This window comes from Triturus cristatus, chromosome 1_1, assembly GCF_964204655.1.
Source record: "Triturus cristatus chromosome 1_1, aTriCri1.1, whole genome shotgun sequence".
Classification (NCBI taxonomy): domain Eukaryota; kingdom Metazoa; phylum Chordata; class Amphibia; order Caudata; family Salamandridae; genus Triturus; species Triturus cristatus.
Genome location: NC_140579.1, coordinates 182,662,268 through 182,806,446, shown reverse-complemented (window position 1 = coordinate 182,806,446; position 144,179 = coordinate 182,662,268).

Here is a 144,179-nt window from a genome sequence, read left to right as displayed (position 1 = left end):
AATCGGTGAAGACACGCAAGGTGTGTCATTTACATCGGACGGTAGTCCATGAAATTTCTTGATATGACTTGAATGTATCCAGCCTTTTCGACCTTCGATCTTCACGGCTGTCCTCGTGGTTAACAGTACGAGTTGAGGCGATTTCCACCTAGGATCCAGCTGAGACTTCCGGTCAAAGTTCCTCACTAACACCAAGTCCCCTGGAATTACGTCATGGGGTTTCACCTCGGTGTTGTCGGGAAAGGCTGCAGCTACCTGTGAACGACAAGATTGTAGTGCAGACATCAAGGAAGCCAAGTAATCTGTTAGCATATTACAGTCAACATCAGTTATTTTGCGTGGTATAGGCGTCCCCCACATATTTGGTGGTCTACCAAAGACCACCTCATAAGGGGATAGCCCTGTTCGAGAGTGCGCTACCATTCTCATGTAAAAGAGTGCAACTGGTAAGGCTACTACCCAGTCGACACCTTTCTCTCTACATATTTTGGACAATCTAATTTTCAGAGTTTGATTATGTCGTTCCACGAGACCTGCTGCCTCGGGGTGTCGGACACAGTGAAATCTCCACTGATAGCCTAACAAAAGTGAAACGTGTTTCATTAGTTCGGATGAGAACGGCTGGCCGTTATCTGAGTAGACAACACGTGGTAAACCGTACCGTGGGAAGAATTCTCGAACTAACTGTTTGGCAGTAGTCGGAGCAGTGTAATCTGAAACCGGGTATGCCTCTGTCCAACGGGAAAGAGCACAAACAACTACAAGAACATATTTGAATCCTCGACATCGTTCCATCTGGATATAATCCATCTGGAGGACTTCAAAAGGGTGATCAGGAGGCTGAAATCCACCTTGTTCTACGGGAATGCTTTTACCTGGGTTAAACTGACAACAGATCATACAGGTACGAACTTTTTGTTTAGCTGCTGCTCGTAAATGTTTGTTGAACCAAATGTGTTGAATGCTGTCTAGCATAGCTTTTTCTCCTAGGTGCGCTGGACTATGTACTGTATTAATGATAACTTGGACCATTGAGTCGGGAAGAAACCATACAGATTTTTCCTTCGTCATCCATCCTTGATCCGTTTGGATCCCTCCTAATTCAGTCCATTTCTTTATTTCGTCTGGTGTAGCATGTGTCTGTATGTCAATTACGTCAAGAGCGGGATCCTTAACCATCATGCAATGTGTTGGTGTCGGAACTATTGTCTTTGTCATGTCAGATGTGTGAGTTTGAGCAGTCTGTTTAGCTGTTCTGTCAGCTAGATCATTGCCTTGGGAAATGATATCAGTAACTTTCGTATGAGCTTTACATTTCATAATTGATATTGCAGTGGGTAGATGTATTGCATCTAATAAGGCATGAATGAGGGGTCCGTGCTGAATGTGGGCACCGTGAGAAGTTAAATAACCTCTCTCTCGCCACAGCACGCCGAAGTCATGTACAACTCCGAATGCATAACGTGAATCAGTATATATGTTGACTTTTTTATTCGTAGCTTGAATACAGGCTTGTGTCAGAGCGACGAGCTCTGCTGCTTGAGCGGACAAGGTATTTATGCGATTTGTTTCAATGATTTCGGTGTCTGTTGTGACTGCGTAAGCGGCCACTAGCTCTCCTGTACTTGTTCTCATACATGAACCATCTACATACAACGTCAGGTCTGGGTCTGACAATGGGACGTCTGTCAAGTCTTGTCTGGGTTTCGTCGTGATAGTGATAACTTCAATACAATCATGTGCAAGTGGGTCTGTTCCGTTTACTGGTAACAGTGTGGCAGGATTCAATGTACTACAACGTCTGATTTCTATATGTGGCTGAAACAAGTTAATTCGTAACCAGTGAGTCGTGCTATAGTCAAGTGTTGAGTTTGTGTGCGGTTCAAGAGAACCTCTACTGCATGTGGTACTTGTACTGTCAATTGGTGTCCTAACACTATGGCATCGCTTTGTCTGATTGCTAAAGCTGTTGCTGCCACTGATTTCAGGCACGCAGGCAGAGCCTGAGCTACGGGATCTAATGTACTAGAAAAATAAGCACATGGTTTGTGTGATCCTGCTTGTTCCTGTGTGAGTACTGACAAAGCAGTACCTTCGCGTTCTGTAACAAAGAGTGTAAAATGTTTATTGTAACATGGTGTTGCTAAGACAGGTGCTTGACATAAAGCTTTCTTTAGGCTTTCAAAAGCTTGTGTATGTTCCTGAGTCCAAGGGAGAACAGTCGATGTGGCTGCCTCCTGTGTTGTCAACTGAATGAGTGGTTTTGCTAGAAATGCATACTGCGGGATCCACTGCCTACAATATGAAGTGAGGCCTATAAAGGCCCGCACCTCCTTTTGTGTCTTGGGTATTGGCATGTTAGCAATTAACTGGATGCGATCGGGTGTAAGCTGCCTTCCCTCCTTGGACAGCGAGTGACCAAGGTAAACAACTCGCTGGACACAGAATTGCAGCTTAGAAGGGGACACCTTGTGCCCCTTTTCGGCCAAAAATTGTAAAACCGTCAGTGAGGCTTTTTCACATTCAGGTTCGCTTCTAGCGGTGATCAGCAGATCATCGACATATTGAAGCAGGGCAGTGTTGACTGGCATGTGGATACTGTCAAGTTCTCTTTTTAGTGCTTGGCTATAGATGCTGGGGCTTTCTGTGAATCCTTGAGGTGCGCGTGTGAATTTAAAGCTTCGTCCATTTAAACTAAATCCGAACAAGTATTGGCTTTCCGGATCTATTGGGACGCTGAAAAAGGCATTCTTGAGATCTATTACAGTGAAGAATGTTGCTTCAGAATCAATGGCTGTCAGTAATGAAGAAATGTCTGGGACTACGGGGTATTGTGGTACAATACATTTATTTAATTCGCGCAGATCAATAACCAATCGATATACTGGCGGGGCTGTTGGATCAGTTCGTTTAAGAATCGGAATTATCGGTGAATTACATACATTGGAGTCAGTTTCCATAACCACTCCTTGGGTAATAAGTTCGTCAATGATTTGCAGTAAAGCCACTACAGCATCTGAGGGTAACTTGTATTGTCGCATTCGTGGTAGTACCACTCCTGCCTTTAGTGTGACTCGATATGGTGTAATGTTCATGAAACCAACATCTGTAGGGCCTTGTGCCCATAAATGTGTGGGTAAAGTCTGCAGTCGGTGATCCATGTCTCGGGACACATAGTGCCCTTTGAAATCACGTAAAAACAATCTTACTCCTTCCGGAGAACAACATATTATAGCTCCTAGAGCTTTCAATGTTTTTATACCTAACAAGTTTTCTGGACATGATTTAGTAAGCAATAAATCTGTAGTTCGTGTCAAGGGACCAATCGTAAGTGGAAGAGGCTGTGATACTTCGTTAACGATAGGTTTTCCTGAAAAACCAAGGGAAATATTCTGTGAGCCTGAGAGAGGTGCCCCTGGAACTTCACTTCGTTTTATAGTTGTTCGGCTTGCCCCTGTATCAAGTAAAAATTTTCTATCTTGGCCTAATAGTTCACTGTGTACATAAGGTCCTTCTTGATCTACAGGGACCTCGATAAGGGGTAAGCCAACTTCCCTCTCTAGGCTGCTTCATGAATATCGTTGATAATCAGGATAGTCATACTGCGCGGTCTGGTACATCTGTCGTGTCGTTGTTTGCGTGGCAGCAATAGGCTGCGGTGGTGGAGCTGGCATAGACTGTTGCGGAGCTGGCATGGACTGTGCATGCTGCGGAGCTCCTTGTTGGTTCTGATCCTGTCTAAGGGGCCGTGGTCTTTCTTTTGTATTACCTATGGCGATATTATGTTTTAAAACTGGACAATCGTGTACATAATGACCTGGCTGTTTACAATAGTTGCATGTCCCTTTTACAGGACCTGTTGAAACACTGGACTGTGTCATACCCTTTTTATGACCGTCAGCTGGAACTGTCTGGGAAACTAGCATTTTCATTTTCGTGTCTTTCATGCGTCTTTGTTCATGTTCTTGTTCCTCTCTAATTCTATTGTGATGGTACTGTAACATTTGTAACATTTGTGACGGAGTGTTACCTTGCCAGGTACTCTCGAATTTCAATACTCTATTCTTAACTTGGGGCAAAGAATTTTCAACTAACTTTGTCACAAACAGATGTGGATACGATTCGCTACTTGCTTTTATTCCACTATTTATACCAAAACATTTTTCGAATCGGGCATAGAAATCACTAGTGTCCTCATCTGGTTTTTGTTTACAGGCTGAGATTGCACCCCAGTCTTCCTTTTTCGTAGTTAATAAACGTGGCAGTACCTGTACTAGTAAACCTGGTAGTGTTTTGGTCTTTTCCCCAAGCCCTGCACCTGGACCTCGAGCTTTTTCTTCGTTTTCTAATGCTGTCCAATCTATCTTTTGGTCTCCCACCTCCCAATCCTTTTCCTTGAGTTTTTCGTAAATGCCCGCAGGCATTAATACCTTCAATATTGTCATAATGTCGGGGTAGGTATATTCTCCCATGAGTAACATATCTTTAATTTCACGGTGGAAACCCGCTGGGTCTTTGTCATGACTGGGTACCACTTTCTCCATTTCTAATAGTTCTATTTTGGATATGGGTGTGTATACAAACACACGTTTAAACTGATTGTCCTCACCTTTTATCGGGTGCACTTCGCGTAAGGGATTCTGTCTATCCATATAATACGTCGTTCTTTCCTTGATGGGCAGTGAGACGTGTTCGGGACATACAAAAAGAATGTACTGCTTTCTGGATTCTAGTATTTCTCTAATTAACTCAGTACCTGAACCTCTCCATTTATTCGTGAGTAATTTAGTCAATATATCAGGTAAGGGGCCAGGATCGGAGTGTTGGCTTTTATATAATATAAGGAGTTGTTGAATCATATAGATACCAGCCAAACGCTGTTCATCTGGGGCGAGGTTCAAAAACGTGTGCGCTAATGTATCATCACTATATTTTCCGGGACTATCAACCCACTGAACGGCTGACCTGGCTAATTCTTGCTCGTCCATAGAATCGAGTATATGATAACCCCTTCGTTCTCGGAGTAATTTGTCAGCGGCTTGGAACGAATGTTCGGGGGACCTTATATTTATTATAGGAGTCTGGAAAATTCTGCTATTATCTGGACGTATCGGACGTATCGGATCAGTAAGGCATCTAGTATTATTGCAAGATCTTCCTCTACCTACGTAGGCCATGGTTTCTAACTGTCCTGTGGGCAGTTCTAATTCTTCCTCGTCCTCGGTTTGTTCAGGTTCGTCTACTGCTAATCTTTCTTCGTGTATTCGTTCTATTTCTTTGCGGATCTTTCGGCACATAGCTACTATACATGATCGTTTATCATGTCTCCCCTCTGATATATTCTGACTCCATGTGGTAAGGATTTGCATTTCTTCCGGATTTACCCCTGCTCGGTCTTGATTTCTGATCACACAGTTTATGAGGAAACGTAACAGTTCCCCCTGTATTTCCACTTTTTGGTACTCCATGGCTCTGTTAATACTCTCAGAATCTCGCCCTGACTGGACAAAGTGATATATATTTTCTAAATGTGTAGTCATTCCTGGTAGCTTCCCTAAATATATTGCAGCTCGTCGGATACGTAATGATGCCAGCATCATTTCGTCCCCTTTTCCGGGCACAGGGTCATATCTACAATCTATTAGAAGTTCCTTGAGCGTGTTGGGAGTTACTAGTTTGGGCGTACGTTGGTGGGCTAATTCTTGAAAGGAAAGTTTATTTACTCTGGGTGGCGTGGAAAAAATGTTTGATGTACCTCCGGTAGCCCCACCTGGGGTGCTGGATGTGAAAGGATTCGTTGAACGTGATATAGCAACTATAGGTGTGGATACAGATGTCGAAGCAGATGTGCTTGCCGGAACTTGTGTCGGAGTTTGCTGTTGCGGAGGTACAGACGGAAGAGGGTCTTGGCGTTGAACCCCCTCGGCAGGCAGTCTATGTGGCGCAGCATTAGCATACTCGGGAGCTGCGTCGTCTAAATAAGAGGAAAGGAAAACATCTTCTGCGGTTCTGGGATGCCCTTTGGGATGTACTTTTATCGGAAACAATGGGGGTGGCAAGTCTTTTGGTATCTCCGGAGTAGCCTTAGGTAATCCTTCGGCCAGGAGAGGATACATACCATTCATAAGGGCATTTCGTTGTCTGTCTACTTGTTCTGATTTTACTCGAGTACCTTCTTCAATTAATAGATTTTCTCGAACTTTATTTGAATTCTCCTTACTCTTCTCTTCCTGTCTACGTGATTTTTCTGTACGTCGATACGATTCTTTACGCCATAATTCAATGGCATCTTTCTGTGACTGTCTAGCTTTCTTTTTCCATAATTCTTCCTCTATTTTCATGATGCAATCTGCATCCCAGGTCCCAGCTGCGGGCCACCTCTGACTTTCTGGTAATTCCTTGGTGTAGTCTACCCATAAATCAAGAAATAATATGGCGTCTAGGCCATGTTTATGATACATGAAGTACCCTGGAGTGTCCCTAGGAGGAATGGGAACAGCTTCTTCGAGTACCCCTTTTCTGGTTTTTATCTGTCTTAATTTCGAAAAGAGCGGCATATTGAAAACTGATCTGATACCTAATTTTGAACACGTTTAATACAACGAAACACAATAATGAACAGTCATTCACACCACAATATGCAGAACGTATCTAAAACATTTTAACATTTAATATTTAATAAACAACAATGATGGCCATCTAGGGAACTAGTCACTAAGCATAATACTCGGCACTAACTAGGTAATTCTGAATTATATACTACAAATACTTGATATACTGCTAAACAGTACAGATACACTGCTGAAACAGTGCAGACCGGATTTGTGTACCCAAACCCGTCTTGACCGGCACAACCTAAGTGCACGTCAGAACGCCTCCCCGACAATGGTACTCACCGGGTAGCTCGGAACGGAAGGCCTCGGAACTGAACTGAACTGGACTCGGACCGGACTGGACTCGACTCGAAACTTCGGAACCTGGTGGGCCTCTGTATACCTCGGATCTTGCTCTCTCAGCTAGGCTCTGGTCGGGATACTTCGCACTTCTCACCGCCTCGTCTGGGTGTTGATCGCAGCCTCAGTTACCCCCGCTCGGCAGGAGGGAGATACAGGAAATCCTGTGGGTACGCGTTGTTGTCCGTCCAGCTGTGACAGGAGACCGGGCCTGCAACGCACCTCCGGCGCGTGAGATGAGAAAGTGTCCCTGTTCGGGCGCCATATATGTGGTAAATAATTTAATTACCGGAACTTAATTTGATGCGGAAAATCGATAATAATAGCTCAGTAAAATAAGAGGCAGAATCCGTGGTATTAGAGGTTCGGAACGGGCTTTATTCCAAAATCAATTCGAATTGAGGACTCCATATTCCATCACCACGAAGGTTCAGGAAGTGAAGGAACATACTTTATTGACAAGTAATCATTTTTATACAATAGGCATTACAGTGAAGCAGATGCAGGAGGCGTAACAATTGATAACTAAGATAAAACATCCATGCGTAACTAAAGTGGGTGTAACTGGGCGTAACTAAAGAACGTCATCAGGTATGATGTCATAAATGGGTGGTTCCATGAAAGAATTTCGCAATGTCAGCAGAAATACTTGGCAGAGATGCGCGCGCAGCAGTATGACGTGTGATTGACGTGCAACTAGGGGGTTGAAGGGGACTTGACATTTAGCTCTACATGTGGAGACAGAAGTCTGGGGTTATGTCAACCTAATCCCAAATCATATCTAACATCCTATGTTTAAAGAACTATGTTATCCACAAGGAAAGGTCTTTCGAACAAAATCTATTCTATACTGACTGTGAGTGCGTGTACAAGCGTCTAAGTGTCTACACTAGATGCGAGGGCAGAAATCTTCCATAGTAACAGGGCTATGAATTACTTGCATGAAGACAGAGAAGCCGGGCCCTTTGCTCGGTAGCTGGAAGAATGTTTACTTAAAACTACTAGACAGGAATGCATTGGATAGGGAGCGGAGCAGATAATCTCGAAGGTGAAATACAGTTTTTGGCAGGCAACAGGCTGGAGTCAGGCACCGTTAGCCGCGCAGGGAGTGGGACAAAGTTCATGGATACAGATGCGAGCTCAGACTGGAGCTTTCAGAAGCAGAAGGCAGAAAAGGCTTGATGGCAGAATCAGGGCCTACTCGCCTGGACTGTAAAATGGGATAAGTGAACCATATAAAGCCGGTGGCCTTTCATACTTAGGAATAGAATATCCGGCCCATTCATGGCGGATCTGAAAGAGGACATGTTGACGGTGGACGCACATGTGTTTGCGTCTTCATAACTGGAACTGGAGGGAACATACATGTACTTGTGATTTATACATGAAACCGTTGGGGTCCAAGATAGGGGACATAGCTGACCATAAAAATCCATATTCCACATCCAAAGCACGCCGAAGTCATGGACGACTCCGAATGCATAACGTGAATCTGTGTATATGTTGACTTTCTTATTTTTGGCTTGAATACAGGCTTGTGTCAGAGCGATGAGCTCTGCTGCTTGAGCTGACAAGGTATCGATACAATTCGTTTCAATAATTTCAGTATCTGTTGTGACTGCATAAGCGGCCACTAACTCTCCTGTATTTGTTCTCATGCATGAACCATCTACATATAATGTCAGGTCTGGATCTGATAATGGAATATCTGTCAAGTCTTGTCTGGGTTTCGTCGTAATAGTAATAACTTCAATACAATCATGTGCCAATGGGTCTGTTCCATTTAATGGCAAAAGTGTGGCAGGATTTAATGTACTACAACGTCTGATTTCTATGTGTGGCTGGAACAATGTTAATTCATAACCCGTCAGTCTTGCTATAGTCAAGTGTTGTGTTTGGGTCCGGTTCAGGAGAACCTCTACTGCGTGTGGTACTTGTACTGTCAATTGATGTCCTAACACTATGGCATCACTTTGTCTGATCGCTAAAGCTGTTGCTGCGACTGATTTCAGGCACGCAGGAAGAGCCTGAGCTACGGGATCTAATGTACTAGAAAAATAAGCACATGGCTTGTGTGATCCTGCTTGTTCCTGCGTGAGTACTGACAAAGCAGTACCTTCACGTTCTGTAACGAAAAGTGTAAAACGTTTACTGTAACATGGCGTTGCTAAAACAGGTGCTTGGCATAAAGCTTTCTTTAAGTTTTCAAAAGCTTGTGTATGTTCCTGAGTCCAAGGGAGGACAGTCGATGTCGCTGCCACCTGTGTTGTCAACTGAATGAGTGGTTTAGCTAAAAATGCATATTGGGGGATCCACTGCCTACAGTACGAAGTGAGGCCTATGAAGGCCCGTACCTCCTTTTGTGTCTTGGGTGGTGGCATGTTTACAATTAACTGGATGCGATCAGGTGTGAGCTGTCTCCCCCATTTGGACAGCAAGTGCCCTAGGTACACAACTTGCTGGACACAGAATTGTAGTTTCGAAGGGGACACTTTGTGCCCCTTGCCGGCCAAGAAATGTAAAACCGTCAGTGATGCTTTTTCACATTCAGGTTCGCTTCGTGCGGTGATCAGCAGATCATCGACGTATTGAAGCAGGGCAGTGTTAGCTGGCATGTGAATACTGTCAAGTTCTCTTTTCAGTGCTTGGCTATAGATGCTGGGGCTTTCTGTGAATCCTTGAGGTGCGCGTGTGAATTTAAAACTTCGTCCATTTAAACTGAATCCGAACAAATATTGGCTTTCCGGATCGATTGGGACGCTAAAGAAAGCGTTCTTGAGATCAATTACAGTAAAGAACGTTGCTTCTGAATCTATGGCCGTTAATAATGAAGAGATATCTGGGACCACGGGGTATTGTGGTACAATGCATTTATTTAATTCTCGCAGATCAATAACTAATCGATATACTGGTGGTGCTTTTGGATCAGTTCGTTTAAGAATCGGAATTATCGGGGAATTACATACATTGGAGTCGGTTTCTACAACCACTCCTTGTGCAATGAGCTCGTCAATGATTTGCAGTAAAGCCACAACAGCATCTGGCGGTAATTTGTATTGTCGCATTCGTGGTAGTACCACTCCTGTTTTGAGTGTGACTCGATATGGTGTAATGTGCATACAACCTACATCAGTGGGGCCTTGTGCCCATAAATGTGTAGGTAGATTCTGTAACCGGTGATCCATGTCTCTAGACACGTAGTGACCCTTAAAGTCACGCAAAAAGAGTCGCACTCCTTCCGGAGAACAACATATTACAGCTCCTAGAGCCTTCAATGTTTTTATACCTAACAAGTTTTCTGGACATGATTTCGTAAGCAATAGATCTGTAGTCCGTGTTAATGGACCGACTGTAAATGCAAGTGGTTGCGATACTTCGTTAATAGTAGGCTTTCCTGAAAAACCACGGGAAATATTTTGTGAGCCTGAGAGGGGTGCCCCTGGGACTTCGCTGTGACTGATAGTGGTTCTGCTTGCCCCTGTATCGAGTAGAAACTTTCTGTCTTTCCCTAATACTTGACTCTGTACGTAAGGACCCTCTTGATCTACGGGAACCTCGATAAGGGGTAGGCCAACTTCCCTCTCTAGGCTATTTCATGTGTAGCGTTGATACTCTGGATAGTCATTTTGTGCATACTGGTACATTTGTTGTGTCGTGTTTTGTATTGCAGCAATAGGCTGTGGCTGTTGTTGTGGTTTGGTCTGTTGTGCAGCTGGCAAAGGCTGTATATTCTGAGGTACTTGTTGTTGAATCTGATCCTGTCTAGGCGGACGTGGTCTCTCTTTTGTTATACCCGTAGAGATATTATGTTTCAAAACTGCGCAATCGTGTATATAATGACCTGGCTGTTTACAATAGTTGCATGTCCCTCTAACAGGACCTACTGAATCATTGGACCGTGTCATACCCTTTTTATGACCGTCAGCTGGAACTGACTGAGCAACAAGCATTTTCATTTTCGTGTCTTTCATACGTTTTTGTTCATGTTCTTGTTCTTCTCTAATTCTATTGTGATGATATTGTAACATTTGTAACATCTGTGACGGTGTGTTACCTTGCCAAGTACTCTCGAATTTTAATACTCTACTCTTAACTTGGGGCAGGGAATTTTCAACTAATTTTGTCACAAACAGATGTGGATACGACTCACTACTTGCTTTTATGCCACTATTAATACCAAAACATTTCTCAAATCGGGAATAGAAATCACTAGTGTCTTCATCTTGTTTTTGTTTACAGGCTGAGATTGCACCCCAGTCTTCCTTTTTCGTAGTTAATAAACGTGGTAGTACCTTCACTAATAATCCTGGTAATGCTGTAGTCCTTTCCCCAAGCCCTGAACCTGCAGCTCGGGCCTTTTCTTCGTTTTCTAATACTGTCCAATCTATCTTTTGGTCTCCCACCTCCCATTCCTTTTCTTTGAGTTTCTCGTAAATACCGGCGGGTAATAGGACTTTTAATATTTTCATAATGTCCGGGTAAGTATACTCTCCCATGAGTAACATGTCTTTTATCTCACGGTGGAAACCTGCTGGGTCTTTGTCATGGCTAGGTACTACTTTCTTCATCTCTAATAATTCAATTTTAGTTATGGGCGCGTACACAAACACGCGTTTAAAAATATTGTCCTCACCTCTGATTGGGTGGACTTCGCGTAAGGGATTCTGTCTGTCTATGTGATACGTTTTTCTTTCCTTGGGGGGAACTGAAACATGTTCTGGGCATATGAAGACAATGTACTGGTGTCGATATTCCAGAATTTCTTTAATTAAATCAGTACCTGAACCTCTCCATTTATTCGTGAGTAATTCTATCAATATATCAGGCAGGGGACCGGGATCGGAGTGTTGGCTTCTATATAATATAACGAGATGTTGTATCATGTATATACCAGCTAAACGCTGTTCGTCTGGGGTAAGATTCAAAAACGTGTGTGCCAACGCATCATCACTGTATTTTTCAGAACTGTCAGCCCATTGTACTGCTGACCTGGCTAATTCTTGTTCATCCATAGAATCGAGCATATGATACCCCCTTCGGTCTCGGAGTAATTTATCAGCAGCCTGGAATAAGTGTTCAGGGGACTTCGTATTTAACATAGGGGCTTGAAAATGTCTATTACATTCTGGACGTATCGGACGTATCGGGTCATTAAAGTATCGGATATTGTTACAAGGTCTTCCCCTACCTACATAAGCTATCGTTTCTAATTGTCCTGTGGGCATTTCTGATTCTTCCTCCTCCTCTCTCTCTGATTCAGTTTTGTCTGCCTCTAATCTGGCTTTATGTATTCGTTCTACTTCTTTGCGGATCTTTCGGCACATAACTACTATACATGTCTGTTTATCATGTTTTCCCTCTGATATATTCTGACCCCATCGGGTAAGTACTTGCATTTCATCCTGGTCTACCTCGGACCTATCTCTGTCTCTGATCAAGCAGTTTATGAAGAAACGTAACAGTTGTCTCTGTATATCCGCTTTCTGGTATTCCATGGCTTCGTCAATACTTTCAGGGCCTTGCCCTGTTTGGACAAAGCGATATATATTGTCTAAATGTTTAATCATTCCTGGTAGCGTCGTTAAATATAGTGAAGCTCGTCGTATACGTAGTGATGATAGCAGCATTCTATCATTTTTACCGGGCACTGGATCATATCTACAATCTACAAGATGTTCCTTAAACATGTCGGACGTTGCTATTTGGGGTGTACGTTGGTTTGCTAAATCTCTAAGAGACGATTTACTTCGTGATGGTGGCGTGGCAAAAATTGCTGTCGCACCTTCTGAGGTGCTAGGCACAAAAGGATTTGTGGGGTGTAAGGTAGAGACTGTGGATGCAGGAAAAGCGGTGGAAACAGATGGACCTGTGGGATCGTGCGGAGGAGTTTGTTGTTGCGGAGCTGGGGGCTGATGATCTCGGTGTTGAGCACCATCGACAGGTGGCGGGTGTGGTGGAACATTAGCATATTCGGGAGCTACATCGTCTAAATAGGAAGAAAGGAAAATATCTTTTGCGGTCTTGGGATGTGCTTTAATCGGGAGTAATGGGGGTGGCAAATCTTTCGGTATTTCCGGGGTGGCCTTAGGTAAACCTTCGGCTAAAAGAGGATACATACCATTCATAAGAGCATTTCGTTGTCTATCTACTTGTTCGGTTTTTACTCGGATACCTTCCTCAACTAATACGTTTTCTCGGGCTCTATTTGAGTTCTCCCTACTTTTCTCTTCCAGTCTGAGCGTTTTCTCTGTGCGCCTATGCGATTCTTTACGCCATAACTCAATGGCATCTTTCTGTGACTGTCTGGCTTTCTTTTCCCATAATTCTTCTTCTACTCTCATGATGCAATCTGCATCCCATGTCCCAGCTGCGGGCCACCTCTGACTTTCTGCTAGATCCTTGGTGTAGTCCACCCATAAGTCAAGATATAATACGGCATCTAGGCCATGTTTATGATACATAAAATACCCTGGAGTGTCCCTAGGTGGAATGGGAACAGCTTCTTCGAGTACTCCTTTTCTAGTTTTAATCTGTCTTAATTTTGAAAAGAACGGCATCTTTAAACCTTGCTACTTGATTCTTACTTGAACCGGACTTGAACACAATGAATACAATAAACACAATAATAAACACTCATTCATACCACAATTTTTGAACACCGTAAAACATTTAACATTTAACATTTAACTTTTAACGAACAATGATAATTAGAAGAAAACCAGTTACTGACATAATACTAATACTAGATAATATTGAATATATACATGAACATACTGGATATACTGCTAAACAGTACAGATACACTGCTAAAACAGTGCAGACCGGATCTGTGTACCCAAACCCGTCAGGACCGGCACAAATTAATGTGCACGTCTAACTGCCTCCCCAGCAACGGTACTCACCGGGTAGCACGGAACGGAAGGCCTCGGAACTGAACTGTACTGGACCGGACGCGACTCGGAACTTCGGAACCTGGTGGGCCTCTGTATACCTCGGATCTTGCTCTCTCAGCTAGGCTCTGGTCGGGATACTTCGCACTTCTCACCGCCTCGTCTGGGTGTTGATCGCAGCCTCAGTCACCCCCGCTTGGTCGGAGGGAGATACAGGAAATCCTGCGGGTACGCGTTGTTGTCCGTCCGGCTGTGGCAGGAGACCGGGCCTGCAACGCACCTCCGGCGCGTGAGATGAGAAAGTGTCCCTATTCGGGCGCCAATTTATGTGGTAAATATTTAAATTACCTGTACTATTTTTTATGCGGTAAAGTCTAGTAAGAATAACTCAGTCAAAATAAGAGGCAGGATCCGTGGTATTGGAGGTTCTGAAAAGGGCTTTATTCCTTACAAAGGAATTATAGTTCGAACCAGGCAATCATATTCCATCACCACGAAGGTTCAGGAAGGGATCAGCAATACATTATTGACAAGTAACAATATATATAGGGAAAGCATTGCATTAAGACAGATGCAGGAGGCGTAACAGCTGATAATACAGATAAGAATACACATACGTAATGAAAATAGGCGTAAATACAGGCGTATACTAGAAACGTCATTTAAAATGATGTCACAAGTGGGTGGATCCATAAGAGAATCCTGCAGTGTCAGCAGAAATATTTGGCAGAGATGCGCGCGCAGCCGCATGACGTGTGATTGACGTGCAACTAGAGGGTGAAGGGGAATTGACATTTAGCTCTACATATGGAGACAGAAGTCTGGGGTGTCAGGACAACCTAGTCCTAAATCATATCTAATATCTTGTGTTTAAGGAACTATATTATCTGGAAGGAAAGGTCTTCTCGGACAGATCCTATTCTACACTGACTGTTAGTGCGTGTACAAGCGTCTATGTGTCTACATGCGATGCGAGGGGGCAGGAATCTTCCATAGTAACAGAGGCTATGAATTACTTGCATAAAGACAGCGAGGCCGAGCCCTTTGCTCGGTAGCTGGAAGGATGTTTACCTAAACTACTAGACAGGAATGCATTGGATGAGGAGCGGAGCAGATAACTTGAAGGCTGAATACAGTTTTTGGCAGGCAACAGGCCGCGTCAGGCACCGTTAGCCGCGCAGGGAGTAAGACAAAGTTCATGGACACGGATGTAGGTCCAAGCTGGAGCATTTCAGAGGCAGAAGCAGAAAAAGGCTTGATGGCAGAATTCAGGGCCTACTCGCCTGAACTACAAAACTAGAAAAGTGAACCACATAAAGTCGGTGGCCTTTCATACTTAGGAATGGAATATTCGACCCATTCATGGCGGATCTGAAAGAGGGCATGTTGACGTTGGACGCACATGTATTTGCGTCTTTATAGCTGGAACTGGAGGGAACATACATGTACTTATAGCATGTACATGGAGCCGTTGGGGTCCAAAATAGGGGACACAATTGACCATAAAAATTCATATTTCCACAGTTTCCTCCCCCGGTTCCACGTCATTGAGTGGTTCGTATTTTTACTACCCCAAAGCTTCCCATTGTTTTTTTATTTATTTAAAAAAACTTTGCCTAATCCTCCACAATGAAACTTTATTGATGTTAGTCTGTCACTGAGTAGTTCATATTTTTACTACACCGAAATTTCACATTACTCTTTTAAAAAAAAGAAAAAAATAGAAAAACGGCTATCTCTGATCTTCCTCAACAAACCTTTATCGATGTTTGTCTGTCCCACATCCCTAGTATGTCTGATTTACTACATTTTTTATCTTATATAGATTTTGTTTAGTTTCATGTGGCTGTCCTGCAATCCCACTGACACGTCCTACAATTTGTGATGTTGTTGGAGCATTTCCAGTTTGCCGTTCTACCCTTCGGCCACCCCTTTCTCAGGGCATTGCCACTAAGGATGTTGTCCAGAATGAAGTGACAGGAGTAACGCTACCTGGGATTGTGGCAGTCACATGTGTTGCCCAACTGGTTCTTTCCCTTGCATCATCAGCACCGTCAATCCTGTCCCCAAGCGGGCACACCAAAAGTTATGACCATATGCCTCATCTAAATGGCAGGCTACAATCGGATTCAAGTATCTAATCAAGGATCCTGAGGTTCCATTGTCTACCAAAGGATTCAAGGATCCCAGTCTATAAAAGCCACCTAGAGGGCATGACCAGCAGGTGCTTGGCTTTCCTTTCTGTTGATGAGAGGAAGCCTATGCTTGGGCTCTGCTCTTCACCTGTGCTATTGGCTCCCCCGTCGAGCATGAATTCAACCCAGGGATCAAGAGCATCTTCTCAGAAGGTTTCTGTTTGCGGCACTTCTTGAACTTGCTTCTACAGTGTCACCTAAAAGACTTCTGTGCATCTTGGAATTATTCTAGCTCTCCGAACGTTGTCTTCAGAGGCCTCAAGTTAATGATAGCAGAAAAGCATTAGATATTTTACTTGTTTGAATTGTGGGACTTTTGTTGGGCCCCTCTAATGCCCATGCACCCACATACTGGTATTCTGTCATGTTGTCAGTCAAACTTGTGCTGGAACAACTGTCTCTTGAACCTCTGCAGTGTTTTATGCAGATCCTGTGTGAATCTCTGTATCTGATGGAGACATCTAGCTGCAGATTCCTTACCTTCGATTTCTCCCCAGGAGCCAGACTTGACCCGGAACGTTTTCACAGCAGTACCTCTGCGCATTATTAGAGGACATCAACTGCCAGAGTCCATATAAACCCTCCCCTGACGTGGGGACATCAGTTTCTTCATTTCCGTGCTTCAACGCAGATCCGGTAGTGGTACCGCTGGACGTGTTACGTCCTACTTCGACTTCTCATCGACAGAACTGTGTGCCTCTGCTACCTATATGTCTTCAGACATCAAGCCTTGCGGGTCCTGCGGTGGCAAATGTCAGCTACACACCCTCACTCTATTTGTATATGGTGCCTGGGAGTACACCACGAAGCCCACGAACGCGACCCCTGCCATCAACTTCGTCCGCAGGCGCTGAGGGAACATCGGATCACGCTCCTTGCGGCGCAGCTGTCGAAGCCTTCCAAGTCCTTATGTCGTTCCTAGTCTCCCTCTCGCTTCACAGTCTGCTCATGAGCCCATCCCCGGAGCCGTTCCTGTGGACGTCATGCTCCATTGAGTTAAATCTGAGCGACAGCGCTCAAAGTCGCAGCCTCTTCCAACTTCACAGCCTGAGGTCTCTTCTCCCACTCTGCTTGCATAGTAGTCACTTGAGTCTACCCCACGCCTCCCTACCTTCCCTGGAGTCAGGGCGACTATGGCCCAGATGCTAGAAAATTATCATTTTCTTCATCTTATCTTTGGGTCTTTCCCTTCCTCTGTAGCGCCTGTGGGCCTGAAGGAGGTGAGGAGTGCCTTGACTGTATCCACGCCAGCGGGTTCCTCCTCATTAGCGGACATGCTCAAGCATGTTTATTGTGTGCTGGATTTATCTCTTCTATCTGTGGAGTTAGCTACTGATCCCCTCATTGAGGTCCTTCATCCGGGCCAAAACGAGGTGGAGCAGGCCCTACCATATAGTGACGCTCTCTACATGATATCTTGTTGGGAGCTTGGGCTAAACCTGATACAGTAGCCCCTGTGGATTGGTCTATTTCCCATGATATCGAGTAAGTCAGGGTGGAGCGGAATCTTAACTCTACTGTTTACTTCCATGGTCTCCCATACTTGGGTTGTTCGGGGAGCTGTCCTGTTTTTTGTTCACATCTGTGTCATTCCGGGGCGGGTGCCCATTGGCTTTCTTGTCAAGTCCCCTTTATATCTACGGGTCACACCCGGTGGGGTGTTCCTGCCCTCTGCAGGTACTTTTCTTATTATTATACTGTCCATGATACAATGTGGCTCCCACAATCTGGGACGTATACTGTTTTCTGGACCCATGTATGCCTGTTCTCACAGGCTTCTTCTGCCGGTTAGTTTCCTACCCCAGATCTTGTTCTCTAGTCGGTATTTTGCTTGCATTGTGTGGAAGCCCTGTGGCCTTGTTCCTTTCTGTTCTGTAGGAATCATCTTCTGTATGCCTTTTTGAGATCTCTTATAGTACTTAGTACCCCTTATATGGACTTCAGTTGTGTGCCTCTGAAATTTAATGGTTGTGCATTTGCTTTGCACCAGCTCCCAATGCAACCATTAGAGGAGTTGTCTCTCTTTCCCATAGCGCCTGTCTTTTCTACTGTGTGCCTTTTCTTAGCGGGAGCAGTGCACCGAGTGTCGTATTCCTTGCCCTGGGTTGATCTTCCGCTGATGCCTGTGACAACATTTCAACTTCAGTCTTTTATTGGTGCATTTGCCACTGATCCTTCTGGTTCCATATTGGACTATGACTACACCTATACCTCTAGCCTTGCTATTTTTTCTCAGCTTAACCCCTGGAGAGGGTGTTATTGCTGTCGCTTTTTTTAATACCTTGTACCCTTGTATTTCAAGGGCATTATTAATTGTCAATTTTCCTTCTGGAACGTGGTCCCTTCAGCATTATGGTTCCACCTCTCGGGGGACTGGTTTCCTCTCACTCAGTACTATCATTTAGCGTCGCAGAGCCTGGCTGCATCACTCATGAGGGTCTTGAGACGCTGGGTTAGGTTCTTGAGGCAAAGGGATCTCTGCCTCCTTCCGCACCCTTTTTCCTGAAGGGTCTCTTCTTTTTCATGGGATGTAATACTGATTCTTACCTCTAAGTTCAATATGCCGCATCCTCTTTATTTTTGCAAACTCCTTCAACTTCAGGGACTTTTTCCTCTCTTCCTTGGCAGCTCTCCCCTTTTTGTCATGTGGTATACTGAAGCCTTGGCTACGTATGCCTCCAGTCTCCTATGGCGATTTTTTTTTCTGGCCTGATGTGTTTGTCTATTGGTTTAATCTAGTTATGTGTCAAGGCCTTCCATGTGTTGGCCTTTATTTTAACGACCTTTTTATAGGTCTCCGTGTGCTCTACTTTCACTTTATAGCAGAGTTTCACACCTGTTATTTTCTGTTTTTTTCTGTCAACCGTCTGATGGTCTCCTTGTACGTCATTTGTGTTGTTTTTGGCTTTATTCAACTCTGCATTTGTCTCACCTTCGGTCTATTGGAATGTATGTCGTTCATACATAGACACTCCTATTGTATAGGTGTTCTTCGTTCCTACTCTGGTCGCTATCCCCACTTGCTGCGGGAGGCCATGATTCTTTTCCCCTATGTGGAGGATATGTTTCTAGTGTATTCTGATATAATGTATCGATCTATGTGTTTATGTATTATATATATATATATTATATATATCGATGCTTCTCCCAACTCAGTCAAACAATGAGCGCATGCAGGCAAAGCCTTTAGAATCACAGATTCTTTAGTGCTTGGGCATCTCTAGATCCAGCTATTCAAAGTGAGGTGTTTCGCCTGTATCCCTAGCCTTTATCTATATATTTTATGTGCGTATGAATATATATATGTGTGTGTGTATGTGTATATATTACCTACTGGCAGTTGCCAGTAGGTAGTTATAGTTAGGACCTATTTTCCATAGGAAATCCGCAACATTCTATTTGGGATAACGTTGGCGCCGATTGACGAATCTTCGCAAAATTGTCCAAACTTTTGGCCAGCTCCGGTCCGCTCCTATCCAGAAACTTTCACGGTGATTCGTCAAGCGGGGGCCGAGAAAAAAGGGGGGTCCCAAAACGCGATTTTCCCATAGCACCTGTTGACGCAACTACAGCCCGAACTGCTGAACGGAATTACACCAAATTTGGCAAAGAGGTAGTCCTCAGCTCAGACTCATGCCTTTTGCTTAAATGGTGTAAATCCGTTCAGTAGTTCCTGAGAAAATTAGAGTTAAATAGATAGATATATCTGGCGGAGCCTAACCACACATCTCATCGTGAGATCTGATTGGCTGTCAGTACTTCATCCAAGACGTGTTGGTAGCCATCTTGGGACCAATATACATGATAGCACCTCATTAAAAAGCATTGCAGTTAATACAAGGTTTTAAGACTTTAGTTACATTATAAATCATTTGTTGATGGTACCATACTCATTTTAGGAATTGTGGTGTGTTCGAAGGTGATTTTACCATGTGAAAAAGCCTTCTGCTGTGATATCATGAATCATGTTTGAGAGAAAACTATTTTCTCATGCTTTTCCCACAGAGGTTTGGAAGGTGATCTATAAGCTAAACTGAGAGCATATTTTCTGTAAATTCACATTATCTTTCTCAGTCATGTGAGAATGAAGTCTGACATTCTCAGTAAAACATGTACATCCAACAAGGGCAGAGACTGTCAGTTGATTCCTTTAAAGAACAACTAGAGCGCTAACAGTCCTACTTATGACAAACGTATTGAACACCTGAAGCCATCTTGATTGGAATAAAGTGGTAACTCTTAAAACATTTAATTTAAAAAGGAACAAAATGAGGGGGCTCATTTTGCCTTAGAAAGTATGATTACTGCTGCAGAAAGAAAAATTAGCGCACATTTTGAGTGACTTCTCAAATCCTCTTCTATTTCATTAAAAAATTCTGACATGCAGACTGAAACATGCACTTTCAATACCAGCAGCAGACTTCCCTGGTGAGCAGTAGCTTTACTACAGTGATCTAATAAGCAACTAGAGTGCTAACATTCTGAATTTATGGCAAATGTGTGACACATCTGAATGCCTTCTTGATGGAATCAAAGTAAAAAACTGAAAGTATTTCCTACTGAGGAGACTGCAGTAAATGAGGAAATTAGGAAACTTCATAACAAATAAATCTCCCAAGATGGCCACCAGAGACAAAAGAGCCCAAATGTAGCCCAAATATCACCCAGATGTAGCCCAAGTATAGCCCAATGACAGAATGTCCCAGCGTGTTCTAACGAACAACTAGAGCGCTAACAGTCTTACTTATGACAAAAGTATGGCACACCTGAAGCCATCTTGATTGGAATAAAGTGGTAACACTTAAAACATTTATTTTACAAAGGAACAAAATGAGGGGGTTCATTTTGCCATAGAAATTATGATTAGTGCTGCAGCAAGAAAAATTAGGGCACATTTTGACTTCTCAAATCCTCTTCTATTTCATAAAACAATTCTGACATGCAGACTGAAACATGCACTTTGAATACCAGCAGCAGACTTCCCTGGTGAGCATTAGCTTTACTACAGTGATCTAATGAGCAACTAGAGTGCTAACATTCAGAATTTATGGCAAATGTGTGACACATCTGAATGCCTTCTTGATGGAACCAAAATAAAAAACTGAAAGTATTTCCTACTGAGGAGACTGCAGTAAATGAGGAAATTAGGAAACTTCATAACAAATAAATCTCCCAAGATGGCCACCAGAGACAAAAGAGCCCAAATGTAGCCCAAATATCACCCAGATGTAGCCCAAGTATAGCCCAATGACAGAATTTCCCAGAGTGTTCTTAAGAACAACTAGAGCGCTTACTGTCTCACTTATGACAAAAGTATGGCACACCTGAAGCCATCTTGATTGGAATAAACTGGTAATACTTAAAACATTTAATTTAAAAAGGAACACAATGAGGGGGTTCATTTCGCCATAGAAATAATTATTAGTGCTGAAGAAAGAAAAATTAGGGCACATTTTGAGTGACTTCTCAAATCCTCTTCTATTTCATTAAAAAATTCTGATATGCAGACTGAAACATGCACTTTTAATACCAGCAGCAGACTTCCGTGGTGAGCAGTAGCTTTACTACAGTGATCTAATGAGCAACTAGAGTGCTAACATTCAGAATTTATGGCAAATGTGTGACATATCTGAATACCTTCTTGATGGAATCAAAGTAAAAAACTAAAAACATTTCCTACTGAGGAGACTTGTCAAGAATTCCTGTCATGCGAGGGGAGGAAAACGGTAACCAGCGAAAACGGACTACATCTCCCAGGATGCTTAGCGGTTGAGAGGTTATGTAAACAGGAGAGCTGTTACATAACTCAAGGAAAACACGCCCTTATGTAAACAGGAGAGCTGTAACATAACTCAAGGAAAACACGCCCTTATGTAAACAGGAGAGCTGTTACATAACTCAAGGAAAACACGCCCTATAAAGGGAGGAACCGGGAGGTACAACGCTGTCGGATATTGTGTTTACACCGACGTACCTGCTTAGTGAAGAGCAGTGTTTCGGAGTGGTGCTCCAGTAAGGCAAGAACGGAGGTAGGTCGAGTCGTTACTCCCTGGGCCGTGTCTTGCCCCATCGTCACCTGTGAAGGACCCGGAAGCTCTACCGGATAACCATTGAGCTTCGCTTTTTGACTCGGCTGAGTCAAAGCGCAGTGGCGCTTTTGCTGGTTGGAGTCGTAACTCCCAGCCCGACCAGAGATACAGGGACTGCCAGCTGTAACGCACACCAAGAGGTGTTTGCCACGTTACAGACTCGGAAGTCCACAGGATCGATCGAGCGGCTGCTCTCGGTTCAGTCTTCTTTGCTTGTGATTGGGGTATCGGTGACGCATCACCAGGAGGTGACTCCGCGTCCCGGTGCAGTCTGAGGAAGAGGTTGAGCGGCTGCTCCCTTCAGGTAGAGACCCCGGCTGGGTGTTTCCCTGACTCCTCGACTCTCCCCAACACTCTTCGTGCCCCTCACAGCCTACCGATTGGCATTGTCGGCCATTTCATTTCTGCCCTCTGTTGGCATACGCCGGGATCGGCGTATATGCAGAGGACGGTTAGGACCATCTGTGCTGTGGGCTGGTAACGTACTTAGCCTGGAGGATTCCAGTGACTATAACCTTTGTTTATTCCTTGTATTATTTTTGCCTTCATTAAAATAACTAAACCTTCACAAGTGGTTGCGTTCTCATTATCGTGTCTGTTAAACGATCCTGAGACATTCAGGGCGTTACAAGACTGCAGTAAATGAGGAAATTAGGAAACTTCATAACAAATAAATCTCCCAAGATGGCCACCACAGACAAAAGAGCCCAAATGCAGCACAAATATCACCCAGATGTAGCCCACATGTAGCCCAATGATAGAAGTGTGCAAAACACTTATTTTTTGTGTATTTGCAGTTTTATATAGTGCAGACTTGTCAGGTATTGGAGTGCTTTACATGAGCATTGGTCACATCACACAAGATCAAATTCATTTTGGTTGTAGACATGGGGAGATTAAGTGATTTGACCAGAATCACAGAATGTTGAGCTGAAGCAGAAACTCAAACCTGGTTGCAAAGTCTGCAGCTCTGGAAGTAACACCACATCCTCTCCCCTAGGTGCAACATTTAATCAAGTGGTCAACTGGATAAAAAAAATAAAGATTACAAATAATTTTAAAGTTCTTTGTCGCTATTTGAAAACTCAGAAAATATGTCCTCATTTTAGTTTTTTAGAGCACTAACCATAATTTGGATGCAAATAAGATCCTCTCATATATGTAATTTCTAAAGGAAATGCTCTAGGTATTACAGTTTTGATTACATCAAGATGACGTCAGGCGTTCCACACTTTTGTAATAAATATAGAATGTTAGCAATCTAGTTGTTCATTGGAATACTGTTGAGAGGCAGAGAGGCAGAGGCCAGGGGCACGGACTCTGAAAATCGAAGGCAGGTAGGAGAGTGCAGAGGCAACAATTTGACCACAATGGGCAGGCAGGAAGGGCAGTGGCAGCCCAACAGACTATGGAGGGCAGTGGAAAGGGGGGCAGGGGCAACAAACCAACAATACAGGACTGGCAAGAGAGGCTGTGGCAATATAATAGACCATTGTGGGCAGAAGGAAGAGGCAGTGGTAGTACAACCATACATGCCAACAGACCCGTTTCAGCCAGGAAACGTCCAATGTTTTTAAGCTCAAACTTATTTATTTGATCTGTCTCCTGTCTACAATCTCCTATTTTTCAATGTAACTCAAAGGGGAAAATCAATACCCCAGTTTTTTTTAAATATCTCCCTCTTACCAAGTTCAAAATGTTCACAAGTATGGTACATTGGATCATGGTAGGCAGGAGGAATTGGGGTAGGGACATGGACTCGGATAACAGAGGACAGGAGGGACATGGAGAGATGCACCAAACTGACCCTACAGGGCAGGCATCAGGGTTTGCAGCAGCACAATACACCACACAGGGCATGCAGAACGGGAGTCCAGCACAACAATCCATAGAAAGCAATAGGGAGGGGACAGGACCATGCACATGGACAACAGAGAACAGAGGGGAAAGAGGCAATGGTAGCTAGCTGACCATAATGGACAGACAGGAGAGAAAGCTGCAGCATAACAGACCATAAAGGGCAGGAGGGACGATCAGGGGCATTACAATGGAACAGACAAGCCAGGAGGGAGGGAATAGGGGTCTGCACATGGAAACAGAGGGCTGGGGGCAAGGGGGCAGGGCAGGAGCAGCAAGATGACCATGGAGGTCAAGCAGGACGGGCACTAGAAACAAGACACACCATGGAGAGCAACAATGAGACTATGATGGCATACACACAGACCATAGAGGGAAGGTGGGAGGGGGTCAGGGGCAGCTAGCTGACCACACAGAGAAGGTGGGAGGGGCCATGGCAGCACAGAAGACCATGCATGGCAAACAGGAGTGTTAGTGGCAGTACAATGGCTATGATGGGCAAGAAGGAGGGTGCAGGGGCATGCACAAAGGACCATGGAGGATAGAAGGGAGGGTCAGTTCCTGGGCACAGACAAGAGAGTTCAGGGGAAGGGGCCTCACAACAGACCGCGCGGGGCAGGCAGGAGGAGCAGTTGCAGCACAACAGACCAGGGAGGGCAGAAGGGTGTGGCAGTAAAATGGACGATGTAGGACAGGAGGAAGGGGATAGGGGCATGGCATGTGGACAGGCAGGGTGGAGGTGGCAGGGACAGGTTACAGTCATCTGACAATGGAAGGCAGGTGGGAGGGGAGTGGTGTAGGAAGGTGGATATCTGACTATGGTTACCCCCAACTTTTTGCCTAGTGTCTAGCTGGTTTTTCGACTTAGTTGGCCTGAGATCCTGACATTCAGGGTCTCAGGCTGTCTGCTCTCTCTTTAAAATGGACTCCATGTACCCTAGGTACATTCCCAATTGGTAAGGATCACCTTATTGGACCCTGTACAGTGTACCCTAGGTACCCAGGGCATAGGTGTACCCTAGGCCTCCCAGGGGCTGCAGCATGTATTATGCCACCCCTGGTCTGGCCTTCCAATCAGACACAACTGGCTGATCACTCAGCTGGGGCAAGGTCGTGTAATCACCCCTTGCTTAGATATAGTATGCCTATATCTACCCTTATATATAGACACATGTGTACCTGTCAGTCACTCCTATGGCAGGCCTTAACAATCCTGGAGGCAGAGTGCTTTGTAACATGTGAGATGGTGCTCTAGCATGAGCTGAGCCCGTCTGCAGCTTTCGGAACCATGTCCTTATTGCTGTTCTATGATATAGCCTACCATATACTCTTAAAGTGCCTTATAATCTTAAACGGTTATGGTAACTATGGTTTGGCTGTATCAAAACATGTCGTGTAAGGTGTCTAACACTTTGGAATAATACCCCCATACCATTTCTGGTGATGAGGATATTATTCCTCCCTTCTAGAGGGAGAGACATGTTAAAATCCTACTTTGCTGTTTAACTCTAACCAAAGCCTCAGCATCACAAAATGGATGCTGCTGCCACAGACACGAGTCTGACCTCCTGCTGCTGGGAGTGATCCCGGCAAGGGAGGCTTGGACAATAGGTTTCCTGCTTGGGGAGGTGCTAGCACCTCCCCAGACAGACTTTAGTGTATTGGGGCAGGGAGGGCTGAAAGGAATGAGACATGCCTGGGGCACACAAGGTGTCCCATGCATAGTCCAGTTCAAACCGGTGCTGGGGCACACCAGCCCCAGTCCTGGCGCAAAACTGGACAAAGGGAAGGGGGTGTAACCACCCCCCTCCCAGGTCCCACCCATAAGGCGTGACCTAGCAGGCAACCCAGCCCCCCAGATTAGTATAAGAGTGGTAGCTGGGCCCCAGGAGATTAGATTATCCTGAACCTGCAACTTGAACAGAAACTCTGGACCTTCGACATTCGACGAAAGAAGAAGACTGAAGAATCTCCCTTGTGGCCAAGGAGTGGCTACCCTGTGCAAACAGGCACCATCAAGAGACTACCCTTTGCTTTGCTGAAGTTCTACGAGGGACCGACTGCAGAGCCCGACCAGAGCCTTGACTTCCAGACTTCTCTGACCCTGATCCACATCCACAGCCGAGCTGAAATCCGTGGAGGCGACGAGAGACGTGGGACCGGCTACCTGGGAAAAGTGGCTAGTATCTTCCAGCGCAGCTTCTGAGGCACCCTCAAAGTTGTGCACCGGGGATTGAGAAGCCCCAACCCCAAGCACCATCTGCACCGAAGATCAGCCCCCCATACTCCACGAGTCCTGCGTGGGGCCCTTCTGCATTTTCCTGCTTGCCGCGCCTGTCCGGTTGCTTGCCCGTTGGCTAGTGGCCTCTGTGACGATGCATCCTGAAATCTTCACTGCTGGTTTGGCTCCTCCAGACTGGCTCCCGCTTCCTTGCAAAAGAGAAGCACCCCAGACCTTCCTGGTCTGCACCATAAGCAAGTCCTCAGTTCTTCGTGGGTTCCGCTTGCCAAGGCTTGGTGAGTCCTAGTTCAACTTCGACACCGCCGACAGCAAGAGCCTTCGTGGGACAGCTCGCCTCCTGGTCCTGGTCGTCGTCGACGTCTCCTGGTCCCCGTGGCTGCAGCGACAAGCTTCACCTTCACCTGCAATCATCACGACATCGCCTGGTTCCTTCCTGGTTCCACGTGGTCACTGGCTAGTGACCTTGACTCTGTCCCTTCTGCTTGCAGGTCTCCTCTCTTCTTGATCCCAGCCTTGGGATCCACCGGACACTCTTCACTGACTGCCTGTCAGCAACTTTCCTTCAGGCATCCATAGAAGTCCACGATGAAACCCGACGCAAGTTCACACCTATGCACCCGCAGCCCGTGGGCTAGGTAACTTGGGTACTTCGGTGCTCACAAGGGTAGTGACTATCCTAGGGTCTAGTTTCCGAGTCTCGACTCTCTAGCTGCTTCAGAAGTGTCCTTAAACTGTTAATTTCTAACTGCTAGTAATTCTATCGACTTTTACGCATTACGCGTGACTGTTTCCACTCTGCACCTGAATCCCGTGGGCCTCCCACTTCCTAACTGTTGCTAGTGTAGTGTAGCCCCAGCGATTCCCTAGGCCTAGGCCTATCCTATTTCCGTGACAGTGGTCCTTATACCACTTCTTTAGTATATGGTTTGCGTGGCCCCTAGGGCCTAATTGTATTACTTACCTGTGTGACTTAATGTATGCTTAAATAAGACTGTGTTGTACTTACCTCTAATCTCATAAAGAGTGCTGAGGGTTTGACTAGAATAAATACACTTTATTTTATATATATATCTATTGTGGTGTCCTTTCATTTGGTATTCAAGGGATTATATATGGTATCACAGCTGGCTTCACATGCCATTCAGAGTTTAGCCTAAGACTGCTCTTGTCCATGCTACCACTAGGATAGCTGGTCTATAAGGTTGACTTTACAACCAATCACCATAAGGGTTGTTTGGACTGATATAAGGTGTACACTAGAACTAGTGACATCATACATCAGGCCAACTTCTCACAAGTGGCAGCTCAACAGAACACTCAGAGTAGATAGGAGTGGCAGGTCCATGGAACATGGTGGGCAAAAAGGATGGAGCAGGGGCATGCACAACGACATCGGAGGGCAGGGGGAAGGAGAATAGGGGCAGCAAGCTAAGCACAGAGGCTAAGCAGGAGGTCAATGGTGGGCCATAGAATTGGGCAATGGAGGGCAGGAGGAGTGGACTGGTACATCATGCTAAATGGAGGGCAGTGGCAGCACATCAGACCATGCATGGCAGGAGGGAGGAGGCTAGTCCATGGATTCAGACAACAGAGGATAGGGAGGAGGTGGATGGGGCAGCAAGCTAACTGTTCAGAGAAGGTGGGTATTAGGAACTTATTGTTTTTAAAATGTGTGTCTATGCGAACTACTTAAAATATGAACAAGTATGCAGCATAATCTCACTTTTATTCAGGAAGAAGAGGACGTTTGTGACTGTGACTCCGGGCTCACTTGGCAGAAACACCCCCTGACCCTCCACCCCCATCGCAAAATGTAATGCCCGTGAAAAGGGTAGGTGGACGCAGTGTTATATAGAACATAGTCCTGAGAGCACGATTGAAAATGAAAACAAGATATAGTATATGGTATAAACTATGCACCAAAAACTGTGATATAAGATGAACCGGGGCGTGAAATATAATATACTATACATTGTGAGCAATGACAGATTCATTGGAGAGCGCGAGATAGCACAGGCACTAGCGCGCGATATGCGCCTTGGAGTGTAATATGCACAGGGCAGTGTTGTGTAACCTAACTAGTCTCTAAAGTTGTAATATAAAATATGTGCTGGGGAGTGTAACGTTGCAAATGCACTGTGACAAAGATATGGATCCCAGATTGTAATATGTATGGCATAGCGCTGTGCGTTATAACATAGGCATCGAGGAAGGCACGTTAGATGGGGCAATATAACCCGTGCGAAGGCAAGTGTGGCATGACATATTTACGGGGTGGTGTTACAGTGCACATGGGCTAGAGAGTGTCATAGCATACGCACTAGCTGGTGGAATACAACACAGAGGTGTGTGGCACTCGGCGAGCACTGGTGGGTGTAACACAGCATTGGGCTTAACCAGGAGCACGCTGTGACTCTCAAGTGAGGTTCGTCTCCTTTCCAGAGAGTAAAATAAAAAGTATTACACATCCGGCGGTGGATGTGTGTTTTATTAACCGTGAGGGGGGTTTCTTGCATAGTTTGGTCGAATTTTTGTCGAATCCCCTTTGAATGGCTTGGTGTGCGTGTGTATTAAATGTGCCCGTCAATAGCTATCCATGTTTGTATAAATAAACAACAAGGGTTGTCTACTTGGAGAGTACCCATCGGCGGGGGTGCCGGAATTAGGCACGGTAGGGCGTCAGACACGTCAGAGCTTCACTAGCGGTGTAAATACATTCCACGTGGATTCATTGTATGCATAGTCACCTTTTAATGAATATCACGCAAATCGTCATGGTGATAGGTACATACGGTTTGTCCAGCATGTCCTAGGTGTTTCTATAAATATATATTGTTTTTAAATAATAAAAAACAAAGGCCGGCCCTGGGGGATGGGGTCCCCGGGGCCATAAGTGGCCTGAGGAGGGGGGCAACGCAGCCCCCCTTCTAAAGAATTTTTTTTTAAAAAGGCCATGACCCAGGGGATGGGGTCCCCGGGCCCAATTAAGGCCTTGAGAGGGCCAAATTTGTTTTTTTCAACAAAAACAATTAGGGTGCATGCCCTGGGGGATGGGGTCCCCAGGGCCAATAAATTAGAAAAAGAAGGGGGGCCACACAGCCCTCCTTAAAAAAATAAAAAAAATAAAAGACCGGCATCGCGCCGGAGGCCACGCCCCCTCCTTGCAGCACTCTGCAAACGTGCCCCCTGGCCAGTTATAAGTTGGGGAATTAATTCCCCTTCAATACTGAGGGTCCCAGAGGGCCAACTAGCCCAATAGGTATCTCCAGTATGTGCCAGGGAGCTGCGTTGCAGACAGGTGTTCTGAGGCCACGCCCCTTTTTACACCTCTATGCAACGCAGCTCTGTGGCGCTTACTGGAGGTACCTAGTGGGCTAGTTTGACCCTAGGGACCCTTAGGATTCAAGGGGACTTAATCTCTCAACCTAGAACGGCCACAGGGCGCGTTTACACAGTGGTGAAGGGAGGGGACGGGGCCTGAGGTGACGTATGCAAACACGCCCTGTGGCGCATTTTAAGTTGGGGAAATAATTCCCTTTCAATGCTGAGGGACCCTGGGGGCCAACTAGCCCACCAGGTGCTTCCAGTAAGCGTCACTGCTCTGCGTTGCAGAGAGGTGGTGCAGGCCGTGCCCCTTTTTACACCTCTCTGCAATGGCGCTTACTGGACGTACCTGGTGGGCTATTTTGCCCCTAGGGACCCTCAGGATTCAAGGGGACTTAATCTCCCAACTTAAATAACGGCCACAGGGCGTGTTTACACAGTGGTGAAGGGAGGGGACGGGGCCTGAGTTAACGTGTGCAAACAAGCCCAGTGGCACGTTTTAAGTTGGGGAAATAATTACCCTTCAATCCTGAGTGACCCTGGGGGCCAACTAGCCCACCAGGTGCTTTCAGTAAGCGCCATTGCGCTGCGTTGCAGAGAGGTGGTCTAGGCCGTGCCCCTTTTTACATCTCTTTGCAACGCAGCTCTGTGGCGCTTACTGGAGGTACCTAGTGGTCTAGTTGGACCCTAGGGACCCTCAGGATTCAAGGGGACTTAATCTCCCAACTTAAAACGGCCACAGGGCGTGTTTACACAGTGGGGAAGGGAGGGGACGGGGCCTGAGGTGACGTGTGCAAACACGCCCTGTGGCGCGTTTTAAGAGGTAGTTTTAATCCCCTGCCCTATTATATACTAGGGGCTTACAGAGGAGGTCATGCTAATCACAGGGGGACCCCAACGCATAGTGTTCCCTAGTGTATGTAGGTGTTTTCACTGTATTCTGAGTGTCTTTTAACATAGCACTGGCTCTAGGACTGGTTAGTCAGACTCAGTTACCACCAGTATCCGTCTGAAAAACTTGAGGGTACAGGATGATTTTGCAACAAGGCTTCTTTCTGCTCTTCTGTTTGTTCTTTCTCCACGTTATCCTTCTTCCTGCACTTTTCTTCATCTTTGAGGACTTCTGTTGCTTCTTTCTGCATTTCTTTTTTTTCTTTCTGTGCTTTTTTTTCTTCTTTCTTCACATGTCCTATCTCTGTAGGCTTAGTTAGAAATTAGCATTTAAAAAACCTTTGAAATTCACTGAAAAAAACATAGGTTTCAGGCACGTTATAGTTAGGAACTAGCATTTAAAAAACCTTAGAAATTCACTGAAAAAACCATAGGTTTCAGGGGCGTTATAGTTAGCTGGACTTTTCACTCGTATAAAACCATTGAAATTCCCCCGTTATAGTTAGTTGAGCTAATTATAACTCGCGCGCCCGCAATGCACTGCTGATGACGTCACATATTACATCACTCATGACATGGTCAGTGACATCACTGATGACATCTCAAATGACATCACTGATGACATCATCCTTGTGATAGAGTGGCAGACCTCCTCTCCCCCTAATATAGCCTTTGATACACACATTCAAAAATAGAAACTAACATTTTCAAAACAATGGACATACCAATACCAGTTACAACAACCTATTCAGTAATTCTAAGATCCACATACACATCCACTCATTCACCAAGTCCTATACAGTCACTCATACATGCACTCACTCATCATATGTACTCATACACCTATACATCCTGTTACACAATGCCACTCATCCATAGAGTTACTCACACACGTAGTCACTCATGCTAATAAAGAATCAAACATCCATTTACTTGCATATACAGTTATACACACACCACCACACTTACTTCTACATAAACGTACACATAATTAGTCTTTTAAACAATCACTTATAGAAACACATACTTATTAATACAGGAACTCTTTCAATCTCTCACTCTCACATATACTCACTTATATACACCAATAGTCACATATACTAGTTTAAAACATATGTAGTTACTCATAAAGTCACTATTGAGACAGTCATTCACTCACTAACACACCCATGCACACACTCATCCACCCATACAGTCCTGCACACATGCTGTCTTCAACACATACAAACAGTGAGTCACTCATTCATGCACCTATGCACTACGTAATACCCCCCACCGAACCATACAGACACTCAGACACTCATACTGATACTCAAAAAAACAACTAATAACCTATATAGACACTCATGTAGCTACTCACCAACCCATGCAGCCACTTATACACCAGGGGCCATATGTAGGTAGCTAAATACCGGTCGGTAACGGCCGAAATTCGGTAAATATCCCGTTACCGACCGATATTTAGCCAATTGAGATGTAGGAGTCCATAAAGAAGGATTCGGTAATTATGAATCGGTAAATACCGATTCATCTTTACCAAATTCTAAATTTCCGATTCATAATTACCGAATTCATATTTACCGATTCGGTAAATATGAAATGGTAAAACGAGAAAAGAGATGTAGGTAAATTCAGTATTACCGAATTCCATGAAATTCGGTATTTAAGAGTCGGTAATTAACACTGAGTGAAAGCAGGTGGTAATCAGCCACAGTGCATATAAGCAATCCCAAAATGCAACAGCATGAACACCATGGCGGCTCTGTATGTGATTGCAAGGCGCCTATGTCTACAGGCAGCAGGCCTGAGGATTTGGAGACGGGAGGAACGCATTTACAGACAGCGCATCACACTCTTTCAACAGACTGAGGCTGAGATACATGAAAGGTACAGGCTACACCCCCAAACCATCATGGACCTGATAAGGGACCTGCACCCACTCCTGGACCATCCAACAACAAGGGCGCATGCCATACCACCACATGTGCAGGTGCTCTGTAGCCTACATCTACTCGCATCTGGCAGTTACCAGGGGGTGATAGCTGCGGTAGGCGGGGTATCCCAGAGTTGCCTGTCCCGTTTCTTCAGGAAGTTCCTGGATGCCATGATGTAGAGAATGCAACACTACATTAGCTTCCCAGACACACAGGCTGAACTGCTGAAAACAAAGACCGACTTTTACCAGATGGCACAGTTCCCGCATGTCATAGGCTGTATTGATGGCACACACATTCCAATCTGCCCACCAGCAGCCACTGAGCATATCTACAGGAACAGAAAGTCCACCCACTCCATAAATGTGCAGGTAATCTGCGATGCAGGCAACATAATCACTGATATCGTAGCAAAGTTTCCTGGGAGCACCCACGACTCCTACATCTTCCAGAACAGTGGGATCTACACACGCCTGGTTGCCGGAGAATTTGGAGAAGGATACCTGCTAAGTAAATCACTGTGACACTCCCTAACACTTACCGCATATGAATGTGTATTGAGGTATGTGACTAATGGTACTCTCTTACTCACCTAGGCAATAGTGCATATGCCGTGCGGTCATTCATCCTCACTCCCTACCTACACCCATCAACCCTGAGTGAGAGACGATATAATGTGGCACACAAATCAACAAGCAACGTGGTGGAGCGCACGTTTGGACTATTGAAAAGCAGGTTCCGCTGCCTCCACAAAAGCCAGTACACACCCATCATCTGCTGCAAGATCATTGCCACTTGTGCAATGCTGCACAACCTTGCCACAAAGACAGGTACAGAGGTGGAAATAACAGATTTTGAGGACAATGATGATGAGTTTGCACAGCCAGAGCCCAACGCAGCAGGAGTGGCAGCAGCAACAGATGGGAGAGTGAGACGGGCAGAGATCACATGCAACTATTACTAAGTAAGTAAGGGGACACAGCCAGTAGTTGGATGCAATGACGTAGTTTTAATTAGCCGGCACTACGCCACAACACAACGGCAAAACTGGCCTATCAAATTGGTGACATCCATAGTTGGAAGTCAAGGGTTCCTTCACCCAACTGTGTCCTGTAATTGTGTGCTGCATCAGCGTCTGCGCCCACGCACTACAGTGCGGGATGCCAGGGATTGAGTGTCCTCACTGGCTGTGGGACCAGTGGCAGCCCCATGCCGTCTGATGCTCCTCCGTGTGTCTGTGACAGGGGGGGTAATGCTGCTCCTACTGGTGGTGTCCTCGCTGTCCCCAGCATCCACAGCACCAGTTGTGGCAGACTGGCTTGTAATCAGCACCTCAAGTGCACTGGTCACCTTCACCAGCCCCCTTGAAACATCATTGCTGCAGTGCGCAAGCCCCTCCTGCATTGCCACGGAGCGCCTGCAGAGCAGAGAGGTGGCAGTTGCTAGGCGGTTCACTGCCCTTGTGTGGTGATCAATTTTCTGCCTCCCCCTTCGCCGTGTTGGTCTGTACTCATCCATCTTTGTGCACAGCAGCATCACGGACTGGGACATGTCCCGCATGCCCGCAGCCATCTCCCTCATGCCCTCAGCCATTGAGCTTATGCCCCTGTCAATGTTGCCCATTGTGTCATTGAGGCCCTTCATTTGGCGCTGTACTGACTGGATTGCCTTGCCTTGTAGGCGCTGCACCTTCACCATGGTGGCCTCCAGCCCTAAGAATACACCATGGCTCTCACCCTGTGGGGGTGGACTGCGCACCCGAGGCCTGCGGCGGCGTCTGGCACCTGTGTGTGCTCCCTCAGAGGCGGAGGGCAAACCGGCATTGCTACCATCCAGTGGCACAGTGGATGTTTCCTCCCCCCTCGAGTCTTCTGATGAGGACTCTGACACATGCAGTCTGGCAACTGCACGCCTCCTAGACCTGACCAATGCAGGTGGTGTTGATGCGGGTGAGGCCAGCAGGAGTGGCGAGGCTGGATGTGGTGGCGAGGCTGGCTGTGGTGGCGTGGCTGGCTGTGGTGGTGAGGCTGGCTGTGGTGCTGTTGTCTGCCCAGCACTCGTGGTGGCCTTCTCTGTGCTGTCCTTCCGGGGTGCCCTCTCTCCCTTCTCCTGAGCAGTCCTGCGCGAAGTATCGCCTGTGGACAGAAATTCAACATCAGCTCAGTGTACCTGCAGCCCTGCATTGCTAACATCATAATACATTTCTGCAACACTATCTCATTGTCCTCTGCCTGCTTATCGTTGATGTGTGTTACATGCCGTGTTGTACTGTGCTAATCTTGTCATGATAGGGGTTTCACTGACTACATCTCCCATAATGCATTGCTGGTATGCACAAACACCTGTACTGGAGTGGGATTCACATTGCCCAATTGGGGATTTGGGATAGGGGGGCACAATGCTGTGCATGCGTCTTACCTTGTTTGGTGGCAGCTCTGGCAGAGCTGTCTGCATCCCCAATCCCAACGACACTTTCGGGCTCAATCGTGGACTCCACGACCTCCTCAAGTTCAGTCAGGGCAGGTGCCCTGTTCCTTCCTCCTCCTGTCCGGCTGGCCTGTTTCTTCAGTTCAGCCATCTTCCTCTTTGTGATGATACGGATGTCGTACCACCGCTTCTTCAGCACATCAATGTCCCGGGGGGTCACTCCTATGGCATTTAACTGCGCCTGGATTCCAAGCCAGATCCTTCTTTTCTCCGATCCTGCCACTTGCAGGGACTGCTTTCCGAAAAGCTTATTGTGCTGCTTCACCACCTCCTCCACAAGTACCTGCAGTTCCTTTGTACTGAATTTGTGTTTCCTCTTCCTTTCCCCTCCATCTCTTTCTGTGTCCTGGCTGGCCATTGTGTCAGATTTCTTGTGCAAGTTCCGGCACTGGCTCTGTTGCTCTCCTCTGCACTCCCAGCCTCTCCAGAGTCTGCTGATTGTGTGCACCTGCCTGGGTGTGGCCACTTCCTGGTTGGGTGGGGTGGGGTTTGCACAGGATTGGCTGATTCCTCAATTGCTGTTCATTTGAAATACCGAATCGGTATTTACCGATTCGGAAACACTGGTCGGTATTGTATATTCGGTAAACATTTACCGATTTTTACTGAATCGGTAAAAGTTACCGAAAAATTAGGTACATAGGAAATACCGATTTCTAAGTACCGATTCGGTAAAATTCGGTATTTAGGAATCGGTATTTCTAGGTTACCTACATATGGCCCCAAGTGAGAGACTGATACAGATATTTACATATTTAAACATTACTCACTAAGCCATGTATTCACTAAGATACACTTAATCAGTCAGTTATACAATCAATTTTTCAAAAACAAATCATCCATTTAGACACTTATATACCCATTTATTCTTCCATCGACCTTGAGTTATACATATATAAAACATATGTAATTTTCAGAAAAACACACATTCACTGGATGATGTCATCAGTGATGTCATCAGTGATGTCATTTGAGATGTCATCAGTGATGTCATGAGTGATGTCACTGACCATGTCATGAGTGATGTAATATGTGACGTCATCAGCAGTGCATTGCGGGCGCGCAAGTTATAGTTAGCTGAACTAACTATAACGGGGGAATTTTAATGGTTTTGTACGAGTGAAAAGTCCAGCTAACTATAACGCCCCTGAAACCTATGTTTTTATATATATATATATATATATATATATATATATATATATATAAATATATATATATTAAGTTCCACAGGGTGCCCAAAGCTTCAGGACGCACTCTACATCAGTATATCCATATAAAGGCTGCAGCGCATTCAGCAGCTTCACGGGTACAATTTCAAAGCCTTACGCGTTTCAAACGATCATACGTCCTTGTTCACAGGCAAAAGCGGCAGCAGATTCAAAGGCAAAGGACTACTGTTTGCATCACCAACATCTCTTTATTGCCAACAGGTGAGGCAACACGTGATAGTACCATAGCATTCTGGGAACAGTAGTCCAATGTAAACACCAACAGTTCGTAATACAACCTTTTCTGCCACTTCCAAATAAAGTTCAATTCAGCCATAAGTGGGCTCCACATGGGCTGCTTAGTGCATTGCACAATCATGACTGCCAAACTGATGAACAGATCACAGGCTTCCCGCATAGGTAACCCATCGGCATGCTCATATTTCAGCAGGGGTGCGGTCCTCACGGCAGGACTGCCGTAAATTTATTAAGTTCCACAGGGTGCCCAAAGCTTCAGGACACACTCTACATCAGTATATCCATATAAAGGCTGCAGCGCATTCAGCAGCTTCACGGGTACAATTTCAAAGCCTTACGCGTTTCAAACGATCATACGTCCTTGTTCACAGGCAAAAGCGGCAGCAGATTCAAAGGCAAAGGACTACTGTTTGCATCACCAACATCTCTTTATTGCCAACAGGTGAGGCAACACGTGATAGTACCATAGCATTCTGGGAACAGTAGTCCAATGTAAACACCAACAGTTCGTAATACAACCTTTTCTGCCACTTCCAAATAAAGTTCAATTCAGCCATAAGTGGGCTCCACATGGGCTGCTTAGTGCGTTGCACAATCATGACTGCCAAACTGATGAACCGATCACAGGCTTCCCGCATAGGTAACCCATCGGCATGCTCATATTTCAGCAGGGGTGCGGTCCTCACGGCAGGACTGCCGTAAATTTATTAAGTTCCACAGGGTGCCTAAAAGCTTCAGGACGCACTCTACATCAGTATATCCATATAAAGGCTGCAGCGCATTCAGCAGCTTCACGGGTACAATTTCAAAGCCTTACGCGTTTCAAACGATCATACGTCCTTGTTCACAGGCAAAAGCGGCAGCAGATTCAAAGGCAAAGGACTACTGTTTGCATCACCAACATCTCTTTATTGCCAACAGGTGAGGCAACACGTGATAGTACCATAGCATTCTGGGAACAGTAGTACAATGTAAACACCAACAGTTCGTAATACAACCTTTTCTGCCACTTCCAAATAAAGTTCAATTCAGCCATAAGTGGGCTCCACATGGGCTGCTTAGTGCGTTGCACAATCATGACTGCCAAACTGATGAACCGATCACAGGCTTCCTGCATAGGTAACCCATCGGCATGCTCATATTTCAGCAGGGGTGCGGTCCTCACGGCAGGACTGCCGTAAATTTATTAAGTTCCACAGGGTGCCCAAAGCTTCAGGACGCACTCTACATCAGTATATTCATATAAAGGCTGCAGCGCATTCAGCAGCTTCACGGGTACAATTTCAAAGCCTTACGCGTTTCAAACGATCATACGTCCTTGTTCACAGGCAAAAGCGGCAGCAGATTCAAAGGCAAAGGACTACTGTTTGCATCACCAACATCTCTTTATTGCCAACAGGTGAGGCAACACGTGATAGTACCATAGCATTCTGGGAACAGTAGTCCAATGTAAACACCAACAGTTCGTAATACAACCTTTTCTGCCACTTCCAAATAAAGTTCAATTCAGCCATAAGTGGGCTCCACATGGGCTGCTTAGTGCGTTGCACAATCATGACTGCCAAACTGATGAACCGATCACAGGCTTCCCGCATAGGTAACCCATCGGCATGCTCATATTTCAGCAGGGGTGCGGTCCTCACGGCAGGACTGCCGTAAATTTATTAAGTTCCACAGGGTGCCCAAAGCTTCAGGACGCACTCTACATCAGTATATCCATATAAAGGCTGCAGCGCATTCAGCAGCTTCACGGGTACAATTTCAAAGCCTTACGCGTTTCAAACGATCATACGTCCTTGTTCACAGGCAAAAGCGGCAGCAGATTCAAAGGCAAAGGACTACTGTTTGCATCACCAACATCTCTTTATTGCCAACAGGTGAGGCAACACGTGATAGTACCATAGCATTCTGGGAACAGTAGTCCAATGTAAACACCAACAGTTCGTAATACAACCTTTTCTGCCACTTCCAAATAAAGTTCAATTCAGCCATAAGTGGGCTCCACATGGGCTGCTTAGTGCGTGCACAATCATGACTGCCAAACTGATGAACCGATCACAGGCTTCCCGCATAGGTAACCCATCGGCATGCTCATATTTCAGCAGGGGTGCGGTCCTCACGGCAGGACTGCCGTACATTTATTAAGTTCCACAGGGTGCCCAAAGCTTCAGGACGCACTCTACATCAGTATATCCATATAAAGGCTGCAGCGCATTCAGCAGCTTCACGGGTACAATTTCAAAGCCTTACGCGTTTCAAACGATCATACGTCCTTGTTCACAGGCAAAAGCGGCAGCAGATTCAAAGGCAAAGGACTACTGTTTGCATCACCAACATCTCTTTATTGCCAACAGGTGAGGCAACACGTGATAGTACCATAGCATTCTGGGAACAGTAGTCCAATGTAAACATCAACAGTTCGTAATACAACCTTTTCTGCCACTTCCAAATAAAGTTCAATTCAGCCATAAGTGGGCTCCACATGGGCTGCTTAGTGCGTTGCACAATCATGACTGCCAAACTAATGAACCGATCACAGGCTTCCCGCATAGGTAACCCATCGGCATGCTCATATTTCAGCAGGAGTGCGGTCCTCACGGCAGGACTGCCGTAAATTTATTAAGTTCCACAGGGTGCCCAAAGCTTCAGGACGCACTCTACATCAGTATATCCATATAAAGGCTGCAGCGCATTCAGCAGCTTCACGGGTACAATTTCAAAGCCTTACGCGTTTCAAACGATCATACGTCCTTGTTCACAGGCAAAAGCGGCAGCAGATTCAAAGGCAAAGGACTACTGTTTGCATCACCAACATCTCTTTATTGCCAACAGGTGAGGCAACACGTGATAGTACCATAGCATTCTGGGAACAGTAGTCCAATGTAAACACCAACAGTTCGCAATACAACCTTTTCTGCCACTTCCAAATAAAGTTCAATTCAGCCATAAGTGGGCTCCACATGGGCTGCTTAGTGCGTTGCACAATCATGACTGCCAAACTGACGATCCGATCACAGGCTTCCCGCATAGGTAACCCATCGGCATGCTCATATTTCAGCAGGGGTACGGTCCTCACGGCAGGACTGCCGTAAATTTATTAAGTTCCACAGGGTGCCCAAAGCTTCAGGACGCACTCTACATCAGTATATCCATATAAAGGCTGCAGCGCATTCAGCAGCTTCACGGGTACAATTTCAAAGCCTTACGCGTTTCAAACGATCATACTTCCTTGTTCACAGGCAAAAGCGGCAGCAGATTCAAAGGCAAAGGACTACTGTTTGCATCACCAACATCTCTTTATTGCCAACAGGTGAGGCAACACGTGATAGTACCATAGCATTCTGGGAACAGTAGTCCAATGTAAACACCAACAGTTCGTAATACAACCTTTTCTGCCACTTCCAAATAAAGTTCAATTCAGCCATAAGTGGGCTCCACATGGGCTGCTTAGTGCGTTGCACAATCATGACTGCCAAACTGATGAACCGATCACAGGCTTCCCGCATAGGTAACCCATCGGCATGCTCATATTTCAGCAGGGGTGCGGTCCTCACGGCAGGACTGCCATAAATTTATTAAGTTCCACAGGGTGCCCAAAGCTTCAGGACGCACTCTACATCAGTATATCCATATAAAGGCTGCAGCGCATTCAGCAGCTTCACGGGTACAATTTCAAAGCCTTACGCGTTTCAAACGATCATACGTCCTTGTTCACAGGCAAAAGCGGCAGCAGATTCAAAGGCAAAGGACTACTGTTTGCATCACCAACATCTCTTTATTGCCAACAGGTGAGGCAACACGTGATAGTACCATAGCATTCTGGGAACAGTAGTCCAATGTAAACACCAACAGTTCGTAATACAACCTTTTCTGCCACTTCCAAATAAAGTTCAATTCAGCCATAAGTGGGCTCCACATGGGCTGCTTAGTGCGTTGCACAATCATGACTGCCAAACTGATGAACCGATCACAGGCTTCCCGCATAGGTAACCCATCGGCATGCTCATATTTCAGCAGGGGTGCGGTCCTCACGGCAGGACTGCCGTAAATTTATTAAGTTCCACAGGGTGCCCAAAGCTTCAGGACACACTCTACATCAGTATATCCATATAAAGGCTGCAGCGCATTCAGCAGCTTCACGGGTACAATTTCAAAGCCTTACGCGTTTCAAACGATCATACGTCCTTGTTCACAGGCAAAAGCGGCAGCAGATTCAAAGGCAAAGGACTACTGTTTGCATCACCAACATCTCTTTATTACCAACAGGTGAGGCAACACGTGATAGTACCATAGCATTCTGGGAACAGTAGTCCAATGTAAACACCAACAGTTCGTAATACAACCTTTTCTGCCACTTCCAAATAAAGTTCAATTCAGCCATAAGTGGGCTCCACATGGGCTGCTTAGTGCGTTGCACAATCATGACTGCCAAACTGACGATCCGATCACAGGCTTCCCGCATAGGTAACCCATCGGCATGCTCATATTTCAGCAGGGGTGCGGTCCTCACGGCAGGACTGCCGTAAATTTATTAAGTTCCACAGGGTGCCCAAAGCTTCAGGACGCACTCTACATCAGTATATCCATATAAAGGCTCCAGCGCATTCAGCAGCTTCACGGGTACAATTTCAAAGCCTTACGCGTTTCAAACGATCATACGTCCTTGTTCACAGGCAAAAGCGGCAGCAGATTCAAAGGCAAAGGACTACTGTTTGCATCACCAACATCTCTTTATTGCCAACAGGTGAGGCAACACGTGATAGTACCATAGCATTCTGGGAACAGTAGTCCAATATAAATACCAACAGTTCGTAATACAACCTTTTCTGCCACTTCCAAATAAAGTTCAATTCAGCCATAAGTGGGCTCCACATGGGCTGCTTAGTGCGTTGCACAATCATGAATGCCAAACTGATGAACCGATCACAGGCTTCCCGCATAGGTAACCCATCGGCATGCTCATATTTCAGCAGGGGTGCGGTCCTCACGGCAGGACTGCCGTAAATTTATTAAGTTCCACAGGGTGCCCAAAGCTTCAGGACGCACTCTACATCAGTATATCCATATAAAGGCTACAGCGCATTCAGCAGCTTCACGGGTACAATTTCAAAGCCTTACGCGTTTCAAACGATCATACGTCCTTGTTCACAGGCAAAAGCGGCAGCAGATTCAAAGGCAAAGGACTACTGTTTGCATCACCAACATCTCTTTATTGCCAACAGGTGAGGCAACATGTGATAGTACCATAGCATTCTGGGAACAGTAGTCCAATGTAAACACCAACAGTTCGTAATACAACCTTTTCTGCCACTTCCAAATAAAGTTCAATTCAGCCATAAGTGGGCTCCACATGGGCTGCTTAGTGCGTTACACAATCATGACTGCCAAACTGATGAACCGATCACAGGCTTCCCGCATAGGTAACCCATCGGCATGCTCATATTTCAGCAGGGGTGCGGTCCTCACGGCAGGACTGCCGTAAATTTATTAAGTTCCACAGGGTGCCCAAAGCTTCAGGACGCACTCTACATCAGTATATCCATATAAAGGCTGCAGCGCATTCAGCAGCTTCACGGGTACAATTTCAAAGCCTTACGCGTTTCAAACGATCATACGTCCTTGTTCACAGGCAAAAGCGGCAGCAGATTCAAAGGCAAAGGACTACTCTTTGCATCACCAACATCTCTTTATTGCCAACAGGTGAGGCAACACGTGATAGTACCATAGCATTCTGGGAACAGTAGTCCAATGTAAACACCAACAGTTCGTAATACAACCTTTTCTGCCACTTCCAAATAAAGTTACATTCAGCCATAAGTGGGCTCCACATGGGCTGCTTAGTGCGTTGCACAATCATGACTGCCAAACTGATGAACTGATCACAGGGTTCCGCATAGGTAACCCATCGGCATGCTCATATTTCAGCAGGTGTGCAGTCCTCACGGCAGGACTGCCGTAAATTTATTAAGTTCCACAGGGTGCCCAAAGCTTCAGGACGCACTCTACATCAGTATATCCATATAAAGGCTGCAGCGCATTCAGCAGCTTCACGGGTACAATTTCAAAGCCTTACGCGTTTCAAACGATCATACGTCCTTGTTCACAGGCAAAAGCGGCAGCAGATTCAAAGGCAAAGGACTACTGTTTGCATCACCAACATCTCTTTATTGCCAACAGGTGAGGCAACACGTGATAGTACCATAGTATTCTGGGAACAGTAGTCCAATGTAAACACCAACAGTTCGTAATACAACCTTTTCTGCCACTTCCAAATAAAGTTCAATTCAGCCATAAGTGGGCTCCACATGGGCTGCTTAGTGCGTTGCACAATCATGACTGCCAAACTGATGAACCGATCACAGGCTTCCCGCATAGGTAACCCATCGGCATGCTCATATTTCAGCAGGGATGCGGTCCTCACGCAGGACTGCCGTAAATTTATTAAGTTCCACAGGGTGCCCAAAGCTTCAGGACGCACTCTACATCAGTATATCCATATAAAGGCTGCAGCGGATTCAGCAGCTTCACGGGTACAATTTCAAAGCCTTACGCGTTTCAAACGATCATACGTCCTTGTTCACAGGCAAAAGCGGCAGCAGATTCAAAGGCAAAGGACTACTGATTGCATCACCAACATCTCTTTATTGCCAACAGGTGAGGCAACACGTGATAGTACCATAGCATTCTGGGAACAGTAGTCCAATGTAAACACCAACAGTTCGTAATACAACCTTTTCTGCCACTTCCAAATAAAGTTCAATTCAGCCATAAGTGGGCTCCACATGGGCTGCTTAGTGCGTTGCACAATCATGACTGCCAAACTGATGAACCGATCACAGGCTTCCCGCATAGGTAACACATCGGCATGCTCATATTTCAGCAGGGGTGCTGTCCTCACGGCAGGACTGCCGTAAATTTATTAAGTTCCACAGGGTGCCCAAAGCTTCAGGACGTACTCTACATCAGTATATCCATATAAAGGCTGCAGCGCATTCAGCAGCTTCACGGGTACAATTTCAAAGCCTTACGCGTTTCAAACGATCATACGTCCTTGTTCACAGGCAAAAGCGGCAGCAGATTCAAAGGCAAAGGACTACTGTTTGCATCACCAACATCTCTTTATTGCCAACAGGTGAGGCAGCACGTGATAGTACCATAGCATTCTGGGAACAGTAGTCCAATGTAAACATCAACAGTTCGTAATACAACCTTTTCTGCCACTTCCAAATAAAGTTCAATTCAGCCATAAGTGGGCTCCACATGGGCTGCTTAGTGCGTTGCACAATCATGACTGCCAAACTGATGAACCGATCACAGGCTTCCCGCATAGGTAACCCATCGACATGCTCATATTTCAGCAGGAGTGCGGTCCTCACGGCAGGACTGCCGTAAATTTATTAAGTTCCACAGGGTGCCCAAAGCTTCAGGACGCACTCTACATCAGTATATCCATATAAAGGCTGCAGCGCATTCAGCAGCTTCACGGGTACAATTTCAAAGCCTTACGCGTTTCAAACGATCATACGTCCTTGTTCACAGGCAAAAGCGGCAGCAGATTCAAAGGCAAAGGACTACTGTTTGCATCACCAACATCTCTTTATTGCCAACAGGTGAGGCAACACGTGATAGTACCATAGCATTCTGGGAACAGTAGTCCAATGTAAACACCAACAGTTCGCAATACAACCTTTTCTGCCACTTCCAAATAAAGTTCAATTCAGCCATAAGTGGGCTCCACATGGGCTGCTTAGTGCGTTGCACAATCATGACTGCCAAACTGACGATCCGATCACAGGCTTCCCGCATAGGTAACCCATCGGCATGCTCATATTTCAGCAGGGGTACGGTCCTCACGGCAGGACTGCCGTAAATTTATTAAGTTCCACAGGGTGCCCAAAGCTTCAGGACGCACTCTACATCAGTATATCCATATAAAGGCTGCAGCGCATTCAGCAGCTTCACGGGTACAATTTCAAAGCCTTACGCGTTTCAAACGATCATACGTCCTTGTTCACAGGCAAAAGCGGCAGCAGATTCAAAGGCAAAGGACTACTGTTTGCATCACCAACATCTCTTTATTGCCAACAGGTGAGGCAACACGTGATAGTACCATAGCATTCTGGGAACAGTAGTCCAATGTAAACACCAACAGTTCGTAATACAACCTTTTCTGCCACTTCCAAATAAAGTTCAATTCAGCCATAAGTGGGCTCCACATGGGCTGCTTAGTGCATTGCACAATCATGACTGCCAAACTGATGAACCGATCACAGGCTTCCCGCATAGGTAACCCATCGGCATGCTCATATTTCAGCAGGGGTGCGGTCCTCACGGCAGGACTGCCGTAAATTTATTAAGTTCCACAGGGTGCCCAAAGCTTCAGGACGCACTCTACATCAGTATATCCATATAAAGGCTGCAGCGCATTCAGCAGCTTCACGGGTACAATTTCAAAGCCTTACGCGTTTCAAACGATCATACGTCCTTGTTCACAGGCAAAAGCGGCAGCAGATTCAAAGGCAAAGGACTACTGTTTGCATCACCAACATCTCTTTATTGCCAACAGGTGAGGCAACACGTGATAGTACCATAGCATTCTGGGAACAGTAGTCCAATGTAAACACCAACAGTTCGTAATACAACCTTTTCTGCCACTTCCAAATAAAGTTCAATTCAGCCATAAGTGGGCTCCACATGGGCTGCTTAGTGCGTTGCACAATCATGACTGCCAAACTGATGAACCGATCACAGGCTTCCCGCATAGGTAACCCATCGGCATGCTCATATTTCAGCAGGGGTGCGGTCCTCACGGCAGGACTGCCGTAAATTTATTAAGTTCCACAGGGTGCCCAAAGCTTCAGGACGCACTCTACATCAGTATATCCATATAAAGGCTCCAGCGCATTCAGCAGCTTCACGGGTACAATTTCAAAGCCTTACGCGTTTCAAACGATCATACGTCCTTGTTCACAGGCAAAAGCGGCAGCAGATTCAAAGGCAAAGGACTACTGTTTGCATCACCAACTTCTCTTTATTGCCAACAGGTGAGGCAACACGTGATAGTACCATAGCATTCTGGGAACAGTAGTCCAATGTAAATACCAACAGTTCGTAATACAACCTTTTCTGCCACTTCCAAATAAAGTTCAATTCAGCCATAAGTGGGCTCCACATGGGCTGCTTAGTGCGTGGCACAATCATGACTGCCAAACTGATGAACCGATCACAGGCTTCCCGCATAGGTAACCCATCGGCATGCTCATATTTCAGCAGGGGTGCGGTCCTCACGGCAGGACTGCCCTAAATTTATTAAGTTCCACAGGGTGCCCAAAGCCTCAGGACGCACTCTACATCAGTATATCCATATAAAGGCTGCAGCGCATTCAGCAGCTTCACGGGTACAATTTCAAAGCCTTACGCGTTTCAAACGATCATACGTCCTTGTTCACAGGCAAAAGCGGCAGCAGATTCAAAGGCAAAGGACTACTGTTTGCATCACCAACATCTCTTTATTGCCAACAGGTGAGGCAACATGTGATAGTACCATAGCATTCTGGGAACAGTAGTCCAATGTAAACACCAACAGTTCGTAATACAACCTTTTCTGCCACTTCCAAATAAAGTTCAATTCAGCCATAAGTGGGCTCCACATGGGCTGCTTAGTGCGTTGCACAATCATGACTGCCAAACTGATGAACCGATCACAGGCTTCCCGCATAGGTAACCCATCGGCATGCTCATATTTCAGCAGGGGTGCAGTCCTCACGGCAGGACTGCCGTAAATTTATTAAGTTCCACAGGGTGCCCAAAGCTTCAGGACGCACTCTACATCAGTATATCCATATAAAGGCTGCAGCGCATTCAGCAGCTTCACGGGTACAATTTCAAAGCCTTACGCGTTTCAAACGATCATACGTCCTTGTTCACAGGCAAAAGCGGCAGCAGATTCAAAGGCAAAGGACTACTGTTTGCATCACCAACATCTCTTTATTGCCAACAGGTGAGGCAACACGTGATAGTACCATAGCATTCTGGGAACAGTAGTCCAATGTAAACACCAACAGTTCGTAATACAACCTTTTCTGCCACTTCCAAATAAAGTTCAATTCAGCCATAAGTGGGCTCCACATGGGCTGCTTAGTGCGTTGCACAATCATGACTGCCAAACTGATGAACCGATCACAGGCTTCCCGCATAGGTAACCCATCGGCATGCTCATATTTCAGCAGGGATGCGGTCCTCACGGCAGGACTGCCGTAAATTTATTAAGTTCCACAGGGTGCCCAAAGCTTCAGGACGCACTCTACATCAGTATATCCATATAAAGGCTGCAGCGCATTCAGCAGCTTCATGGGTACAATTTCAAAGCTTTACGCGTTTCAAACGATCATACGTCCTTGTTCACAGGCAAAAGCGGCAGCAGATTCAAAGGCAAAGGACTACTGTTTGCATCACCAACATCTCTTTATTGCCAACAGGTGAGGCAACACGTGATAGTACCATAGCATTCTGGGAACATTAGTCCAATGTAAACACCAACAGTTCGTAATACAACCTTTTCTGCCACTTCCAAATAAAGTTCAATTCAGCCATAAGTGGGCTCCACATGGGCTGCTTAGTGCGTTGCACAATCATGACTGCCAAACTGATGAACCGATCACAGGCTTACCGCACAGGTAACCCATCGGCATGCTCATATTTCAGCAGGGGTGCGGTCCTCACGGCAGGACTGCCGTAAATTTATTAAGTTCCACAGGGTGCCCAAAGCTTCAGGACGCACTCTACATCAGTATATCCATATAAAGGCTGCAGCGGATTCAGCAGCTTCACGGGTACAATTTCAAAGCCTTACGCGTTTCAAACGATCATACGTCCTTGTTCACAGGCAAAAGCGGCAGCAGATTCAAAGGCAAAGGACTACTGTTTGCATCACCAACATCTCTTTATTGCCAACAGGTGAGGCAACACGTGATAGTACCATAGCATTCTGGGAACAGTAGTCCAATGTAAACACCAACAGTTCGTAATACAACCTTTTCTGCCACTTCCAAATAAAGTTCAATTCAGCCATAAGTGGGCTCCACATGGGCTGCTTAGTGCGTTGCACAATCATGACTGCCAAACTGATGAACCGATCACAGGCTTCCCGCATAGGTAACCCATCGGCATGCTCATATTTCAGCAGGGGTGCTGTCCTCACGGCAGGACTGCCGTAAATTTATTAAGTTCCACAGGGTGCCCAAAGCTTCAGGACGTACTCTACATCAGTATATCCATATAAAGGCTGCAGCGCATTCAGCAGCTTCACGGGTACAATTTCAAAGCCTTACGCGTTTCAAACGATCATACGTCCTTGTTCACAGGCAAAAGCGGCAGCAGATTCAAAGGCAAAGGACTACTGTTTGCATCACCAACATCTCTTTATTGCCAACAGGTGAGGCAACACGTGATAGTACCATAGCATTCTGGGAACAGTAGTCCAATGTAAACACCAACAGTTCGTAATACAACCTTTTCTGCCACTTCCAAATAAAGTTCAATTCAGCCATAAGTGGGCTCCACATGGGCTGCTTAGTGCGTTGCACAATCATGACTGCCAAACTGATGAACCGATCACAGGCTTCCCGCATAGGTAACCCATCGGCATGCTCATATTTCAGCAGGGGTGCAGTCCTCACGGCAGGACTGCCGTAAATTTATTACGTTCCACAGGGTGCCCAAAGCTTCAGGACGCACTCTACATAAGTATATCCATATAAAGGCTGCAGCGCATTCAGCCGCTTCACGGGTACAATTTCAAAGCCTTACGCGTTTCAAACGATCATACGTCCTTGTTCACAGGCAAAAGCGGCAGCAGATTCAAAGGCAAAGGACTACTGTTTGCATCACCAACATCTCTTTATTGCCAACAGGTGAGGCAACACGTGATAGTACCATAGCATTCTGGGAACAGTAGTCCAATGTAAACACCAACAGTTCGTAATACAACCTTTTCTGCCACTTCCAAATAAAGTTCAATTCAGCCATAAGTGGGCTCCACATTGGCTGCTTAGTGCGTTGCACAATCATGACTGCCAAACTGATTAACCGATCACAGGCTTCCCGCATAGGTAACCCATCGGCATGCGCATATTTCAGCAGGGGTGCGGTCCTCACGGCAGGACTGCCGTAAATTTATTAAGTTCCACAGGGTGCCCAAAGCTTCAGGACGCACTCTACATCAGTATATCCATATAAAGGCTGCAGCGCATTCAGCAGCTTCACGGGTACAATTTCAAAGCCTTACGCGTTTCAAACGATCATACGTCCTTGTTCACAGGCAAAAGCGGCAGCAGATTCAAAGGCAAAGGACTACTGTTTGCATCACCAACATCTCTTTATTGCCAACAGGTGAGGCAACACGTGATAGTACCATAGCATTCTGGGAACAGTAGTCCAATGTAAACACCAACAGTTCGTAATACAACCTTTTCTGCCACTTCCAAATAAAGTTCAATTCAGCCATAAGTGGGCTCCACATGGGCTGCTTAGTGCGTTGCACAATCATGACTGCCAAACTGATGAACCGATCACAGGCTTCGCGCATAGGTAACCCATCGGCATGCTCATATTTCAGCAGGGGTGCGGTACTCACGGCAGGACTGCCGTAAATTTATTAAGTTCCACAGGGTGCCCAAAGCTTCAGGACGCACTCTACATCAGTATATCCATATAAAGGCTGCAGCGCATTCAGCAGCTTCACGGGTACAATTTCAAAGCCTTACGCGTTTCAAACGATCATACGTCCTTGTTCACAGGCAAAAGCGGCAGCAGATTCAAAGGCAAAGGACTACTGTTTGCATCACCAACATCTCTTTATTGCCAACAGGTGAGGCAACACGTGATAGTACCATAGCATTCTGGGAACAGTAGTCCAATGTAAACACCAACAGTTCGTAATACAACCTTTTCTGCCACTTCTAAATAAAGTTCAATTCAGCCATAAGTGGGCTCCACATGGGCTGCTTAGTGCGTTGCACAATCATGACTGCCAAACTGATGAACCGATCACAGGCTTCCCGCATAGGTAACCCATCGGCATGCTCATATTTCAGCAAGGGTGCGGTCCTCACGGCAGGACTGCCGTAAATTTATTAAGTTCCACAGGGTGCCCAAAGCTTCAGGACGCACTCTACATCAGTATATCCATATAAAGGCTGCAGCGCATTCAGCAGCTTCACGGGTACAATTTCAAAGCCTTACGCGTTTCAAACGATCATACGTCCTTGTTCACAGGCAAAAGCGGCAGCAGATTCAAAGGCAAAGGACTACTGTTTGCATCACCAACATCTCTTTATTGCCAACAGGTGAGGCAACACGTGATAGTACCATAGCATTCTGGGAACAGTAGTCCAATGTAAACACCAACAGTTCGTAATACAACCTTTTCTGCCACTTCCAAATAAAGTTCAATTCAGCCATAAGTGGGCTCCACATGGGCTGCTTAGTGCGTTGCACAATCATGACTGCCAAACTGATGAACCGATCACAGGCTTCCCGCATAGGTAACCCATCGGCATGCTCATATTTCAGCAGGGGTGCGGTCCTCACGGCAGGACTGCCGTAAATTTATTAAGTTCCACAGGGTGCCCAAAGCTTCAGGACGCACTCTACATCAGTATATCCATATAAAGGCTGCAGCGCATTCAGCAGCTTCACGGGTACAATTTCAAAGCCTTACGCGTTTCAAACGATCATACGTCCTTATTCACAGGCAAAAGCGGCAGCAGATTCAAAGGCAAAGGACTACTGTTTGCATCACCAACATCTCTTTATTGCCAACAGGTGAGGCAACACGTGATAGTACCATAGCATTCTGGGAACAGTAGTCCAATGTAAACACCAACAGTTCGTAATACAACCTTTTCTGCCACTTCCAAATAAAGTTCAATTCAGCCATAAGTGGGCTCCACATGGGCTGCTTAGTGCGTTGCACAATCATGACTGCCAAACTGATGAACCGATCACAGGCTTCCCGCATAGGTAACCCATCGGCATGCTCATATTTCAGCAGGGGTGCGGTCCTCACGGCAGGACTGCCGTAAATTTATTAAGTTCCACAGGGTGCGCAAAGCTTCAGGACGCACTCTACATCAGTATATCCATATAAAGGCTGCAGCGCACCACCTCTGGCCTTACAGAACAAGACTCTTTGGGGCCGCAATTTATCGACGCCGACACTAGCAGGTTAATGCTCCACAAGCGCAAAATAACGCCAGTCAGGGAAGAGGAGCCATACAAAATTCCTCTTAAACGCAAGCTGCCAGCTGAGCAGGAACCAGTGCTACAAGAACACTTCCAACCCTTCCATTCAGATCCGCAGTCCTTTTCTCCTACCCCTTCCGAATCGGACGCAATACAGGACTATGGCGGGGAGGATACCATCTACCCTGGGGACGTAGATCCTGATGAACAACTACAAGACCCGGATCAGGCGTGGGATGATCCCACAGACCAAAGTGTCGCGCCACATACTCAAGATGCGCAACTCTATAACGTAAAAACGTCTCCTACAGAGGACACGGCTGCATTTAATGCCCTCATCGAACGGGCTGCTGCTCATCATGGGGTGGAGCTCCATTCTGACGCCATTGAAGAAGACTTCCTGCTTGACACTTTCGCATCTTCAGAAAGAACTGTCAAAACTCTGCCCATGTTAAAGGGAGTTCTAAAACCTGCCAAAGACATTTTCAAGGACACCACAAGAGCCCGAGTGTTAAATCCCAGGATTGAAAAGAAATACAAGCCTGCACCCGGTGACCCTAAATACATTAGGGGTCAGTTGCCATTAGACTCCATGGTGGTTGCCAATGCTCGCAAGAGAGCCCACTCACAAACGACTGGTGATGCTCCTCCCCCAGACAAAGAGTCAAAAGTACTAGAAACATCGGGCAAACGCATTGCAGCGCAAGCAGCGAACATACTGCGCATTGCCAATACACAGGCACTCCTGGCACATTATGACAGGTCACATTACGACTCGCTGGAGTCACTGCTCCAACATCTACCAGATGAGTATAAAGAGTCAGCAGAACTCCTCATTAGAGAAGGACAACTCCTCACTAATGCATCCATAAAATGCGCCCTTGACGCAGCTGACACAGCGGCTAGGGCAATAAACACAAGCGTCATGCTGCGACGCCATGCCTGGTTACGCATCTCAGGCTTCAAACCCGAGATCCAAAACAATATTATGAACTTACCAGTTAACACAGAATTCTTATTTGGCCCAGACGTTGACACTACCCTAGAAAAAATAAAGAAAGACACGGACACTGCGAAATCAATGGGGGCTCTGCAAACGCAGCAATTTTGTAGTGGCTCCTTTCGTCGCACCGGAAATAGGGGAACAACAAGGGGTCAGGGGTCACAACAGCAGTATGCTAAAAGTGGCGCTCAAAGCACCTATGACAAAAACAACAGGGGTGGATATCGTGGATCCAGCACCAAGGGCAGGGGACGTGGCTATGGCAACACCAGGTCCTCTCCAAAGAACAAACTGTGACGCCCTCTCCTTACCCCCCGACCACATAACACCTGTCGGGGGACGACTCCAGCTGTTCCTGTCCGCGTGGAAGAACATCACCACGGACAGGTGGGTCAGGGACATCATCCAGCACGGGTACTGTCTAGAACTAACTTCCACTCCACCCAACATACCACCAAAGGACCGTCCTATGTCAGCCGAACACTTAGGTTTACTCCAGCAGGAAGTGCTTGCTATGCCCGCAAAAGGGGCAATAGAAGTAGTGCCCATCAACCAGCAGGGCGCAGGGGTGTACTCTCTGTACTTCTTAATCCCCAAAAAGGACGGCTCGCTCAGACCTATTCTAGACCTGCGACCCCTAAACCTATATATTCTGTCGGAGCATTTCCATATGCTCACCCTCCAGCAGGTTCTCCCACTACTCAGTCAGGGGGATTTCCAAGCTACGCTAGACCTGAAGGATGCATACTTCCACATACCCATACACCCTTCACACAGGAAATACCTCAGATTCACTATTCAAGGGAATCACTATCAGTTCAAAGTTCTCCCCTTCGGAGTAACAACAGCACCCAGGGTCTTTACCAAGTGCCTGGCGACAGTGGCCGCGCATCTGCGAAGACAAAACATTCACGTCTTCCCTTATCTGGACGACTGGCTAGTTCAGGCCAAGTCTGCACAACAATGTGCCACCCACATGTCCCACACCATTCACCTTCTTCACGATCTGGGATTGTCACTAAATTACCCAAAATCGAGTCTCCAACCTGCGCACGTACAACAGTACTTGGGCGCAACGATCAACACTGGCTGCCACAGCTCAGCCAACTTTAGTGAGAATCAACAGCATGCATCTGCTAATCTCAAAATTCCAACCTCAACACTCCCTTCCTGCGCGAGTGTTCATGCAGTTGATAGGCATGATGGTCTCCTGCATTTTCATAGTCCCACACGCGAGACTACATATGCGCCCGCTTCAGGAGTGCTTAGCACGTCAATGGAATCAGGCTCACGGGCAACTAAAAGACCTAGTGTTGGTGTGCGGTCGGGCATACAACTCTCTGCATTGGTGGACTCCACAAAACCTTTGCAAGGGCCGACCGTTCCAAGAGCCTGTTCCACAAATCATACTAACAGCGGACGCGTCTCTCCAGGGATGGGGAGCTCATGTACACAATTACACAGTGCAGGGACTATGGACAACACAACAAAAGAAGATGCACATCAACCTTCTGGAACTGATGGCAATCTTCCTAGCCATGAAGGCATTCAAAGTACACTTGTGCAACAAAGTCGTGTTGATCCGGACGGACAACATGACTGCCATGTACTACATACAGAAGCAGGGAGGAACACACTCTCCACAGTTGTCTCATCTGGCTCAGAGCATGTGGAAGTGGGCCATTCAGAGGAACATGTTCCTCATGGCAGAACACCTCCCGGGCAAGGACAACCAGATGGCGGATCTGCTCAGCAGACACAGCCACCAGATGCACGAGTGGGAGCTACACCCATCAGTTCTCCAACCGTACTTCCAGCGGTGGGGTCATCCAGAGATAGACCTATTCGCCATAAAAGAAAACGCAAAATGCCAAAGCTTTGCCGCCAGGTTCCCACACCCACAGTCGCAGGGCAATGCGATATGGATGAACTGGTCCGGCAGATTTGCGTAAGCTTTTCCCCCAGCACCATTAATACCGCTGGTGGCGCGCAAACTAAGGCAACACTCACTGACCCTGATCCTAGTTGCTCCAACGTGGGCACGCCAGCCGTGGTACACCACCTTTCTGGAACTTTCCGTGGTGCCTCATCAATGACTGCGGATAAAACCAGCATTTTTAACACAGAACCATGGCGAAATTCAACACCCAGATCCCCAGCAACTGAACCTGGCGATGTGGCTCCTGAGGTCTTAGAATTTGGCTACCTAAACTTACCACCTGACTGTATGACTATCATCAAAGAAGCCAGGAGACCCACTACTAGAGCCTGCTATGCGGCCAAATGGAAAAGGTTTGTCATTTACTGCAACAACAATGACATTAACCCACTGGACGCATCTATTCAAAACATCATATGCTACCTCTTACACCTATACCGCTGTAATCTGGCATACAACTCGATACGCATCCATTTGACCGCGATAGCAGCCTACCTCCAAAACATGCAGCACCTCTCCTTATTCAAGGTACCTGCTGTGAGAAGTTGGCCTGATGTATGATGTCACTAGTTCTAGTGTACACCTTATATCAGTCCAAATACCCTTATGGTGATTGGTTGTAAAGTCAACCTTATAGACCAGCTATCCTAGTGGTAGCATGGACAAGAGCAGTCTTAGGCTAAACTCTGAATGGCATGTGAAGCCAGCTGTGATACCATATATAATCCCTTGAATACCAAATGAAAGGACACCACAACAGATATATATATAAAATAAAGTGTATTTATTCTAGTCAAACCCTCAGCACTCTTTATGAGATTAGAGGTAAGTACAACACAGTCTTATTTAAGCATACATTAAGTCACACAGGTAAGTAATACAGTTAGGCCCTAGGGGCCACGCAAACCATATACTAAGTAAGTGGTATAAGGACCACTGTCACGGAAATAGAATAGGCCTAGGCCTAGGGAATCGCTGGGGTTACACTACACTAGCTTTAGTTAGGAAGTGGGAGGCCCACGGGATTCGTGTGCAGAGTGGAAACACTCACGCGTAATGCGTAAAAGTCACTAGCAATAGTACAGTTTAGAAAACGATAGATTTAGGACACATCCGGAGTAGCTAGGAAGTCGAGACTGGAAAACTAGACACTAGGATAGTCACTATCCTGATGAGCACCGGAGTACCCAAGTTACCTAGCCCACAGGCTGCGGGTGCATAGGGGTGAAGCTGCGTCGGTTTTCGTCGTCGACTCCTATGGATGCCTGAAGAAAGATGCTGACAGGCAGTCAGTGAAGAGTGTCCGGTGGATCCCAAGGCTGGGATCAAGAAGAGAGGAGACCTGCAAGCAGAAGGGACAGAGTCAAGGTCACTAGCCAGTGACCACGTGGAACCAGGAAGGAACCAGGCGATGTCGTGAAGATTGCAGTTGAAGGTGAAGCTTGTCGCTGCAGCCAGGAGGACCAGGAAGCGTCGAGGACAACCAGGACCAGGAGGCGAGCTGTCCCACGAAGGCTCTTGCTGTCGGCGGCGTCGAAGTTGGACTAGGACTCACCAAGCCTTGGCAAGCGGAACCCACGAAGAACGGAGGACTTGCTTCTGGTGCAGACCAGGAAGGTCTGGGGTGCTTCTTCTTTGCAGAGAAGCGGGAGCCAGTCTGGAGGAGCCAAACCAGCGCAGAAGATTTCAGGATGCGTCGTCACAAAGGCCACTAGCCAGCGGGCAAGCAACCGGACAGACGCGGCAAGCAGGAAAATGCAGAAGGGCCCCACGCAGGACTCGTGGAGTGTGGGGGGCTGATCTTCGGTGCAGATGATGCTTGGGGTTGGGGCTTCTCAATCCCCGGTGCACAACTTCGAGGGTGCCTCAGAAGCTGCGCTTGAAGTTACTAGCCACTTTTCCCAGGTAGCCGGTCCCACGTCGCTCGTCGCCTCCACGGATCTCAGCTCTGCTGTGGATGTGGATCAGGGTCGGAGAAGTCTGGAAGTCAAGGCTCTGGTCGGGCTCTGCAGTCGGTTCCTCGTAGAACTTGGGCAAAGCAAAGGGTAGTCTCTTGATGGTGCCTGTTTGCACAGGGTAGCCACTCCTTGGCCACAAGGGAGATTCTTCAGTCTTCTTCTTTCGTCGAATGTCGAAGGTCCAGAGTTTCTGTTCAAGTTTGCAGGTTCAGGATAATCTAAAGTCTTGAGGCCCAACTCCCACTCTTATACTAATCTGGGGGGCTGGGATACCTGCTAGGTCACGCCTTATGGGTGGGACCTGGGAGGGGGGTGGTTACACCCCCTTCCCTTTGTCCAGTTTCGCGCCAGGACTGGGGCTGGTGTGCCCCAGCACCGGTTTGAACTGGACTATGCATGGGACACCTTGTGTGCCCCAGGCATGTCTCATTCCTTTCAGCCCTCCCTGCCCCAATACACTAAAGTCTGTCTGGGGAGGTGCTAGCACCTCCCCAAGCAGGAAACCTATTGTCCAAGCCTCCCTTGCCGGGATCACTCCCAGCAGCAGGAGGTCAGACTTGTGTCTGTGGCAGCAGCATCCATTTTGTGATGCTGAGGCTTTGGTCAGAGTTAAACAGCAAAGTAGGATTTTCACATGTCTCTCCCTCTAGAAGGGAGGAATAATATCCTCATCACCAGAAATGGTATGGGGGTATTATTCCAAAGTGTTAGACACCTTACACGACATGTTTTGATAAAGCCAAACCATAGTTACCATAACCGTTTAAGATTATAAGGCACTTTAAGAGTATATGGTAGGCTATATCATAGAACAGCTATAAGGACATGGTTCCGAAAGCTGCAGACAGGCTCAGCTCATGCTAGAGCACCATCTCACATGTTACCAAGCACTCTGCCTCCAGGATTGTTAAGGCCTGCCATAGGAGTGACTGATAGGTACACATGTGTCTATATATAAGGGTAGATATAGGCATACTATATCTAAGCAAGGGGTGATTACACGACCTTGCCCCAGCTGAGTGATCAGCCAGTTGTGTCTGATTGGAAGGCCAGACCAGGGGTGGCATAATACATGCTGCAGCCCCTGGGAGGCCTAGGGTACACCTATGCCCTGGGTACCTAGGGTACACTGTACAGGGTCCAATAAGGTGATCCTTACCAATTGGGAATGTACCTAGGGTACATGGAGTCCATTTTAAAGAGAGAGCAGACAGCCTGAGACCCTGAATGGCAGGATCTCAGGCCAACTAAGTCGAAAAACCAGCTAGACACTAGGCAAAAAGTTGGGGGTAACCATAGTCAGATATCCACCTTCCTACACAACCCCCCCCCCCCCCCCCAAACGAAAGGAGATAAGGCTGGCCTTGACAAGGTAAGCCTCTATTGCCTAAGTGGCCATATAAGGAAGAACCAGCACTGGCATGGTTACCCCCTGTCTCATGGTCCACTAAGCAATCCCTCACCCTAAAGGTATCATAGGGTCTCCACCATAGGGAATCACTACCTTTGGTGTGTCTTTGCAAAGTAAAAGGCTGGTGTTGAGATGGAGTACTGAAGTGAGTGTCCTCAAAGTGAGGCCTCAGCTTCCTCCAATCATCCTCCACCATGGATGCCTTTCTTTCTTTCACTGAGTTGCACTGTGCTCTCAGGGTCAGCCTCTGGCTACCTAAAGCTGGAGGCTGGGTCCCTTTTGTGGGCTTACTGGAGGGACAGGTCAGGTTTGGGGCCCTAAGGTCCCATGTTTGCCTGTGCCCAACAGAATCCCTCTGGGGGAGGTCCCTAACTACCTGTAAAGGGGATCCCTCAGGAATGTTTTTACCCATCACCTGGCTAGGGCTACTAGCCAGGCAATCCTCATTCTTTTGATGGGGGGGTTCTTGTGGACAGGGGCCCTCTTGAGGTCCACTAGCCTCCCTGACCTCTGCAGCCCTGGGCTGACTGAGGCAGGGTAGAGAGAGGCAGGCTACCTGCACCAGACTGGGTCCCACCTTGGAAGGGGCCACTGACATCAGAGGCTCTGCCAGGCCAGGCCTGGCTACCTCTGGGGCAGTTCCTTCACAAGGGGTGAGGTCAGATCCCTGAGGAGGCTGACCTTTTCCTAATGTCTGGGGAGAGGGAGACTTTTCTTCCTCCCCACTACTCTCTGTTTGTGTGGAGTGATCCATAGTTTCAGGCTTCACTACACCTATGTCAGTCTGAGTATGGGCTGAGACCATTACAGCCTCGCCAACCTTTTCAGGGAGGCACTCAGTTTGGGTTTGGGCTGTGACTGTCACAGCTCTGCCAATCTCTACAGGGAAGTCTGTCTTTGCCTGGGCTGTGGCTACCACTGCCCTTCCAACCTTTTCAGGGAGGAAATCTACTTGGACAGGGGTTGTGGCTGGCACAACCCCACTACCCTTTTTTGAAAGGCCTACCATTTTAGAATGGGTGTCTTGTTCAACTCCAGCCCAAGCTGAGAGTTCTAAGTCATTCCCCAGTAAGCAGTCCACAGGCAAGGTTGGAGACACTGCCACCCTTTTAGGGCCAGTGACACCTCCCCAGCTGAGACATACCTCTGCCATGGGATGACTGTTCTGTTTGCCATCAATGTTAGTTACCTGGTATGAGAAACCAGGCAAAAGCTGCTCAGAGGGAACTAGCCTATGGGCCACCATAGTGATGCTAGCTCCAGTGTCTCTGTAGGCCTCAGCTTTTCTACCATTGATGTAGGGCTCCTGTCTGTACCTACCCAAAGTGTTGGGACAGGCAGTGAAGTTAGCAAACCCCATGCCACCATCACAGACAAGAGTAGCTGCTGTAGGGGAATTGGCTAAGCCAGGATCCCCCTGTGTTCCCCAAGAAAACCCAACCAAATTTTTGGGGGCACTCCCACCACCTGGGGGATTACTGCTGACAGTAATAGGTGGTGTGACAGGAGTAGTTGGAGGAACAGTTTTGTTTTTAGCCTTTGGGCAACCGCTGTCAGTTTTCCAATGCCCAGGAGTTTTACACTCATGGCAGTAAGGCTTTTTAACTGTGGTAGAGGAGGGAGCTTGGGACCCACCACCCTGTGTGGAGTTTTGGGGCCATGAGGAAGATTTCTCTTTTGTTTTATCCCCACCCTTCTCTTGAGGCTTGGTGGTATCTTTCTTTTGGTCACCACCCTGATTTTTAGGCCTAATCCTGGTCCTGACCCATTTATCTGCCCTCTTTCCCAATTCTTGGGGAGAGGTCAAATCTGAGTCTACCAGGTGCTGATGGAGAAGCTGGTTCTGACAATTACTAAGGATCTGCTCCCTCATAATCAAGTTGTACAATCCTGTATAGTCCTGCACCTTGCTGCCAGTTAACCAACCTTCTAAAGCCTTAGTGGCACAATCCACAAAATCAGACCAGTCCTGTGTCTGTGTCTTCTGGGTGTCTCTGAACAACAACCTATATTGCTCAGTGGTTAAGCCAAACCCATCTATCAGAGCACTCTTCAGGACTTTGTAATTGTTAGCATCCTCATCACTGACTGTGAGGAGCTTGTCTCTACCTTTGTCAGAAAAGGAGAGCCACAAGATAGCTGCCCACTGACTCTGGGGTACCTGCTGTACTTTGCAGGCCCTCTCCAAAGCAGTCATCCACTTGTGGATGTCATCCCCATTCTGATATGGGGGGACTATCTTGCTTAGGTTTCTATGGTCATAAGACCTATCCCTATCTCTAGGAATGTTGCTGCCACCAGTGGGTTCTGACCCACACAATTTTTGCTCTCTAGCCAGAGCAAGCTTCTCCTTGGCAAGGGCAAGTTCTTCCCTCTGAATCCTCAGATTAGCTTCCCTCATTCTGGCTTCATGCTCCTTTCTCTCAGGGGAAGTCATTCCCCTGTGAGAGGAAGCACTAGAGATGCTAGAGACATGGGAGTGGACGGATTCCCTTGAAGGGGATCTGTCCCTCCTGCTTCTCTGGTTAAGCCCACTTGGGGGTCTATATGGGGGGACCCCATGCAAACTCCCATGTAAGCTTAGGTTAGCCTGGCTAAGTCTTCCTACTTGGCCCTGGCTGTCTACCTCTTCATCTGAAGTCCCATCTGACTCCTCTGTGGTGGGTAGACCCTTATCTACAGCTATGGCACCATACTTGGCAGCTCTTTCAGCATCATAGGCCTCCAGAAGCTCCACTAGCTGTCTAAAGGTAGGGTTGGAACCGTGTTTTAATCTCCTGGAGGTACACAGTTGTCTCATATCCTGGAAAGTGAATGCATCATATCTAGAGGGAATCTGTCTAGGATTCTCCTCTCCTGAGGGAGCATCAGTGTGATCTCCATTCAGGGACATGATTCTAGTGAGGGTGTGGTGTGTGCACCTACCTACACTAGTTGTATCTACTAAACCTCTCTAGTAGTTGTAGTCAGGGTGTGTTACTCCCTTCAACCTACAACTACTAAGTCCAGTAGGACTTAAGTATTATAATCTATGTTATATGTACCTAGACAATATCTGTGTGATCTTTCAATTTAGTATCTCAAGATTACAATGGTATTACAACAGCAAGCTCAGATCCCAACCGCTGCTCACCAATGTGAGAAGTTGGCCTGATGTATGATGTCACTAGTTCTAGTGTACACCGTATATCAGTCCAAATACCCTTATGGTGATTGGTTGTAAAGTCAACCTTATAGACCAGCTATCCTAGTGGTAGCATGGACAAGAGCAGTCTTAGGCTAAACTCTGAATGGCATGTGAAGCCAGCTGTGATACCATATATAATCCCTTGAATACCAAATGAAAGGACACCACAACAGATATATATATAAAATAAAGTGTATTTATTCTAGTCAAACCCTCAGCACTCTTTATGAGATTAGAGGTAAGTACAACACAGTCTTATTTAAGCATACATTAAGTCACACAGGTAAGTAATACAGTTAGGCCCTAGGGGCCACGCAAACCATATACTAAGTAAGTGGTATAAGGACCACTATCACGGAAATAGAATAGGCCTAGGCCTAGGGAATCGCTGGGGTTACACTACACTAGCTTTAGTTAGGAAGTGGGAGGCCCACGGGATTCGTGTGCAGAGTGGAAACACTCACGCGTAATGCGTAAAAGTCACTAGCAATAGTACAGTTTAGAAAACAATAGATTTAGGACACTTCCGGAGTAGCTAGGAAGTCGAGACTGGAAAACTAGACACTAGGATAGTCACTATCCTGATGAGCACCGGAGTACCCAAGTTACCTAGCCCACAGGCTGCGGGTGCATAGGGGTGAAGCTGCGTCGGTTTTCGTCGTCGACTCCTATGGATGCCTGAAGAAAGATGCTGACAGGCAGTCAGTGAAGAGTGTCCGGTGGATCCCAAGGCTGGGATCAAGAAGAGAGGAGACCTGCAAGCAGAAGGGACAGAGTCAAGGTCACTAGCCAGTGACCACATGGAACCAGGAAGGAACCAGGCGATGTCGTGAAGATTGCAGGTGAAGGTGAAACTTGTCGCTGCAGCCAGGAGGACCAGGAAGCGTCGAGGACGACCAGGACCAGGAGGCGAGCTGTCCCACGAAGGCTCTTCCTGTCGGCGGCGTCGAAGTTGGACTAGGACTCACTAAGCCTTGGCAAGCGGAACCCACGAAGAACGGAGGACTTGCTTCTGGTGCAGACCAGGAAGGTCTGGGGTGCTTCTTCTTTGCAGAGAAGCGGGAGCCAGTCTGGAGGAGCCAAACCAGCGCAGAAGATTTCAGGATGCGTCGTCACAAAGGCCACTAGCCAGCGGGCAAGCAACCGGACAGACGCGGCAAGCAGGAAAATGCAGAAGGGCCCCACGCAGGACTCGTGGAGTGTGGGGGGCTGATCTTCGGTGCAGATGATGCTTGGGGTTGGGGATTCTCAATCCCCGGTGCACAACTTCGAGGGTGCCTCAGAAGCTGCGCTTGAAGTTACTAGCCACTTTTCCCAGGTAGCCGGTCCCACGTCGCTCGTCGCCTCCACGGATCTCAGCTCTGCTGTGGATGTGGATCAGGGTCGGAGAAGTCTGGAAGTCAAGGCTCTGGTCGGGCTCTGCAGTCGGTTCCTCGTAGAACTTGGGCAAAGCAAAGGGTAGTCTCTTGATGGTGCCTGTTTGCACAGGGTAGCCACTCCTTGGCCACAAGGGAGATTCTTCAGTCTTCTTCTTTCGTCGAATGTCGAAGGTCCAGAGTTTCTGTTCAAGTTGCAGGTTCAGGATAATCTAAAGTCCTGGGGCCCAACTCCCACTCTTGTACTAATCTGGGGGGCTGGGATACCTGCTAGGTCACGCCTTATGGGTGGGACCTGGGAGGGGGGTGGTTACACCCCCTTCCCTTTGTCCAGTTTCGCGCCAGGACTGGGGCTGGTGTGCCCCAGCACCGGTTTGAACTGGACTATGCATGGGACACCTTGTGTGCCCCAGGCATGTCTCATTCCTTTCAGCCCTCCCTGCCCCAATACACTAAAGTCTGTCTGGGGAGGTGCTAGCACCTCCCCAAGCAGGAAACCTATTGTCCAAGCCTCCCTTGCCAGGATCACTCCCAGCAGCAGGAGGTCAGACTTGTGTCTGTGGCAGCAGCATCCATTTTGTGATGCTGAGGCTTTGGTTAGAGTTAAACAGCAAAGTAGGATTTTCACATGTCTCTCCCTCTAGAAGGGAGGAATAATATCCTCATCACCAGAAATGGTATGGGGGTATTATTCCAAAGTGTTAGACACCTTACACGACATGTTTTGATAAAGCCAAACCATAGTTACCATAACCGTTTAAGATTATAAGGCACTTTAAGAGTATATGGTAGGCTATATCATAGAACAGCTATAAGGACATGGTTCCGAAAGCTGCAGACAGGCTCAGCTCATGCTAGAGCACCATCTCACATGTTACCAAGCACTCTGCCTCCAGGATTGTTAAGGCCTGCCATAGGAGTGACTGATAGGTACACATGTGTCTATATATAAGGGTAGATATAGGCATACTATATCTAAGCAAGGGGTGATTACACGACCTTGCCCCAGCTGAGTGATCAGCCAGTTGTGTCTGATTGGAAGGCCAGACCAGGGGTGGCATAATACATGCTGCAGCCCCTGGGAGGCCTAGGGTACACCTATGCCCTGGGTACCTAGGGTACACAGTACAGGGTCCAATAAGGTGATCCTTACCAATTGGGAATGTACCTAGGGTACATGGAGTCCATTTTTAAGAGAGAGCAGACAGCCTGAGACCCTGAATGGCAGGATCTCAGGCCAACTAAGTCGAAAAACCAGCTAGACACTAGGCAAAAAGTTGGGGGTAACCATAGTCAGATATCCACCTTCCTACACCTGCCATCAGAGCTTTCTAGGAGGGACTCAAACGAGTAATCCCCCCAAGACACCCACCAGCACCAGTGTGGAACCTCAACTTGGTCCTCACCAGACTGATGGGTCCGCCCTTTGAACCTCTCCATTCATGTGAGATTCAATTCCTCACCTGGAAAGTGGCTTTCCTGGTGGCCATCACTTCCTTGAGGAGAGTTAGTGAACTCCAGGCACTAACCATTCAGGAGCTATTCATTCAGGTCCACGCAAACAGGGTTGTCCTACGCACCAACCCCAAGTTCATGCCCAAAGTCATATCACAGTTCCACATTAATCAAACTATCGAACTGCCCGTTTTCTTCCAAAATCCGCAAAATGTCGCGGAAAGGATGCTCCATACACTAGATGTAAAGCGGGCTCTCATGTACTATATTGACAGGACAAAGGATTTTAGAAAAACTAAACAACTCTTCGTTGCCTTCTCTCCACAACACAAAGGCAACGCCATTTCCAAAGCAGGAATAGCCAGATGGATCGTTAAATGCATTCAGATTTGCTATCACAAAGCTAAACGCACATTAACGGTTCCCCCACGAGCCCACTCAACACGAAAGTTAGGGGCATCCATGGCTTTCCTAGGAAACATCCCTTTACACGAAATTTGTAGAGCAGCCACATGGTCCACTATACATACATTTACCAAACACTACTGCGTAGATGTACACTCAAGACAGCAAGCAGCTGTAGGACAGGCTGTTCTCAAAACTCTTTTCCAGACTGCTGCAGCTGGCACAGGTAGCCGCCGCTAGGGGAGGTACTGCTATATATTCTATGCACAGATATGAATTCAGCAGCCCACATGCCTCGAACTGATTATGCTACTTACCAGTATGCATCTGTTCTTGGCATGTAGGGCTGCTGACATTCATATCGCCCACCCTCCTCCCCGGCGCCTGTCGCGGCTGCAGCACTCAGTATTTTCTGTATAGCATGGTCATCACTTACTATATCTGCTCCATCACTGCCACAATGGCGAAAAACAATCTAAGGATGGAGAGGATGCCCATGCGCACTGTAGTCCAGGGGAGGAGCCACCTATCTCGTGATACTTCGAAGACTCTTCCAGGACAACAATGTGCAATCATCCGGACCCAACACTAGGCGGCGATCTATGCACAGATATGAATGTCAGCAGCCCTACATGCCAAGAACAGATGCATACTGGTAAGTAGCATAATCAATTTTGTATATAAGGAGAAGACTGGTTTTGTTTCTTTGAGCAGTCTCCTGAGAACATACTCGTGTGTACTTCTAGGATACCTGTTACTGACTGCAGTCATAATAAAATCGATCTTTGACGCCACCACAAGACTCTGTGTTTCTGTGGTCCAAGACAGGAAGAACTCGAAGTCATAGGGTGCTACCCCTGGCACCGCTGGGGCCCTAAAAACCCCAGTACTTCAGTTGGCGCCCAACTCGGGGCGATTTCAGCGGTACTGGTCCAAGCCAGAGGTTCGTGAGGAGCTTTGTGTGGAAATTCTGGAGGAAGGCCGCCACTTCATCGACCCCTGCATGTCGACGTGGTCCGAAAGTCTTTGCTGCGAGGTTCCCCGCTTGCGGACGGCTACGAAGGACTGCTGCCCTGACTATCGCCCTGTTTTGGACCCTTGATAATTTGGTAGAGCGAAACGATTAACCGAGTCTTCTGGTGACGTCATCGATACCTCAGTTAAGTATAAGTGGAGCGTCTCCTAATTCTTAGTTTGGTTCTTAGTTTTGGTATCCCTTCGGGATCGCTTTGATTTGGAGCTTGCAAGCGCCAAAGCCGAAGGACTCGTGTATTCACGAGACTATCGCGTTTTGATAATCCTTTGAAGTTTGAAACTAGACTAGTGAGCAAAGATGCCTGTTCTAGTATATTTGGAAACTTGTTTTGTTTGGGTTGTAAAAGGGATTCCCAATTAGAGGATTCGTGTCCGGTTCCTCCAATTGGAACTCCAACTTATGAGCTTTATGTAAAACATGGCGTGGGCCCCATTGCATATAATGAAGTATGGATCCGATACACCAGGAAGGACGGTGTTTTAAAATGGCCCCAAAATGGTAGTTTCGATACAGATATCTTAGACAATTTGGAAGTTAAATTATTTTAAAAAAAAGCCCGGCCGGCGATGTTTGATTCTTTCCGCCTATGGCGAAAGGAAGCCAAACAGAAAGAAATTAAATTAGCAAAAAGAAATAAGAGAGAAAAAGGTATGTCGATAATGCAAGCAGCTGTACAATTTAAAGATAATGAGGAGGAACAAATGAATGAGCAGTTACATAGGCAACGTAAACTAGGGATCGATAAATGTTACCCAGTTTTACCGCACCTTCAACAAAATGTGTTAAAAGAAAAGGAGAAAGATCCCCTAATGTCACATTTGCTGAGTTCGCCACCTCCGTATGCGCAGAGTGCTACAGCACCTCCGCAACCCTTGAATGCACAGCCTCCAGTTCATGTGCCGCAAGCTTTCCTGCAGCCGCCAGCTCCTCCTCAGCCGGCGCCTGCTCTTGTGGTGCAGCCCCCTCAACGGCCGCCGACTTTGCTGCCAGCATCCCCTTTGCCTTCTGTGACTTTGCCTTCCCCACCAACTGCCTCCCTTGGCGCTCTTCCCGATACTGTCCTTGCATCTGCATCTACACCTACTGTGCTTCCCTCTGTTTTCTCCCCTGTTCTTATGTCAGATTCTCCTTCTGCACGACAACGCATAACTAGTGCGGTTACTAGTTTTGTGTCGCCTCTCCTTGGGTTATCTAGTGTGATCCCTGGCTCACAACGAAAGCAGTTGCGTAGTCAGCTGCCTGGTTCTGAAGAGAGAGAAGTATTAGACCGCATGGCACATAGATGGATTGTTTACCCTTCGAGATATGATGTGGAATCTGTTCTAAGTGTTTTTCATCAATGGGAAGCACCAAAGCAGAGATACGTTTTTGAACAGATGTGTGCTTTCCTTTGTCAGGAATTAAGAGGATAATGGCTTAGAAGCAATTCCACAGGAGTTGTGTCGTTTACGGTTTGAATTCGAAAAAGGCACGATTGTGGGTTCTGATGGCGAAAAAGCAGTTGTGGCGTTGTTGTCTTTTAGGATTGAGGATCCTTCCCAGCAACTGTTTGAGCATGACCCCTATGGTAAAAAAGTGCGACAATACCCCATGAGAGAAGTCCCTCCGGTATGGAAAGATGCCGTTGCGGCTGATCCCAATAACGGTATTCTTGCTGCTCCAGCTCATTTCCAGCGTGTTTGGGTGCATGTCCCTTGGAAACGATCTGAAGTAATAGCGCTTAAACAGACATTGCCTGATCCGCGTAAAAAACCCTGCAGGATATTATAAGGAGTTGTCACAGACGGCAGGATCATGTATCATGAATCTAGCTGACATAGATATGTTGTTTGGAAATGTTGTTCCACAGCCTTTGTGGGGATTGATTCGTAATGCAGATCATGCTGCAGAGTTAGGTGACACATGGGCTAATATTATTATTGCTAATGATGGACAAGATGGTGGTGCCAAGCCTGACCCTTTGGTAGCAGAACTCCCTGCTAGAATCATTACTTACATGAAGACTTTAATGCCCGCGATGCGGGTGAATTGGGATAAATTGTCTGCGTGTAAGCAGAACAAAGATGAAACAGTGTCTGATTTCTTCACCAGGTTTGAGGAAACGTTTATTGACCACAGTGGTCAAGATATGAGTACGGAAGGTGGTCAACGATTATTTGTTGATAAATTTGTGCATAATTTACTTCCCGAGTTGTGTAAGAAATTAAAAGATTCAGAGAGTTCTTGGGCTGTTTCCTCATCAGCGCAAATACTGGCTACTGCACAGTATTACGAAAATAGAGATAAGGATGAAAAAGATAAAGCAGACAAGAAAACGAAAGAATTAAAAACGAAGGTTCTTTTACAGCAAGCGTACCCGCCACGTGGTGGCCAGAGTAATTATCAGCAACAGCCACAGTTTCAGAGAAACGTGCAAAGGTACGAGTATTCTCAACCACGTGTTCCTGTAGGCCCTAATCAATGTTCATATTGCAAGGAAGAGGGTCATTTCAAGTATAGTTGTCCTATTCTGTTACAGCGCGCTAATGGCGCTTTTAGCACCAGAGGTAGAGGTGGTCAACAAGCTCCTAGAGGTAGGGGACGCGGGAATGTTCCCCAGAACGCGCGTCCTCTTCCATCTCAAAATACGATTAATAGTTTTGATCAGCAAGGCAATGCATCTGGTAGGACAGCTCAGTACTATAACAATGACTATTATACAGAAGATGAAAATGCAGAAAGTAATGATTACTAGGATAGCCGTAGACAGAGAGAGGGAGTTGTTTCAGTGCCAGTGGATCAGAGTGGACCGTATGTCAAGGTGACTACAGCGGGTGTGTCAGAACCTTTTCTGTTGGATACTGGTGCTGCAAAAAGTTCAATTATGCATTCAAAACTCGCTGGCGCACCTTTGTCTGGCGACATGAATGTTTCAGTAGGTTTTTCTGGCGCCCCGGTTAGGAACCCGATCTCTAGTCCTATGCCCCTTTCTGTTGGACCTTGTGAGCTGAAAGCACCCCTTATCCTAACGACAGGTTGTGGTGAAAACCTGTTAGGATTAGATTTGTTGAAGAGATTACATGCAACATTATATTGTTCCCCCTCGGGAGTACAACTTACACTTGGTAGGGAAGTGATTTCTCCAATGTATTTGTCAAGGAATGAACTGCCAGCTGAATTGTTGTCTCTTCCGGATGCTCTTTGGGCTTCTGTTCTTAATGATGTGGGACTTTTGGAAATACCGCCATACGTGGTAACTTTGAAAGCCAATGTTAAATTGCCACGCATTCCCCAGTACAAGATGTCTAATGAAGGTGAAAAAGCGTTGCTAGCGATTATCTATGATCTGATTGAAAAGGATGTAATTGAAGAGACAAGAGGTAACGTTTGCAATAGCCCTGTTTTGCCTGTTTTAAAACGTACTGACCCTTCACAGCCACCTGTTTACAGATTTGTGATCGATCTTAGAGAGGTAAATAAGATTGTTGTGCCACAGTTTCCAGTTGTCCCTGATATAACTGCCTTGTTAACTATGATTCCAGCTTCCGCTGCTTGGTTCTCAGTGGTTGATTTAAAGAATGCTTTCTTTAGCATCCCGATTGCAGAGGAAAGTAGGGACATTTTTGGTTTTAGCCTAGGAGGTCGTAGCTTCCGTTTTAAACGCGCTCCTCAAGGCTACTGTGAAAGCCCATCAATATACAGCCAAGCTTTAAAAGCACAGCTTGATGCAATTGTTTTACCTAGTGGTGCCACCCTTATCCAGTATGTTGACGATTTACTAATCGCCGCGGATACTGAGGAGATTTGTAAAGAAGCTACGGTGTCATTGTTGCGTCATTTGTCTGCCTTCCATCACAAAGTGTCTCTCTCAAAACTGCAATATTGTCGACAAGAAGTGACCTACTTAGGTCATCTCTTTTCGAAGGAGGGAAGGAAACTGACCCCAGAAAGAATTCAGGCCATTGCAAAATTGAGCGTGCCAAGAACACAGAGAGAAGTGCGTGCTTTCTTGGGTATTACTTCCTACTGTAGGCAGTGGATCCCGAGTTTTTCTTTGCTGGCAAAACCTTTAATAGCATTGACATGTAAAGATACACCGAATCTCGTCCCATGGTCTGAAGAGTGTCAGAAAAGTTTTTCTGAATTGCGTGAGGCATTATGTTCAGCTCCTGTGTTGGGCACTCCCGACTACAGCAAGCCTTTTACATTGTATGTTCACGGGAAAGAAGGTTGTGCATTGTCAGTGTTGACACAGTCTTTTGGAGACAAACAGCGCCCATGTGCGTATTTTTCATCGACCTTGGATCCGGTAGCTAAGGCCTTGCCAAGTTGTTTGAGAGCCACAGCGGCAGCAGCTGTCTCTATTCGACAGCCTGCTGGGTTAGTAATGAATAACACGTTAATTGTGATGGTTCCGCACGCAGTGGACACGTTGTTGAACAGGACCAAGACACAGCACTTAACTAGTGCTCGATTGTCATGCTATGAGTTGACACTATTAGCGAGTCATGTACACATAAAAAGATGCAACACATTGAATCCAGCTACTTTATTGCCGATTGCAGCAGACACAGATGAGATTGAACAGCATGATTGTCTGTTTAGAACAGAAGAAGTAACAAAAGGGAGAGTGGATCTTAAAGATACTGCCTTGACTGAGTGTGATGGTACCTTATGGGTGGATGGTTCATGCTTCAAGCTTCCGAATGGTGATACAACTGCTGCATATGCTGTCACGACTTTGCACACGGTTGTTGAAACCGCACGTATACCACATAACTCGGCTCAAGCAGCAGAGCTAATTGCACTCACGAGAGCATGTGTGTTGTCGAAAGGTATGAGGGTGAACATATACACAGATAGTCAGTATGCTTTTGGCGTGGCCCATAGTTTTGGGCGCTTGTGGAAAGAACGTGGATTCCCGACTTCGCATGGAACCAAAATTCAGAATGGTCAGTTGGTGAATGATCTGCTTGAGTCACTGACCTTGCCGCTACAAGTTGCGATTGTAAAATGCAGTGCACACAAGAAAGTTACAGATGATGTCGGTCGTGGTAATGCATTTGCTGATGTAGTTGCGAAAGAAACAGCAAAGAATGTAAATAATCGAATGTATGTTGCAGGCCCTGCAAGATGGGTTGGTGATGTTGGAATTTGTGAAGACACGATAGAGAGCGTAAAGTCCCTTCAAGCTGAAGCCACAGAGAAAGAATTGAGCAAGTGGAGAGAAAGTACGGGTAAATTGGATGAAAAAGGTTGTTGGGTCGATTTGTCAGAACATCAGCGTTGGTTGTTACCCGATGCGTATGTGCTTGCAGTGGTGACGATGGCTCATGGAATGGCCCATATTAGTGTAAAAGGGATTTGCAAGTTGTTGGCTCCAGTATGGCAAAATGCTGGAATTCCCAAATGTGCAGAGAATGTGGTCAAGAATTGCATGGTGTGTCTGAAATACAATCCTGGTAGGGGAACCCCAACTCCAGCTGGTCATTTTGCACCTGCAACGTATCCGTTCGAGGTTTTGCAGCTAGATTTCATCCACATGGAAAGGTGCAACAATCTAAAATATGTACTCATTGTCTGTGCCTTCTCAAAGTGGATAGAAGCATACCCCTTAAAAGACAATACTGCCTTGTCCACAGCTAAAGTCCTTGTCAAATAATTTTTCCCTAGGTTTGGAATGCCGAGAATGGTCTGGAGTGATAATGGGAGTGAATTTGTGGGTCGAGTGATGAAAGAAGTATGTGAGGGGCTAGGGATTCAGCAGAAATTTCACGCTGCAAATCACCCCCAATCAGCTGGATTAGTAGAGTGCTATAACGGCACCTTAAAACTTAAATTGGCTAAGATTCAAGCAAGCTCTGGTCTTAAATGGCCTGACGCGCTGCCTTTAGCACTCCTGTCAACAAGAATGACTGTGCACTCACGAGTGGGACTTAGTCCGTATGAAATAATGTTTGGCCGCCCGGCCAATATATGGGGAGTGCCAAGGCCTACAAAATTCAGTGAAATCGAACATCCAATACTGCTTGATTATCTGCATGAATTGACGGCTAAATTGCGTGTTTTACACCAACAGGTGCACGATACTCTGCCTCAAGCCTCTGAAGCTCCAGGACACCCTATCAATCCTGGAACGTGGGGGCTGGTGAAGAATTTTCAACGGGCAAAGAATGGTGAGCCACGTTGGACCGGCCCCCATCTCGTCCTTCTTTCTACAAGATCGGCTGTCCGAGTGAAAGGAAAGAAGAACTGGATCCACGGTGTCCACTGTGAAAGAGTCCCTTTGCCATTGCCATATGACCGGTGGGTCCAGGAGGGGATCGCTGATTCTGAAACTGAGACCGTGCCTCGTTTTCTGCCTTTTAGCGATGTGCGTGTGAAAGGAACAAGCTCTGAGCAAGAAAGTGACAATATTCTGCAAGAAGCTGTGCCACCATCAATCCGATTGGATACTACAGAGCCTGAACTTTTTTTCAAGATCAGACAGTACCCGGACGAGAACGCTATAACTTGAGGCCTAGAACTATGGACAAATAAAAATTATTTTTCTTTGATATTTTTGACAGTACAGCTCTCTCTCATCTGAGAAACTTTCTTATTTTTGGTTTTTCTTTTTCGAACCACCATCCGGGTTCAGCTGTAGGGTCGCGGTGCCAAGACTTTGGGGTACAAGCCGGAGACGTTAGGTCAACGGTTCTGGTTAGTCTGGGGCGTTCCCTGGACTGACAGGTGTATTCCTAAGCAGAAGAAACTCACCCGCCGCGAACAGCACGATTAGAGGATGGAGTTTTTCAAGATGGAGAGACCCGCTGAGGAAATGAACTTTAAGAAAAAAATATGTAAAATAATGAAAAGCAAACGTTTGTATTATTATGTCTGTTTGCACTAGTTAGTATGATGATGTTTACTGTGGGATATGTATTATTGTCCTCTCAAGTGCCATTTGCACCCACTGTACAGCCTATACCTCCTCCTACTGTCTCCTTACACTCTTTCCACCCTCTGCCTGAACACGAACAAGCTAGACGGTCTGAGTTCGTAAACAACTCGTTTATTCAACTCCTGCACCAGCACCAACTAGTTATGAATACAACCAATTGCTGGGTGTGTGGTTTAATGCCACATACCATTAATAAGGGTATCCCATATCTATTGCTGCCGTTTAGCTATAATGGATCGTCATGGGCATTCCAGACTATGTTTCTTTTTGCATTAGATGCCTACTCCCCGCGACAACCGCGTTCCATCAGACCTAGCACAAACAATAAGGCCTTAATGAAAGGAGTTGCTGATATGAGCAGAGATATCGACGCATACTCATCTATTCCCAAGAATGAATTGCGAGCTTATGTAGGTTGGAACGCGACGGGGTATAGCATTAGTCTGGGCGAAAAGCAGCGTAAAATTTCATCCCCAATTTGGGTCGTACCCCACATAGGTCGGTTCTGTTTACAAGGCAATGGACAGAATCCAAGAGCTCAACTGGGGAAAAGTGACTGTACTGATACGTACGCTTTTCCATCACAGTTTTCCCCTGCGTTTTTGGCTGCCAAGGGTACATATTTTGTTTGCAATGACCGAGCATATACATGGTTGCCCCCTGATTTCTCGGGCACATGTTATATTGCAAATTTGCTACCGCCAACATTTACTGCTGCCTCTGATTATCACAAGACCAGAGTTGTGAGAGGCGTTGTTAGTCAGGAGGATACTGCCGGTCAGGAAGCGGGAGACTTCTTCATGGGTTTCCTGCCGTTTTGGGGACCAATGGTTAATAGCAGGAACCTGAGTTAGCTGACTCGTGTAGTTGAATCCACTGTTAATGTAACGGCTGGTGCCCTTGGTAATTTGACAGCTGAGCTCCAAGCGGATCGCCTCATGACTTTGCAGAACCGTATGGTTCTAGACGTCATACTTGCAGACCGTGGTGGCGTATGTAAGGTCATCCAATCTAGCTGTTGCATTTTCATACCAGATACCCCTCCAACAGTCTATCAAGCCATCTCCAAACTGCATAAAATATCCGAATCTATCCATGTGGATAAAGGAGATTGGTCATTGATGGGGTGGTTCTGGGAACTGATATCTGCCTGGGGATGGAAGATTCTGATGGTCATTGGAATGATCTTAGCCATTCTTTTCCTGTTCTGTCTGTGTGTACAGTGTGCTCCTACAGTATGTGGCCTCTGTGCTACATCGTGTATAAGGAAACCTGTAAGCAATAGGATGATGCTACAGCAACATCTCCATGACCTTATGAATATAGACCTGGACTCGGATTAATATGAGTATAGTTATTGCCTATGTAAGGGCAAAAAGAGGGTCTGTGGTACATTATAATTTTGGGACCACGTAGGAGGCATGGCCCTACCCTGCCTATTTCGGTATCAGCGAACCGCGAATGGCCAATGCGGTATGTACAAGTGTTTTGCATAACGTTTCATCGATAAATTCACTTTGTATACGATATTACACATTGACTTTGTGGGTTCCATTTTAGAGCGGTAGCCATCTTATGGTTGCCCTCACATAGGCTGCACATTAAGGACATGCACAGGCCTTCAGAACACATGTACCTTCTATTGACTTCTCTGTGACCTGTGCGAACTGGCTCCACTGCCCAAGGTCAGTCCGGTCTCACGAGCTCCCCTTCTTACGGCCACCTGTGATTAGCATCAGGGTTTGACATACCATAAAGCCTTTCATCCCACACAAGCCCTCGACTAATCTCTTTCACACCTGACTCTGCTTCCTGCTTTATCGCCTGTTTTACGAGGAGGAGGTGCCCGTGTTTATTGGGGTCTGCTGATATCTGATGAGGGATCTGAGCATCGCTGGGTAAATAATTGTGGGCTGGCTGAACTGAAATGTGGGATGGTCATCATGACTCTGCCTTTTCGTTTGTAATGAATACATATGAATGACCATATCGTAAAACGAGGAATGTGTGCCTGAAGCATGATATTTTGTATATAAGGAGAAGACTGGTTTTGTTTCTTTGAGCAGTCTCCTGAGAACATACTCGTGTGTACTTCTAGGATACCCGTTACTGACTGCAGTCATAATAAAATCGATCTTTGACGCCACCACAAGACTCTGTGTTTCTGTGGTCCAAGACAGGAAGAACTCGAAGTCATAGGGTGCTACCCCTGGCACCGCTGGGGTCCTAAAAACCCCAGTACTTCAGTACCCGTGGCTGCAGCGACAAGCTTCACCTTTCACCTGCAATCTTCACGACATCGCCTGGTTCCTTCCTGGTTCCACGTGGTCACTGGCTAGTGACCTTGACTCTGTCCCTTCTGCTTGCTGGTATCCTCTCTTCTTGATCCCAGCCTTGGGATCCACCGGACACTCTTCACTGACTGCCTGTCAGCAACTTTCCTTCAGGCATCCATAGAAGTCCACGACGAAACCCGACGCAAGTTCACACCTATGCACCCGCAGCCCGTGGGCTAGGTAACTTGGGTACTTCGGTGCTCACAAGGGTAGTGACTATCCTAGGGTCTAGTTTCCGAGTCTCGACTTTCTAGCTATACCAGAAGTGTCCTAAAACTGCTTATTTCTAACTGCTAGTGATTCTATTGACTTTTACGCATTACGCGTGAGTGTTTCCACTCTGCACCCGAATCCCGTGGGCCTCCCACTTCCTACCTGTTGCTAGTGTAGTGTAGCCCCAGCGATTCCCTAGGCCTAGGCCTATCCTATTTCCGTGACAGTGGTCCTTATACCACTTACTTAGTATATGGTTTGCGTGGCCCCTAGGGCCTAACTGTATTACTTACCTGTGTGACTTAATGTATGCATAAATAAGACTGTGTTGTACTTACCTCTAATCTCATAAAGAGTGCTGAGGGTTTGACTAGAATAAATACACTTTATTTTATATATATATATCTGTTGTGGTGTCCTTTCATTTGGTATTCAAGGGATTGTATATGGTATCACAGCTGGCTTCACATGCCATTCAGAGTTTAGCCTAAGACTGCTCTTGTCCATGCTACCACTAGGATAGCTGGTCTATAAGGTTGACTTTACAACCAATCACCATAAGGGTTGTTTGGACTGATGTAAGGTATACACTAGAACTAGTGACATCATACATCAGGCCAACTTCTCACATTGGTGAGCAGCGGTTGGGATCTGAGCTTGCTGTTGTAATACCATTGTAATCTTGAGATACTAAATTGAAAGATCACACAGATATTGTATTAGGTACATATAACATAGATTATAATACTTAAGTCCTACTGGACTTAGTGGTTGTAGGTTGAAGGGAGTAACACACCCTGACTACAACTACCAGAGAGGTTTAGTAGAAACAACTAGTGTAGGTAAGTGCACAAACCACACCCTCACTAGATCATGTCTCTGGGAGGAGATCAAGTAGATGCTCTCTCAGGAGGGGCAGGTCTGAAGAAGACCCCCTCTAGATATGATACCCTAACTTTTCAGGAGATGAGACAATTGTGTACCTCCAGAAAGTTAAAACAGGGTGCAAACCCTACCCTTCTTCAGCTAGTACAACTCCTAGAGGAGTATGATACTTTTAGGGCCTCACAGGCCAGTACCCTAGGTACAAAGGAGGGTCTACCCACCACAGATGAGTCAGAAGGGACTTCAGATGAAGAGGTAGACAGCCAGGGCCAAGTAGGAAGACTTAGCCAGGCTAACCTAAGCTTACATGGGAGTTTGCATGGGGTCCCCCCATACAGACCCCCAAGTGGGCTTACCCAGAGAAGCAGGAGAGACAGATCCCCTTCAAGGGAATCCATCCACTCCCATGTCTCTAGTATCTCCAATGCTTCCTCTCACAGGGGAATGACTTCCCCTGGGAGAAAGGAGCATGAAGCTAGAATGAGGGAAGCTAATCTGAGGATTCAGAGGGAAGAACTTTCACTTGCCAAGGAGAAGCTTGCTCTGGCTAGAGAGCAAAAGTTAAGTGGGTCAGAACCCACTGGTGGCAGCAACATTCCTAGAGATAGGGATAGGTCTTATGACCATAGAAACCTAAGCAAGATAGTCCCCCCATATCAGAATGGGGATGACATCCACAAGTGGATGACTGCTTTGGAGAGGGCCTACAAAGTACAGCAGGTACCCCAGAGTCAGTGGGCAGCTATCTTGTGGCTCTCCTTTTCTGACAAAGGTAGAGACAAGCTCCTCACAGTCAGTGATGAGGATGCTAACAATTACAAAGTCCTGAAGAGTGCTCTGATAGATGGGTTTGGCTTAACCACTGAGCAATATAGGTTGTTGTTCAGAGACACCCAGAAGACACAGACACAGGACTGGTCTGATTTTGTGGATTGTGCCACTAAGGCTTTGGAAGGTTGGTTAACTGGCAGCAAGGTGCAGGACTATACAGGATTGTACAACTTGATTATGAGGGAGCAGATCCTTAGTAATTGTCAGAACCAGCTTCTCCATCAACACCTGGTAGACTCAGATTTGACCTCTCCCCAAGAATTGGGAAAGAGGGCAGATAAATGGGTCAGGACCAGGATTAGGCCTAAAAATCAGGGTGGTGACCAAAAGAAAGATACCACCAAGCCTCAAGAGAAGGGTGGGGATAAAACAAAAGAGAAATCTTCCTCAGGGCCCCAAAACTCCACACAGGGTGGTGCGTCCCAAGCTCCCTCCTCTACCACAGTTAAAAAGCCTTACTGCCATGAGTGTAAAACTCCTGGGCATTGGAAAACTGACAGCAGTTGCCCAAAGGCTAAAACCAAAACTGTTCCTCCAACTACTCCTGTCACCCCACCTATTACTGTAAGCAGTAATCCCCCAGGTGGTGGGAGTGCCCCCAAAAATTTGGTTGGGTTTTCTTGGGGAACACAGGGGGACCCTGGCTTAGCCAATTCCCCTACAGCAGCTACTCTTGTCTGTGATGGTGGCATGGGGTTTGCTAACTTCACTGCCTGTCCCAACACTCTGGGTAGGTACAGACAGGAGCCCTACATAAATGGTAGAAAAGCTGAGGCCTACAGAGAAACTGGAGCTAGCATCACTATGGTGGCCCATAGGCTAGTTCCCTCTGAGCAGCTTTTGCCTGGTTTCTCATACCAGGTAACTAACATTGATGGCAAACAGAACAGTCATCCCATGGCAGAGGTATGTCTCAGCTGGGGAGGTGTCACTGGCCCTAAAAGGGTGGCAGTGTCTCCAACCTTGCCTGTGGACTGCTTACTGGGGAATGACTTAGAACTCTCAGCTTGGGCTGGAGTTGAACAAGACACCCATTCTAAAATGGTAGGCCTTTCACAAAAGGGTAGTGGGGTTGTGCCAGCCACAACCCCTGTCCAAGTAGATTTCCTCCCTGAAAAGGTTGGAAGGGCAGTGGTAGCCACAGCCCAGGCAAAGACAGACTTTCCTGTAGAGGTTGGCAGAGCTGTGACAGTCACAGCTCAAACCCAAACTGAGTGCCTCCCTGAAAAGGTTGGCAAGGCTGTAATGGTCTCAGCCCATACTCAGACTGACATAGGTGTAGTGAAGCCTGAAACTATGGATCAGTCCACACAAACAGAGAGTAGTGGGGAGGAAGAAAAGTCTCCCTCTCCCCAGACATTAGGAAAAGGTCAGCCTCCTCAGGGATCTGACCTCACCCCTTGTGAAGGAACTGCCCCAGAGGTAGCCAGGCCTGGCCTGGCAGAGCCTCTGATGTCAGTGGCCCCTTCCAAGGTGGGACCCAGTCTGGTGCAGGTAGCCTGCCTCTCTCTACCCTGCCTCAGTCAGCCCAGAGCTGCAGAGGTCAGGGAGGCCAGTGGACCCCAAGAGGGCCCCTGTCCACAAGAACCCCCCCATCAAAAGAATGAGGATTGCCTGGCTAGTAGCCCTAGCCAGGTGATGGGTAAAAACATTCCTGAGGGATCCCCTTTACAGGTAGTTAGGGACCTCCCCCAGAGGGATTCTGTTGGGCACAGGCAAACATGGGACCTTAGGGCCCCAAACCTGACCTGTCCCTCCAGTAAGCCCACAAAAGGGACCCAGCCTCCAGCTTTAGGTAGCCAGAGGCTGACCCTGAGAGCACAGTGCAACTCAGTGAAAGAGAGAAAGGCATCCATGGTGGAGGATGATTGGAGGAAGCTGAGGCCTCACTTTGAGAACACTCACTTCAGTACTCCATCTCAACACCAGCCTTTTACCTTGCAAAGACACACCAAAGGTAGAGATTCCCTATGGTGGAGACCCTATGATACCTTTAGGATGAGGGATTGCTTAGTGGACCATGAGACAGGGGGTAACCATGCCAGTGCTGGTTCTTCCTTATATGGCCACTTAGGCAATATAGGCTTACTTGGTCAAGGACAGCCTTATCTCCTTTCGTTTGGGGGGGGGGGGGTTGTGTAGGAAGGTGGTTATCCCCAACTTTTTGCCTAGTGTCTAGCTGGTTTTTCGACTTAGTTGGCCTGAGATCCAGCCATTCAGGGTCTCAGGCTGTCTGCTCTCTCTTTAAAATGGACTCCATGTACCCTAGGTACATAACCAATTGGTAAGGATCACCTTATTGGACCCTGTACAGTGTACCCTAGGTACCCAGGGCATAGGTGTACCCTATGCCTCCCAGGGGCTGCTGCATGTATTATGCCACCCCTGGTCTGGCCTTCCAATCAGACACAACTGGCTGATCACTCAGCTGGGGCAAGGTCGTGTAATCACCCCTTGCTTAGATATAGTATACCTATATCTACCTTTATAATAGACACATGTGTACCTATCAGCCACTCCTATGGCAGGCCTTAACAATCCTGGAGGCAGAGTGCTTGGTAACATGTGAGATGGTGCTCTAGCATGAGCTGAGCCTGTCTGCAGCTTTCGGAACCATGTCCTTATAGCTGTTCTATGATATAGCCTAACATATACTCTTAAAGTGCCTTATAATCTTAAACGGTTATGGTAACTATGGTTTGGCTTTATCAAAACATGTCGTGTAAGGTGTCTAACACTTTGGAATAATACCCCCATCCCATTTCTGGGGATGAGGATATTATCCCTCCCTTCTAGAGGGAGAAGACATGTTGTAACCTACTTACCCGGTTAAAGTTAACCAGAGCCCCAGCATCACAAAATGGATGCTGCTGCCACAGACACGAGTCTGACCTCCTGCTGCTGGGAGTGATCCCGGCAAGGGAGGCTTGGACAATAGGTTTCCTGCCTTGGGAGGTGCGAGCACCACCCCAGACAGGCCTTAGTGTATTGGGGCAGGGAGGGATGAATAGACTGAGACATGCCTGGGGCACACAAGGTGTCCCGTGCATAGTCCAGTTCAAACCGGTGCTGGGGCACTCCAGCCCCAGTCCTGGCGCGAAACTGGACAAAGGGAAGGGGGTGTAACCACCCCCCTCCCAGGTCCCACCCATAAGGCGTGACCTAGCAGGTATCCCAGCCCCGCAGATTAGTATAAGAGTGGGAGTTGGGCCTCAAGACTTTAGATTATCCTGAACCTGCAACTTGAACAGAAACTCTGGACCTTCGACATTCGACGAAAGACTGAAGAATCTCCCTAGTGGCCAAGGAGTGGCTACCCTGTGCAAACAGGCACCATCAAGAGACTACCCTTTGCTTTGCTGAAGTTCTACGAGGGACCGACTGCAGAGCCCGACCAGAGCCTTGACTTCCAGACTTCTCTGACCCTGATCCACATCCACAGCCGAGCTGAGATCCATGGAGGCGACGAGAGACGTGGGACCGGCTACCTGGGAAAAGTGGCTAGTATCTTCCAGCGCAGCTTCTGAGGCACCCTCGAAGTTGTGCACCGGGGATTGAGAAGCCCCAACCCCAAGCACCATCTGCACCGAAGATCAGCCCCCCACACTCCACGAGTCCTGCGTGGGGCCCTTCTGCATTTTCCTGCTTGCCGCGTCTGTCCGGTTGCTTGCCCGCTGGCTAGTGGCCTCTGTGACGACGCACCCGGAAATCTTCAGCGCTGGTTTGGCTCCTCCAGACTGGCTCCCGCTTCTCTGCCAAGGAGAAGCGCCCCAGACCTTCCTGGTCTGCACCAGAAGCAAGTCCTCCGTTCTTCGTGGGTTCCGCTTGCCAAGGCTTGGTGAGTCCTAGTCCAACTTCGACGCCGCCGACAGCAAGAGCCTTCGTGGGACAGCTCGCCTCCTGGTCCTGGTCGTCCTCGACGTTTCCTGGTCCTCGTGGCTGCAGCGACAAGCTTCACCTTCACCTGCAATCTTCACGACATCGCCTGGTTCCTTCCTGGTTCCACGTGGTCACTGGCTAGTGACCTTGACTCTGTCCCTTCTGCTTGCAGGTCTCCTCTCCTCTTGATCCCAGCTTTGGGATCCACCGGACACTCTGCACTGACTGCCTGTCAGCAACTTTCCTTCAGGCATCCATAGAAGTCCACGACGAAACCCGACGCAAGTTCACACCTATGCACCCGCAGCCCGTGGGCTAGGTAACTTGGGTACTTCAGTGCTCACAAGGGTAGTGACTATCCTAGGGTCTAGTTTCCGAGTCTCGACTTTCTAGCTATACCAGAAGTGTCCTAAAACTGCTTATTTCTAACTGCTAGTGATTCTATTGACTTTTACGCATTACGCGTGAGTGTTTCCACTCTGCACCTGAATCCCGTGGGCCTCCTACTTCCTAACTGTTGCTAGTGTAGTGTAGCCCCCGCGATTCCCTAGGCCTAGGCCTATCCTATTTCCGTGACAGTGGTCCTTATACCACTTACTTAGTATATGGTTTGCGTGGCCCCTAGGGCCTAACTGTATTACTTACCTGTATGACTTAATGTATGCATAAATAAGACTGTGTTGTACTTACCTCTAATCTCATAAAGAGTGCTGAGGGTTTGACTAGAATAAATACACTTTATTTTATATATATATCTGTTGTGGTGTCCTTTCATTTGGTATTCAAGGGATTATATATGGTATCACAGCTGGCTTCACATGCCATTCAGAGTTTAGCCTAAGACTGCTCTTGTCCATGCTACCACTAGGATAGCTGGTCTATAAGGTTGACTTTACAACCAATCACCATAAGGGTATTTGGACTGATATAAGGTGTACACTAGAACTAGTGACATCATACATCAGGCCAACTTCTCACACAGAGTGCTTGGTAACATGTGAGATGGTGCTCTAGCATGAGCTGAGCCTGTCTGCAGCTTTCGGAGCCATGTCCTTATAGCTGTTCTATGATATCGCCTACCATATACTCTTAAAGTGCCTTATAATCCTCGCGGTTATGGTAACTATGGTTTGGCTTTATCAAAACATGTCGTGTAAGGTGTCTAACACTTTGGAATACTACCCCCACACCATTTCTGGTGATGAGGATAGTATTCCTCCCTTCTAGAGGGAGAAGACATGTTGAAGACCTACTACCCGGTTAAAGTTAACCAGAGCCCCAGCATCACAAAATGGATGCTGCTGCCACAGACACAACAGAACCAGGGTATGAGCTGTCCCACGAAGGATCTTGCTGATGGCGGAGTCAACGTCCTGATTGGAGTCAGCAAGCCTTGGCAAAGGCAACCCACGCGGAAAGGGACATTCGCTTCAGGTGCAGACCAGGAAGGTGTGAGGTGCTTCTCTTTCACAGGGAAGCAAGGGCCAGTCTGGAGGAGCCAAACCAGCGGTGGAAAGTCAAGGGTTCGTCATCACTAAGGCTACTAGCCAACGGAGGCGTGGCTTACCGTGCAGCGAAATGGCCGCTCTGTGAGCGAGCTCCGCCGGCCGGAAAGAAATCCTGTTGATATCCTGCACTTCAGGGTGAGCGTGCGCTGCCCAGACCAGCTGGCACTGTGCCGAGAACGGTGGTGAATCGGCGGTGGCGAGCTGAGCCCGCCGGAGGCAGATTTGGCGGAGATTGAGATCCGTGAGTCCGGCAGGGGTCCTGACGTGAGGTGCATCCTGGTAGCCAACCCGGGGTGAGCTGTAACTGGAGACCGGGGCGGACGCAGCGGAGCAGGCCGACTTGGTAGCGGTGTGGGATCGCGGCGGAGTCCCTGCCTGGCCAGAACCTGCGACTGTGTGCTGCGGGTGCTGGGGAGTCGGAGCGGGCCCGGAGCGGGTGCCGGAGGTGGTGGCGGTGATCACGAGACCTGAGAGGCGGTCGGAGATCGGTGCGCTGCCTGGTGTAGCGCGTAGTGCAAACTGTGGCACCGGTCGCCTGAGGCCTGAACGGCGCGACTGCGATACCCGGGTGTGCCCTACAGGGAGTCTGTTGCCGCTTTGGATGCTGCCCAGGACCTGATGATCCTGTGTTGCGGCCTATTGTACTGTGTGGTGTTGCAGCGAGGCCCTGGAGAAACCACGTGGAGACGAGCTGACACCGCCGTGACTCCGAGGACGGCGGGGAGTGCCTGGCCCTACTGGGAGCCGAGAAAGTCAAGCCGGTGAGATGGACGCAGAGGGGCTGGTGGAGCCGAGACAGGGGTGAGTGAGGGAGTCGGGAGACCCCATATCGGCGAGCGGAGAGTGGATGCTGCTGTGGGCTGCGCTGGTAGTAGGCAGCCGTTGGTGGTGCGATTTACGCTGCCCTCTCTCCCCCATCCTCCCCCCCCCTCCCCGGTGCCCCTTGGGGGTGTGGAGGGCGGCTGCCCAGTCTTGCCCGGCTGTGGGCTGGCTCGCACTGGGCTGTGGCCCCGAGATAGCCTGGAAGCGGAACGGCGTGGGATGTGTGGGCCTACACACGTGGACCTGTTGCTGAAGTGAGGGGGCCCGGCTGTTGCATGGTCGCCCGCCTTTTGCAGTGGCAAGGATTTGAAGGTGGTCGACGCAAGGGCGGCCTGGTCTCTGGAGGCGGCTGGTAACTGGGGGGGTTGGCTGGTTGTGCCCCCTCTGCCATGGGTAAGCACGACTGGAGACAGCCGAAGCTAACCTTCGACCACAAACAATCGGCCCGGCATGCTGAGGCGGAGCGGGACCCCCAGGAGGATGAGAGGCAGGACTCCCCCCGTCGATCAAGGTGAAGATCTACGCACATTAATGCTCGAGATGCGCTCCAGCCTTCGCAATGTCGACACTAAGCTAGACAATCTCACGAGCCAGTTGGACTCCGTGAAAACGCAGGTGTCGTCGCATGAGACGCGGCTGGACACGCTTGAGGCTCGTCAATCGGAGTTCCATGAATTTCAAGTGGAGACGAAGGACCAGCTCCTACACATGGACAAACTGCTGGGCGTCATTCGCGCAAAGAACGAGGATTTGGAGGCGCGCTCTCGGCGCAGTAATCTACGCATTACCGGGGTGCCGGAGACCACCGCCATCTCCAAAATGGAAACCTATGTCGCCGACCTTCTCCACGAACTGTTTGACCCCGGCCTATCGGCGGTATTCGCGGTGGAGAGGGCGCACAGATCGCTGGGTCAGAGGCCCCCTGTCGGCGCACCGCCCCGGCCCATAATTGCTCGACTCCTGAACTATCAAGACAGGGACGTGATCCTTAGACTAGCCAGGGAGAAAGGAACCATCACGCACAAGGGCAATACGCTATCATTCTACCCTGACTTTACCCCGGCTGTCCAGGCCGCCCGCCGGGAATTCCTGCCGGCCAAGCGGCTGCTTCTGCAAGCGCAGGTTCCCTATTCGCTACTTTATCCAGCCAAGTTAAAGGTGACCTTTGAGGGGTCCGCCCACATCTTCACAGATGTTAATGAAGCTCTGAAGTTCACCAAACATGTGGGTCGTAAAACAGGACAGCGACCCAAGGGGGCTGCTGAGAAGGGGCCTGGCGGACTCAGTGACATTGAGTAATTGCGGGGCCCCATGCTGGTATTTTTGTGTAAGGGGCTAATGCTTGTCTGGGGTAAGATTGTTAATCTACTGGGGTGTGTATGTGGGGCGCCCGGAACTCTGGTGTAGCTCACTGCCAACGTAAGTAGAACTCCTGCATTCAGGTTTGGGCGGCTCGCATCCCCTGCAGATCTTCCGGCCACCCTGTTCTTCACGGGGGAGTAGCCGACTTAGCCACACCCCATTGGGAATGTTCCCGTGTCCATTTAAAGGTTTTGGGGGGGAGGGGAGGGCTCTTCCATGACCCGGTTGGGGGGTTGGAGTGGGTGGGGGGAGGTTGGCTGGGGTTTTTGTTTAAATGTTCACTGCCAGACTTGATTTTCTGCTCTCGCTATGGTGTCAGGATCGTACAGGTTGGCTTTCGTCAGTATGTCTATTTGCAATCCATTTGATAAGGGATGGGAATGCCAAGATCTGGGAAAACTTTGAATTGCATCACCTGGAATGTCCGGGGGCTCAATGACCATAGAAAGGCCAGGTTGGTACATGCATATCTGGTGCGGCACTGTGTGGATGTATGCCTGCTGCAGGAAACCCATTTGAATATCGCCCCTGCCCCCAGGCTGCGACACACCAGATGGGGCCATGTTTACTCCGCTATCTACTCCAACTATGCCCGAGGGGTGGCAATATTGATCCGTCGTGGGTTAGACTGGCGGGAGGGCTCTGTCCTGTGTGACCCGGAGGGAAGATATGTTCTAGTTCAGGGTATTGTGTATGGCGTGTCGGTAGTATTTGTAGCCGTGTATGGACCTAACGTTGACTCCCCTGGGTTCTTCCACAAGCTTTGGGGGCAGGTGCGGAACACTGGCTGTGATACAATTACTTGGGGAGGTGATTTTAATGCAGTGATGGATGACAGAGAGGATAGACAGGGGGCGGCACGCACGCTGAATCCGATGGCGAGCTCCGCGCTGCGTGAGATTATGATGGATGGCGCATTGGTGGATGTGTGGCGTGGTCGGCATGGAGGTCTGCGAGAGGGCACCTGTATATCGGCCCATGGGGGAGCGTGGTCACGCCTTGACTTCTGGCTGGTGTCACGGGACGTCGCGTTGTGGACGTCGCAGGTAGAAAACATGCCCCGTTCGCTCTCCGATCACGCGCCATGCATGCTAAAGCTGCTGCTCCCGGGCGAATCCCTCCCGGCGTTTTCGTGGCGACTCCCGCCCCACGCATTGCTAGATGAGGCCTTCAGGGAAGAGATACGTACAGATGTTACCGAATATTTCGAGCATAATGTGGGATCGGTGAATACGGTGGCGACCCTGTGGGAGGCCTTTAAGGTCGTCATTAGAGGCCAGTGCATAGCTCGCCAGGCGGGCGTGCTAAAGACTATACGGGGCACCCTGGCCGCGCTGGAAGCCGACATAAAACAGCTCGAGTGCACTTTCTTTACGGGGGAGGACCCGGAGGTGGCTGGGCTGCTGAAAACTAAATTACTGGAGTACGACGAGGAGGCGATGCGGGAAGTTAAATTCCTAGGGAAATACGCGGAAGCTCGCCGATATGGCGAAGGTGGGAGACCGGGGAAGGTATTGGCTAGTATGACCAGGCTGACGCGACCCGCATCGTATATCCATGAGCTGCGCACGGCTGCGGGCGAACTACTTCACACCAAGGGGGAGATTGTAGGTGCGTTCTCTGAGTTCTACTCCAGACTATATACTTCCACCCAACATGTGAGTCCGGAGGGGCTCACGTCCTTTCTGGATTCCATTGCACTGGCGTGGTTTAATAATAAGCACAGAGAGTATATGGATCTCCCGATAGACGCTGGGGATGTGGCGCAGGTCATCAGGAGCTTGCCGCCCGATAAGGCACCGGGACCGGATGGCCTTACGACGGCCTTCTATAAGGCGTAAGCGGATGAACTAGCGCCCCGGCTGCTGGCAGTGTACGAGGAGGCCTTAGGTACTGGAGTCTTTTCGGCTACCATGCGCGAAGCGCTGACCATCACCTTGCTGAAACCGGATAAGCCCGCAGACGACCTACACTCATACTGGCCTCTATCTCAGATTAATGTGGATGTAAAGATCCTGGCTAAGCTGCTCGCGAACCGGGTGCAGCCAATGCTGCCGATGATTGCCCTACCGGATCAATCAGGATTTATACCGGGTAAAGCGACCTCCCACAATTTGCGCACGATATTTGCTGCACTGCATTATTTACATCCCGAGGTAAAGGCCGCGGTGGTGTTCTTGGACGCCACGAAGGCCTTTGACACCCTTGAATGGCCATACTTATTCCGAATACTGGAGAGGATGGGGTTCAGTGCGCTGCTACTTCGGAAGATTCGATTGTTGTACACAATGCCCACCGCCAGAGTGCGGGTGAACCGCTGGTGTCTGACCCATTGGGTATATCGCGAGGGACTAGGCAGGGATGCCCCCTCTCCCCGCTGCTATTTGCCATAGCTATGGAGCCGCTGGCAGCCAGGATCCGTCAACACCACACGGCGAGAGGCATAGGTTTCAGCTCCAGAAGCCTTCTGATCTCGCTATATGCGGACGATGTGACCCTTTACCTCATCAATCCCGCAGACAACCTTGATCCCATTTTGCGGGAATTCGTCCGCTTTGAGGGCCTCGCTGGCATCTCCATCAATTGGTCTAAGTCGGTGCTCTTTCCCCTCACGGACAGCACCGCGGAGGTAACCTCTGAATACCCACTGCGTTGGGAGGCGGAGGAGGTCAAATATTTGGGAATGTGGATCAGCCGGAACACCCAGGAAATTTGGAACCTCAACTTCGGTAGGGCAGTGATGTGGCTTAGAGAAAAGGTGAAACTGTGGGCTTCTTTGCCCCTGTCGTTGACTGGGCGGATTGCGCTAACAAAAATGATAGTGCTGCCCAAATTCCTTTATCTATTTGCTAATATACCTGTGCCACTTACAGCACATTTCTTTGCCACTCTACGGTCCTCTCTGGTGGAGCTGGTATGGGCTGGCGGGCAGGCCAGGGTGGCATGGGAAACGCTGACGCTGCCCCTGCGACGGGGAGGGTTGGGGGCCCCTGACATGAAGCTGTATGCTCTCTGTGCTCAGGCACAGTTCCTACATTTCTGGTCCCACCCTACTCCCTTTCAGCCCCACGTGGCGGTGGAGCGGGATGCGGTGGCGCCCCTTCCGCTGGGGGTCGCGATCTGCGCCAGGGCTCGCCGCCCGGGGGTGGACGTGGATACGGCGGAACTGTTGCGATGGGTGTGGGAGGAGCTGCGTAGGAGAGCACAGGTTCCGCTGCTCTATGCCCCCTCGCTCCCGCTGCTGCATAACCCGCTGCTGCCCTGTGCTGCTGATGGGATAGTAGGACATCTTGCTGAGAGGTTGCGTCTTCGTACACTTGCTGACCTTTTCCCTGATGGCAAGTTCATGCCTTCCCTGGCGCCGGGGGACGGGGAGATGGTGCCCTTTTCCGAGCTATTCCTGTACCACAAACTCCGTGCGGCGTGTCGGGCGCTGTCGCGGGAGTTCCCTGCCGAGCCGCCTGTCTTCCCGTCTTTGGAGGCGGTGGTGGGCTCCCCGTCTCCCCGTAAACTGGTCACTCGTATATATCGCCATATGCAGGACATGGCTCCGGTTGCGGCGCCGAACGCTCTGCTACATTGGAACGGGGAGCTCCAACCTGAGGTGTCGGAGGAACAGTGGGAGTTCTGTTGGGGGCAGCTCACCGAGCTGTCGCCGAATTACAATTTGCGCCTCATACACTTTAAATATCTACATCGCTTCTACAGGACACCTATCAGCCTGAAAAGGATGGGTCTTCGGGAGACGGATGACTGTTGGCGGTGCGGCTCTGCCGCTGCTTCCTTTCTGCATATCGCGTGGTCCTGCCCCAAACTGGACAGCTATTGGTCTCAGGTTTTCCTATTGGTAAACCAGATTGTAGGTCGAGAGGAGGTTCCCTCCCCCCTGATTGGGCTGCTGGGTTATGTCAGAGACACCCCGCCACAATCGCGCAAGCTGCATGCTTTGCTTTTATTGTTCGCCAAGAGGCGGGTGGCTATCCATTGGGGACGGCGGGGGGTGCCCACGGTGAAGGGTTGGTTGGCGGATGTAACATATGGTTGTACGCAGCTCGCTACATTCTGGGAGTTGATGCCGGCTGCATCCCGGCCCAGGGACATTTGAGATCCGTTTGTGAGTTGGGCTCGTGAACATCAGCACAAAGACTCAGAGGCGGGTGGCCTGAGTGAATGATACGACAGGGGAGATTGCGGTGTGTGGGCGCTGCGCTTTGCTCCTAACTGGCCGCGGAGGCGATACCTGTGCCGTTTGCATAGCCTGGGTGGCGATTCGTGTTTCCTTCCGGGGCTGCTCTATCTGGGTGCCGAAGCAGAGAATGAGGGTCTTGTGGGCTTCTGGACTGTGTTGCGTGGTATGTGGTCCCCATCTAGGTATTGTTAAGCCGACGATTGCAATATTTCCTTTTTCTGTCTGACACCGACTAGTGAGCTGTATGCACCACGCTCATGATGCTACATGGCAAGGTTGTTGTTTGTTCTTGTTGTTTTGCCAGTATACTGCTCCATGAACATAAATTCGACAGTGTATGTCATTGATTCGCGCTGATGGCGTGACGCCACGAGCATTAGCTGCCTGCCTCCGGGTTGTTGGCTAAATAGCAGTGTACACTTTGATGGCAAAATAAAGGTTTTGAAAACTTACAAAATAAAAAAAAAAGGCTACTAGCCAACGGGCAAGCAACCGGACAGACGCGTCGAGCAGGAAAATGCAGAAGGGCCCCACGCAGAACTCGTGGAGTGTGGAGGGCTGATCTTCGGTGCAGATGGTGCTCGGGGTTGGGGCTTCTCAATCCCCAGAGCACAACTTCGAGGGTGCCTCAGAAGCTGCGCTGGAAGCTACTCGCCAATTTTCCCAGGTAGCCGGTCCCACGTCTCTCGTCGCCTCCACGGATCTCAGCTTGGCTGTGGATGTGGATCAAGGTCAGAGAAGTCTGGAGGTCAAGGCGCTGGTCGAGCTCTGCAGTCGGTTCCTCGTAGAACTTGGGCAAAGCAAACGGCAGGTCGCTTGTTGGTGCCTGTTTGCACAGGGTGGTCACTCCTTGGCCACAAGGGAGATTCTTCAGTCTTCTTGTCGAATGTCGAAGGTCCAGAGTTTCGTGTCTAGTTTCAGTTCAGGATAATCCAAAATCCTAGGGACTCAGCTCCCACTCTTATACTAATCTGGGGGGCTGGGTTACCTGCAAGGTCCCTCCTATGGGTGGGACCAGGAAGGGGAGTGGTTACACCCCCTTTCCTTTGTCCAGTTTTGCACCAGAGCTGGGGCTGGAGTGCCCCAGCGCCGGTTTGAACTGGACTATGCATGGGACACCTTGTGTGCCCCAGGCAGTGTCTAGTTTCTTTCATCCCTCCCTGCCCCAATACACTAAGTCCTGTCTGGGGTGGTGCTCGCACCTCCCAAGGCAGGAAACCTATTGTCCAAGCCTCCCTCGCTGGAAGGACTCCCAGCAGCAGGAGGTCAGACTTGTGTCTGTGGCAGCAGCATCCATTTCGTGATGCTGGGGCTCTGGTTAACTTTAACCGGGTAAGTAGGTTTCAACATGTCTTCTCCCTCTAGAAGGGAGGAATAATATCCTCATGGCCAGAAATGGTATGGGGATATTATTCCAAAGTGTTAGACACCTTACACAACATGTTTTGATAAAGCCAAACCATAGTTACCATAACCGTTTAAGATTATAAGGCACTTTAAGAGTATATGGTAGGCTATATCATAGAACAGCTATAAGGACATGGTTCCGAAAGCTGCAGACAGGCTCAGCTCATGCTAGAGCACCATCTCACATGTTACCAAGCACTCTGCCTCCAGGATTGTTAAGGCCTGCCATAGGAGTAGCTGATAGGTACACATGTGTCTATATATAAGGTAGGTATAAGAATACTACACCTAAGCAAGGAGTGATTACACGACCTTGCCCCAGCTGAGTGATCAGCCAGTTGTGTCACAATGGAAGGCCAGGCCAGGGGTGGCACAATACATGCTGCAGCCCCTGGTAGGCCTAGGGTACACCTATGCCCTGGGTACCTAAGGTACACTATACAAGGGCCAATAAGGTGATCCTAACCATTTGGGTTATGCACCTAAAGTACATAGTATAAATTTAGAGAGAGAACAGCTGGGCTGTGGGTCTGATTGGCAGGCCCACAGCCACATCTAAGTCAAAAACCAGTGAAGCAAAAGCAAAAAGTGGGGGTGAACATAGAAAGCAGACCCTACTCTCCTACACTTGGTCAGATCATTTTTTGATCCCTGTTTCTTGGACCCCCACCTGCGTCACCCCCTCATCCAGGCCAATAAGAATCCGGTCACGTACTTGGCCCATCTCCGCTCAGAAAAATGGGTATGGGAGCTAGAAAGTACTAAGCCGTGCACGATAGTGAGCCAATTGTTGCCAACGAAAGATTCAATAACTGGATCGAGAGCACTTTAGATCAGGTTCTCCCAAAGCAACTCACTCAACTGAAAGTGGGACCCAACGGAACACCATGGTATTCCCCCAAGCTCCGGGAGCTAAAACAGATTTGCAAGAAATTTGAAAGAGCCTCGAGAAAGGATTTCTCACCAAACAAGAAAACGGAATACAGGGAAGCCATAAGATCATACAAAGCCGAAATCAAACTGGCCCAGGCCTCATATTATGACAAAAGAATTTCCCTGGCAGCCAATTGCCCTCGCGAAATGTTTCGCATAGCGAAAATACTACTTGAAGCCCCCTCACCCCAAGATAGACCGGATGCCACTGGCCGACGTTGTAATGAACTCGCAGACTACTTTCATAATAAAATCCAAACTATCTACTCGTCATTCTCCCCAGAAGATACGGATCTACGCAGTAGAGACCACTCCCTTAAGGCATTTCTCCTGATGGAGTGTGAATCTTTCCAAACCATCTCTGCACTCGTAAAGAACGGGTCGCCTAGAAACTCAGCTCCACCATATATTTTGAGAAACATGTCAATACAGAACTTTTGACGTATCTGGAATCCCACAACCTCCTCCATCCCTCCCAAATGGGCTTCCACCCACGTCAGGGAACAGAGACTGCGCTGTTGGCAGTTGTCAAAGAATATAAAAAGATTCTCGATGGCGGAGGTTCAACAGTGATTATCCTCCTGGACCTCAGCGCTGCTTTTGACATGGTCAACCACCAAATTCTGATCCATCGACTCAGAAGTTTGGGGGTGACTGGGGTAGCACTAACATGGCTGCAATCATTCTTGGAAGGGAGATTATTCCAGGTCTTTGAGGGTGATGTCTCCTCAAAACCTCTGCCTCTCCAGTGCGGAGTCCCTCAGGGTTCGTACCTTAGTCCGTCCCTTTTTTATGTTTGTATGACTCCACTTTCAGAGATCGTGCTCCCATTTAGGGTTCATATGGTTCATAGGGTTCATTTAAACCAACCTGAAATCTAATAGGTGGTACTTTAGCCAATGGAGGTGGTGGAATATGGCAATCTGAAAGTACGGAATGGAGCATCAAGGCTCGAACAACAACGCATTGTAGCAGAAGCGCGAACGCCCCACCGCCGACCTTTGAGGAATACAGCTCTCCCATTGGCTAAAGTACCACCTATTAGATTTCAGGTTGGTTTAAATGTCACTGAGCTCCAGGAATCGAGGTTTTCCGCACTGAAGAAGGCAGAAGCCAGAAACGCGTCTGCGGATGATGTAAGCCTGCGACAAGCCCCGTGAGTGCGCCGAACATTCTTTGACATTAAATAAACGGTCCCACCCCCGCTTCACGGATGCACCCGCCGAGGTTCGGTGGCCCAGGTGGAACTGTGGTTAGAATAAATATATATATACTAATCTTTCTAATCGCTTGGCCCACTTGGGCAGTTATAAGCAAACGCCATTTTTTGTGAAACAATTGACGCTGTGTCATTATTGTGAGGGAGGTGTGTAAATAAAGCTCACTTGAGCATGAAAACCCCAAAGTGCTTGAGAATACGAAGAGCACAATGGTGTCAATAAAGCTTACTGGAGCAAAAAATAAGACACTAGTGAAACATGATAATGTGGCGTTAAATTTATAAAACATGATTTCAGCATAAGAATTTAATGTTGTAACATGAAGAGTGATTGGATGTATTAAGAATGTAATTTCCAAATGTGCAACTTTGTCGATATGGCAAAAACTACGAGTCTGTTTTCATGCTAATCACAGTTGTAGTTTTAATCAATTGCACGTCATGCACTTAAAAAAATGGCCGCGTTCTGAATTTTATTTACCAGTGAGCAAGACTGCTTGTCAGTCAAAACGCGTTTGGTAGCGACGGAGAATAAAAGATAAAAATTGCACACGGCGTCGTCATCTTTGTGGAAATATTGAAAGACTCGACTCGAGGAGTCTATTAGACGACGCAACTCTCGTTTTGGTGGGGCAAGGAATGCTCGAGGAGTGCGAGAAATATATATATATATATATAAGCTATCACTGGGAGTATCACACTAACGATATAGCCATTGCGATGTTGAGGGTAGGACGGAGTGATTCCTGGCTAGGGTGAGGCTTCCTCGGCTGCAGAGGGAGGTCTTGCAAGAGTTAGAGGATGATCTCTCCTTGAAGGAAGTGGGTGCTGCCATTAAGACACAAGTCCAAAGCACCGGGCGGTGATGGTCATTTGAGATGTCATCAGTGATGTCACTGACCATGTCATGAGTGATGTAATATGCGAGTTCATAAGCAGTGCTGGTTTTCTACGAGTAAAATTCAGCCTAACTATAGCGTCCCTGTAACCTTTGGGGTTTCTTCAGTGAATTTCTAAGGTTTTTTTAAATGCTAATTCCTAACTATAATGTCCCTGTAACCTTTGTTTTTTTTTAGTGAATTTTCAGGTATAAAAAAAAAAATTCTTATTTCTTAATTGTAACGTCCATTTTTGTTAAGTAAACCTCTAAGATTTTTGTATTTTCTTTCTATAATGGATATTGTGTATTATATTTATATTATATACTACTCATTTTTTGATTTGGTATGTGTCTATCAGAAAGTACATGAATAACTGGTTTTATTTTTAGCAATTGTGTGAGTCGGCACAACATTGTCGCATTTACTGTGGAGAATCTGTGATCAGTAAATGTATTTCACATACTGAAAAATCCATTTGAAGGCTTTTTTTCAATTAAGTTTACGTCTAAATATTTAGTAAGATATTGATTTAAGTTTTCTTTCTGTGATCAGTTTAGAAGAAAACCACCTTCACAAAAAAGAAATTATGTTCACGACTACCGACGTCATCGCAGTGACTTTGGTTGTCGCAAAGAGTGTGTGGTTTGTACAAAGTGTAAAACGTATATATATATATACACATATTCTACTATATATTTACCAGTAGAGCTTTATCAGTGTACTTTTCAAACTCATATTTTTGTAGCAAGTTTACAGAAAAATCGTCTTCAAACACTATTTTCCGTTTTCGCGAAGACAGCAGAAGTCGCGATGAAGTCAGCGATCTCGATCCCCCCGGACAAGTCGCGAAAACGGAAAACAAAAGCAGACATTCAATGACCACCAACACATCCAAAAATAATATATAAAAAAATCCATTCTGAACACCGCACTACACATATTGCTAAATACATTCAAAGCATGTTTAAACTCGTATTTTTCCACTAAGTTTGTTAAAAACCATCATTCAGACCTATTTTCCGTTTTTGTGGTTATCCGGAACGTCACTATGATGACGTAACCGCGATGATCACTCCTTTGCCATCAAGTCTAAAACACATATATCCACATATATTACAGTATTTTGCACAATAGAGGTTTCTTACAGTATTCTCTGTCATGTTTTTCTAGAGAGTTTCTATGAAAACCAACTCTAAAACCAATTTTCTGTTTTTGCGGTGATGCCTGAGATCGTGATGACGTCGGTACCCGTGATCCCAAGGACACATTGCGAAAATGCAAAGCAAAAGCAGTAATTCAATAGCCACCACGACATTCAACAATTATAACTATCTTACTAATTCCAATCATCACACTAGATAAATCACTATCTCATTAACTCTATAAAAACATTTATCAATATCTCTATAGCAGTCTGTATTATTGATTTACTCAGTTATGTGAGTGCATGCATAAGTCTCTGAGTGAGTCTGTCACTGCATAATATAAGTCTATGAGTGGATATCAGAGTAGACTCATGAGTCTTTCAGTAAGTGTTCCACTGGCTGCATAAGTCTTTGAGGGCTTCGCTCTATCCGTGACTGTATGAGTGGAACTATAAGTCTCTCAGTGGCTCTGTGAGTCAGTACATGATTGTCAGACTGGATCAGTGACTGAGTCAATCAATGTCTCAGTGAGTGTGTGAGTGGAATTTTAAGTCTCTCAGTGGGTCTGTGAGTCGATGCATGAATGTCTGAGTGAGTCTCTGACTGGGTGTGTGTGCATCTGAGTGGGTCTCTGAGTGGGTGCATGAGTATCTGAATAGCTCGGTGAGTGGGTTTATGAGTCTCTGACTGTGTATGTGAATGGGTACATGAGCCTGTGACTGGATCTAGGAGTTGGTGCATAAGTGTCTAAGTGGGTCTGTCTATCAGTGAGTGTGTCAGTGGAAGCAAAAGTCTCACATTGGGTCTGTAAGTGGGTGCATGAGTGTCTGAGTTGGTCTGTACATGGGTACGTCACTCTCCAAGTGACTCTGAAAGTGTGTGCATGAGTACCTGAATGGGTATGATAGTGGGTACATCAGTATCTGAGTTGGTATGTGACTGGATATATAATTGTGTGAATGAGTGTATAGGTGGCTGAGTGAATATGTGAGTTGGTACATAAGTGTGTGACAGTCACTGGCTAGTGTGTACAAATATATATATTTTTTCTATATATTCTCACCAATTTTCACCACGACGTCGGTAGTCACGGCGCCCTAGCGATGGTACACGGGGGGCTGCACTGGCAGTCAGGCTGTCATCGCGAATATCGTGTACAATTAAAAAAAATCAATTTTGGACACATAACTTGTGTCACTAACACCCCCATTTCTCAAACATGAGGTTAGAATACCTCTACTCTGACCCCTTATGTTAGCTTTCTCAGAAATGTACAGTCCCAGGAACCGTTCCTGATCAATTAAATGGCTGCCGCAACTTTCTGTTCATTTTCCGTCCAGCCAATCAGAGCAGTCCCGTTGGTGTATGCTTTCGCAAGTAGTCGCGAAACCATCACGAAATATCAGCCACTAGGGATATCACTGTTATTTTTGGCTTAAATTTCGCAAAGACTACTGAACGGATTTAGACCAAATTCGGAGATGGCACTTCCTATAACCAACATCTACCTCCCTGCCAAACTTTATGCAAGTACTTTCAGCAGTTCAGACAGTAGGTGTGGCTAAAGGTTCCTATTGGAATTAACATAGTATTCACACCCTTATTTCGTGCCCCAAATTCTTGGTCCCCACTGCACGGATCACCCCCACACTTTCCATGACTACCAGAACCTACCTTGACACTTGTTTGGGAAAATGTCATGAAGATTGATCAAATGAAACCAAAGTTATTGGCAAGTCAAAAAATGCTTTTCCTATGGAAACTAAGTTCTAACTATAACTATCTACTGGTGACCACTGAAAAAAAACTAAGGTTACTGGGATGTTATAATCAGGCTGACATTTGACTCGTACAATATTGGAGAACTTCAGCAGTTATAGTTAGCTGAGCTAACTATAACTTACGCCCCGCAATGTACTGTTTATGACCTCACATTACATCACTCATGACACGGTCAGTGACAACACTCATGACAGCTGAAATGACATCACTGACATCTCAAATGACATCACTCAGGACATCAATAATTACATCACTCATGACATCATCCAATGATTGTGAGTGTTTTCTAAAAGTTACTGAGTGTTAAGAATATATACTAACGTAAGTGGCTGTAGGAGTTCTTATATGGGTGGGTGAGTGGGTGTGCAAGTGATGCATACAAGAGTGAGTGGGTATGTGAGAGACTGTATACATGAGTGAGTCAGTGGGTGTGTGAGTTTTTGTGTGGGTGAGTGAGTGGATGTATTAGTGGGTGTATGAGTGAGGGGCTGTGTGAGTGACTGAGTTGGTGTGTAAGTGGCTGTAAATGGTGAATAACAGAGTGCATGAGTGGCTAAATGGGTGACTGAGCAGCTGCATAAGTGTATGTATTGGTGACTGACAGGGTACATAAGTAACTATAGGGGTGCCTGAATAGTTGTGTATAGGTGAGACAGTGGGTGTGTGTGTAGTTGTATGGTTGAGTGAATGGATGTGTGAGTGGCTGTATCGGTGAGTGTGGGAGAGGTTGTATGGGAGAGTATGTACTTGTCTCAGTGACTGTCTAGATGAGAGAGTTGATGCGTTAGTATAATCTATGAGTGAGTGGATGTGTGAGTAACTATGGATGAGTTAGTGGGTGTATGAGTAGGTATGTGAGTATTTGTATAGGTGACTATTAGAACTGGGGTTCTCTAGTTGGTAGAGGTAGGTACCTTTGACCAAATAGGGACCCTTGCTTCTAAGTCAGGGAAAGGGGATTACACTACTGGATAACCCCTGCTCACCCCGTTGGTAGCTTGGCACGAGCAGACAGGTTTATCTCAGAAGCAGTGTGTTAAGCATTTGTGAACACATACAGTAATACAGTGAAAACACTGCAGATGGACACCACACAGGTTTTATAAAAATAAGTATTCTTTATATAGACTTAACACAAGACCACAAATGACAAAAGATCCACAATACTGTACTCAAAGTTGACTTAATGATGGTAGAATTAACTTAGTTCAAGTTAATAGTAAATGCGACACAGTTCTCACAAAAGTACCTGGATGCGTAACGCAAAATGAACAAAAGGCTTGCAGCGTTGGAGATGCATCGGTTCCTTGCTTCGGGGGAGACGAAGCGTCACGCCTCAATGCTTACGCAGAGTAGGGGATGCTTCTTGATCCTTACCGGAGAGGAGGCGATGCGTAGATTCTCGTGCTGCAGCCCGGTTGCGATGCGACAATCCGGTGCGATAAGATGGCGCCCTTGATGCGACAATGTTGAGACTATGCGGGCACGCCCTGGCAGCCTTGCGGCGACTCTGTACTTTGGAGCCGCGACAGGCCCTGCGACACGCTTCTCCGATGATGCGACGGCGACCCTCATGGTTGCGACGCGCTTCTCCGGTGACGCGATAGGAGACAGCTGCGACAAAGACACGCTTCTGGGAGATGCAGCGGCGGCACGCTTCTCAGGCGATGCGATGAATACAGCTGCGGTGGCGACAAGCTTCTTCTTGTTGTGTCGCGCTCCCAGCGACATGCAGGCTTCTGCAGATAGAATTCGCAGCAAGGAAATTCAGAGGGGAGCTGGTGGTGAAGTCTTTTGTCCCTGAGACTTCAGCAGGAGGCAAGCACAAGTTCAAGCCCTTGGAGAAATATTCTGCAAGATGATGAAGTAAACACAAAAGTTCCTTCTCCTCTCCTTGGCACTGAAGACACCACAGCAACACAGCACACTGGCGGGGGGCAGTCCACTCCTACAGCTTCCTTTGGTTCTTTTCCTTGGCAGAGGTTCGTCTTGTTGTTCCAGAAGTGATCTAAAGTCTTAGGGTCTGGGCCCCCATATTTATACTACTTTTCTCTTTGTTCTCTGAAGGCAGAGGCGCCTTTGCCTAGTCCAAACCAGTTCTGGTCAGTCCTGGAGCACTTTGTTTACATGACTCCTCCTTTCCTTTCACAATGCAGGCTAGGGACATCAGACGCACCACAGGAGGTGGAGCCAGCATTGTGTAGGGAAAGCACAGCCCTATTCAGGTCCCAGGTGCAGCTCCTCCCACCCATCTACATGCAGATCTCTCTAATCAGCCCTGTGCTGACTCACCCTCTCTCCTGGAATCCCCCAGCCCCTGTCACTCACAGAACCAGACACACAATACACAACCTAGCAGAGGCAGGCTTGGACAGTTTAGCAAGAAAATATCTACTTTCTAAAAGTGGTATTTTCAAACACAGAATGTTAAACCAACTTCACTAAAATATGTATTTTATCATTCTGAGTTCAGGCATACTAAACTCGAATTTCTACCTAGTTCCCTGAGTCAGTTAGTATTATAAGATGTAATATTCAAACTGCCCATTCTGGCCTATGGGGAACAGGTAGCCTTGCAATAGTGAAAAACGAAAATGGCTGTAATTCACTATTAGGACATGTCACACACACCAGGGCATGTCCTACCTTATACTTACAATGCACCCTGCCCTTGGGCCTACCTTAGGGGTGTCTGATATGAAGATAAGGGAAGGTTTAGGGACTGGCAAGTGGGTGCACTTGGTTAGTCAACATGGCAGTCACAGACTGCACACAGGCCCTTCAGTGGCATGCCTGAGACACACTTTACAAGCTGCTTCTGTGGGTGGCACAACCAGTGCTGCAAGCCCACCAGCAGCATTTGATTTACAAGCCCTGGGCACACATGGTGCACTGTACTAGGGTCTGATAAGTAAATCAAATAACCTGTGAGGCGCTGAGGAAGGACGTGATGTCACCAGAACAACAATCTAAAGGTGTGTCTGGCCTTGTCTGCCAATTTCAGCAGAACCTATGAGGAAGGAGCAGGGGCTCCGAAACGCTTCAGGTTGTGAGAGGAATCAGAACTGCAAATGCCGGTTTCCTCATGAATAAAGATTCTGTGTAATCAAACACTGTGGAGTGCGTCCTTGTTCTGGACAACAATGGATAATATATATATTTCTTTTTTTTTCACCGAAAAAAACATAGGTTTCAGGCCTGTTATAATTAGAAATTAGCATTTAAAAAACCTTAGAAATTCACTAAAAAAAACCATAGGTTTCAGGGACGTTATAGTTAGTTGGACATTTCACTCATACAAAACCAGTGAAATCCCACCGTTATAATTAGTTCAGCTAACTATAACTTGCGCCCCCGCAATGCACTGCTGATGACGTCACATATTACATCATTCATGACATGGTCAGTGACATCACTGATGACATCATCCAGTGAATGTGTTTTTCTTTAAAATTTAAATATGTATTATATATATACCAAGCTGTATTGAAGAATGAGTGGATGTATAAGTGTCTGGATGGAGGATTTAGCATGCACGTGACTGACTGTTTAAGTGAGTGATTAAATGTGTCTCACTGAATACATGGGTTAGTGACTAAACTGTGTGAATGTCTGTATCAGTCTGTCTGTTGTTGTGTAAGCTGTTGCATCGGTTGGTCAGTAGCTACATGAGTGTCTATATGGGTTATTGATTAGTTGCCTGAGTATTTGTATGGGAGACTGAGAGTGTGTGTGGTTGGGTGGGGGTGTGTGACTGTGCATAGATGTGTAAGTGGTTGATTGACTGGGTGTATGAGTTTAAGAGTGCATGTGGAAACAGTTGTATGGGTGGGTGAGTGTGTGTATGGGTCTGTTGGTGAGTGAATGGATGGATGTCTCAGTGGTACATGTCCAACTAAGTACATATGTAAAAGGCAGTGTATGTGAGAGTTGGTGTATAAAAATGACTATGTGAGAGTCAGTGATTGTGAGAGTGGCTGTGAGAGTATACTTGGTCGAGGCAGCGAAGTTGGCAGTCTAGTTGTTCAGCACTGTGGCCTATATCTTTCGCGCTGACGCGACCGCGCAGCGCTTGCCTTCCTGGTCAGAGCTGTGTTTGAATGCCTGACAGGTAGGACAACCTACGAGTGGGGAAACTGCTGATTTGCACATTGTTCTTCTATGAATTTTAACTTGCTGATTTGCACATCGTTTTATTAAATTCAGAATTTTTAGCTGCCATATTCTACTTGCTTTTAGTCGTGCCCACATTGCAATTGACAGCTGACCCTGAGCTCCAACCTCGTGACTCGCCTTCGCTCCGCGGTAAAAGCTTAAGTTATACTTGGTCGAGGCAGCGAAGTTGGCAGTCTAGTTGTTCAGCACTGTGGCCTATATCTTTCGCGCTGACCCGCTGGCGCGCCGAAGGCGCGCCTAAGGCAAGTCCGTCTGCACCCGTCCGCGCTCGGTCCGGGCTTAGGGCATGTCCCCCTGGTTCTACCACTACAGGTTCAATAAGGTTCTCTAGAGAGGCTCTCCTTCGGTTAAACACTAAGAAAGGCAACATGTGTTGTCCGAGAATACACCCTGAAACACTCTTAAAAGGAGCTCGGGCTCCTTGTGCAAGGTGTGCTGATAATTTCCCTCTTCTTTCCGTTGAAGAAGCGAATAGAAGTAAACCCAGGTTCAGTGGAAAGAAAGTTACGCTACCCATTAAAGCTCTGCTTCTAAATGCCAGGTCACTCATCAAACATAGTGATGAATGTGCATTCTTAATCGGGCAGCATTGTATTAAAATGGCCTTTATTACGGAATCCTGGTCAGACGAAGCGTTTGGCCCTGACCTGGTTAAAGCGCTGCCTCTAGGCTACCTATGCTACACACTAGATAGACTGGGCAGGAAGGGGGTAGGATTGGCAATAATCTATCATAATTCCCTAAAACCCTCCTTCTGTCCAGTACTAAAGATGGCATGTGAAGCATTGGCAGTGGACGTTAATATCTCTCCCCATGATACCTTTCATGCTACTCTTTTATATCGTCCACCCGGTACAAGGGGTGCGTTTTTAGAGTCAGCGGGACGGTTCCTTGAAGAAGGACTATGTGTAAATTCTTTTACCATTTTAGGAGATTTTAACTTTCACTTGGAGGATGAGCAGGATGCAGATAATATCAAGCTTCAGGAGATTTTTGGTGGGGGGACCTCATTCAATTAGTCTGGATGGTATTTTTTCCAATAATCCTCACATTAAGATCTGCATGGTACTTCCTATCTCTTGGTCGGACCATGCAGCCATACTGTTTGAGATTCCAATTACGGAGCCCCCTAAGCTAGCTAGTGTATCTCTACCCAAAGTCAATATCAGGGCTTGGAAAAATATTAACATCGATAACTTCGAAAACCACTTGGAGTCTACTCTGAATGTCTGGCCTCCCTCCACTGATAAAGCTGCTGTGTTGTATACAAAGTGGCTAGACTCGGCCTGTAATAAGGCGGTCCCTATCAAAGTCTGTACATCTAGGAGATCAACACCTTCTGCTCCTTGGTACAATGAGAGTCTTAAACTCAAAAAAATAGAATGTAAACATCTTGAACGTATGTGGAGAAAAGACTACCTGCCACTCTCTAAAAAAATCTACAGAGACTGCCTTCTCAGCTACAAAAAACTGCTCATGGAAGCTAAAAAACTGTTCTATGGGGAACAGATTAATAATGCAAAATCCTCCATAAAAGAATTATTTAGTACAGTTCTAAAACTTACTACCCCAGTTTCGGCCAAACCTAATGGCGACCCGGAATTTTGTGAACTTCTGGCCTCTGCCTTTCAGGATAAAGTGGACTCTATCTTTTCCTCTTTTAGTATCTCACAGGCAGAAGAGTCAATAAAAGATACCGGTGACTATCCTGCTGGTAAAGAGACACTACCTTTGATGAACCATTTTGAGAATATGAGTGTCAATGACACTATAAAGCACCTGCAGGTAATCAAATCCGGCTCTCCCCTAGACCCCTGTCCTGCACATATAGCCAAACTGGTATCGAACACCATTGGAGCTGCCCTTACCTCTGTTTTTAATAACATTTTTAAGTGCGCACTGTTCCCTAAAATTTGGAAAAAAGCCTCCATCCTTCCCCTTCTCAAAAAGGCAAACTTGGACCCCAAAGTACCAAATAATTACAGGCCCATCTCTCGACTCCCATTACCAGCTAAGTTAATTGAAAGAGAGATCAACAGCCAGCTGAGTGAGTTATTAAAAATAATGAACTTCTTGATTCCACTCAGTTTGGTTTCCGCACCGAACACAGTACGGAGCTCGCGCTAATCAAGTCTACGGAAGAAATCAGAGAAACATTGGACCAAGGTGGTTCGGCTATCTTGATCATGTTGGATCTGTCGACGGCCTTCGACACGGTACACCATGAGGTGTTGATCGACCGATTAAACAGGAAAGGGGTCACTGGCAAGGCTCTCGCTCTTTTAAAATCCTTTCTTTCTGACAGACATCAAACTGTAGATATTGGTACAGACTGCTCTAAACCTTTTTCCTTGCCCTGTGGGGTTCCCCAGGGCTCGGCGCTTAGTCCCACACTTTTTAATGTGTACGTGTCTCCTCTGGCAGCTATCATCCGCTCTTTCGGCTTCCAACCTACCTCTTATGCCGACGACACCCAAATAGTGATGTCCATTCAAAAAGGCAAAGAGGATGAGGCCGGCTGGGATTGTTACAATTGTATGCAATCCATTGCCGGTTGGATGACAGCCAACTGTCTGAAGCTTAATGCTGGAAAAACTGAGGTGGTCATTCTTGGTAAACCCTCAAATCTTTGGTCACCTAGTTGGTGGCCTCATTCCCTAAGTTCACTTCCAATTCCCACGGAAAAAGCAAAAAATCTGGGAGTTGTGATAGACTCCAGACTGTCCTTTGTTGATCAAATAAGCAAGGTGGTCTCATCCTGCTTTTTTATACTCAGGATTATGAGGAAAATCAAACGTTTTCTCCCTGACGACTGCCTCAGAACAGTAGTCACAGCATTGGTTATGTCCCGCCTAGACTATTGCAATGCTCTGTACATAAATATCCATAAAAGGCAGCTTAGTCGATTACAGACAGTTCAAAATGCTGCTGCCAGACTCCTTCTGGGTATCCCTAAGTTTGTATCCATATGAAAGGGACTTAGGGACCTTCATTGGCTGCCCATGCGACAGCGGATTGAATTCAAGGCCCTTTGCATTGTTTTCAAAACCCTGGTGGGATGCGGGCCAGAGTTTATGAGGAAACATCTACTCTGGTATACCCCTTCCAGGGCACTCCGTTCAATCTCAGCTAGGCAGGTACAAGTTCAACGTGTTAAAACAGCCAGTTGGGGAGGGAGAAGTTTCTTTTATTGTGACGCTAAACTTTGGAATAATCTCCCCTTGCAGCTGAGAAAGACTCCTGACCTCCTGGAGTTTAGGAGGGGGTCTCCAAACCTGGCTTTTCTGCTAACAGCTCCCTTCACTCACCATCTCAACCTCTTAACCAGTAGGCAATGCATTTCAGCGCCAGGACACCTAACGGTAACAGTGCGCTTTACAAGCCTCATTAACATAACATAACAGCGAATTTCAAAGGTTTTTTAAATGCTAATTTCTAACTATAACATGCCTGAAACCTATGGTTTTTTAAGTGAATTTCTAAGGTTTTTTTAAATGCTAGTTTCTATCTATGCCTACAGAGGTAGGACATGTGAAGAAAGAAGAAAAAAACGCACTGAAAGAAGCAAAAGAAATGCAGAAAGAAGCAACAGAAGTCCACAAAGACGAAGAAAAGTGCAGGAAGAAGCAAAACATGTGCAGAAAGAACCAACAGAGGAGCAGAAAGAGGCCTTGTTGCAAAATCATCCTGTGCCCACAACTTTTTCAGACGGGTACTGGTGGTAACTGACTGACTAACCAGGCCTTGAGCCAGTGCTATGCTAAAAGACACTTAGAATACAGTGAAAACACCTACATACACTAGGGAACACTATGCGTTGGGGTACCCCTGTGATTAGCATGACCTGCTCTGTAAGGCCCTAGTACATAATAGGGCAGGGGGATTAAAACTACCTCTAAGTCAGAGGTGCAGAAATATGCTTTAACTAGTAGTCTTGTTTGCAGAGTGGTGGAGAAAGGGTGCTGGGCGTCCAACCAACGCTCAGGAATTCCGCTGCGTAGGACTTACAGGAGGTACCAGGAGGGATTCTTGGCCCCCAAACTCCCTGAGGACTAAATTGGAGTTCATCCCCCATCCCGTAGTCTGCCATGAGGCACGTTTGCAGAGTGATAGAGAAAGGGGGCCATGGCCTCCGAAGACGTCTTAGCAATCCCACTGTGTGGGACTGACTGGAGGTAACAAGAGGAGTAGTTGTCCCCAAGGACATCTTTGGGGGCCAACTTACCAAACTATTACCTCCAGTCAGTCCCACACAGCAGAATTGGTAAGTACTTGTACCAGGCCACTCCCACTTTGCCCACCACTCTACAATCGCACTCCCTGGCACGCTCTTGGATGGGGATTGAAGTCCCCTTCACTGGGTCCTTTAGGGGTCATTTAGCCTACCTTTTACCTCCAGTAAGCCCCACGCAGTTGGATTGGTGAGAGGTAGAAAAAGGCCATGCCCCCTTTCTCCACTACTCTGCAAACGCGCCCCCTGTCACGTTGTAAGTTGGGGGATTAAGTCCCCTTGAATCCTGAGGGTCCAAGGGGTCCAACTAGCCCACCAGGTACCTCCAGTAAACGCCACAGAGCTGCGTTGCAGAGAGGTGTAAAAAGGGGCGTGGCCTGGACCACCTCTCTGCAACGCAGGCCTATGGCACTTACTGGAGGTACCTGGTGGGCTAGTTGGCCCCCAGGGGCCCTCAGTGTAGGAGAGTAGGGTCTGCAATCCTATGATCACCCAGATTTTTTGCTTTTTGCTTCATTGGTTTACGACTTTCCCTGGCTGTGGGCCTGCCAATCAGACCCACAGCCTAGCTGTTCTCTCTCGAAATTAACACACATGTACATTAGTTGCATCCACTAATTGGAACTGGGCGCCTTATCAGTCCCTGTATCAGCATACCACAGGTATCCAGGGCATCGGTGTACCCAGGGCCTACCAGGGGCTGCAGCATGTATTATGCCACCCCTGGATGGCCGCCCAAATCTGACACAACTGGCTGCACGACAGCTGGGGCAAGGTGGTGTAATCACCCGTTGCTGTAGGTGTAGTATTCCTATACCTAACCCTAAAATGGACACATGGATTCCTATCAGTCACTCCTATGGCAGGCCTTATCAATCCTGAAGGCAGAGTGCGGGGAATCATGTGGGATGGTGCTCTGGCGCGAGCTGAGCCCGTCGACGGCTTACGGAACCAAGGCCTAATAGCCGTTCCATGGTGACGCGTGCCAACTACCTTAAAATGCACTATAATCCTCGCGGTTACTTGCTAGCTCTGGCATCACCCACACATGTCGAGTAAGGTGTCATACGAATTGGAATACGAACCCCTCGCCAATTCTGGCGACGGGGTTAGCATTCCCCCCTTTTAGAGGGGCACGACATGGAAGTAACCTTGAACCCCGGTTAAAGTTGACTCAAGCCTCAGCATCACAAAGTGGATGCTGCCACCAGACACAAGTCTGACTCCTGCTGCTGGGAGACCTTCCAGCGAGGGGAGCTTGGACAAAGGGTTTCCTGTCGAGGGCGGTGTTAGCACCATCCCAGACAGGGTTTGTGTATCCCAGGTAGGCAGGGCTGAAAGGAAGGTGATTGCAAGTGGCACACCGGTGCTCACTGTGCATAGCCCGGCTCAAACCAGTTTCGGGGGCAACCCTGCCCCTGAGCTGGGGCGAAGCCGGACAAAGGATAGGGGTGTAACCACCCCCCTCCTGGCCCCACCCATAGGTAGGACCTAGTCACGGGCCAGCCCCTTTTCCTAGAATAAAGGTAGGAGCGAGTCCCCTTCCCAAATTGGATAATTCTGAATCTTGAACTACTTTCCACGAAAGGAACTCTTGACTATTTCTGAAGACTCTCCCTTGTGGCTAAGGAGTAGCCACCCTGCACCGGCAGGCACCACCTAAGCGCTTGCGGTTTGCTGTACGTCTCTCCCACGGATCAAGACTGCCCAGCTCGACGAGACCCGGGTTCCCTGCCATCTCCGACCCCACCTACATCGTCAGCCCAGCTGAGATTCGTAGGTGTGACGAGACCTGCGGGACCGGCCATCTTCAGAACCTACACGACGCTTATCTAACACGCCCACCGAGGGACCCTCGAGTGAGTGCACCTAGGGTTTGAGAAGCCCTAACCCTGAGCGGCTCCAGCACCGAAGTCTGCCTCCCCAGCATCCACGAGATCTGCGTGGGGGCCATTCTGCTCCTTGCTGCTCACCGCGTTGTCTGACCACTCGCCGACCGGCTTGTGGCCCTCTTCACGACACACCACGACAGTCTTTCATCACTGGTCTGGGTGCTCCAGACTGGCTCTTGCTCCCCTTCAACAGAGGAGTACCTCGGACCCTCCTGGTCCACTCCAGACGCCATCTTGACTCCACCGCGTGGGCTTGCCACTGCCAAGGCCTGCTGCCCCACTCCTGGGCCCAGCATCATCGACAGCAGACACCTTCGTGGGACAGCTCGCCCTCCATCCTGGTCGCCGCCGCGCCTCCTGGTCCGAGGAACAGCCGAGTCCGACGTCATCCACTCACCTGGTCGAGGTGACTTCATCCGGTACCTCCCTGGTACCCACACGATCGCTGGCTAGCGGTTGAGAACTGAGTCCCCTCTGCTTTCAGGTTTCCTTCATCACCGATCCAGGCTTGGATCTCACTAAACATCGACACTGGTCGCCTGCCAGCAACTTCTTTCAGGCTCCTGAGACTACAACGAGGACTCCCGACATCTTGCTGAACCCCACGCAGCCGCAGCCTCTGGGCTAGGTAACTCGAGCATCTCGGTGCTCCATCGTAGGTTCACTCTACAAGTGTCCAGTTCCTTTTTCGTTTAGTCCCACTGATCGGATTCCTCCGGAATCAGTAACTTTAAACATTATAACCTCTCCCATTCCACTTGCAGTGTAAATGGTTTCGTGCCCTTCGGGCATTTGTGTAAATTGTGCAACCAGAAGTATTTTCCTAAGAGTTTTGTATTGTGCTTAGCTCCCTGACGCATAAAGAGCCAGGGTAGTCTTGTTATAAATAAATATCCTTTATTTTCATAACAACTTGTGTGGTGTCCTTTCACTTGGCGTTCAAGGGATATATGTGATGGTAAATGGCTGGCTTAACACGCCCTCTAGAGTTTAGCCTGAAGACTGCTCTTGTCCACGCTACTAGGAAAGCTGGTCTATAAGGTTGACTTACAACCAATCATCAATAAGGGTCGTTTGGAATGATACACAGTGATCACTAGAATAGTGAGCACTACATATCAGGCCAACTTCTCACACTCAGGATTGAAGGGGAATTAATTCCCCAACTTAAAATGCGCCACGTGTTAAGACCAGTTAAGACCAGCGGCCGGCGTGTCCCGGGCGGGGGCAATGGAAACCAACACCGCCCTCCGAGGGTCACTAAAGGCTGGCACAGGTGGGCAGATACTTCCTGCCCAGCCCGAAAACAGGTAGTGGACATGAGTGAAAGTGTAGTAGTCCATTTTAAAGTGGTGGATGCTGGTGATTAACTCCTTCCTACCTGTTCTCAGGATCACATTATAGCTTCGGGGAATCAGTCATTTGTCCAGGATCACACAATGATTTCAAACGGATGAAGCTGGATTTGTTCATGGGTCGGCTCTTAGCACCCGATTTAACCCCTTGCATGCCCTTGACGGAACCACTCCGTCATGAGCCACGGGCGCCGTGTGCTCATGACGGAGTGGTTCCGTCATGCTGCGGCCATTGGCGGCCGCTCCTCCCACGCGGTGCTAATTCCCCACCTGTGCGGGCGATTAGCGCAGTGGGTGGAGTTATGACGGAACCACGCCGTCATGAGCACAGCTCGCCCGTGACTCATGACGGCGTGGTTCCGTAATGAGCATAGTGGCGCCATCAACCCCCCAAACTCCCCCAGCGCTGCGGCGGAATTCGCGCCGCAGCGAAGGGGTTAATAAACACTAGACCACCGATCCCTGCGGAAACAGTTGACAAACATTTTAACTCTACATGAATACACCCACGAATCTGGTTTCAAAAGAAATGTGTGCGTTTTTTTTTTTTTTTTACAGCGCATGTTTTCTAAGCGCTCCCCACTTCGTCATAAAATGAAGCGGTGGACGAAGGCCGATGGTGATGTGTCCAAAAGGGGAAGCCGGAATTCGAATCTCTGGTCCCTCACCAAGGGACCACTGTTCGGCACCTCACACTAACGGGATACACGGTTCTGCCTCAGCATCACTAGACCGCGTGTTTCACGTCGGCGGGGGCAGCACAGTCTTTAGATTTGGGGCCTGCGCAGGGGCATCTGACCTCTGCCACTCACCTCCCCCTTCCAAACCCTCTTCTCCTCCCCCCCCCTCCCCCAAGACATCACTAGATCGCCAGAGAATGAGGCGGCTCGAGGCAATCAAGGGATCTGTTCAGGATCGTGTTGTGCTAAAGCGCCAGGATTTAAACCAGGTATTCTGGACCCACAGACAGCCTCTGCCATTATAAACCACAGCTCATCCTCAGACGGGTCAAGGGCAGTAGGTTTGGCCCACCCAATCGGATGCACCGTCGGTCGGTCGAGGGGACCCTTTGACTTCCGCTCATGCTCAGCATTACGCCAGATTTTCTAAGCTCCAAACAGAAAGAGGACTTATGTGCACCATAAACACGACCCTGCTCTACCGCTCCTCGGAGAGAGGCTTTCAGTGCAGGAACCCCAAACAACTGTCCGGCTCAGGGTCAACCAGAGATGGGGACAGGGGACAGCAGAGAGAGTGGTGTGGAACCCCAAACAACTGCCCAGATCGGGGCTAACCAGACCAGGGGCCAGAGAACCGCCTAGGGAAAGAGGGGGGGGGGGGAGAACCCCAAACAACTGCCAGGATCAGGGCCACAGGACAGCCTAGAGAGGGGTGGGGAACCCCAAACAACTGTCCAGATCAGGCACAGACTAGGGGCCAGAGGATCGCCTAGGGAAAGGGGAAGAGGGGAGAACCCCAACCAACTGCCAGGATCTGTGCCACAGGAACGCCTAGACAGGGGTGGGGAACCCCCAAACAACTGCCCAGTTCAGGGCCACAGGACCGCCTGGAGAGGGGTGGCAGAAACCCCAAACAACTGCCTGGTTCAGGGCCACAGGACCGCCTGGAAAGGGGTGGCTGGAACCCCAATCAACTGCCCGGCTCAGGGCCACCCAGACTAGGGGCCAGAGAGCCTAGAGAAAGGGGGGGCCCAAACAACTGACCGGTTCAGGGCCACCCAGACTAGGGGCCAGAGGACAGGCTGGAGAGGGGTGGGGGCACCCCAAAACACCCGGGCCTGATACTCACGGACGTCAAGGCACACACTGTACGCCCCCAGACTGCCACAGATACACCCCGGATTTCAGCTTAGATTTGCCTGCATGCTGTGGGCACGCTCCCTCGGAGGTGCCATGCTGGGCACCACGGATGGTACGTGTGCCAGTGCCTCCATGTCCTCCGGTTTAAGAATGGTATTGAAACTTTGACAGTTATGGAACATGCTTTTTTATATGGGGTTATCCGGTGTATAGCGCCCCGATGCACTTGGTTGCCAGGATGGCACTTTATAAAATGTGGAAAGAATAGGCAAGAAGCTGAGCACCGAAATGGGCATCCCTTATGGTAAAAGTGTGCATGTTGCCCTTCTCAATAAGTGCGCAGAGCGGCAAGGTCTACGGGAGGATTTGTCAAACAATTTTTAAAGGCCTTTGATACCAAATGAGCCAAGACCCCCAGTACCTCCAGGCTGCAGACCCCCCACACTGGTGACCGTACCCTCTTGAAGCGCCCCTGGCAGGGCACTATCGCGGCCTGGAGCTCGAGAAACATGGTCCTGCCAACACTAGGCAGTGCTTGGCACAAGGACCTGTAAATCACACAGCGCGGCTGCGCCGCATATGATGCGTCTCCCGTTTCAGAGGCCGGTGCCTCCACAGCAGGCCTGGGCACCGTGCCAGGAGGTGCTGGCAGCCTGCCCGGAGCACGGTCTAGTTCCACGGCACTGGCTGTGTTCAGCTTTGATTTTCCAGCAAGTGTCTCGAATAGCGCCTTGCGTTTACGTTCTTTAGGCGCTGCTTCCAGTGGGCCGGTTAATCAGGGCGCTCGCTCCTTCGGATACGAAAGGCGCCTCGGCTGTAATCTGCTCGGGGCCGTAAGTGCTCGAGAAGCAAGTATGCTGTATCCACTCAGGTGACTGTGCGCTCAGACAGACGCAGCGCCTTGAAGCCGCTAAATGGCAGTCGACGCCCAGCAGGAGGCAGAGCGGATCCTGCACCGATGGTTGGGCATGCCATGCCAACGTATTGTACTAGCGGAACATGCTCTTATGTGGCACCAATGAGAGCACATGCCCCAATCCTGTACCAACGAGGGAACGTGTCAAGATATTGGAAAGGGGACTGGACGTGTCCAGATACCGTACCAATGACAGCACGTGTCCCGATCCTGTACCCGGGGCTGCGGGGGCCTCCCTGGGCCCCCGCAATTATAATATTGCATGCTCCCAGGACTTGGCCCACCCGGGGGCTAAATAATAACGAAGCGCGGGAGCCCGCCGTTCGCGTTTTTTTTTTTCCGGCTGAAATTCACGCTGGGTGCGCGAATCTCGCAGTCCTTGTGGGACCCCCCTGAACAAGCCTAGGGGGTCAGGGTGTTTCTACCCTGCCCCCTTTTCTTTTTTTTAACCTTAGTTTCCCTATTTTCTTCTGACTCGCTTCTACCGAGTCACAAAATGGCTGCCAACACTTCCTGGTTTGGAGTGTTGACAGCCAATTAGAATAAAGCTCGTGATCGGGAGGGTGCGCGGATCCACCGCGGCCATAGCTAAAGAAACTTTTATTTTTTGATTTTCTAAGCAACTACTGAACAGATTTACTCCATTTAAAAAAAAAAAGGTCTCTTTCTGAACCAAGGGCTACCTTTTTTGCCAAATTTGGTGTAATTCTGTTCAGCAGTACGGGCTGTAGTCGTGTCTAAAGTTTCCTAAGGGAAATAACATGGAGAAAACATGTTTTGGGACGCCCTTTTTTCTCAGCCCCCGCTTGGCGAATCACCCCGAAACTTTCAAGATAGGAGCTGACCGGAGCGGGCCATAAATTTTGAAAATTTCGCGAAGATTCGTCAACCTGTGCCAAAGTTATTGGGAAAACAAAAAACGCTTTTCCTATGGAAACTAGGTCCTAACTATAACTACCTACTGGCGTCCAGTAGGCGAAACGCGTCTGCTTGAATTTCTTCGCGTGTGCTTTCCTTTGTGACGTGGCATACCTGGTTGTGTATATACATATATATATATCCCTCATAGGTTACCCTCCGGTGGAACGCACACCCATGGGGGTCATCTCAGAGCACAAGCGGTCCCCTCGAATACCGCTCCTCATCCACACTGTCTACGCGTTTCGGGTTTCTCCCCTTCTTCCAGGACACACTCGTGGAAATAAAAAACAACATTGAACACTATTTGAGTCCCTTATTTATTTCAGTTCATTTTCAAGTATGCTCAGGTGAGCAGAAAAATGGTGTTATGGGAATGGTAGTCCTTTCGAATATAAGTGAATCATTTCCGAATTTCAAACTAATGTTTACAGTTCTTTAAGGATACAGTTCTTTAAGGAGACTCTCACCGTCCCGGAGACCACTCTTGCTTCTCCCAACACACCCTGTTCCGCTTAGGCAGCTGCTCCAATACGCAGCAGCGGACCCACTCAGATACTGCGGTGGTGCTGTTCCATGGCCACTAAATACAAACTTCATAGGTTACCCTTTGGTGGAACGCACTCCCATGGGATTCATCTCAGAGCATAGGCAGTCTCCTTGAACATCGCTCCTCATCCACACTGTCTACGCGTTTCGAGTTTAACCCCTTCTTCCAGGACAGACTCGTGGAAATAAAAACCAACATTGAACACCATTTGAGTCCCTTTTTTATTTCAGTTCATTTTCAAGTATGCTCAGGTGAGCAGAAAAATGGTGTTATGGGAATTGTAGTCCTTTCGAATATAAGTGAATCGTTTCCAAATTAACTCCAATGTTTACAGCAAATACAAACATTGGTGTTAATTCGGAAACGATTCACTTATATTCGAAAGGACTTCCTGAAAAGCGTCTTAATATAGCTTATTCAGCCCAAATGTACGTATAGTTCTTTGTCTTGGTTCAAACTGTAAGGTGTAAATGTACGTAGAGCCAACATTTGGCGTCATTCTCTCTGTTGAAGCCTCCTTTCTCTATCTCCCCCTCGTATGTGTTGATCAACGCTTTGGTGTTCTTGCTCCATATGTTTTGCTACTGCATTACTGCGATCTTTATTAACTGTAGCTCGTACATGTTCTAGGATCCTCTTTTTTAGTTCACAGGTTGTACTTCCACCATACTTGAGGGTACACAGACACTAAATGACATATACCACAAATTGGGTTTTGCATGTGAATAATTTTAGAATTTTCCACACTTTATTTGCCATCTCCACTTCTTTTGTGTTTCTTGCTATCTGACAAACCTTGTAGTTGTAGCACTTTACAAATCCAGTAGTGTGAAGCCATTGATTAGGTTTGGTTCTTCCTTTCCAAAAGTGGCTTTGTACTAGTGTGTCCTTTAAATTATTTGCCCTCCTATATGTTACATTTGGGTGTTTTCCCATGATCGTTGCTACTGTGGGATCCAGTCGTAGTATTTTCCAGTTCTTTTTCAAGATATCCTTGATTACTTTGGATTCCTTTGAGTAAGTCATTATTTAACGAATGGTCTCAAATTTTTCCAGTGGTGACTTGACCTTTATGATATCCTGTCTTTCTTTCTGTTTTGATCTTTCACGACCCCTCTTTATCATTCCTGCAGTGCATCTCCTTCGTTTGAAGCTCTGAGCTGTCCAGTTACTATGTTAAGTCCATTCCTCTTTCTCAGAGCATATTCTTCTGATTCTCAGAAATTCTCCATACGGGATATTTTGGATCAGGGTATTTTGATGAAAGCTATTTGCATGCAGTACTACATTTGTTGCTGTTTGTTTACGATGGAGGGTCATTTGGATTTTCCCCTCCTTAATGTAAATTTCCCTGTCCAAAAAGATCACTCTTTCTTGGCTGATGTTATATGTAAATTTCAGATTTGCTTCAGTAGAGTTTAGAATTGTAAATATTTCTTGAAATCCTCCTCAAATCCATCCCAGATTATCACAAGGTAGTCAATGAACCTTAACCAGATAATTATTATGTATGCATATTCATCATTATCAGGATGCCAGATAGGGTGCTGCTCCCACCAGCCCATTGCCAGGCATGCATAGCTGGGATTGAATGAAAAACCCATCTCTGTTCCATTGGGTTGTATGTATGTTTCCTCTCCAAATAGAAAGACATTTTTTGTCCAGCATAGGTTTGTCCTGTCTAACAGCATTCCATTATGTTGATCATAGTGTATATTCCGTTTTCTTAAAAAATATTCAGATGCTGTTATGCCTATTCGGTTCTCAATATTGGTGTAGAGGGAAATCACATTCATTGTGATTAATTTGTATGATTCTTGCCAATGTATACCTTGGAGGTGTCTAAGCAGGTCTCTTGTATCTTTGATATATGATGCTAAGTTTTGAACAAAGGGCATCAAGAAAAAATCAACATAATTCGCCACTGATTCAAATATTGAGCCTTTAGCAGCAATTATGGTGGTTTCGTGGGGGTGCTTGTGGATTTTTGGCAAGAAATAAAAGGTTGCCATTCTTGGATATTCAGTCGTCAAATATATCACTTCTTCATCATCTAAAAGATTCATATTCAGCCATCCAGTAAGTTTCATATCCAATTCTCTTTTAAAATCAGGTGTTGGATTTATCTTTTGTTTCGCATAATATTGTAAGTTTCCTAGTTGGTGGTGAGCTTTCATATACTCTTTCATGTGCCAGATGTTATTTCCTCCTTTATCTGCAATTTTGATTACAATTTGGTCATCCTGGGTTAGATCTGCTAGTGCCTTTCTTACCTGTTCATTTAAATTATCCACATATTTTGAAGTATTCATGTTACAGATATCATGTATCAATGCCTCATGAAAAACGTCTATTTTGTTACCAGGTGTCAGTTGTGGATAGGAGCGCAATTTTAGTTTCATTCCACTCAAACCTGCTCCCATTTGGGGACATACTGTATCCAGGTCCACACCACTTTCTTTGTTTCATTAAAAAAAAAATATATATATATATATATATATATATATATATATTATCGACTGGCGGTCGCCAGTAGATAGTTATAGTTATAACCTAGTTTCCATAGGAAATCTCAAAATTCTATTTTGAATAACTTTGGCACCGGTTGACGAATCCTCGCGAAATTTTCAAAACTAATGGGGCCCTCCGCTCAGCTCCTACCCTGAAAGTCTCCGGGTGATTCGTCAAGCGGGGGCCGAGAAAAAAGGGGGGTCCCAAAACGCGTTTTCCCCATGCATTTTTCCATAGGACCTTTAGACACAGCTACAGCCCGAACGGCTGAACAGAATTACTTGAAATTTGGCAGAGAGGTAGCCATAAGGTCAAGGAAGTGCCTTTTGCAGGTCTGGTGTAAATCTGTTCAGTATTTCCTGAGAAAATAGCATTTAAAAGCATATCAATATCTATACGCGCGCACCGTGCGCGCACTGTGCGCGCACCCTGCCGTGCGCGAGCGCAATTCTGATTGGTTGTTAGATGTCGGTAAACATTCGAATCGGTCGAAACCAGGAAGTGTCGGCCGCCATTTTGTCTCTCGCAGTCTGAGGGGGTGAAAAAAAAAAGGTGGAGAACGTGAAAAGGGGGCAGAGTGGACAGTTCCTGACCCCCTAGTCTTGGTCAGGAGGTCACAGAAGGACCCCAAAGATTTTTTTTTTAAATCGCGAGGTGCGCGCACCCTGCGCGCACCGCACGCACTGCGAACCGCAGGTGCTCGGTGCGCGCGCACCTCGCGATTTAAAAAAAAAAAAATTATTCGCGGTGCGCGCACGGTGAAAAACCTGAAAAAAAATAAATGAATAAATACATAACTTAGCATTTAAAAAAACTTACAAATTCACTGAAAAAACCATAGGTTTCACACACGTTATAGTTACGAATTAGCATTTAAAAAACCTTGCAAATTCACTTAAAAAACCATAGGTTTCACACATGTTATAGTTAGCTGGACATTTCACTCGTAAAAAACCAATGAAATTCCCCCGTTAAAGTTACTGCAGGCAACTATAACTCACGCGACCGCAATCCTCTGCTGATGACGTCAGATATTACATCACTGATGACATATGAGTCTTTATGAAAAATAAATATTTGTAATATATGTATAGCTAAAGATTAATGGAAGAAGACATCCAAAACTGGCAACTCCCATTGAAAACAACAGGGCACCAGATGCCAAATCAGCACTCTGCACCCGGCTACCACTGTGCCGCTGTGGTTGCACCTTGTGTGCTTACTTGGATCCCCCTTTGCCCTGGGCTTAACCCTAGGCGCTTTGCTCCCTCAACACAGTGGCTTGCTTGAGAGCAGCCACCAACCGACGGCCCCCTATCCCTTTAGGCTAACATTGGGCCTCAGCACTCTGGACCCGGCCACCCTGGTGCAACTGAGGGTGCTTTTTAAGTGCATCCTTGACCCTGGGGAACCCGTTGTAGGAGAGTAGGGTCTGCTTTCTATGTTCACCCCCACTTTTTGCTTTTGCTTTACTGGTTTTCGACTTAGATGTGGCTGTGGGCCTGCTAATCAGACCCACAGCCCTGCTGTTCTCTCTCTAAATTGATACTATGTACTTTAGGTGCATAACCCATTGGAATAGGATCACCTTATTGGCCCCTGTACAGTGTACCCTAGGTACCCAGGGCATAGGTGTACCCTAGGCCTACCAGGGGCTGCAGCATGTATTATGCCACCCCTGGCCTGGCCTTCCATTATGACACAACTGGCTGATCACTCCGCTGGGGCAAGGTCGTGTAATCACCCCTTGCTTAGGTGTAGTATTCCTATACCTAACTTACATATAGACACATGTGTACCTATCAGCCACTCCTATGGCAGGCCTTAACAATCCTGGAGGCAGAGTGCTTGGTAACATGTGAGATGGTGCTCTAGCATGAGCTGAGCCTGTCTGCAGCTTTCGGAACCATGTCCTTATAGCTGTTCTATGATATAGCCTACCATATACTCTTAAAGTGCCTTATAATCTTAAACGGTTATGGTAACTATGGTTTGGCTGTATCAAAACATGTCGTGTAAGGTGTCTAACACTTTGGAATAATACCCCCATCCCATTTCTGGGGATGAGGATATTATCCCTCCCTTCTAGAGGGAGAAGACATGTTGTAACCTACTTACCCGGTTAAAGTTAACCAGAGCCCCAGCATCACAAAATGGATGCTGCTGCCACAGACACGAGTCTGACCTCCTGCTGCTGGGAGTGATCCCGGCAAGGGAGGCTTGGACAATAGGTTTCCTGCCTTGGGAGGTGCGAGCACCACCCCAGACAGGCCTTAGTGTATTGGGGCAGGGAGGGATGAATAGAATGAGACATGCCTGGGGCACACAAGGTGTCCCGTGCATAGTCCAGTTCAAACCGGTGCTGGGGCACTCCAGCCCCAGTCCTGGCGCGAAACTGGACAAAGGGAAGGGGGTGTAACCACCCCCCTCCCAGTTCCCACCCATAAGGCGTGACCTAGCAGGTATCCCAGCCCCCCAGATTAGTATAAGAGTGGGAGTTGGGCCTCAAGACTTTAGATTATCCTGAACCTGCAACTTGAACAGAAACTCTGGACCTTCGACATTCGACGAAAGAAGAAGACTGAAGAATCTCCCTTGTGGCCAAGGAGTGGCTACCCTTTGCAAACAGGCACCATCAAGAGACTACCCTTTGCTTTGCTAAAGTTCTACGAGGGACCGACTGCAGAGCCCGACCAGAGCCTTGACTTCCAGACTTTTCCGACCCGGATCCACATCCACAGCCGTGCTGAGATCCGTGGAGGCGACGAGAGACGTGGGACCGGCTACCTGGGAAAAGTGGCTAGTATCTTCAAGCGCAGCTTCTGAGGCACCCTCGAAGTTGTGCACCGGGGATTGAGAAGCCCCAACCCCAAGCACCATCTGCACCGAAGATCAGCCCCCCACACTCCACGAGTCCTGCGTGGGGCCCTTCTGCATTTTCCTGCTTGCCGCGTCTGTCCGGTTGCTTGCCCGCTGGCTAGTGGCCTTTGAGACGACGCACCCTGAAATCTTCAGCGCTGGTTTGGCTCCTCCAGACTGGCTCCCGCTTCTCTGCCAAGGAGAAGCATCCCAGACCTTCCTGGTCTGCACCAGAAGCAAGTCCTCCGTTCTTCGTGGGTTCCGCTTGCCAAGGCTTGGTGAGTCCTAGTCCAACTTCGACGCCGCCGACAGCAGGAGCCTTCGTGGGACAGCTCGCCTCCTAGTCCTGGTCGTCCTCGACGTTTCCTGGTCCTCGTGGCTGCAGCGACAAGCTTCACCTTCACCTGCAATCTTCACGACATCGCCTGGTTCCTTCCTGGTTCCACGTGGTCACTGGCTAGTGACCTTGACTCTGTCCCTTCTGCTTGCAGGTCTCCTCTCCTCTTGATCCCAGCCTTGGGATCCACCGGACACTCTGCACTGACTGCCTGTCAGCAACTTTCCTTCAGGCATCCATAGAAGTCCACGACGAAACCCGACGCAAGTTCACACCTATGCACCCGCAGCCTGTGGGCTAGGTAACTTGGGTACTTCGGTGCTCACAAGGGTAGTGACTATCCTAGGGTCTAGTTTCCGAGTCTCGACTTTCTAGCTATACCAGAAGTGTCCTAAAACTGCTTATTTCTAACTGCTAGTGATTCTATTGACTTTTACGCATTACGCGTGAGTGTTTCCACTCTGCACCCGAATCCCGTGGGCCTCCCACTTCCTACCTGTTGCTAGTGTAGTGTAGCTCCAGCGATTCCCTTGGCCCAGGCCTATCCTATTTCCGTGACAGTGGTCCTTATACCACTTACTTAGTATATGGTTAACGTGGCCCCTAGGGCCTAACTGTATTACTTACCTGTGTGACTTAATGTATGCATAAATAAGACTGTGTTGTACTTACCTCCAATCTCATAAAGAGTGCTGAGGGTTTGACTAGAATAAATACACTTTATTTTATATATATATCTGTTGTGGTGTCCTTTCATTTGGTATTCAGGGGATTATATATGGTATCACAGCTGGCTTCACATGCCATTCAGAGTTTAGCCTAAGACTGCTCTTGTCCATGCTACCACTAGGATAGCTGGTCTATAAGGTTGACTTTACAACCAATCACCATAAGGGTATTTGGACTGATATAAGGTGTACACTAGAACTAGTGACATCATACATCAGGCCAACTTCTCACACCCGTGTTCTAACCCCAGACCTTTTACTTACCTGCAAACCGAGAACCTCATTTTTCGTCATGGGATTTTATTGAAAAACTTTTAAGTCTTGAGGGTGTTTATATGGAAACATCAGAAACTGTGTTTTTAGGAAAACTGTTTTACTTACCTTTTATCTAGAAAAATGTACCAGTGTGAAATCTAGGCATATCACACTGAGTGGAAAAAGTTATCTAAAAAGTACTCTAAAAAGTAATCAAAAGTAATCCAAAAGTAATTACAACTGTATCCGCATATTTTACAAACCTGTAACAAAAGTCATTATAGATCCAGCTTGCTTGCTGTACAATCTGTCTGGAAAAGTACAATTCTATTTACCTGTACTAAGACGTGCTTAGTTCTAAAAATAAATTACAACATAGAAATATTTTTGATATAAAAAATTGGTCTGAGTTTAGTCTTTGAGTGTGTGACATCATTACTTGCCTGAGTGTGTACAATAAATGCTTCACACTACCCTCTGATAAAGCCTTACTGCTCACCCACACTACTACAAACACTACCACAAATAGAGAGTAATGTATTATCTACTTTTACCTTTGTAAGCCTTTGGGGATCCACTGGACTCTTCCTACATCCCCTCCTCCCAGAGTGAAATAACTTCAAGATTGACAGGTGTGCCCATGCTGGCAAGTGCGTGGCCGGGCAGTGTCTTCCAGGTACAGTCTGCTGGCTCATCTAGATATCCATTGGAGCTGTGCTGCCAGGTAATAGTGCTCTGTGTTGGGCACAGCGAGCCCCCCTTTACCAATTGGTAAGTATAGCTTGGATAACGCAACCCAGCATCGTGAACCATGCCAGATAAACTCCTGCATAGTACGTTCAAGGGAGGGAAAGATTGGGAACCGAATATAAAGCGGCAGGTTAGTGAAGAAGTACAAGAGCCGTGCTATGCGACCAATACCTATTAGGGGGAGGCTTCGCCAGAAGGCCATCTAGGAATTGATGGTGGCTATTGCCTGCAGAAGGTTCCCTTCCAACAGCTTCTCTGGTTGGCGATAAATCCTGACCCCTAGGTAGGGAAAAACAGATGGTTGCCATTGTATTCTCACACCTTTAACTACCAGTGCTGGGTCAGTGGCAGATAAACTGAATGGGTATAGATACGTCTTTACCCAGTTTATTCGCAGGCAGAATAGAGACTCAAGGTCAGTGAGCGTCTTTGCAATGCCATCTTACGGCTCCCTTATGTCTGTAAGATATAGAAGCGGGTCGTCCGCATATAGGGAAACCGCATGAGTCCTGTCACCAAGAGGGATTCCCCCATTCCACCCCGCCTCTCCAGAGGGCGTCCGCCAGTGGTTCTATGGCCAGGGAAATCAATAGCGGAGGCAGTGGGCATTCCTGTGTAGTGCCATGATGATGGGCACTGGCTCCAACAGGTAAGGCCCTGTCTTGAGCCTGGCAGTGAGGAGGGTATATAGTAGCCTGATAAGGCGAAGAAGGTGAGTGATATACAAGTCTGTAGGAGAGACACCTTCCCACTGGCAGGAGCACAACTACAGATCAATTATATCATGCAACTTCGTTGACTATTGTGATCAAATTAATTCAAGACGATTCAATTTATATCTTGTATCCAAGGTGTGTTTATTCACAGTTAATCTTCCAAAAATAAGATCATAGTCAATGAATAATCAATTTTCATCAATTAATCCACAACCCAATGCATTTCGGGTCAATGACGCGACCCTTCATCAGTGGTCATTATTATAAGTTCTAAAAAACAAAAGAACAGGGGTCTGAACTTACTACTGTCCTATGACAGTCATGAAAGATAAATCAACAATGCATGCCAATAGCGATCTGAAAGTGTAATTACCCAAGTAAATAGAACTCCTGACTAAAAGGAATTCTAAACGTGAAGGGAAAAGTGCTCCAAACAATAAAAACATTCCGCCATCTGTGCAACACGTATAAAGTCTTCGGTAACTTCAATCGATCAAAACGTCTATGCCTCATTAATCTTGTAAAGGTAACGCGCACGGGGACGATTACGCCTGAACGCCAAACAAACCAAAGAGTTTGAGAATAGGAGACAGAAAAACTTTCACCATGCCGCTCAAAGAATGCAAGTGCGAGAATAGAAAACAGCAAAGCAGGGCCGGACTGGCCGTAGCGGGCACCGAGCAAGCGCCGCGCACGGGTGGGGGCCGGTTTTGGGCCCCTAGGTGCCGTTTTTGTTACAGGGCCGTTTTTGCAGCATAGCTGCAAAATCGTCCCTGTAACAAAATCGGCCGAAAACCGGCCCTGGCAAAGAGCTCGGCGGCACCCCCAAGCCCCAGGGGGCCGGCCGAGCACTTTGCCAGGGCTGGTTTGGTTCCCAGTCCGGCCCTGCAGCAAAGCTAACACCATGCCGTCATGTGAGCATTACTCCCGTGAAATCGTCTAAAAAAGCAAGAAGTGCATCGTGGACTAGTATTTAGCGGTTAAATAAACGAAAGCGGAGTTTACCCGAGTGGCGTCAGCCTCGTACTCAAACCGCTCTACAAGTGAAACTACAGAAAATTACGTGTACTATTCATTTACCCTGAGGCTAAATGCGTCTTAAAGGGAAAGACCCCCTATCCAGTGTGGGTTACGTGCCATGCTAACAAGGACTCATAAAGTTGTTTGAAAGTGTTCGTGAACGCTAAGATTACGCAAAATGAAAACAAGCATCGTGTGCTTACTAGGAATGAAACAACATCTGAAACTATCAAATGGCCATCTGATGATAAACAATCCTTTCGTAAAATCCCTGTGCACTAGTCAGTTTTAGGAAAGATAATACAACTGAATAAGATTATTGTAGTGTAGCGTTCTAGTCTTCGCGTGTGCGCGATGATGTAGGATGCGGCGGCCATCTTAGATTTCGGCAGAGAGCGCCGAGCCGTGGTGCGGATCGGACGTCTCTCGGCGCTCTCCTTCATGTGTAAGAGCAAGTGTAAACAAATACAGTATATTCACACACTTACTTGTGCTGGAGTCATTACCACCTGGTGGGGCCCTGTAACATTACAACTGGCGACGAGACTGAGACCTGGAGCACAGAACGATAACCAGGCTGAGACAAGAACCCACGTGGGCAGCAAACCAGTAACCGAGGAAGCACAAACCACCAAGCAGGCACAAACAGTAAGGAGAGCGCGGCAGAGGGGAAGGCAGAAATAAAAAAGGCACAAAGCACAGTGCACAAGGAAGAAGGGATACAACAGATAGCGCGCTGACTAGGACGGAAGGACAGTGGACACACCCACATCCCAAGCTAGGGATAACGGATAGAGCTACGGCGCTGGAAGGACAAAGCCCACAAGGAAAAACTGGAGGCCAAGATAGCGACAGGGTAGCGCTGAGGCCTGCGTCCCTGCTCGACGAAAGCAGACGGACAGCCGAAGGCCCTGGCGGAGCAAGTAGGACATAGACAAGGAGGTGGAGCAGAGGGGCAACAGAGTCCCCCACGCACAATAAGGCAAAGTGCGCCAGGTAGCCCAAGGGGTGAAGAGGGGTCACCGGGAAGAGGAGCAGACATGTGTGCCCAACCGTCATCACTCACAACACCCATCCCATTCCTGCCGAAACCAGGAGACCCGTCGATGAAGTGGGAAGATTGGAGAGAATACTTTATGAACTATCTGGAAGCCCTAGAAGACGAAAATGGAGAAGCTTTTCCAAGTAAGAGAAAGAAGAGGATATTACTTCACAATCTAGGTCCAGAAGGCATCAGAGTGTTCCAGAACATAGTCCCGACGCCACGACAAGCGGCAGATGTTGATGTATTCCAACATGCCATCGACGACCTGAACAAGCACTATAGACCCGCAGTGTGCACGTCCATAGACCGATACAATTTTCAACAAAGGAAACAAGCAGCGGGAGAGTCGGTAGAAGAGTATGTGGCTGCGCTGAGAAAGTTAGCGGCCACGTGTAAATTCGGAGTGCTGCACGACGAATTCATAAAGGATCAGATAGTAATGCACACAACGAATGCGACGATCCAGGACAAGCTGTGGGTAAATGGTGAGGCGACCTTGAAGGAAGTGATAGCTATGGTGAAGAAGGCGGAGTTGTCAAAGAGATGCGAAGAAGCGGCGAAAAGAGAGACAACGGTCAGACCCATGGTGAACAAGGTCACCGAAGTGGAACCACTTGAAAAGAATAAAGGATCGATGGGAGACATGAGAAACCAGGCAAAATTGACGCCCAAGACGGCACCGGCAAAAAAGCCGAGCAATGACAGCAAAAACATGTGCTACCGGTGCGGCAGTCTGTCTCATCCAGCCTATGACAAAAGGTGCCCTGCGTTCCGAGCGAAATGCATGTTTTGTGGCATAATAGGACATTACGAGAAAGTGTGTCGCAGAAAACAAAAGAGAACAGCAGTCAAGTTCGTAGCGCAGGAAACTGATGGGGACGGTGAAGAGGAAGAAGAAGGGAGTGTTGTGCATTGAAGAACACATACTGGGAATAGACAGCAACCGCTCTAAGAAACCCCAGTGTGACTTGGTAATATGAGGAATACCGATAAAGATGGTAGCGGATTCAGGAGAAAGTACAACTGGAGTTAAGCAGACTAGAGGAAAATGGCATCATAGAACCGATCACCAGCGCAAAATGGTTGGCTCCTTTGGTGGTAGCGATGAAACCGAATGGTAAGGTGCGTCTATGTGTGGACTTGAGAGAATTGAACAAGAACATATTAGTAGAGAAATTCCCACTACCGAGAATAGACGAAATGCTGGCAATGACCAAAGGGGTGAAATGGTTCTCGACCATTGACCTCACATCAGCATACCACCAGATAGCCCTACACCACACAAGCAGGAAACGGACGTCGTTCATAACCCCGTTCAGATGCTACCAATTTTGTAGGATGCCGTTCGGGCTAGCTTCAGCAGCGGCGGTATTCCAGAAACTCATGCACAGGCTCTTCAAAGAAGTAGAGGGAGTCCAATACTTTCAAGATGACATCTTGGTAATGGGGAAGAGCAAAGCAGACCATGATGCCAAGCTGTCAACGGTCTTACATGTCTTGGAACGCAATGGGCTCACAGCAGAGTGGGACAAATGTCGGTTCGGGATGACGGCCATTACTTACCTGGGGCATGAGATCAGCGACCAGGGTATCACACCCAAACAATCCAACATCAAGGCAATATGGGATGCACCATCCCCTAGGACCAAGGAATAAGTCAGATCATTCCTAGGCATGGCCGAATTCTACAGCAAATTCGTGCCCCACTTTGCTACCAAGACACACCACCTACGTCAACTCCTAAGGGACAAAACAACCTTCAAATGGACTGAAGAGACTCAGGGAAAGTTCCAGAAGATCAAGACAGACATCAGCACAGCGGTCCCCTTGAGCGGTTATGATCAACGAGCCAAGTCGGTGTTGACGACGGATGCGAGCGAAAGAGGCCTGGGTGCGGTCTTGATGCAAGAAACTAAGGAAGGGGAACTAAACACCCTCAGCTTCGCATCCAGAGCCTTATCGGCCACGGAGCAAAAGTACAGCATGATAGAAAAGGAAATGTTGGCAGCAGTATGGGCTATGGAGAAGTTCCGGCAATTCTTATGGGGCACAAGATTCAGAATCAGGACCGACCACAAACCTCTGGTCAAAGTCCTCACATCATCAGGACATGCCCATGCGACCCCCCCACATAGCAAAAAAAAACTTGAAATTACTGGATTACAGGTACGATGTAGAACACATTCCAGGGACCCGAAACAAAGTACCTCAGTCGGGTCGCAGCCATGGAGGAAGCTCCGGGGGATGCGGAGGAAGACGACCTCAGAGTGGCATTCACGGAGGATCATGAACGGGTAATAAGTGAACAGGAGTGGAAGGAAGCGTACAAGGCTGACACGGACATCGAGGAGGTTAAAAAGTACACCCTGGAGGGTTGGCCCGAAAAGAGACACATGGGGACCTCGCTCAGAAAGTTCTTCGAAGTAAGAGAGGAGTTATCGGTGGGAGACCGTGGGATATTCCTGAGAAGAGGTGAAAAAGTAGTTCCGCCCCACGCGTTGGTGCCGCGTCTACTAGCCATAATACATGAAGGACACCTAGGCATTGTGGAAACAAAACTTAGGGCGAAGCAGATGTATTGGTGGCCAGCGATGGACAACCAGGTAGAGAGGCATGTGCGGGAGTGTGAGCAATGCCAGAGAGCGGACAAGTCGCAAAGCATGATGCGTCCTCCCTTGGGAAGAATTGACAACCCTAATAACATGTGGGAAGATTTGTCGATTGATATTTTAGGGCCGATATTGGATAACCAAGGGGTCCAGAAATATGTGGCAGTAATGGTGGACCGGTACTCAAAGTGGCCGGAAGTGGACATACAAGAAGACATGGACACTGATAAAATATTAACATTTCTAACTACTGTTTTCCTCTGAGAAGGGATTCCCCGCTCCCTTCTAAGTGACAATGGGCCTCAGTTCACATCCGATAAATGGAACGCGTTCATGGGGAGGAATGGGATCAAAGTCAAACATACCTCCATATACCATCCAGCGGGGAATGGGCTGGCCGAAAGATTTAACAGGGTCATCATGGGCTCGATACAATCCGCGATAGGATCAGGGAAGGATTGGGAGAAAGAACTCATGTGCATGTTATGGGCGTATAGAATCACCCCGACAAGCACAGGATACAGTCCCTTCCAAATTCTCAGAGGCCGAGACCCGTTCACGAGAGACAATGTTGTCTGGAAGGAGCGCACGATAACAAGCAAGTGGTCTCCTGCGGTTGTTCAACATAATCTGGAAAAGGCTCAGAGAATTTATACTGAACATTACAACAGGAGGAGGAATGTCAAGGAAGCTGAGTTGGAGAGAGGTGAATGGGTGCGAGTAAAACTAGCCCAGTTAAGGAGAAAGGGTGACAGCAAGTTTAGTGCGCCCATGCAAGTAGAAGAAGTCTACAACCGAGCAGCTTTATTAAGCGATGGGAAAGTCTGGTCCCAAGACAGGATGTCCAAATGCAACAAGATCTTGGGAATGGAGTGTGAAAGAGAATGGACAAACGGGAACCCCCCAGATACCAGGGGAAGAGAACAATCTGGAGAGAGTGGGTTCCGGGGTAATCCGAGGAAGAGGAGAAGATGAAGTAGAGGAAAGGAGTGATCCGAGAGTGGAGGAACAGTCGGGAATCACTCTCAGCTCGCCTGGAGGTGAAGTTCCCTGGAGTTGTGAAGGAATGGGAACCAGGAACACCCAAGAAATAGAGGTGCGCCCGTCTATGACTCCGGTGAGGCGAACCCGCATGGGGAGAGCTGTCGTAAGGCCTTTGAAGTACAAGGACTTTGAAATGGGTGAAGGGAATCCAGCGAACAGCAAGTAACCCCAAGGCTATGGTTTATTTGTATATTGTTGTGACTGTAAAGAGGGGAGATATGTAGTGTAGCGTTCTAGTCTTCGCGTGTGCGCGATGACGTAGGACGCGGCGGCCATCTTAGATTTCGGCAGAGAGCGCGGAGCCGCGGTGCGGATCGGACGTCTCCCGGCACTCTCCTTCATGTGTCAGAGCAAGTGTAAATAAATACAGTATATTCACACAATTACTTGTGCTGGAGTCATTACCACCTGGTGGGGCCCTGTAACATTACAATTATAATAGTCTTAAACACCTTACAGAAAGCGACCTCATATGTTATGTCTAATCCTATACACATCGAACATTACCCAGTCATGAATGGTATATCGTGTAAACTCCTAATTACACACTGCTATTAACATCAAGCATTACAGTCATAAATGGTAAAGACAAGCATGATCTGCTGCTTATCACAGACACATTAACAAATACAAATAAAGCACGATAAACTCCTGATTACACATTATTGTTTTTACAAAAAAGCAACTGAATGTGTACTGTCAAATCATTTCCAGCGTTGCATAGATAGTCATGAATGACACTTATCTGATAGTATGCTGTTTAAGACAGAAAAAACAAAAAACAGAATCTACTGCTTCATGAAACTAAACAATATCAAACAAAATATAATGAAATGAATCATGATAAACTCCTAGTTACACACTGCTATTACAAAAAGCAATGATATCCCAGCCTATCATTTAACCCTAACGGTTGCATTGACTGCAATTTTTTGGTCCAGAAAAACTCGGCCCTTGCCAACATCTTATGAGGGTCGATTCCGGGTCGGGGGAACACTGCTTCCAAGACAGTAAAACGAGGTTGAGTGATATTATGCCTTGCCTCCATCCAATGTACAGCAACAGTTGATTTCGTGGATTGTGTTCTAATGCTACTCTTGTGTTCACCCACTCGAATTTTAACTTTTCTTTAAGTTCTGCCAACATACATTTTTCCACATGGGCATTTCAGAGCATAGATGACATTGGATGTGTCACACGTACTAGAATACTGCAATTTGATCTTAGTACCTTTCGTAGGGTGAACAAACAAGTTTCCCTCCATCACATTATTGCAATGTATGCAATTCTTACATTTCTGCATGCCCTTATATTATTGCTTTGTTGATTCTTATGTTTGTCTCCTAGATAGCAATTCTTTCAAATTGTGTGAACGTTGCATTGCAAACGTGGGACGCTGTGGGAACAGATGTTTGAAATCTGGTTTTGTTCGGATGATCATCCAGTGTTTAACGATGATAGATTTATAATCTCTCTGCATTGCATGGAATGTTTGAGAACACAAATAATTGGATTCGACTGTTTAGCGAGAGAACTGCATAGCAAAGATTCTCTAGGGAGTTTAGAAACTCGTTCAATTGCTTTTTTAACTACGTTTTCAGGATAACCACGTTGTTCATATTTATGAGAGAATCTCTCAATGGTGGTTTCAACTTCATCTGGGTCTGAGATAATCCGTTTTAGTCTGATGAACTGAATATGGAACGTGTTGTTTCAAGGAATTCTGATGAAAACTCTTAAAGTGTAAGGCATTGTTCCTGTCAGTGGCTTTGGTGAAAACACTTGTATTGATGACGCCAGAGTCTATTTGAATGAGTACATCCAGAAATGCAATGCTGCGGGAATCAATTTGACGAATGAACTTTATTTGGTTACGAACTTGGTTTAGTGTGACGATGTTATCTTTCAACTTGTTGGCATCCCCCTTCCAAATAATCAAAATATCATCAATATAGCGTTTATGTAGCACAAGGTGTTGAGTCCAATCTTGGTTTGTCAAGATGTGTTCGTTTTTCTAGTTTGGCCATGAATATATTGGCGTATGATGGGGCTCCAGCAAAGCCCAAAGATGTTCCGTTGTTTTGAGCATAATATTCTCCTTTCCACTCAAAATAACTATGATGAAGTGAATACTGCAAAAGCTCCATGAGTAACACCTTCTCTGCACCGATCTCATCATGATTTAATAATGCCCATTCTGTGGCTTCCAGTCCATCTGCATGTGGTATCGAAGTATATAACGCAGTCACATCAATTGTGCAGAGTTGCCAGGTATTTATGTCTGCAGTATCAAGATCATTCAGTAGGTTCAATAGCGATGTAGTATCCTTAAGATAAGTTTGGCAATTCTGAACTATAGGCTGAAGGAAAGAATCTTAATATCTTTCAATTGGTTCAGATAATGAACCACAAGGTGACAAAATCGGACGAAATGGTGTTTTTTTTCAAATCCTTATGAAGTTTTGGAACCATGTCGATTTTTGGATGTCTTAGATAAGTTGTGTACAGGAAATTCTTTGTATTGGTATTTATGCATCCCATATCCAATGCATGTGTTAAGATTTGTGAAAGGACCTTCTGGTAAGCCAAAGTTGGATCACTGTCAAGTTTGGTGTAAATGTTAATATCAAGTATATGTGCCATAACGCTCTGTTCATAGAATTCAGTATCTAAAATGACCAGCGCTCCTCCTTTATCTGCCTTTTGGAAGGTTAATAGCTTATTGTTGGAAAGCTGTTTCAATGTGCTCCATTCTTTAGATGTGAAGTTAGGCCGTTGGTTTTTCCGATATTCAATGCGGTTAATATCCACTTTCACCAATCTCTCAAAGGCATCAATGGATTTATGGGAAATTGGCACACAAAACACACTTTTAGGTTTGAATTCTTTCAAATCAGATTGTTGGGAAGAAACCGGCGATGTCTCCATGGTACTGAAAAAGTGCTTCAATCTTAAGATTCTAGTGAATTTAAACAGAGCGATTTCCATCTCTGCCACATTTGTGTTGTATGCTGGTACAAATGAAATTCCTTTGTTCAAAACCGCTAGTTGTGCTGGAGACAAAGTTACTTTGGAAATGTTAATCACAAGGTTGTCTTTGTCTTGCTCCTCAAAGATCTTGTTTCTCATTCTGGATCGACTCCTTTTGCCCCTCCTAGTTTTTGTGTGTTTTTTTCGGGAGGTTGGTTGGACTCTGGACTGATGGATAAAAAAATAGCCTTTGATGTTTGTGAGCCTCCAGCAGAGGATTCAGGCGGAATGTGACATTTTTGAATGACAGGTAATCTATGTTGGGCAGTATCTGATTCAGATACCACACTCTTGCGATGAACCAGATGTAGGTTGTCTTTGTCACTTACGTTGATTGTAAATCTCTGCCCACGTATAAACCTCATCTGACTTATAGTCGATAGTGTCGCTACGAAATTTCTTGATCTTCCAATCAGGAATCTCTTTGGCATATTTGTCTAGTTCTGTATTAAGATCTTCAAGCAAATTATCAAAATTTTCAGGAGTTTTGGTAGAAATCTCAAACTTAATGGTGTCAATTTCTTCTTCCAATAATTTAAGTATCTGTGATAGTTCTTCTATAATTAATAAAATCAAATCCATTGAACATTTGTCAAATTTTGGTACCACCTATCCATACAGGCTTTGTTAGTTTTACACAACATTGGTGTTAACGCAATGCGTAATCCCCTGGGAATTCTCTTGGTCTTATGATATTGTATCAAAGTGGTGGCGTGGAGCCTCTGGGTGATTTCATTTTTACTCAAGTATTCTAATTGTTTAAGCAATTGTGTAACTGAAGATATATGAGGACTAAAGTGTCTGGCCTCCTGTACCAAGCTATACATTTCAGTAGCAGCTTCAGTAGAAAAGGCTAAAGTGTCAGCTTCGTTAGTTGTTAAGAGTGCTATTTCTTCAAACAACATTTTGTTTGTTGTAGCACAGCTGGAAGAGCAGTGAATGTGATTGGTAAGAATGAAACAATGTTGCCAGCGTGCTAACGGATTTCTAGAATGTTCTACGGTAGTTCGAAAAAGTCAAAACAATCAAGTTTGCATCCACGCCAATTGCCAAGTCCAAAGGCAACAAGTACTAAATCATATACAAGTCTGTAGGAGAGACACCTTCCCACTGACGGGAGCCCAGCCTATATCCGGATAGAGTGGAGAATAGAAACCCCCATTCTAGCGTATTGGACGCCTTCTCCAAGTCGAGCACCAGGCACCCTGAATGTGGCCAACGTTTTGCACAGTACTTAGCTATGTACTTTAGCATTTTTAGCCTATGTTATTTATGTATATAAAAGCGACGTAGGTTTAGGGAAGTGCTGCGAGATGGCACAAAGCTGTTTTGATCAGCATGTACCAGTTGAGATACCGGGGGGCAAACAATTGTAGGAGAGTAGGATCTGCTTCTTATCTGCTTTGTCCTCTAAATTGATTGCATGTACTTTAGGTACACTCCAGATTGGATTCTGGGGTACCCTTATAAGTCCCTAGTATATGGTATACTATGTACCCAGGGCATTGGTACCCCAGAGGCCTCCCAGGGGCTGCAGCATGTATTATGCCACCCCTGAGAGATCATTCAAAATGACACCACAGGTCTGCTACAGCACCCTGTGTAAGGTGGTGCATGCACCCATTACTTAGATATAGATTCACTATACCTATCCTAAATCACTGTACATATAAACCTATCAGTCACCCCTATGGCAGGCCTTATCAATCCTGAAGGCAGGGTGCTGGGTTTTAAGTGAGAGGGTGCCCATGCATGAGCAGAGCCCCTCTGCAGCCTTCGGAACCTATTTTCCAGGGTTGTTTGTGATGCAGCCAACCATATATATTTAAGTGCATTATAACCTCAAGGTAAATGCTAACTTTGAAACGGCTGCATGGAAACTTGTCGTGTTTGGTGTCAAACACCTTGGAATGATACCTCCCCTCCAGTTGATGATTCCACCCTCCTAGAGGGAGAAATATGACACACCAGGCTACCCGGTACCAGCTTTCTCAAACCTGGGCATCACAAAATGGATGCTGTCAGCCACAGACATAAGTCTGCCCTCCTGCTGCTGAGCCAAGCTCGAGCAGGGGAAGGCTTGACAATAGGTTTCCTGTCACAGGGAGGTGTGACCACCTCCCAGGCAGGTTTTAGTGTTTTTGGGCTGGGTGGGTGCACTCTGAGAGTGCTTTGAAGTCTGCACTGGGGGCACATTTGGTGTACCTGTGCATAGTCCAGCTCAAACCGGTTGCAGGAGCCATCAGCTCCTGCTCTGGCGTGAAACTGGACAAAGGGCATGGGTGTAGCCACCCTTCTGACCTGACCCTCCCATAGGTTGTCGTATTCCGCTTTAGGTGTCCATATATAGGTTTTCATGAAACATGTCCTTATATAGGCACAATTCGCATTGCACTTATATAGGCATAAGATCCCAGTCCTTATTTAGGCATTAGCCATGCTATCCAAATACAGGCATGGTCACCTACATCTGTCCACCCTGTCACAACGAGTTCTTAGAAACCAGACCCTTAAGCTCTTGGGAGTTTCCCCTAGCACAGGATTATTGATTTCTCCAAGAACTCATTTATTATGCATGAACAGCTATTCCTTAAGGGTTCATTCATGACGTCTTCCTCTGTGCGACTTTACGTCAATGCTAACATTCCAAGGCACCTACCAGGTATAAACATACCTTCCCTTGCCCAAGCAAGTAGGAGGAGACCTCGACTTTAGAGGAGCCCATGTCCCGGCCAGACGCACTGACAAGAGACGCTGTCATCCCTGCTCGCAGAGAATCCAGCTTCCAGTGTTCTGACTCCCTTTGCGGGGTGTTAGAGTTTGAAACCTGGAAAGAGATTCCCACCTCTCTCATTCTCAAGGTATGGAGCTGACTAGAACCTAGAGGGACTCTTGGCATACTAAACTTAGCATACCATACTACAGCCTACCATACTATAGAATACATAACCTACTTCCTACATAGTACTACACTTAGGTTAGGTACACTGGGTTAGAACTAGTTAGAGAAGCATCTTATGAGTACTCGCATTTTTAGCCTATGTTATTTATGTATATGAATATATGTGTCATAGCTAAAAGATAATGCTAGCGCAGTATTATTTCTTTCTACTGCTTACGCTGTACATAATATATCTCGCATACTGTCTTACGATTGTAACAGCTCATATCTCTTACACCAGAAACAAGACTGTTCAATAAATCCTTTTATTGAAACCCCCGTCCATTCTTTCTGTGTAAACTCTGAAGAAACTAAGCATGTACGATTACGGAGTAAAACTTATCTATTGTTTCCACGATTCTGAGAGTGTTCAGATTCTAAAGGGAAACAAAGTTGTCATGTTTATGTGGCTGCCAGAAACTACTCCCTTCTTGTTTACAAGGAGTTTCTAGTGGCCTCTGAGTTAGCTGGTACAAATTAATTAAGTTTAATATACTCGATAGGGGCATACTGACCTCAGTCCTATGCCAAATCTATAGGGTATATTATTCCAATGCGCAGAGGCTATTAGGGAAATAGGAACTACACTACATGGCGCCCAACATGGGGCAAGGCACTAATTTAACGCTTGATAGTGAGTAACTCAGTCGTGCTTTTCTCGGAGATCCTTACTCACATACTCCATAAGACGTCTGGAGTGGGTAGGGTTAAGTATCCGCCAAAGCGGAATAGGACAAAAATCCTATATATTAGCTATTTGGTTTGTTCAACGTTGAAGGATACAGTGTTCCAAAATATTGTGCACCTTATCTTTGTTTCCTTGAAACTTGTTCTACATTTTTCAAAAACAATGTCCCAGAACGGGGATATTGCTGAGACTGATCCAGTCGTAACAGCTTTTCATTTTACAGGTTTAAATAAAACCGATGATGGTGTTATAAACATCCCTCCAAACTTAAGGAGAGCCATCACTCTAAAACTTATAAAACATGGCCTAACACCAAGAGGTGGTAGAGCAGTTTTCGTGATAGAGGCACACAAATCTTTTCAGACAGAGGTATTCTATTCATGGATTGTATTCCCAGAATCAAATCCAGTAACAAAAGTATTTCACTTCTTTAAAGAAGATGAAGCACCTGAGGAATATATTCCTGTCGAGGATATTGAAATTTCACTCACATACCAGGAGCATAATCTCTGGTTTAAAGGTCAAACATCGTTATGGGGTCCAACGCTCATTAAATAATTTGCCAAGAAGCTCTCTGGGGGGGGTCACTCCATATGAGGTCATATTTGGGACAAGAATGTGGGTTCCTGATCTCGAATATAAAGGCACAGTGGTGGAAAATAAACCCTTGGATATCAAAGAACGTTTGGCTGTTTTACAGGATCTAAATGAACTAAGATCGAAACAACGCAACGTGTTCCTGAAGCCAACCACTACTGGGGAAAAACCGGCAGTCCCAGCAAGGCATGTCTGGATCCCAAAAGTTGGGAATCTAGTCAGAGAGAAAATTGCGGACAAGAACAGTACTTCTGCCGCCCCTTGCTGGAAAAAAGGAGAAAAGATTTGTGTCAATCGACCTCATCAAACCACACTATGTGGCCGATACTAAATAGTAGGCCTCGTGGACTCCGACCTAGTAGCAGACGCACTCCTCTCGCTACTATCCAAGAGGTTCAGACTGAAAGACTCATAACCATCGAGAATTCAGCAGTAAGAGATGAAGAACTAAGCAACAATGCTATGGAACTCATCCCTCTTGAAACTCAAGTAACAGTTCGTCCAGATACACCTGTCTACACAAACGTAACACGTGATCAACTGGTTCCAGCGATTTCGACGAATCCTGATGCAATTCCAACAATTGACCGAACTGCTTCTGGCTACTTCATTAACTTTGATACGTTTTCTGAGGATCCAAGTGAGCCTGAAACGACGCCAGCCCTAAAAACTTTCAAACAACAAGTACAAGAATTATTTCGTTTTCTGAAAGACATTTATCTAGTTTCACCATGAATTAAACTATGGATTATTTCTGGAATATTTTTCTTTCTGCCGTGGCTAGCTTTGGTAATGACTCTTAGCATGCTTATGAATGGCAGATATATTCATATGGACACTGAAAGTAAAAATGTGAACTTACTTTTAAAACCACACCAATCTTCCCATTGTGAAGCAAGACATGTCAGCAGTGAACATCACAGCCGTTCCTATACAGGATGGTATAGTTTGGGACAAAACCGATTTTGACATACTCAGCACGACGGAACTTCTGAAGATTCCACATTTATTTAAAATGTCTTTAAGTGACTTTATTACCTCCAGTACCTATTCTGAAGATTGGGACTTAATAACATGATGTCTGATCTAGAAAGGTCTGCTTCGTTCTCTAACAACGAAAACTTAGAGGGTTCGTCAGACTACAAACAGCTTTTTTGTTACAACCACTATGGTCATCATTTATTGCATAGATCTGCAACACCTAGAAATGTATTTATGTTTAACCAATGGGAACATTGTCCTACACCACCAAAGGGTAGTTCAAAAACGTACAATATATCTGATCCAGAAACATTTTTCTATAAGAATGTGAACACAACAGGACAGAAAAATATGTTAACTAATACAAAACAGATTTATTCTGCAGCCTTTATTGCCCAATTGTCTACACATGGATTTGACTTTTGGAAAAACATAATAAACACAAAATCTGTCTGGGGTTCTAAAGATTGGCAAGTGCAGGGGATAGAAGCTTTGATCTGAAAGAAACACGTTAGTTAGATTCCTCACCTTAGAATATCCCCAGGCGTCAGGTTGGATCCGGAAAGATTTTTGTAGCAATACACCTTGCGCGTCGCTAGGCGTCGTCTGCGGCTCCGCGTCCGTCGTTGGCGTCGTGTGCCAGAATGACGGAGTACTTAGACGTCGCCCTCGCGCGCTGACGTCAGTTCTTGTACATAGCTTTCTGCGCCAGGAACACAGAGCCATGAAAGAGACCGACACTGGTGCCAAAAAGTCTAGGGCCCTGAACAGGATGACCTTAACCCTAGATGTCGGTTCGCAGAGCGGGGAGGATGGGTGGGTCGGTGAGGAATCTAACTAACTAATGTTTCTTACAGATACATCGTTACCGAAGGTAAGTAACTTGTTCATCTGAAAGAAACACGTTAGTTAGATTCCTCACCTTAGAATAGATACCCCAGCAATACCAACCCCGGTGGAGGGTCTGCGAACCAAGATCACACCAGAAAGTCCTGGAGAACAGAACGGCCAAAGAAGCCATCTCTCCGGACTTGGCTGTCCAGGCAATAGTGCTTGGCGAACGTGTGCAGTGAGGCCCACGTCGCCACCTGACAGATGTCCTGCAAGGGAACTCCCCGTCCCAGGGCAGTAGTCGCTCCCGTGGCCCGGGTGGAATGGGCTCTCAGCCCAACAGGAGGGTCCTTTTTCGCCAAGGAGTAACAAACTTTTATACACAAGACGACCCACCGCGAGATGGTCCGTTTGTGTACGGCTCTCCCCTTCTTAGCACCTACGTATCCAACAAAAAGTTGGTCGTCCACCCAGAACTGTCTGGAGCGGTCCAAATAAAAGGACAGCGCACGTTTTTGGTCCAGACGGTGGAGCCTCTCTTCCTCTTTCGAAGGATGCGGAGGCGGAAAGAAGGTAGGCAAAGTGACCGATTGCCCGAGGTGAAAGGGGGTCACTACTTTCGGAAGAAAAGAAGGACGAGTACAGAGGACAACCTTGTCCGGATGAACAGAAAGAAAGGGAGGCTTAGATGACAGAGCCTGGAGCTCACTCACCCGTCTAGCCGAGGTGATAGCAACCAGGAAAGCAGTCTTAAGAGTCAGAAGACGAAGTGGACAATTCTGAAGGGGCTCAAAGGGAGCGCACATCAGAAAGGTCAAAACAAGATTCAAATCCCACTGAGGCATTACGAAGGGGACAGGAGGAAACAAGTGAGTAATGCCTTTAAGAAAGCGCGAAACAACAGGGGACTTGAAAAGAGAAGGCTGATCAGGAAGCCGTAAGAAAGCAGAGATTGCAGAAAGATAACCTTTCTAGGTGCCCAGAGCAGAGTCCTGCTGGGCCAAAGAAAGAAGAAAGAGTAGAACCTCAGAAAGAGGGGCGGAAAGGGGATCCACAGCCTTTGCTGTGCACCATGCCACAAATTTGTTCCACCTGCAGGCGTATACCGATTTTGTGGAGGGACGCATGGCTGCCAGAATCACATCACAGACTTCAGGAGGCAAGTCAAATGGCATCAACTGTCGCCGCTCAATCTCCACGCATGGAGGTGGAGACTGGACAGGTTCGGGGGGAGGACCGTCTCCTGCTGCTGCGACAGAAGGTCCTCCTGAAGAGGCAGTCGTATTGGAGGATCGATTGACATACTGAGTAGCTTGGGATACGAGTACCTTCGTGCCCAATCCGGAGCCACTATGATGACTTGGGCCCGGTCGCGCCTGATCTTCTTCAGCACTCTGGGCAGAAGTGGTATAGGCGAAAAGGCGTACAACAGACCGCAACTCCACTCGCGACGAAAAGCGTCTCCGAGCGAGTGCCGCCTTGGAAATTCCAACACGCAGAACTGCTGACATTCCGCGTTCTCTTCGGTGGCGAATAGATCTAACCAAGGCTCTCCCCACTGCAGAAAGAGACCTTGCGCCACGTCTGAGTTCAGGCGCCATTCGTGATCCATCATGCACCGGCGGCTGAGTTTGTCCGCTCTGGCATTCAGAGAGCCCGCCAGATGTTGAACCACCAGGATGATACCCAGCCATGTCCAGAGCCTCCTGACAAAGGGTCCACGACCCCACCCCGCCCTGTTTGTTGCAATACCACATGGCGGTGGTGTTGTCCGTGAACACCTGCAAGACACTTCCCCGGATAGAGGGAAGGAAGGCTTTCAGTGCAAGCCAGATCGCTCTCAGCTCCAACAGGTTGAAATGGAGTTGAGACTCCGCCGGAGACCAGAGGCCTCTGATCTCCGTCTCTCCCATATGGCCCCCCCATCCCAGGAGGGACGTGTCCGTCACTACTACGTGCTCCGGTTGGGGTAGGGAGAGGCCAATCACGGTCCGTGAGCCACCACTGCAACCGTTTCGCAGTGCCCTCTGAGATCAAGACATGGTCGGACAGGTTGCCTCGATGCTGGGACGACTGAAACTTCAGGTCCCACTGCAGAGCCCGCATGCGCCACCTGGCATAATGGACCAACAGGATGCAGGAGGCCATCAGCCCCAGAAGCCGCAGCACCAACCTGACCGAAACCCAGGATAGAGGCCGAAAGATGGGAATCAGAGCCTGAATATCCCGGACCCGCTGTTCCGGAGGATAAGCCCGGAACTGCGCCGAATCCAGAACTGCTCCGATGAAGAGGCGCTTCTGGGAGGGTCTCAGGTGTAACTTCGGCACGTTGATGGAGAACCCCAGCAAATGCAGGAGGTCGGCCGTAGTCTGGAGGTGGGAGACGACTTGCTGGGGCGAGCCCGCCTTCAACAGCCAGTCGTCGAGATAGGGGAAGACTGGAACCCCCTGTGAGAAGTTGGCCTGATATATGATGTCACTAGTTCTAGTGTACACCTTGTATCAGTCCAAACAACCCTTATGGTGATTGGTTGTAAAGTCAACCTTATAGACCAGCTATCCTAGTGGTAGCATGGACAAGAGCAGTCTTAGGCTAAACTCTGTATGGCATGTGAAGCCAGCTGTTATACCATTATAATCCCTTGAATACCAAATGAAAGGACACCAGACCAGATATATATAAAATTAGAATGTATTTATTCTAACATATACCCTCAGCACTCTTTATGAGTTCAGAGGTCTAAGCACAACAATTTCTTAAGTAGCATACGTTAAGATACACAGGAAAAATACAGTTAGGCCCAGGGGCCAGGCAAACCATATACTAAGAAAGTGGTATAAATACCACGTCACGAACAGGGAGTAGGCCTAGGGAATCGCTGGGGCTACACTACCCTATCGATAGTTAGGAAGTGGGAGGCCCACGGGAAGCGTGTGCAGTGTGGAAACACACACGCGGGTTACATTAAAGTCAATGGGAATGTAGTAATTAGAAATAGGAAGAATAAGGACACTTCCGAAGTAACTAGGAGGAAGCAACTAAAGACTTAGACACTTGGATAGTCAATATCCACTGGAGCACCGGAGTACTCGCGTTACCTCACCCACAGGAGACGGGTGCATAGGTGTGAAAATGTGTCGGGTGTCGTCGCTGGATCCTATGGATGCCTGAAGAACAGATGCTGGTAGGCGGCCAGGAGGAAGATGTCCGGTGGATCCAAGGGTGGATCTTGAAGGAAGAACACCTGCAAGCAGAGGGGACAAAGTCTGGATCACTAGCCAGTGACTGTGTGGAACCAGGAAGGAACCAGGCGATGTCGTGCAGAACACAGGTGATGTCTTGAAGCTTGTCTCTGCAGCTGCGTGGACCAGGAGGTGTCGAGGACGACCAGAACCAGGATACGAGCTGTTCCACAAAGGATATTGCTCCCGATTGGAGTCAACAAGCCTTGGCAAAGGCAACCCACACGGAAAGGGAAATTCGCTTCAGGTGCAGACCAGGAAGGTCTGAGGTGCTTCTCTTTCACAGGGAAGCAAGGGCCAGTCTGGAGGAGCCAAACCAGCGGTGGAAAGTCAACGGTTCGTCATCGCAGAGGTCACTAGCAAACGGACAAGCAACCGGACAGACGCGTCGAGCAGGAAAATGCAGAAGGGCCCCACGCAGAACTCGTGGAGTGTGGAGGGCTGATCTTCGGTGCAGATGGTGCTCGGGGTTGGGGCTTCTCAATCCCCAGAGCACAACTTCGAGGATGCCTCAGAAGCTGCGCTGGAAGCTACTCGCCAATTTTCCCAGGTAGCCGGTCCCACGTCTCTCGTCGCCTCCACGGATCTCAGCTTGGCTGTGGATGTGGATCAGGGTCAGAGCAGTCTGGAGGTCAAAACGCTGGTCGGGATCTGCAGTCGGTTCCTCGTAGAACTTGGGCAAAGCAAACGGCAGGTCGCTTGTTGGTGCCTGTTTGCACAGGGTGGCCACTCCTTGGCCACAAGGGAGATTCTTCAGTCTTCTTGTTCGAATGTCAAAGGTCCAGAGTTTCGTGTCTAGTTTCAGTTCAGGATAATCCAAAGTCCTAGGGACTCAGCTCCCACTCTTATGCTAAACTGGGGGGCTGGGTTACCTGCTAGGTCCCTCCTATGGGTGGGACCAGGGAGGGGGGTGGTTATTCCCCCTTCCCTTTGTCCAGTTTCGCCCCAGAACAGGTGCTGGAGTGCCCCAGCACCGGTTTGAACCGGACTATGCATGGGACACCTTGTGTGCCCCAGGCATTGTCTCGTTTCTTTCATCCCTCCCTGCCCCAATACACTAAGCCCTGTCTAGGGTGGTGCTAGCACCTCCCAAGGCAGGAAACCTATTGTCCAAGCCTCCCTCGCTGGAAGGACTCCCAGCAGCAGGAGGTCAGACTTGTGTCTGTGGCAGCAGCATCCATTTTGTGATGCTGGGGCTCTGGTTAACTTTAACCGGGTAGTAGGTCTTCAACATGTCTTCTCCCTCTAGAAGGGGGGATACTATCCTCATCACCAGAAATGGTGTGGGGGTAGTATTCCAAAGTGTTAGACACCTTACACAACATGTTTTGATAAAGCCAAACCATAGTTACCATAACCGCGAGGATTATAAGGCACTTTAAGAGTATATGGTAGGCGAGATCATAGGACAGCTATAAGGACATGGTTCCGAAAGCTGCAGACAGGCTCAGCTCATGCTAGAGCGCCATCTCACATGTTACCAAGCACTCTGCCTCCAGGATTGTTAAGGCCTGCCATAGGAGTGACTGAAAGGCTACCCATGTGTCTATATATAAGGTAGGTATAGGAATGCTATACCTAAGCAAGGGGTGATTACACGACCTTGCCCCAGCTGAGTGATCAGCCAGTTGTCTCATGATGGGAGGCCAGCCAGGGGTGGCATAATACATGCTGCAGCCCCTGGTAGGCCTAGGGTACACCCATGCCCTGGGTACCTAAGGTACACTGTACAGAGCTCTATAGGGTCATCCTTACCAATTGGAAATGTACCTAAAGTACATAGTATGAATTTAGAGAGAGAACAGCTGGGCTGTGGGTCTGATTAGCAGGCCCACAGCCACATCTAAGTCGAAAACCAGTGAAGCAAAAGCAAAAAGTGGGGGTGACCATAGGAAGCAGACCCTACCCTCCTACAGATCCCACCGGACATTTTTCATCTTCCCGGCAGCAGCACTTTTTCGCATCACGCCACTGAAAACGACGAAGGTTTCCGACATCAATTGACCCCTATGCACCCGGCTCCTCTGGGATAGGTAAAACAGGTACCTCGGTACTCTCAAGGGTGCTGGCCTTAGAACCTTCTATGTTTAACTGGGTTTGCTTAAAGTCCTCTGCAAAGTGTCCGTAGTCTTTAAATTTCCAACCGCGACTTTCCCATAGAGTTGTACGGAGCTCGCGCCTGTGTTCACACACTGCACCCGTCCTCCATGGGTCCCCTGAGTCACTACCTTGGGTGGTTCCTTGGAGTCCCAGCGATTCTATGTGCTCTAAGCACTGTGTCTAGTCAAGTCGTGGTTGTTATACCACTTTATTAGTATATCGTTAGGTCTCCCCCTGGAGCCCACTGTGTATTGTGCTATTTACTGTCGTTCTAGTGATTTAATATTGTGTGCTTTGTTCTCTAATCTCATAAAGAGGTTAGTAGAGAGTGTTTAGTAATAAATACATATATTTTATATACCACTTGTGAGGTTCTCCTTTCATTTGGTCATTCAGGAGGTTATGATATGGTAAAACAAGCTGCTTTACATTCCTTCGAGACTTAGCCTGAAGGCTATTCTCCATGTCGAATGCAGGCATGGAGCCGGAGGAAGCGGCGCCGGTGGATGCTTAATGAGGTCAACTGGCATCGATCCAGATCCAGGCCTGGATCCAAGGGGGGCCTGCGGCGACGGGGCCGGAGCTGCCGGTGGAGTAGGCCTAGGCCCCTCAACCAAGTCTGCGGGGCCCGAAGCCGCACTGGCGGGTTCGGGCTGCCCAAAGATGACCTGCATCGCCTCACAGAACATACGAAGCTGGGCAGGAGTTGCTCCGGGTCCTGGGGGGGGGGGGGAAGAATCTCGGAGTCGACTCTTCAGGCTCCGCACGCGGAGCCACAGGAGGGGCACCGCCCGCATCCTCCATCGTGTCACCTGAACAACGGAGAGAAGTCGAAGAGCGACGAGGCTTCTTTGACTTCTTGTGCTTCGACTTACCTGACCCAGAGTGCGAAGAATTAGAAGAGTGATGATGGCTCTGTGACCGGTCCCTCGACCTCCCTTGCGAACGGGACCTCGCGGAGCCGACTGCCGGCGCTCAAGAAGCTTTCGGGACCGCTCCCACTAAGCCTTCGGAGCCATGGACCAGCAGTGGGAGCACGACTTGGAGTCGTCGTCGCTCTTCAGGCAAAAAATTTACACGCAGACGGGATCTGTCACCGACATTAGTCGGTTACAGGAATTGCAAGCCTTGAAGCCAGGCATCTCTACGTGCACCAGGAGTCGTTTGGACTCAAAAGACGTCGACAAAAGTCGCAAAAAACTCAGTCAAAAAGTGACTGGGGGTACCGCTCTCTCGGGATCTGTGCTCACTGGGGCAGAAAAATAAAGAACTGACGTCAGCGCGCAAGGGCGGCGTCTATGTAGCTACCGCAACGCCAACCCAGCGACCACGACGTCGAACGTGGAGTCGACTGACGCCACCTTCTGATGCGCAGGGGTACTGCTGACGAAAAACTTTCTGTATCCAGTCTGACGCCTGGGGGTAATTCTAAGGTAAGGAATATATAACTAACTGTTTCTTTCAGATATTTTGGTTTCAATGAGGAAAAGAAGGTTATCGGTTTGCATGCAAGTAAATGAACTTCAAGAATAGTTTTTGGGGTTATAACAAAGGTTCCCCAAGGTTTAGGTAGGCACTCAAATTGCACCGCCAGAGGCAGTGGGGCAGCTGGGTGAAAAGTGCAGGGGCCCAATGTCAGCCAATAAGCCTAGGGGGCACTTCAGTTGGGGGCTGCTCACAGGCAGGCCACTCTGTCCTGGGAGCAAACCTCCAAGGGTTAAGGTCAGGCCAAAGGGGGTCCCAGGTTGGCACCAAGTTCACACCACCAGCGGTGCAGGGACAGCCAGGTGCAGGGTGCGGAGGAGGGGTCGGGAGCCCAATGCAATCCTAAGGAAGTTACTGGTTTGGGATTTTGGCTGCAGGCTGGGTTCAGGAAGCCTTCCAGTAGGAACCATAGCTGGGCAGGTATGTAGGTGCACCTCAAGTCCTCTTCTCCAGGACGCAGGGGTGCCATTTGAGGTCGGATTTCATCTTACCAGGCCACTATAGATTAGGGGGGAGGGGGTCTCTGTGAAGAGGCTGAAAGCGATGTTGGGGAGTCCTGGAGGGGTCGACCCACAGTGGACTAGGACTCTGGATCGCTGGGGGACCTCGTTGGGACTGGTGGGCCACTTGGACTCAGGCTGTAGGCGACGGCTGCAGTGGTGGTTACAGGTGTCGAGTTTCTTCAACCTCAGCAGGCTCAGAGTCTGTCTTAGGAGCTTCTTTTGAACAGAGCTGCTGTTCACAGGAGAGCTGGTGTTTGTCGAAGGCAGTCAGTCTTTGCAGGGGTTCTGGGGGTCGCTGGAGGCAGGACAAGTTGATTTTTGGCACAGGATCTCTGAAAACTGCACAAGTGCTGGTAGGGCTGGGGCCAAGTCAGTTCTTCTCTACAGTCTCCTCTGCAACTTCTTCCTTCTTCGTAGGTTTCAGAAATCATCATCATAAACTTTATTTCGGTCCTCAGACCATAAAAGTGCAAATGCGTGCAATTCATACAACAATTAAAGGTACACACCAAAGTACATTGGTAGTCAGTGTAAATTGTTGCTCCATTACTTATTCTAAAAATGTTAGAAAAGAATTAGCATAAAAGCGCCTGAAGCCTAGATCAACAAGAGCATATCCCTAAATAAGTGTAAACGACATGGCCTGCCATGCAGGTTTAGTGGTAAGGATAGTGCTATGGTCATGACCAATTAAAAATCACCAAGTACCCAACTACACAAAGGTTATATAAAAAATTAAAACACCACACAAAGTACTTAAAGGGGCTACACATTAACAAAAGTGATGATATTACACTTTCAACACAGACATTCTAATTGCCCACATATTACCGAGAAACTTGTCAGACTACCAACAGGCTAGAGTCAGATTTTAAAATGTGCAGTGCTTCACAATGGCAACTTATTCCAAAACGTTTGCAGATAGGAGCAAGCCATTTGCCTCTTGGGCACTGATACATTGGGAAGGCAAAAAATATGTGACCAATTGACTCAACAGCAAGGGGACAACCTGGACAAGACCGTGATGGAGTAGAAGACTGTCGCCAGGAAGCTGTGAAGGAGTTCACAGAAAAAGAGCCAAATCTAAATTGCATATAAAGCTTCATATCCTGAGGAATCGTGATAACCTCCAGGTATTATTCATATGAACAAGACAAGTTAAATTCCATGAACTCCATGGTTAGGCGGTCCCAGAACAGGTAAGATAGAAAAGACTGAGCCACCCAATTCCAATAATGTTTCTTGAGCAGATCCTTGCTAGGCAGCCATGTTGGGTCCTTGACAACCCACAATCCCTCTAGCCCTATTGCGGTGAGCAAGATTTCATTTGGCGAATTCATCCAATTTTCTCATAACAATCTAATGCACTCACTTCAGAGAGGCGGCAGCAAATGGAAGCAGCTCGGGGTGGATTTTAAACACAGCCAGAACAAAAGGGGGCGTTACTAGGCCCTCTCGATGATGGTGACTCTTCCCATATCCAGCCTTAGCAGGTGAAGAGGGGTACTCTGTGGGAGTGAAACCAGGGCCCTCAGGAATTTGTTTTCGGTGGTCAAGAGGCCTTCCATCTTTTCGAATCCCCACAGTTACGCACCATACAGTGCTGAACCTCCTGCCTTGCACTCGTATATGTGGAGTGGGACTACTACTGGTTTGCTATGGGATGTCCTGTGCTCTTTGATCAAAAGCCCCAGTTAACTGTCTAAGGTGGAGAGAGCGCTTCGATACTTGGGGCTTCCAGAACATATCCTCAGAGAGGGTGATTCCCAGATAGTCGAAGGTGCTCACTCTCTTCAATTGAACCCCACCAAATGTTAGCCTGCCTTTGTACATTTTATGGGGGTTCAGCATTAGAAGCTTTGTCTTCGAGGTATTAACCTCTTCGCCTCTGGAGTCACAGAAAGCCATGCCTCTGGAGTCACAGAAAGCCATAAAGCGGTCTAAAAGCAATTGTAGCCATCTCTAAGTTTTGGAGAATGACAACGTGTCGTCAGTGAACAGCAGTTCCCACTTTGTCACCCCCTAGGGGGGGCATCTGTCGGGACGTCTAAAAGGTACTGGACTACACCATTAACATACAACGAGAAGAGTGTGGGTGCCAATACACAGCCCTGTCGGACCACCTTGTTGACTTTAAAAAAATCGGTGAGTTTGGTTGCCCCAACAAACCCTTGCATAGTTAGCCGCATGGAGGCAGATAACAAGCGCTAAAACCTCGAAGGGGAGGCCCATCTCTTTAAGAACACTCCAGAGCTTATTTCTTGGGACTAGATCGAAAGCAGACCATAAATCGATAAAAGCTGCAAAGCGGCTTCCCTGGCCAATAACCGTCTTCCAGGTCAATAAAAGGAATCTAAACACCTGATCGACGGTGCTTGTGTTGTGTCTAAAGCCAGCTTGGTATGGGGACAAAATATTGCGGTTGCTAATCCAGGCCTGTATCTTCAAAAGGAGTGCGCGAGTGAACACCTTTTGGATACAGTCAATAAGGCTAATAGGCCTGTAATTGGAAGGTGTAGCTCTAGCGCCCTTCTTGTAAACTGGTATCACCTCTCCTACCTTTCAGGAGGATGGTATTTGGGCCCCCGCTTCAATCCCATCAAGTAGGGCCAAGATGTAGGTTATCCAATTCTCAGCATCGTTCACAAAGACATTACCCAGGATGCCGCATGGACCGGTGTCTTTGGCCCTTACAATAAAGTTGACACTAGACCTGATGAACAAGTTACTTACCTTCGGTAACGATATATCTGTAAGAAACATTAGTTAGTTAGATTCCTGACTTTAGAATATCCCCAGGCGTCAGGCTGGATCTGGAAAGATTTTTCGTCAGCAATTCCCTTGCGCGTCGCTAGGCGTCTGTGAGAAGTTTGCCTGATATATGATGTCACTAGTTCTAGAGTACACCTTGTATCAGTCCAAACAAGCCTTATGGTGATTGGTTGTAAAGTCAACCTTATAGACCAGCTATCCTAGTGGTAGCATGGACAAGAGCAGTCTTAGGCTAAACTCTGTATGGCATGTGAAGCCAGCTGTCATACCATTTGCAATCCCTTGAATACCAAATGAAAGGACACCACAACAGATATATTATAAAAATAGAATGTATTTATTCTAGTCAAAATACCCTCAGCACTCTTTATGAGATTCGAGGTAAGTACAACACAGTCTTATTTAAGCATACATAAGTCACACAGGTAAGTAATACAGTTAGGCCCTAGGGGCCACGCAAACCATATACTAAGTAAGTGGCATAAGAACCACTGTCACAAACACAGGTTAGGCCTAGGCCTAGGGAATCGCTGGGGCTACACTATCCCATCAGTTGCTAGGCAGTGGGAGGCCCACGGGATTCAGGTGCAGAGTGGAAACACTCACGCGTAATGCGTTAG